The sequence below is a fragment of the Eleutherodactylus coqui genome, chromosome 7, assembly GCF_035609145.1.
Source record: "Eleutherodactylus coqui strain aEleCoq1 chromosome 7, aEleCoq1.hap1, whole genome shotgun sequence".
In the NCBI taxonomy this organism is placed as follows: domain Eukaryota; kingdom Metazoa; phylum Chordata; class Amphibia; order Anura; family Eleutherodactylidae; genus Eleutherodactylus; species Eleutherodactylus coqui.
The window spans coordinates 85854099-85995827 of record NC_089843.1 but is presented as its reverse complement, the minus strand read 5'-3'; the positions used below and the strand labels follow the sequence as shown (position 1 = coordinate 85995827).

At 44.7% G+C, this 141729-nt stretch overlaps 3 protein-coding genes across 6 annotated transcripts; 1 reads left to right on the top strand and 2 right to left on the bottom strand.

The window, feature by feature from the left end:
- Nucleotides 1-2760: 2760 nt before the first annotated feature.
- On the bottom strand, nucleotides 2761-18332 carry TADA2B (transcriptional adaptor 2B). The gene is made up of 2 exons (XM_066573322.1): nucleotides 18010-18332; nucleotides 2761-6493 (listed from the first exon to the last, which is right to left on the bottom strand). Exons 1-2 carry the CDS (start codon nucleotides 18277-18279, stop codon nucleotides 5501-5503), a joined length of 1263 nt encoding a protein of 420 aa, XP_066429419.1. The 5' UTR covers nucleotides 18280-18332; the 3' UTR covers nucleotides 2761-5500.
- Nucleotides 18333-18522: 190 nt separating this feature from the next.
- On the top strand, nucleotides 18523-22397 carry CFAP184 (cilia and flagella associated protein 184). The gene has a single exon (XM_066573321.1). The coding sequence runs from the start codon at nucleotides 18707-18709 to the stop codon at nucleotides 20510-20512; it is 1806 nt and encodes a 601-aa protein (XP_066429418.1). The 5' UTR covers nucleotides 18523-18706; the 3' UTR covers nucleotides 20513-22397.
- Nucleotides 22398-35474: 13077 nt separating this feature from the next.
- On the bottom strand, nucleotides 35475-129079 carry TBC1D14 (TBC1 domain family member 14). 4 transcript variants are annotated; one of them, XM_066573317.1, is made up of 15 exons: nucleotides 128992-129079; nucleotides 125439-125582; nucleotides 117563-118271; nucleotides 90139-90259; nucleotides 73695-73813; nucleotides 66997-67079; nucleotides 61882-61999; nucleotides 60946-61052; nucleotides 57841-57921; nucleotides 54916-55010; nucleotides 47005-47076; nucleotides 46719-46847; nucleotides 44828-44937; nucleotides 43599-43857; nucleotides 35475-41599 (listed from the first exon to the last, which is right to left on the bottom strand). In XM_066573317.1, exons 2-15 carry the CDS (start codon nucleotides 125482-125484, stop codon nucleotides 41534-41536), a joined length of 2115 nt encoding a protein of 704 aa, XP_066429414.1. In that variant the 5' UTR covers nucleotides 125485-125582; nucleotides 128992-129079; the 3' UTR covers nucleotides 35475-41533. The 4 variants fall into 4 exon arrangements, with proteins under 4 accessions (XP_066429414.1, XP_066429415.1, XP_066429416.1 ...); XM_066573318.1 differs by lacking the exons at nucleotides 117563-118271; nucleotides 125439-125582; nucleotides 128992-129079 and adding an exon at nucleotides 103743-103959; XM_066573319.1 differs by lacking the exons at nucleotides 90139-90259; nucleotides 117563-118271; nucleotides 125439-125582; nucleotides 128992-129079 and adding an exon at nucleotides 76372-76521.
- Between the last annotated feature and the right edge of the window lie 12650 nt (nucleotides 129080-141729).

The window sequence follows — 141729 nt, the reverse complement described above, 5'->3', positions numbered from 1 at the left end:
TTAGAAGTCATTCTGAGGATTTATGGCAAGTGAGGGATTTCCGGGCTGCAGCGTATTTTCTCACTAGTACGTCGCACCCAAACGTGTGAATGGGCAAGATACCGCTAATTAACCTTTGGGAGTCGTGTCGTTTTTTTCATTCACGAGATTTAACAGTGTATGCGAGCGACTGCAAAAATGCATACGCTTGTCTGAAGGAGCCCTGATAGTAATAACAGTGCAATTACCTCCAATGAGCAGAGGTAATGTCTTTAATTGGTGACAGATTTTTTGTTTTGCTTCTCTCTGGGCCCAGACTGCCACAACCATCTCTAACTCATCCCTGCACACTCTTCCTAAGCTGCTGCTACACACACAATGCCCCTCTCAGCGACACCCCCAAAACTAAATAGTGGCCCCGCTTTAGTTATACAGCCCATTTCTATTATAATGCATGCCCCCTTCCAGTCCCATTATAGACTAGTCGCCCCCCCCTAGACCTTTAAACACCTAAACGTAGCCCTCTAACAAACCATTCTATGTAGCAAATCTCACACTCCTTTCAGATCAAATATATAAAGTCCTGCGTAGAACATCTTATCTTCTCTTCTGCACCATCCACAATACATTCCTAAGTAAAATCCTCCCATCCCTCCTTTCACCAGTATACATGTAGAGAAGTTCTGTTCTGGCTATGAGCCACAGGAGCTTCACTCCTCATTTTCTCAATTACCGAGAGTCAAGAGCCGAGGGAGGAGCAAAGCTACGTCGTGACGTCAGTTCCTGACTGTGTGATCACACTGATAGAAGTTAGTGGAGAAGGGGCGAGGTGGTGACTGGCACTGGCTCCTTCTCCAAGTCTGGACAATTGGTGACAGCAGTCCACTTTCGGACCCCAATCCGCCTGTTGAGTACCTCTGATGCAGATTGTATTGAAATATATTAAATACTTGAGGAGCTGCAAGTCTAAAGAGGGGTCCATATTCTTATATATTAGATGAGAACAAAAATGCAATGACCAGAAGAATTCAGTTTCACAGAAACATTTAATACAACATACAAAATGGAAATAATGAACTGTGTATAGATACTCCATTCTTGACAGCTGCAAAATAAATAAGAACCATGTGTCCAAGACGAGGACACTTTATTGAACTTCACTAGACCTCTGCTCCAACCAATACACGAGGCCCAGCACATAGAAAGGTTTCACCACCCGCTCTGTGAAACATGTCAATATAAAAAACAGCGTAAAAATGACTGTGCAAACACTAGAATGTACAAAGTGGTACAAAAACAGCACGATAATGACAAGTGTGCCACCCAAGCTATGGCCAGCAAGACCTGCCGCAGAAGATCTGATCTTCAGGAGGGTTTGACTTTATAGCAATATTGTACTCCTAGAAACCCCCCTTTAAAATGTATATGATCCCAACAGGTTCTGACTGGAGGCACAAGAACATCAAACCCAAATGGCTTACATTCCAATGTACACAAATTGTAGAAAATTTCGACATGCTACAATGAGAGAAACTCATCCGTAACCTCAGCCACATTTAATGCAATGTCCCCAAAGAACATAGACCGATGGAAAACGAGAATATCTACCCAGCTAATATGGGAGGCTTCCACGAGAAAGATTTGTGGAGAGTCAGTGGAAGCAAAGGCTGGTGGTGTATAACCATTTGGACACGGATAACTATGGAAGAGGATGGACAAAACCCAATGCTAGATCTGGTCTAGTTTTCCTAGTGTTATGGTTATGGAGGGAGCCTATAATGGGCTAACTGGTTCCTAAAACTTACCGTCGACCCTTATATTAAAATAAAAATCTTCCATTCTTCTAGAAAAACCACATTGGACAAGATCCAACATTCATTTAAGGAGAGAGACAGGAACGCGCCCCAACATCTTTTTCATGGCAAAATAAGGTAATATACAAAAGGAATAGTAAAATGACAACATTATGTAGCATCTTGTATTGGCGGTTATCTCCAGCTGCTCTGAATTCTGGTATAAAAATATTGAAACACAGCCCTTATCTTACAATAAGTTATTTACATAGTAGAGTAAACCATACTAGCACATCAGGAGAAGACCTGGACCATGTAAGAGAAACCAGAAATACCCCACACAAGGCCACTGAATCCAATGCTAAACTGGCAGAAATATAGAATATTTCAGTATTGCAAATTAGCTCCTCAAGCAAATGCTCTGCCGATAAGACACTGCAGTGCAAAGATCCTTCATTACCTTCCCACCAGTGGGAACGTATAAAAATGCCTAGTAGTACACTATGGCCAACATTAATTGTTCTATGTAGATACTAGGTCAACTTAAGGTCCCACGTAAGACACAGCCGACGACACAATGTTCTAGCTAGATCAGATACAATTGGACGTTTAGGGCACTCAACCCTTAGAAAAAAAGTTGGAAGATAAAAGGCAAGTTTGAATCATTATTGATCTCTTCTTATCTAAAGCATGGACATAATAAAGACTAGAGATGAGCGAGTATACTCACTCAAGGCAATTGCTAGAGCGAGCATTGCCTTTAGCGAGTACCTGCCCGCTCGAGACTGAAGGTTCGGGTGCCGGCGCGGGGGAGCGGTGAGTAGCGGCTGTCAGCAGGAGGGAGCGGGGGGGAAAGAGAGGGAGAGAGAGATCTCCCCTCCGTTCCTCCCCGCTCTCCCCCGCAGCTCCCTGCCCGCCGCCGGCACCCGAACCTTCAGTCTTGAGCAGGAAGGTACTCGCTAAAGGCAATGCTCGCTCGTGCGATTGCCTTTAGCGAGTATACTCGCTCATCTCTAATAAAGACCCTTCTACATGGGACGATTGTCGGACACTAAATCACCCAACAGTCGTCCCAGCACAGGAGTGATTATCAATGAATGAAGGTGGAGGGGTGTGGGGATGGCTTCCGCCCTCCTCTATTCACAGTAAACAGGCAGTCGTTCATAGATGAAAGGCTGCCTGTTTACATGGACCAATCGCCATTCAGTTTAGGCAGGAATAAAAAAAACTGAACAAACAAACACATCATCATTAGTCGTTCAGTCACTGGCAGCATGTAGACTGAACGATTAACATTCAGATTCCCATAGTCCCGCAAGAATCTGAATGATAATCAGTCCATGTAAAAGGGGCCTCAGGCATAGCTGCTGGAATTGAGGTACAGTATAACATGTAAAATTCCACCAAAAACTGGTTCTAGTTTTTGGTGAATTCATACATAAAAAGTCCTTCACCCTAGAAATTGGCAATCATGATTTGATTTGTTGGAGCAATAGAGTTTGAGTCAGCGAGCGTTTTACAGAAATGTTTGGAAGGAGTCATCGCCCAAGCTCAACTCAGGATCATTCTGTTGACCTCATCAGTAGCAAGAGATCTACAACCATCGATACCCTGTTGGAATAAATGGGCTCCCAGGCCCATTGTGATTACAAGCAAGGCTCCCACTCCATAAAGATTAATGGAATTTTCAGAAACCTTAGGAGCATTTCAGTGGTTCTTGTAACTTTTCTTTCCATGAGATGCGACTTCCCAATGAATAAAATCAGCTTTACAACTTTTAGGATAGAAAGCCTTCTACACACACCATATTTTTTCTTGCCGCATGCAGATTCGGAAACGGGTCCTTCAGCAATCAAGGCACAAAGCCAGACAGGACATTGGTGGGGTAAACCTTACCAGATCACTACAGTACTCCGTGACAAATGGCACACATCCAACCATCCTAGTCATCCCTAGTAATCTACCCATTAAATCCATCATCCGCACACTGCAATAGCCTCCAGATTATAAGAATGGCTGAAAAACATGCTACAATTGCTTTTCCAACAATATAAATAATCATTTTGTATATGATCAATGCACACAGATCATCTATTGTGGGCAGTGGACATCCAAAAAGATTCCATCTAACATTGCATAGTATAGGACCATAATATTTCCCTCGGAAGCTTTTTTTCCAAACAGTTTGCCGACACATTTGACAATGGCATATTCCACATACTAGAATAAAAAATAAAATAAAAACCTGTACATAATTACAAATTGACCAAATAAATATGATATGCACACTGTATACACATAGCTTTACTAATTCTGCACCCTTCTCTTAGTATTTCATAAGTGAGGGGAGGGCAAGGTCACGATGACCATTGAGAACACTTTCCCATCTGAAACATATCTAATCAATCATTATCTCTCCAGTAAGGCATGAACGGGTTTCTTGAGAAATGGTAGCTGATGCCTTGAATATGCCAATGGTTTATTAAAAAGGACCAATGGCATGGTTGTCCCAACGTTTCTCATATAGTCATGATCAATAAGGAAACTACGTGAGACTTCCTCCACATAGAGGTTACTGACCCTCTCAACAAAAAAGTTCTTCGGTCTAATGGTTTCTGTCCTACCCATTTTAGGGGAAATGGCTACCCTTTACCATTATGGCACATTGAACTCCATTTATGCCACAACTTTCTAGCATACATTCCCCTTCATGATGTCCAAGCTAGAAGCTCCCAGCCATAAAACGTGGCTCTATGTGAGGTGTAGCCATCAATTCTTCCAATCTACAGGAATACAGATTAAAATTTGGTGCCAAGATCAGTACCAAGCAGGAGTGTTTAAGGACTGAGCTGTAAAATGTCATCAACCATATATGTGGCAAGAAGTATATCCTCCTGCTAAAATACTTGTGTTGGCCAACATACTAACAGAACGTCTATCGGAGACTACATTCAACCTGATGAGCATCTTATTCAGAACTCCTTATATAAAAAAATTTATTTACATATAGAGTTTAGTTGGTATTTAACAGTCACAGTGTATTGTAGGAGGTGGAATTCGTTCCATATATTAAAAGTAGAGCTATACACAAGAAATTACCTCCGAGCATTACCCAACTATGAAGACTAAATTTCACTTTTTAGAAACAGCCATAAACTTGGTCCAGGCGACTTGTCGCTAACAGCGTGTCGCAATCTGGATGTGATGCAGCATTCAATGGCAATATTACAATGAGGACAACCCGAAGGCAATGAGAGTTGTTCTACTGTGGCATACTTGAGCAACAATACTGCAGTGAATGGAAGTCTGCCTCTAGAATAGAATATCTACGTAGAATGAGCCTTACAAGGCTCATCACCCCAATCCTTCACAATGAAGGTCGCCCTAAAAAGGAAGAGGGTGCAATAAATAAAACCAAACCCTACTAGAACTAGTTTTTCGCATGCGGATCATAAGATTCATATTCCTTAAATGCCCCATTTAGGTTGATTTTGCCGTTTCAGACATTAGGTAGCACCTCTTTAGTAATGTCAAGAGTGGGGAACGGTGGCTTTCCTTCTAATGCCTTATGTGAAAAATAGATCACCATACAAATAAAACAAATGTGTATTTTAAAAATATATACAGTATAGTAAAGCTTCGGTCTCCGTTCTGTACAAGTCCTCTTATATATTATAGATTTTTTTTATTAAAGAAAAAATAATAAAAATAAACACCCATCAACCCCATTATGAGGCATCCCGGGATATCCAGCCACTCTCGGTCAAAAAGTTTAAAATCCTTTTCTTTAGGACTTTATCTAAGTAACTGGGAAGACGGCTCTTTGATGGGATTCCCTGTCTTTTTTGAATGTGGTCCTTAATGATAATGGTTTTCACAGTCAAGTAACGAGTGGGGCTTAAGTTCAGGGAACTGCACAAAACTTTTTCCCTGTCCGACAACATTTCGAAACCTTGTAGGTTTTCGATGGCAGCAAATTCTCCCTCTTTACCGTCTTCTCTTCCTCTTTTGGAGCCGGCAGTGTTTTTATTCTCTTTCCGCTTTTCCCGCTTGTGACGGGCAGCTTCGTACTCTGCCGACTCGTCCATCTTGGTGATGCCATTTCGCCGATACCTCTGTAATTCTCGAAGTTTCGCCCTCAACATTCGTTCCTTGTGCATATTCTCAAAAAAGTCTTCAATCTCCTTACTGGACATAAACTGATAGAGCGGCCTCAGTTTTAACCGCTGTTCCTTCTCCTCTTTTGAGATTTTCCTTTTGGCAGGCTTCTCTTTATCCTTTTTATCTTTTCCCAAAAACGCAGGTACCAAGTTATAGTCTCGCGCTATGTTTTTCCTCCTTTGTCGCTCCTTTAGTTTGCGGACGTACATATCCACACAAGATTCCTTAAGTTCTACTTCAACGTCATCATCGTCGTAATTTACAGACAGGCCGCTGATTAGAGTTTCGGCATCCTGATCATACTCGATCTCATAGTCGTCGCGAAGAGGCATGTACCCCAACTGCTGCTGCTCCTGCACAGTGATGTCTAAGGGGGGTAATGGAGTGGTTAGGCTGGGAGACAGGGGACCACCTGTAGGACACGTGTGGTCCGTTACTCTGTTGGGGATATTGTCCGGTATGCATGCCTTGCCAAGGTTTCCATGAATGTACATGCTGACATAGTGTTCCATCACTTCTTGGGGAGTCCGAGATGCGCCCACATGGGCGGCCATATCCTCCTAAGCAAAAAAACAAAATAAAAAGGTACATTAGCCAAATCACATAACATCATACATAACCGATAACAAGCCCAATGCTCACAGCAGATCAAGTTTGTCATTATGCTGAATCAAGCCAGGAGCTACTAAAAGAAGTGTCAAATGCCAAGATCTCCATGTCCAAAGATTAAGTTTCATCTTTGGAGTCTGCTGGAACTAGTAGCTAACTTTGTAAGCCTTCTAGACCAAGGCTTTCTGGCATTACATACACCATAAAAATAGGACACTTTACCGTTTCCATATCTCCTCAAGGCAACATTAGCCACATTCGTTTTTGATAAAAATGAACACGAGTCGCAATAAGTTGCAGACAAAAATACATATTTGGTGGAGTCATTTGTTCCCTCCAATGATGCACATTCTCCTCCCTGATTGGAAGGTTTCTACGACTGTTCCAGGAATGTATAAGAGGCATTTCTATATCTTACACATAAATATAAAGGAATGCATCTGTAGGCAAACGGTCCTTCTCGTTTCTCTACGGTCAGCTTACAGTAGATCCTAGTGAAGTGGAGGAGGCGGCACAAGGTATAAAGTCAATATTTTTTTAGTGATTAAATACAAAATGATATACTTCATAAAAAGTCAAAAAGAGGAGGAATCCCTGCCCCGGGTTCATGTCAGCAGCCCTCAATCTAATCTCCTAATGACCTCCTCCTAGACGATGGACAAGCCACTTATCTGTGTCTAGCCCAGTGGTGGCTAACCTATGGCACGTGTGCAAGAGGAGACACGCATAACCCTCCCTGCTGGCACGCGCCGCCATCAGCCACTCACCACAATAGTGAATACCAGCCATGTCACCATTACCTCTGGGTATGTTTACACTTGGCGGAAATGGTGCAGAATGTCCTGAGCGGAAATTTCCGTGGCAAATTCTACAGCATTTCCACATCCAAAAAAGCAGTCAAAATCTGCACGCTGTCTATTTTGAAACAGCCCTGTCCTTTTTATAACAACGGAGGTAAAAATCTTATGTCGTGATAAGCCCCGCCCCCTGACGTGTTGGCACTTTGCGATAAATAAGTGGCTTTGGGGTTGCAGCTTGGGCACTCGGTCTCTAAAACGTTTGCCATCACTGGTCTAGCCTTTGCCTTCTGAAGTAGAGATCTTCCGAATGGAAAAGTCTATTCAAGATGACAAGTTACAAACTTTATAAGTGACAGCGATTTACTTCAGTGCAAATGGCTGTATGCAAAAAGCAAAAATTAAAACAAGAGCCTTTGTGCCATAACGGACTTGCTGCATGGTCACCAATGTGAGGTCGCCTCACGGTCTGCTGTGCCTAAATGATCTTTAAAATTAAAGGGGTTTTCCAGGACAAAACTTTGGATGATCTATCCTTGGAAGTTGATCTGCTAATTGGGGTCCCAATTGATTTGCTGATTAAAGAGGTGGCAATGCTCATGCGAGTGCTACAGCCTCTTCTTAGACGTGATGTCATAGCAGCTCAGTCCCATTCCAGTGAATGAGACTGAGCGGTTGTACCAGGCACAGCTGCTAAATGTGCAATTTATAGAGCTGTGCCCAGTATGGTCTGAAACGGGCCACAGGGCTCACCCAAATGCGGTCGTCACTTCAACCAGCTGATCGGCAGGGATCCTGAGCAGAAGAACCTCGCCGATCAACTATTGATGACCTATAAAATAATTTTTTTTTACTGCAATGGCGAATCCACCTCAGAAATCAAACGTAGGATCGCATTGGACCGCTCTGCAATGGTTGGCATGAATAATATCTGGAAGAGCAAAGATCACTCTAACTAGAACAATATGGGAAGGGAAGTGAAAGGCCAGGTAAAAATATACAGCGAATTAATACATTTGAGAACCTTGCTATTAGAAGTGGAAAGAAAGAACAAAGGCAAAAAATTGAGAAGGAAAGTAGAGGAGCAAGAGACACCGATCACAAACTAAAATGCTTCTACACAAATGCACAGAGCATGGGAACCAAACAGGGAGAATTGGAGCTTCTAACACAGGAAGAGAAATATGATGTCATAGGCATCATGGAAACTTGGTGGAATGATACAAATGATTGGAATACAAGGCTTGAAGGATACAACTTATTTATAAGAAATAGACCTAAAAAAGGGGAGGCGGTATTGTGTTGTATGTTAGGAAAAGCTTCAGAGCATGGGAGTTCTGCAGAAACTGTTTAGGTAAGAATACAAGGAGAGAACAACACAAAGGACACCATTGTAGGCATTTACTATAGGCCGCCTGGACAAGCAGAAGATATTGATGAACTCTTTCTACATCAGATGGCCAAGCTCTCAAAAAAGCATGACATAGTGATCATGGGAAATTTTACCTATCCAGACATTTGTTGGGAATCTCTCATGTAAAAGTAATGGATCCAACAAATTCTTATCTGCTCTTGATGACAACTTTATCTTCCAAAAGCTAGAAGAGAAAACAAGGACCTAATTCTTACCAACAGGGAGGGAATGGTTGAGTAAGTAAGCATGGCTGGGACCTTAGGAGGCAGTGATCATGCTATCCTTGAATTTTGGATAAAAAGGAGAGAAAAACTTGAGAAAACTCAGACCACAAGGTTGGACTTCAGAAAGGCAGATTTTAATGGACTCAGAAAAAGGGTAGGAAGAATCCAAAGACTGGATGCTCTTAAGGACAGAAATGTCCAAAAAGGTTGGGAAATATTGTGAAAGCACAATCGTTAACAATACCTAAAAAAAAAAAAAAAGGAATAATGGGAGGCATTTAAAGAGACCAGGATGGATGAACGCAGAACTTGCACACATTAAAAACAAAGAAAAATATGTTTATCAAATGAAAAGAGGGGGGAATATTTAAGGAAGAATATAAAGCAGTCTGCAAAAATATGACCAAATATGGAAATGACAAGGCAACTGTTCACAACTGGCTGAGGGATCATACTCAAAGAATGGTCATAAATGGCTGCACATCCAAGTGGAAGAAAGTATCAAGTCGGGTACCAGAAGGCTCTGTCCTAGGCCCAGTTTTGTTCAACATTTATAGAAATGATCTGGAGGAGGGAATTGATGGGAAACTGATCAAATTAGACGGCAACACAAAGTTAGGAGGGACCGCTAACACTAGAGAAGAGAGAAAGGATTTTCAAAAAGATCTAGAAAAGTTAGCACAGTAGGCAGCGACTAACAGAAGTGTATTTAACATGGAGAAATGCAAAGTCCTACATCTGGGCAAGAAAAATTAAAAAAGCACATACAGAATGTGAGGAATTGGGCTAAGCAGCAGCACATGTGGAAAGGACTTGGGTATACTAATAGATCATAGACTGAACATGAGTCAACAATGTGATGCAGCAGCCAAAAAGGCAAACACAATTCTGGGATGTACTAAGAGAAGCATAGAGTCGAGACCACGTGAGGTCATTATCCCCCTCTACTCTTCCTTGGTGAGACCTCATCTGGAATACGGTGTCCAAACTGGAGCAAGTTCAAAGAAGAGTTACCAAGATGGGGTGAGCGGTCTGCAAATCATGTCCTATGAGGAACGATTCAAGGAACTGGGAATGTTTAGCTTGTAAAAAAGAAGGCTGAGAGGAGACTTAATAGCTGTCTACAAATATCTGAAGGGCTGTCACAGTGCAGAGGGATCAGCCCTATTCTCATTTGTACAAGGAAAGACTAGAAGCAATGGGATGAAACTGAAAGGGAAGCGACACAAATGAGATATTAGGAAAAATTTAAAAAACTTTCTGACAGTGAGGGTGATCAATGAGTGGAACAGGTTACCACGGGAGGTGGTGAGTTCTCTTTCAATGAAAGTGTTCAAACAGAGGCTGGACAAATATCTGTCAGGGATGATTTAGTAAATCCTGCACTGAGCAGGGGGTTGTACCAGATGACCCTGGAGGTCCCTTCCAACTCTACCATTCTAGGATTCTATAACTACCAAAAGTAGACTAGTTGGAGCAATCATCTTTCCTATGATGATGCATGGGTGCGAGAGTTGGACACTAAGGCTCAATGTCCATGAGCGGAGTTTAATTGCGGAACCCGCGCGGGCCACTTGCGCTGAAAATTCGTAATTAAAGCTGCCCATAGGTAAGCATAGGCTTCTGCACTGAAATTAAAGCATGTGGATTTGTTTTGTGGACCTGCTCTATTTCAATGTGGTTCCCACACAGACAGCTTCCACTGAAGTCAATGGAATTCGTCCGTTCTGTGGCCCATGCACAAATGAATTGCGGACAACCGCGGATCCTGCAAGAACGCAAGTGTTTTAAAAAAAACAAACTGAACTGCGCATGTGCGTCAGCCGGTACTTCCGCACACATCCACAGTGCAGGAAAAGGAAGACCCGTACAGGTAACGCAGTGTCCTCGGCTGTGGGCAGGGACGGATTCCGCTGCAGACTCCCGGAATCCGATCTGCCTGTGGACATTAGGCCTAAGGCCGACAGAAGGAGAGTCGATTTGAAATGTGGTGCTGGCGGAAATTCTGAAAAATGTCTTGGCCAGCTACGGTAACAAACAGAAGTGTTGGATCGCAAAAAAACCATGGACATTGCTAGAAGCTAAAGTCACTAGACTGCGACTGACTTTGGCCACGCCACGCGTGCCATCTCACTAGAGAAGTCAATGTTGGGAATGACCAGCAGAAGAAAAGGCCGACAAAGAACACGTTGGCTCAACACCATCAAACTGGATAATATGTGCATCAAGCAGTTAAAAGCCGCCGTGCCCGACAGGGAAGCATGGCGAATGTTTGCCTATATGGTCACCGAGAGTCGGACACTACTAAATGGATAGATAGGGATTTGGATACAGAGGTGATGCAACCCGGTGGAGACGGCTGGTACTCCCATACAGCATTTTCCAACGTCGTGTCACACAGCTACTCGATCGCACTTTCCAGCGCCACGATTTTCTAGTGGTGTCTGTTCTATTTTTGAGCGTTAGCGCTCCTCATCAACGGTAAGAGGTGCTGAACACTGACGTGGGACAAAAAACAAAAGTAAAGCGCAGCAAAGTGCTGAGAGTTATATTGCATCGCTGTGTGGCGTTCATGTGTGAGGGAGGCCTAAATGGTATTTTTTAGCCTTTATTAACTTACATATATTTGCCAGGAGAAGGGGGTGGGCTCTCGCATGCGGATTCCAACCTGTTCGTGTGCAGGCGACCTAAGGCTAATGACCGCGATTTGGACAGCATACGGACAACATATACCCAGACATGTCCTATTTGACCTCTGTGAAGTCAGCACCCCATCTTTCAAAAAAGTAAATTTTTTTATAAGTTCTGGATGCACCCCAAAGAGTTCTAGAGTTCCCAATTAATTTATAAATAGTTCTAGCGAATTAGGCAAAAAAAAAAATCAACAAATGTATCTCTGCGGTGCTAACTTCCAAAAATGATATTACTAAATCAGCGAGAACTTTGTAAATATGGGTTCTAGAGCTTCGAGCATTAAGAGTTTTCTTCAGAACTCTTGAGGTGCTGCCCAGAACTCTAATAAAATCGCGGGATTTGAACAACAAACAATATCGACTTTATATCAGATGTTGGTTGAGGCGGACACGCGCAATTGTGGGAAAGACATAGAAAGGATTTGGGAGCGAGAACTAGGCGGCGCCCCCAGAGGAGTCTTGGAAAAAAAATTATACATCCTGTCACATAAAATGTCGGTTTCTAGCAAGATGCAGGAGTTAAACTACAAAATACTAACAAGATGGTACCAGACCCCAGTGAAACTAGCCAGGATATTCCACCAGTATCCGGATACATATTGGAGATGCCAATCGGAAAGAGGGTCATTTGTTCACCTCTGGTGGTCATGTCCTCTGATGCGCCCCCTCTGGCAGGAGATCAACACTCATATGCAGAACTCAGATCCAGTTTACGCCAGAAATAGTATTACTGTCTATGTTCCCAGGATCAGTGGCACATTTCAAAAGCTCCCAACTCAGATTTTTTATACTGGCCATGCGACAGATAATCCCCAGAATGTGGACGAGATTTCTCAGAAATCTCGTCCACACGGGACGGCAAATCCGCTGCGTCTAAGCCGGCAGAAGCCGCCGCTGCGGCACGGATTTGCCGTCCCGTGTGGACGAGATTTCTGAGAAATCTCGTCCACAAGGCTGGCTAATCCCGGGATTAGCGGCCGCATGCGGAGTTGTGTAAATAATTTTTTTTTAAATCCCGCGATTTTATAAGAGTTCTGGGTAGCACCTCAAGAGTTCTGAAGAAAAAACTCTTAATGCTCGAAGCTGTAGAACCAATATTTACAAAGTTCTCGCTGATTTTCAAATGCCGGATCCAAAAATTTCAGTTATGTGTAAAAAAATTTTTGGGAAATCCCGCAATTTTATAAGAGTTCTGGGTAGTACCTCAAGAGTTCTGAAGAAAACTCTTAATGCTCGAAGCTCTAGAACCAATATTTACAAAGTTCTCGCTGATTTTTAGATGCCGGATCAAAAAAATTTCAGTTATTATATGTAAATAATTTTTGGGGAAATCCCGCGATTTTATAAGAGTTCTGGGTAGCACCTCAAGAGTTCTGAAAAAAAACTCTCATTGCTCAAAGCTCTAATACCCATATTTACAAAGTTCTCGCTGATTTAGTAATATCATTTTTGGAAGTTAGCACCGCAGAGATACATTTGTTGATTTTTTTGCTTATTCGCTAGAACTATTTTTAAAATTAATTGGGAACTCTAGAACTCTTTGGGGTGCATCCAGAACTTATAAAAAAAATTAACTTTTTTGAAAGATGGGGTGCTGACTTCACAGAGGTTCCTATTTGTCATCAGTGAGGCAGGCAGGAGTACAGGCTATGACAGAGCCGTGTGCCGCCCATGAATTATGCAGACCACACACGGCCACAAAACACGTTAGTGTGCGGTCGTCACAGCAAATTGACACGGCAAAATCTGCAGAGAAAAAAAAATTAAAAAAAAAAAAAAAAAATCAGACACGGATTGGAATGAAAATCCTCGTCAGAGATCCGTGTAATTCCGCCATACATATCCACACATGGATTAGTGCCATTCAACCAGGCTGATCTGTGTGCGGATTCGGTGCACAATCTCCGTGTCGCCCTTTTTTTTGTGATGCTTTAATAAAAACCATGCCGTGGAAATAATGGCGCAGATTCCCATTCATATAGATTGGATGCTTATGTCACTTGGATTTGCCACGTGAAGAGCGCAGTGTGCGTACAGAGTGAATGTAGAGTGACACCACTGGGCGGAGCGCTGACTTCCCAGGAGGTAGCATGGGACCAGGGAGTCTGGGAAGTATAAAAGTTACCCCCGGACTCCACAAGACCTGTTCCATAAGCACCGTAACTTAGTTTATGGTGCTTACAGGAGGTTCCCTTAAAAGGGGTATTCTGGAGGCCTGTCAAATTATTTAAAATGCCCCCTAATGCCCCCTCTTATTGACATTACTCCAAGCATCCAAATCATCAAACAACTATTCTGCTAACCTGCGCTGCCGCTGCTTTCCAGACAGCTTCACATTTCCGCATTATTTAAAATGGCCGCTGTGGAGTGCAAAAACTATATCTCCCACAATGCCCCACTGCCAGTTACTGACGAGTGCCCATCACTGCAGGATCTAAAGACACTGAGCATGCCTGACCAGTAAAACAGCGAAGCTTACAGGACGTAACCATTGGATACCAATGAAGAACTAAGAGGGAGAGGGGGACCCAGGTAAAGCCATCTCTCTGCAGCTTCGCACAACAAGAAACGTTACATGTTGTTATCGTCTTATAAAACATACAGCTTTCAATTTGAATGAATGGAATATCCCTTTAAGGAGGACCCATCACTGGATCAAGTCAGTGGCTCCTTTTAGGTCCAGCTCTCAGGGCTGTCAATCTGTCAAGAGGGTTTCCCAACTCCTGTCAGCGGGCGACGTTGAATGTGACTGGCAGTCCAATATCATCCATTGACATCAGGCAGTGTGGACCGCCCACCTGACAGCGATGGGAGACAAACCTAAGAGTCCATCCGGACGAAGTGAGAAGAGTATGAAAAAACAAGATGGGGTCCGAGTCAGCTGGGCCGCGGCTGTGCTGACTGTATCCAGCGACAGGTGCTTTTTAACATTTCAAAGAACAAGGGCGGTAAATTTACAGTTCTTGGTCCCGAGCTTTAAATCCCAGCCAATAGCAGACCTACGGCATGAGATTAAAGCCTTTGTTCCTGCAATCAAGCAGGTCGGGTTCTCAGCTTTCAGACGCAGCAGAAGACCCGGAGGAGAAGGGAGAAGTGGATTTTGTAATGCTTAATGAGTGTTATGTGCTAAAGAGAGAAAGTAGAAGTGTCATTTCTGCTATTCGACCCACCAATTATATGTGACCACTGGGTGCCCCCTGCCAGGGCAGAGCTGCAGGGTCTTAGCAGACACAGACCAGCTCTGCCAGTGACTAATGTCACTACAGGGGGATGCCTTCCCCCGTAACTGGGGCACCTATGGATGCCCTTGCTACAGTAGGAAAATGTGTGAGATTAAAAGGCATGAGATTAAAGCCTTTATTCCTGCAATCAAGCAGGTCGGGTCCTCAGCTTTCAGACGCAGCAGAGGACCCGGAGGAGAAGGGAGAAGTGGATTTTGTAATGCTTAATGAGTGTTATGTGCTAAAGAGAGAAAGTAGAAGTGTCATTTCTGCTATTCGACCCACCAATTATATGTGACTGCCGGGTGCCCCCTGCCAGGGCAGAGCTGCAGGGTCTTAGCAGACACAGACCAGCTCTGCCAGCGACTAATGTCACTACAGGGGGATGCCTTCCCCCGTAACTGGGGCACCTACGGATGCCCTTGCTACAGTAGGAAAATGTGTGTGTGGGGAACAACGTGAGTGACCCCCCAAGAGGCCTTATATGATGTCATGAGGGGCATTGAAATGATATATCAAATTGTCTGAAAGAAAATGAGGAACCCCTCCCCATAGTATAGCTACACTACAATAAGTGGTAAAAATTACCAGCACTCCGGTGTATGTTTAGAGGTAAAGGGAGTACAGACAAGACTTACTTCACAGGGGCGCCCTGTCCACAGCACCCCTGAATGCCAGACAGCAGCTAATATCGCTTCAGGAAGGCTCATCTTAAAGCCGAAACGCGTCGCATATGGATCAATAAATCGTTGCATTTACCCCTTTTGCCACCTGTGTGATATTACCTGCTGTCCGGCATTCAGGGGTGGAAGTTTTGGAAAAAATATAAATCTATCCCCTACAATCATATTGAGGTTCATCCCTTGCTTCATTTGATTATAACATTTTTTTAAATAAACTCATAGATACAGATGATATAATAAAGGATCCGCGGCCACATATCACTATATGTTATGTGTTTATATACAGTGGGATTTATTATAAATGGGAGGATTGATTTTTATAAATAATGAATTTCTATTACTAATAATGATTTTTTTAATACCGTATATACTCGAATATAAGCCTAGTTTTTCAGCACATTTTTTTTGTGCTGAAAAAGCCCCCCCCTCGGCTTATACTCCAGCGAGGTAAAACACAAAAAAAACGCAATACTCACCTCCCAGCCATCGTCTGTGTCCCCGGCGTGATGCCCTCCCCGCGGTGCGGCAAGCTGCTTCAGACTTCTCCCCGGCTCAGTTTTGAATTTCCCCGCCGTCAGCGCTGTGTAACTCGAGCGCCAATCAATCACAGTCGGCGCTCGATAAACCAATCACAGCCAGTGATGTCATTCACTGAATGGCTGTGAATGATTGACCGCCAGCTGCGATTGGCTGGCGCTTGATCCAATCACAGCGCTGACGGTAGGGGAAATTCAAAACTGAGCAGGGGAGATGACAGCGGGGAGAAGTCTGAATCAGCTTGCCGCACCACTTATGAGACCATCGCATCGGGGACACAGACGCCGGCTGGGAGGCGAGTAATGCGGGGTTTTTTTTTTTTTGGGGGGGGGGGTTACCTGGTACATACTCTAGTCAATATGTTTTACCAGTTTTTTATGCTCGGGTCGGCTTATACTCGAGTATATACGGTATATTAGATCTTTTATAGATCTCAATAATGAGAATCATTTTATTAATGGTCACCGTATTCGTTATCTAGTTATATATATTTTAAACATTGATTGGTTAATTAAGCGCACATGTATATATATTTATTACGCGCTCCCTAGACAATATTACGGTTAGTTATTGTCAACTGTGTGAATAGCTTGTATATTTAGAATAATGGACCGATTTTGGCTGCGGTGGAGATAATGGTTAATGACTAGAGATGAGCGAGCGTACTCGGATAAGCACTACTCGCTCGAGTAATGTGCTTTATCCGAGTATCGCTGTGCTCGTCCCTGAAGATTCGGGTGCTGCTGTGGCTGACAGGTGAGTCGCAGCAGGGAGCAGGGGAGAGCGGGCGGGAGAGAGGGAGAGAAAGATCTCCCCTCTGTTCCTCCCCGCTCTCCCCTGCAGCTCCCCGCTCCGTGCCGGCACCCGAATCTTCAGGGACGAGCACAGCGATACTCGGATAAAGCAAATTACTCGAGCGAGTAGTGCTTTTCCGAGTACGCTCACTCATCTCTATTAATGACGCTTCCCTAGAGTGATGAGGGCTAATAAAGCTTGTTTTAATGATGGAACGCAGGTTGCGTACCACACCACCGGTTATGTGGCTCATTGACGTAGGAGAGGGGTGCTCCCTCCCTGAGTGGTATGAGAGACGATCACCTTATCTGCAAGTGATCTACGAATTGTATAGAAGTCCGTACACGTGTGTTTTATGTATCGCTTGAGAGAGGCATGCTTGTGCCGAAACGCGTCGCAAAAAAAAAAATCCAAAAAAACTTTAAAGCATATCAGACGTAGGCCACGCTGAGCGCAGGGAGCGCTTTTTCAATTTTACTGGATACTCTGCTGGAGATGGTGGAGAACAAGCGCTCGGCGAATCCCATCAGCCCCACTGAAAGGAAGCCAGACAGCGCTCTACTGCTGGTGGGGAGAAGAGGGGGACGCAGCCCCTCAGGATCAGGACCACCAATCCTCCTAACGTCATCAGATGGTGGGATAACCCCTATAGAGCCCATTAGAGGGGAAGACGAGCCTCGGGATGGTCTGATGCCCGGCAGGTCTGCCGCCGCTCCCCTGACTGCTATTCTTTATAGGTTTAGGGGGCGTCACCGGGTCTTCTCACCTGTCAGATGCCGGGGGGCGTCAGAGAGCTGCAATGGTGGTCCGGCCCCATGGCAGGATATTCATTTTATACAGTTTTGGGCATAGGGGACCCAAAACTATATATAAAAAAACAACCCAGAAAATACCTTGAAACGTAAAAATATTTTTTTAAAAAAAAGGATTACAAAAAAAAAAAAAAATTATATATAGAAAAAAGTTTCTTCCAAGTAATGAATATAAGGAGTTTTGTAGGTAAACGCCAGATATCCACTGGCATCTCCAGCTGTTCCTGCAGGGAATGCTGGGACTTGTAGTCGGCCTCCCCCTACAGGCTGGAATCCGCACACACAACTTACCCAATTGCCAAAGCCGAACTGTTCGATAGCATCCAGCAGCAGCTGCTCTTCCCTGCTCGTCCAGCCTCCCTCCGCCTCCGGCCCCCATAGAGTAAAGCGCCCGCCGTCCACCAGCTGGTAGCCATGCCACCGACGGTGATTACCAATCTCTGCCCCCGCCGAGAAACACTCGGTGCACAGCTCGATGTCCTGACACTCGGTGCAGCGCATACGCAGGCTTGTCACGTCGGCCAGGCAGTAGACGCAGTACTTCTTGCCCAGGTCCGCCATCTTGGCCGCCGAGCTGTTGTTGGGCTCAACCGCTAAGGTCCTGCCCACCGCTGCTCTCATCACGCTGCGCATGCGCCATGAAACTTCCTCTCTCTAATAGGCCGAAGCCTCGCAGCGCTCCGATGATTGGACGCTGCGTTACGATTTCGTGACGTCACTGACCTTCAGCCTATGAACGTTTAGTAATACGGAGAGCGCAAGGCCCGTGGCTCCGCCTTCCAGAAGCGTCTCCATAGAAACCAGCAGACAGGTAAATACACAAGTGGGTTTGTAGAGCCGTCGCTATTCGGTCAACCAGCATGGCAGACGTGAGAGAGAGCGGGGAGTTAGCGGCAGAGGGAGGTGAAAACCCCACCGGTGCCGCTCAGGAAGCGAAGATGTGAGAGAGCCTGGAAGTAGTCAAGTGGGTGCCAGAGGACAATATGCCATGCAAGAGGGTGCCGGTGAGCGAGGTACCAGCCAAGAGGGTACCGGGGAGTCAAATGCCGGTGAGCGAGGTACCAGTCAGGAGGGTACCAGGAAGCCAGGTGCCAGTGAGCTAGGTGCCAGCCAGGAGGGTACCAGAGAGTCAAATGCCGAGGAGCGAGGTACCAGCCAGGAGAGTACCGGAGAGCCACGTGCTAGTGAGCAAGGTGCCAGCCAGGAGGGTACTGGGGAGCCACAAGCTGGAGAGCGAGGTACTAGCCAGGAGGGTACCAGAGAGTCACGTGCCAGCGAGCAAGTTGCCAGCCAGGAGGGTACCGGAGAGCGAGGTACCAGCCAGGAGGGTATCAAAGAGCCACGTGCTGATGAGCAAGGTACCAGCCAGGAGGGTACTGTGGAGTCAAGTGCCAGTGAGCAAGGTACCAGCCAGGAGGGTGTCAGAGATCTGAATACCAGCCAGAATGGAAGCACCAGAGAGCGAGGTACCAGCCAGGAGGGCACCAGAGATCCTAGTGCTGTGCAGATAGGGGACATTGAGCCAAGCAGCACATTGGAAGAAGATGGCAAGACTGGTATATTGGAGAACAGCTCATTACTACAGCAAGGGGAAAAACTAGGGGGCTCAAGTGAAGAACCATCAGAACCCCATCATGAAACTGAAGAATATGCCACAATCCCAAAAGAAGATGAGCAGGAGACAGATCAGGAACCCTTACCGGAACCCAAAGGACATACTCAGCCTCTTCTAGAAGAATGGGAAGAAGGTGAAGTGGAGCAGAGCCAAGACTCCGAGCCGTGGGAGATGGTTGATGATGAGCGACTTAGAGAAGAACTTACCCAAGAGTATCATGCTCTGGTCCAGGACCGTGATAAAATCCTGCAGCAAAACGGCCAGCTCCAGCACAAGCTCTATGAGTATTTCCGTAAGAAGAAAGGAGAGGAGACCCGTCCTGAGACCTCGAAGAGCGCCGCCGATCAGGAGCAACGCTACCTCAAGTACTTGACCACCCTGGAGGAGATGAGAAAGAAGTACCAAGAAGAAGCTGCTTTGCACCAGCAGCAGATAGAGGATCTGAGTGCCTTGTGTCAGGAGGTTGTAGGTAAAGTCAACAAGGAATGGACGGCTTTCCAAGAACAAAAGAAGAAAGTTGCCTTATATAGCCTCAGTAAACGAGGAGCTGGGAAGCACGCTGCCTCCTCCCTCATCCAAGAGATAGAGTTATTACAATCCAGGGAAGACCGCAAGGAGAAGGACGTCATCCAAGTTCGCCTGGAGAACATCAAGCTCAAAAATCAGATAAGGCGTTATGAATGCACCCTGCGTTCCAAGGAGGAGTTGGCCGAAGGTTTGCACCTCATCGACTTTGAGCAACTGAAAATTGAAAACCAGACCTACAACGAGAAGATCGAAGAAAGAAATGAGGAGCTGCTGAAGCTCAGGAAGAAGATCACCAACACGGTGCAAGTGCTCACCCACGTGAAGGAGAAGCTCCAGTTTGTCCAGGCTGAAAACCAACAGCAGGAAGAGAAGCTCATGGGGCTCGAGGGCATAATGGGCAAGAAAAGGGACATTTTGACTAAGACCAAACAGGCCAGAGATAGTCTGAGGATGGATAACCTAAAACTCAAGCAAAAGTGTGGTCTGCTCGGTAACAAGGTTCTTCTCAGAGACTTTGAAGACAAGGTGGACACCACTGAAGAACTTAGGCAGACCTTGGAGAATCTGAAGCGTCATCATGCGGAGCTAACTCTATCCAGTAAAGGGTTAATGAAGAAAATCCATGAGGCGAAGCTGGTGATGGAGGATTAAAGGCTCCGAACAACCAACCATGACTTATGTGCTGAAGTGACCTCTACTTAATGGAAAAGTAATAACTATATAAGAGGGTCTGGGTTGTTGGAGATGGATCAGTTATCCACGGCTTTGTTCTGATTTAGATTTGACAGATTTTTTCAGTCTTTGTCGTGTGCAGTCCTTGGCAAGCATTAAGGTCCTTTTACACGAGCTCAGTTTTTGACCTGATGTACAGGGGATGGACAAAAATATGGAAACACCATATGCAATGCGTGGAATTTTAATCATTAACCCTGAGCTGCCCTTTAGACGCCTGCTTGGCTGAGAGCTTTCCTGCCAAATTTGTGTTTACTTCACCTCTTCCCCTGCTCTGGGTGGTTTTGGGAGCCAGCTGGTAACCGCAGCTGAGTGGCTCAAACCCCTGACCAATGGAACCTTGTTGCTCAGCAGCATCTGTGTGGAATCACCTCCACTTAAAAATCGATCTCTACATGTGTTATTGAAACATGATTTGTAATCCCATGTAACTTAAAGTATGCATTTTGTACGGTGTTTCCATATTTTTGTCCACCCCCTGTAATTAGTGCTGAGCCACACGCGTGTCGATCGGCACTCATGTAATTTTCTTTTATATAGGATGACGATTGGGGCTTATGAGGACGAACGGTTACTACTACAATCATTTGTCCCCATGTTCACGCAGGTAGATGTATCGCTGATCAGATAGCATCTTTATGTGTCAGCTGATTGCTGGTCCCTTTATATGGCCTGATTGCAGGCTGAATGAATGTTTGGAGGCCTGATAAGCATTAAAGAGTACCCGCAGTTTCAATCTGCAGCGCTTGTACCCCATCGTCTTTTTTGACTCCTTCTGGCAACTGAAGACGGCCCCATACAGATTTAAAAGGGGCCATCTTCAGCTGCAGGTACTCTTTAAAGGGGTTATCCAAGAAGCAGCTGCCAGGATACATCAGGGTTGAAGTTGGAAGCATGCTCCGACCCCTGTGTAGCGAGTGGCAGTCGTAATTGCAAGCGCAGCTCTCATTGAAATCAATGGGAGCTGCACTAGTAATTGCAGGCGCAGTTCCTACTGATTTCAATAAGAGCTGCACTTGCACTAATGAGCGCCGGCCATTGCACAAGGGTCGGAGCAGTGCTTCCGCTCCGACCCCGATGTATCCTGGCAGCCGCTGCCTGGATAACCCTTTAACGGAGGAATGTTCACACCTGATAATTAGTTCGTGAAAAACAGTGTTCCCAACTCCAGTCCTCGGGGACCGCCAACAGGTCATGTTTTCAGGATTTCCTCAGTGTTGCACAGGTGATGTAATTATTGTCAGTGCCTCAGACATTGCCACAGGTGCTCTTACTATAGGATATTCTGAAAACATGACCTGTTGGGGGTCCCTGAGGAGTTGGGAAACGCTGGTGTAAAAGGCCCTTTACTCACTACTATCCCGGGCCTGTATTAATGAGATCATTTTATAGGGTTAAAAAAAAAATTGATCAGATATTTTTTTAAATGTTAATTTGTATAATTCTACAAATTCCCGGTGTGCTTTCTGCATCAGATCTTGCTTGCTGTCATTCGATGGAAACCATCCTCTTCAGTGGAATCCGCTCTGGTCATGTGATGCACACGGGCCCACGGCTCTTACAGGACAGCTGAGCACCCGTGGAACAGTCACGTGACTAGGACAGATTGGAACTGAAGGTGCCTTACTGAATGACAGCAAGCAGAGATCTTGAAAGCCACAAGAAATTGATACAGAAAATAAATTGGAAAATTGTATAATTTATAGGAAACGTATAACAGTGATTTTTTTTTGGTATTCCTCTGTTTATTCTTCCTGGAATATATACGTATAAATTGAAAATTAGGTGTGGCTATTTGCTTGTCGACAGGGGTGTGTCCATACAAATTCTGGCACCATTCAATCACTGCTGACAGTGTAACAGCCCCCATACACATTAGAGTTTGGTTGTCCGATCCGACCAATAACGTCGAAGCCGGACGACTTTAATATGTTTGGGGTGGCTTAACTTTCTGCCGACAGCTGATGTTGGGGGAAAGAAGGATTGGGTATATCGAATTTCAGCGCCCAATTCTTTTGTTCCGAGAGAGATAAGCCGCCGCCAGAGGTATCTGGCTGCGGCTTAAAGGGGTATTTAAAACTCTGCTTTTCACCTCTGAGATGGAAAAACCCAGCCGCTCTGTTCTGACCACCTGTCGGAAAGAGCCGAGCGCTTAGAGCAGCGCTGTTTCTTTAGCTCTCATTTACTTCAACAAAACCTACGGAAACGGCATTGCGCTAAGCGCTTGACTTATTCTGTAAGCTTCAGCTGGGTGGCCGAACGCCAAGATGGGAACACCCCTTTAACTCCTTAACCCTTTCCAATCTAATTTCTATCCTGGTTTTCCTAGGGGGCTTACTCTTTTTCTGCCGTTAGACAGCAGCGCTATCTGCTGGCTAAAGCCAGTATTGCATGAGGTAACATGTTGGATAGGCTCCGACAGCAGAGAGGCTGGCAATATACAGTAAGGGAAGACATCCGTCAGGGTTCTAACATCGGAGCTGTACACCTTTAAATCATAATGTCTTAAGACGTCAGACAGTGGATTGGAAAGGGTTAAACACAGGAATGTTAAGCCGTGCCAAACGTTCATATGTGTGGGGGATCTGGGGAAAATAGCGGGCAGACGAACAGTCGTTTGTCCAACATTTGTTGAAACTGTATGGCTGCCTCTGACACACTTGCATACTTTGGGCCGTGTGCTGTCAGTGGTAAACCATCGACAGCACGTGGCTCCGTTATAACATATGATGCTGCGTAGATGGCTGATTCTTCACGTGAACCAATGATCCATGTGAAAAACCCATGTCATATCCCCGTTCTTTTCACGGTCATGAATTAAGACATGCCAATGTACAGAGCCCATGTATGCGCAACTCACATTACTGCGACTGTGTAGAAACAAATTCGTAAGTTTATTCATTAGACGAAAGTTGATAAAATTGGACAATATCAACCAAAACCGTCATTTGTCAGATATAATGTAACAAAGAACGATTGTTTAAGCCAACCAATGACAGACTGTCATTGCCTCGAAAGAAGTCTTTTGTCAATGATCATGTAGGGACAAATTGGAATGACTGCAAAGGCGAGCGTGGACAAAATGTGTATGCTGCATCTGCTCAGACCACTGTTCCTTCAATGGTTGTTCAACCGTCTTCTTCCTAAGGCCATACATGTTAGATAGAAGAACAGAGCCACTGCACAGTGACTTATACTGTGATCAGCAGGTTTCCATTTGGGGTGGAGGGTTGAACGTACAGCAGACTGTTCAGCTCTTCGCCTATTTTCCTATAGGGGGTGCTGTGGAAACCTGACGGCCAGCAGTGGCCATTTACGTATGTATGTCACTGTACAAAACAATAGTGGCCGTACATTTTTGACCAATGTATCTTTTACAGACTGCTGCATAAGTGCCTATCAGGATGGTTTCTAGGAACTAGGCCAATTTATGCTATAAGTAGTAGTAGTGAACCCTCATCACCCCCACAAAACAGCCCCCTTACCTGCCAACTCCTGGGCCTTCATAGGCATGCATGGTAAAGCTCTCGGTCCCACCTACAGTTATCAAACAGGTGGGTATCAAAATGAGGGGGCTGTTTTGTTAAATGGAAGCACATTAAAAGGTGGAGGCCATATTTATACAGCTCACACAACTACAGGGAGACTTTTTAGGATTCTTCATAATTTATAGTTGCAGATATATTAATCCATATCAGCTGTTTTATTGAAAAACTCTGAATATTTGAACGCTTTTGTAAGAAGTTGCCCCAGAAGGGTTAAGCGATTACCATGGTAACAGACTGTAAGATGTGACACTACAAAAAAAAACAAAAAACCCAACATCGTGCACCCTTGCACACCTAAGGCACCGATCCCCGCTAAATTTCACACTCACAGAAGGAGAACCCTAAAATGTAACTTTTATTGTACTTAAAGGGGTTGTCCCGCGGCAGCAAGTGGGTCTATACACTTCTGTATGGCCATATTAATGCACTTTGTAATATACATCGTGCATTAAATATGAGCCATACAGAAGTTATTCACTTACCTCCTCCGGTGCTGGTGTCCCCGTCTCCATGGCGCCGACTAAAGCTGCCTTCTCCTTCCATTAGATGCGCTTGCGCTGTCCAGTCTTCTGCTCTGTTGAATGGGACCGCTCCGGCGTGCTCGCTCCGGAGAGCTGGTCTGCGCATGCGCAGAAGACATGTGCGGCGCGAGCACGCCGGAGCGGCCCCATTCAACAGAGCAGAAGACCGGACAGCGCAAGCGCGTCTAATGGAAGGAGAAGGCAGCGTTAGTCGGTGCCATGGAGACGGGGACGCCAGCACCAGAGGAGGTAAGTGTATAACTTCTGTATGGCTCATATTTAATGCACGATGTACATTACAAAGTGCATTAATATGGCCATACAGAAGTGTATAACCCCACTTGCTGCCGCGGGACAACCCCTTTAATTAAAAGATTGGACTTAAAGACAAAACAGACAGAAAACATCAAAAAACACCCTCCACGAATAAGGAATGGGTATATAGCAATTTAAGAAATCGATAACCAGTAGAGCCCAGATGTATAAACAGCCCTGGTATGACCTAGGGGGTCATTCACTGGCCAAGAAGGCAAGTATAACGCTAATCCTCCAGTCAATTACAAACCACTGCTCCTCCTACTCAAGTTGGAGGTAACCATGTGGAAAATAAAGGTACCCCTGGATAGAAAAATAGCAACTAGCATAGACGTGCATAAGTGAGCAGGTGACAGTGGGGATCACTCTGTTGTCACCCCTCCTTAAGGTCCATTTAGACAGGACGAATGTCGGACAAATGATGCCCAACAATCATCCTTGTGTGTCCTCGCTCCCATCCTGCTGCACAGGAGCTAGTGGCACAGAGCGGCGAGTAGGGGGGCGGGAAGGCTGCAGGAGTTCTCTCCTCGCTCCCCTGCCCCTTTCCATTTACATAACACCGCTGTCATTCAGTACTGAACGATCAGCTCATCGTCTATCGTTTATGTATAAGTGGTGGACGATAAGCTGATCGCTCAGTGTAAATAGCAGCCGTTCAGTACTGAACAGCCACTATGTTATGTCAATGGAGAGGGGCAGGGGAGCGAGAGGAGAGAAATCTCCTGCAGCCTCCCTGCTGTGAGCCAGCGATACTAGCTGCCATGCAGCAGCACAAGAGCGGGTATGTGTGGGGACGAGAGTCGGGCATCACTTGCCCGACATTCGTCCCGTCTAAATGGGCCTTTATCCAGGTGTACTATTAGACTATATGCGCGTCTCTAGATGATAGGTTTCTGTCTGATAAGTGCCCTACTCTCAAGGGCTCGCAATCTCAGAGGAGATCTTCTTAATTATGCATTCAAGGATAAAATTCTAGCAAAGGTTCGTTATAAATAAAAAGGTTCAACGCATTTCTATTGGATTTCGCAATTCTTCAGGAACCCAATAAGTTATGGATGCTCAAAATAGTTAAACTACCCTTATTTTGGGTCGAGAAACACGAATAGGACATTAGATTTTATTAACTCTGGTTTATAAAATATACTAATCTCAAAGCAAAAGAATAAAAATACGCTTTGAAGTTCTTTCTTTTCTCAAAATAACTAAACTTCCCTAATTTGGGATCGGGAAAGCTGAATGTGACATTATATTTTCTCTGGTAGGCCTAACTCCAAAACGGGGTTTTTTTTTTTTTTTCAATAGCCCCCCCGTTCGACGCGAGACAAACCCGATGCAGGGGTTAAAAAAAAAACCGGATAGTGCTTACCTGAATCCCCGCGCTCCGGTGACTTCTTACTTACCTTGCGAAGATGGCCGCCGGGATCTTCACCCTCGGTGGACCGCAGGTCTTCTGTGCGGTCTATTGCCGATTCCAGCCTCCTGATTGGCTGGAATCGGCACGTGACGGGGCGGAGCTACGAGGAGCCGCTCTCCGGCACGAGCGGTCCCATTCAGAAAAGAAGAAGACCGGACTGCGTAAGCGCGTCTAATCGGGCGATTAGACGCTGAAAATTAGACGGCACCATGGAGACGAGGACGCTAGCAACGGAGCAGGTAAGTGAATAACTTCTGTATGGCTCATAATTAATGCACAATGTACATTACAAAGTGCATTAATATGGCCATACAGAAGTGTATACCCCCACTTTGTTTCGCGGGACAACCCCTTTAAACATGTGAATGGATTCTCTTTGCTAGGTGCTTGCACTCCTTTTCTGGGGCGTCTCTTGTCACTGTCCAACAGAAGTCCGCAAGCAGAGAAGCTTCCATTTTCGATCTATATCCTGATGGAATCGCTCTCCATGTTCGTCACTCACGGCCCCGCGGTCGTCAGGGCTACATCTCCGAGCCAAGAGCTAACTCATAGTTTTCAATGTCATTTTGGTTTCTTCCATCATGAAATGAATAAGAAATACCTAATTTCAATTTGGAAAGATTTTCACGGTTGACCAGTGTTATTGGGTTTGCTGCCCACCTACTCACTGTAGTCTCCATGGGAAGCTCTAGTAGGCAGACTTTTGGGACATCTTATTGCTTACTGAAACAAACTTTTTTAATGGAGTGCAAAAGCACTATAAACAAGACAGGCCCGATTGGGCTGTACATTATATGAAGTCCCATATATAGGGCAGATAAAGTTCAACTTTGTCAAAGTACCAGATGTTACATCCAACAGAACAATAGTTCACAGTTTAGTAAATGCTGGACTGAACACATTTCAGTCGTGTCAGGTTTAAACTAAATGTTGAGGCCTACCGGTTTTCACATACCTGAGGAAGGATGGTCCGGGATCTTAGCAGGCTCAGTCCTTGCAGTAAAATGACAGGTAACGACCATGCCCATAGGACTTACAAGGTCAGTCCAATGCACAGTCTGCCTGTAGGGCTGTAAGTCTGACTCTGTATCTTCATATTACCAGGAGCATCTTCATAGCTTACTGCCCAGCTTGCCACCAGAGCCTCACTGAAAAAGGGTTAAGATCCTTCTCTACCACTGATTGATATGGAACACCTCATCCTTTCCAGACCAAAGCAACTGCAGTGTATTATGATGTTCTGTAGCAGCTGGGGTATATACTGCATATTGCAGTTGCTGAAGAGCAGGGAAGGACCACACTGGCATGGGAGCAGCTTTCTTCTAAACACAGCACCACCCTTGTTCATGGGTTGTGTCTGGTATTGCAGCTTCGCTCTCATTTACTTAAATGGAGTTAAGCTGCAATACCACACACAACCCTATAGACAAGGGTGGTGGTATGTTTGGTAGAAAGGATCCATTTTATTCTAAACCCACACAACCCCTTTAAAGCGATCCTCCAGGTCTGGACAAACAAAGATGGCCACACAGCATCTCTGATTAACTGGTAGACTAATGATGCATATTATGTGAAGTGTGCAAGACATAGTACTGGTGCATTATGTCTCCACTGGAAGAATGGGTGGAGACATGGGTTGGGAAGCCACACTGACAGGGAATGCCCACGTAGCACCTCAGTAGTGATCAGCACGTCTTTCAGCGCTATGCTGGCCAAACCTTCTGAGGATTGTCAGCCTGTCTCCTGAGCTAGGAACTGGCTTCCTCTGTCGGCGGATTGCTGTAGCAGAGGTATGCTGGCCGAACCTCCCGAGGACTGTCAGCCCATTTCCCGGCTCCTCAGCTGGGATCTAGGTTCCTCTGTCGGTGGATTGTTGTGGTGGAGGTTGCACAAGGTCGTCCTCTGGGGCTGTGCACGTTTATTTTTCACCTCTGGCCGAGGAGACTATAGCCGCCGATTCAGCCGGAGGGCAGCTCCCTGCTGTGGCCAATTCACCCTCACTGATTTGCGCTGGCCGCCAATTTACCCCCACAGGAGCTGAATGGCAAAGCAGCATGCCTGTAGCTGGCATCCTGTTGCCATGACAACCTGCCGAGTAAACAGCTCCCTAACTGTTAAGGCGTTAAACGTTTCCAGCTCAGCTTGGTTAAGGTCTGTATCCGCCAGCCAATCACAAGCTGTGGGCGTTCCCTCTACCTCTGGTCGGAAAACCCATGTCTCCACCCACATTTCTGGTGGAGACATAATGCACCAGTACTGCAAGACACTACATGCTTCTCTGACTGGCCAGTGCCAATCAAGTTAGCAGCACTAGTTAATTAAGGCAGGTGTAGTGTGTTAGACTTATGATGCATACTAATACATTGCATACCAGGTAGCCAGAGACGCTGGTCTGGCCATCTTTGCTTGTCCAGAACCAGAAAGTTGCTTTAACAAAACCAGCTCCCCAGAATCCAGTGCTTTGTTTTGTTCTTGTTTTTGGCTACTTCAGGAAAAATCATTTATTACAAAGTGTAGCAGTTTCATAAATCTCATCCATGGTCTCCCAGATCTGCAAGAAAACTTACCTACGAGCGCCATAAACTAAGTTATACAACAGAAAGTAGCTATTAGCAAGGAACAAAACTTTTCTGCGCTCAGTGAATGGTTCGTTTTCACAAATGGTGGTTGTCAAGAACGTATAGGAGTTACTTACTGGGGAGGAGGGGGGTATGATGACCATGAGCCCCCTCCTTGAAGTGATGTCTCCTTTTTTCTCCAGAAAGACGTTTCCAAGCGTTAAAGATGAAGTAACAACACTTTTTATTTCCGATGTTCGCTAAAAAAAACGGGCAACGCGTTTCTGTGCTCACAGGCACCTTTCTCAAGCCATGGTTAAGTCATACAATCATTACATATATATAGTATAAGATCACTTACATTGTAAGTTGCCGGTGTCTCCCGGTGGTGGCGGCCATATTGGGGGCGTGTTTGAATTTGCCAACGTCATCACGCTGGTCACGTGATCGGCGTTTGACGTTCCACCATAGAAAGGCATACAAGGTATCACTAGAGGCGTGTCTGACGTCTACAACGTCCTCACGGCCATCATGTGGTCGGCATATGACATTCCCACTATCAAGTACATAGGACATGTTGTTGGCGGCGTGTCGGGTGCTCCCGCCGTCATCACTGTAGTCATGTGACTGACATGTGATGTGCCCTTACTGTGTGACGGGTAACGCCATATCTATTGGCACAGCGTCATTCCATCTGTCATGTGATCGATGTGCGATGTACTTGTATCTATAGTGTTAAGAACGGCATTCTAGATGTAATTTCACTCTCCCTATATATCGCACATATACTGCATATTGTAAATATTTATATATAGGTCTATACATACTAAAATTTATAAGATACATAAATCATGCAACCGCTAGATTAGAGTAATAACTCCACTTCATATTATCATGTTATTTGATTATACAAACAAATAGGAGAATGGTAGAAAAACAAGCAATACTCCACTGATATATATATATATAAACATTATGCGGTATATGTGCGATATATAGGGAGAGTGAAATTACATCTAGAATGCCGTTCTTAACACTATAGATACAAGTACATCGCACATCGATCACATGACAGATGGAATGACGCTGTGCCCATAGATATGGCGTTACCCGTCACATACAGAGTAAGGGCACATCACGTGTCAGTCACATGACTACAGTGATGACGGCGGGAGCACCCGACACGCCCCCAACAACATGTCCTATGTACTTGATAGTGGGAATGTCATATGCCGACCACATGATGGCCGTGATGACGTAGACGTCAGACACGCCTCTAGCGATACCTTGTATGCCTTTCTATGGTGGAACGTCAAACGCCGATCACGTGACCAGCGTGATGACGTTGGCAAATTCAAACACGCCCCCAATATGGCCGCCACCACCGGGAGACACCGGCAACTTACAATGTAAGTGATCTTATACTATATATATGTAACGATTGTATGACTTAACCATGGCTTGAGAAAGGTGCCTGTGAGCACAGAAACGCGTTGCCCGTTTTTTTAGCGAACATTGGAAATAAAAATACGTTCTTGACAACCACCATTTGTGAAAACGAACCATTCACTGAGCGCAGAAAAGTTTTGTTCCTTGCTAATAGCTACTTTCTGTTGTATTTCTTTGGGATCACTCTCTTATGAGAGACCCCAACTATTTCCGCAGCTCTCCCCCCTTTGATTAGAATTGTGTCGTTTTTCACTGAATGACGATCCTGAGGCGCTATCTGGTTACATTCTCTTGTGATAAACTAAGTTATGGTGTTCATAAGACAGGTGCCAAGGAGTCTGCACGATCACCTGAGGAAGTCGAGACACAGAGCAGTGGACACCTCTCTGCAAGCTGTGCGTGCGCATATTCTCTATGGCAGTGCAGAGCAGAGCCCGCTGCATTGTCTATGCACAGACTTGCATGGATGACAGCGTGGGAAAGGGGAGCCAGCAGAGTATAAAAAGTACATCCCTGGACTCCTCTAGACCCATCGTATGAGCACCTTAAAAGGAGTCTGTCAGTTACTTCGAGCCCTATAAGCTAAGCTTATGGGCTCAAAGTAACTGACCCCGCTGAGTCCGGGGATGTATGTTTTATACTCGCTGTTCCCCTAGAGTCAGTGCTGAAAGCCGCCACTGCAGAGCATTGAGTGGTGAGCCACGTAGTTCTCCCATTCTAAGTTTGGAATGGGAGGACTACTTAGCTTGCCACTTCGTGCTGAGAGCTGCCACTGCAGTGCATTGACACTGAAGGAATGGAAGGGATGGTAAGTATAAAACTTACATCGCGGGACTCAGCGGATCAGCTAGTTGGAGTCCATAAGCTTCAGTTATAGGGCTCAAAGCACCTAACCAAGTCTTTTGCTTCATTTATAGTGCTTATAGGTGAGGACAGGTTAGCTTTAATTTTCTAAAGGGCATCTTAAAAATGATACACTTAATCTAATTGGCTGCTGTGAACAACTGCATCAGTGTCTGTAACCTCTGAAATACCAGACTCCGCTCATGCATGCTCGAGCAGCCCTTATATGGCCCAAATATCCCATACAACTACAGTTCTGCTATTACATAACCAGACGATCCACACATAAGGCCTTTCATTGGACTATCCCACATTTCTGTACGGATACAGGACTTTTCATTTCAGTGCTGCCCCCAGAGGCCCCATCCTAGAACTGCAGTGTTAGTTTGGCCTATTCCTCTAAACTTACTCAAGTTGAAATAAGTTAACAGAATGCCAGGTTCATTTTACATAAATTTATTTACTAAAACCATATTTACACTTCAAAAAGTACAGATTATTACACCAGTGTCCCCCAAATTAAGTATTTCTACACAGCGATCTGTACATTATACACACAGGATTAGTGGATCACTTTCATACAACTACATAGGAAAGGGCGACCTTTTAATTTTTTTTTTGCTTTGTGTACGATTGACCATGGTATCTGTATAACAGTTCATGTAGGTTACATATCTCATGTCTCCTTAGAGCAAGTAGGATAAAACATTAAGAACATTATATAAATATTTCAAAGAGAGAATTCCAGAACTTCAGTAATGATCCGATGAAAGAATAAACCAGCTGATGCCTACGGGTGCCTTCACACAATTCTGTAGGAAAAGTTTGATGCAGATGTCAACTTTAGACCATGGCAGAAATCCATGCGTTTAAGCGTAGATTTCTCCATGGATTTGCATTACTGCGGATTAGCCTCATTCTAAGAAGCTAATCTGCGTGCGTAGAACCCGATGAGAAATCTGCGTGAAGTACTGACGGGTCACTTTTTTTGTACACGGATTTCAAATACATGTTGCAAAGACTACAACACAAATTTCCATTAGAATGAATTGGGAACTTTCTTGCTGCAGATTCCATGCAGAATCTGCTGTGTGAGCAGGGCCAAATACTTTTGATATTGAATATTTCAAGAACCATGAGAAGCTGCATACTATGCCAGCATCCAACTGGAAAGGACATGTGGGAGGAGTATTGTCAAGTAATCCTATCAGCCTGCTCTTCTGAATGAACACTCCCACAGCAGTGCTAATTGGCTGACAGCAGCTGATTGACAGGACAGTCCTCATACTGATCCTTCATGTCCTTTTCAGGGTGATGCAGTGACACTATACAAACTTATTACATTAGTTCTTTAAGAAATCGCTTCCCTGTGCAACCCCAAATTAAACTTACAAATACAAGTATTCTGTTCAGCAATTGGAAAATCCAGCATTTGAGACCAAGAAAACATGTAAAGGCTTCACTCACTTATCATAATGGTTGTCACTTCTGTGTTTACAGTGTGGCATTTCATTGGGGCTTGTGAAAAAGTCCATGACAACGCCTACAAAACACTGTAAAGTTGCCATTACAAGTTGTAATCTTCAAAGATTAACCTCTAAAACCAAGGCAATACAGAAAGGGATGAGTATTACAGGGTTACTTCAAAAGAAAGACACTTTAATGGTTTTGGTTCTATATAATCTTTAGACACACGATATACGTAGTAGCATAGAGTTAGTTGGGATGAAGGTTCTTCTATAGACTTTTTTTTATGGTAACCCTGTATATTATAGAACTGTCCTGACACGCCTGTTGCAATAAACAATTGTATTCTCCATGATAAAACAAATTCTGGAGTATCATGCACTTCCTCTGTTATTACTCCTGGAAGTCTATTAATAAATTGTGTATTATGGGGGAGGGGGGGGGGTACCTCTACACGCTGATATTGTCCAATCAGTGCTGTCAGTCAGGTGGTATGGGGCACTCCTCCATGACAAGATAACTTGTAACAACTAGTTGTCCATTTATTCACAAATTTCAAGAAGGAACAGAGGAACGGCACAAAAAAAGAGTTATGAGAAAAGTTCTAAAATTGTTTTATTATGGGGAATCTCTCATTGTCACAAAAACAGACGGGTCCTTTATAGGAAAAAAAAAAAAAAGCATCCAAAGAGGACAATAATTCAGGGACTGAGCAGTACAGGTTGATTAAAAAGAATGGGGCAAAAGTCAAGCAGATTTCTTCATATACAAATTGACAGAACAGCCAGAACAACATTAGAAGCTAGAACTCTTCCAGTTTTTATTGCACCTTACAGCTGTTCGATGTGGATGCCTTTGCTAACACTATAGAACCTAGAATACCACATCTCCGCTGCAATGGAATGGATAACAGAGGATATGCTGCCACACATCTGGTAAGAACTGGCCTACCGACTTCACATCTGCTGTGTCACCAGCGGCATCCACATCGGATATTTGTAAGGTGCATTAAAAAGCTGGCATCGCTATCGATATTCTGCCGCGGGGGAGGAGTGGGGAGAGCTGACAGGTCTCAGCGGTGAGCCTATCTAGTAGACAGGCTCACCCCGGAGAATCGCAGCATGCAGGAATTTAAATCCCGCGAACGGAGAATCGCTATGATTCTCTGCTCATGGACGCCAGCGCTGCGCTTTCCATAGTGATCCCATGGAGAGCTTTACAGAGCGTAATCCGCAGGCGATCATCGGCCGTGGACAGGCAGCCTAATGAAGAAGTCAGCTTTACTTTTGCACCATTCTTTTTGAGTCACCCTGTATTTCTATCATTCTTGAGTTCTTTGGATTTAGCATACCACAAGCAGCATTGACGTGCATGTGCTGTACATTAGAGTGGTTGTCCTGTTTTCATATACCATACCTTGATGTTAAAGGGATATTCTCAACCAATAGGATTATGGCATAAAATGATCAGTAAGGATCTAAGCTTTGGGACTCCCACCAATCTGAAAAACCTTTCTTCTGCACCATTGTGCAGGAAAACATGAGTAGGTGGTGATCCCAGCATTCTGATCCCTACAGACAGTAAGTAATTGCATACCCTAGCAATATGCCATCATTTACAATGATGGGAAAACGCTTTTAATGAAAAGGTGGTCCCCTGTCCATGTAATTTCCCCAGCAGCAAGGTCAGACACCCAGTGGCTTCCCAAACAGCAGTCAGCCCTACAATGACCAAGTTGCAAGGGGATTGCTTAAGGGGGTTTTCCCACAACCGCTCTGGCCTTCTTGGTTGCTGCTGACCAACACACGTGACTGCTGCAACCAATCACTGGCTATAGAGGATTACCGCCGTGACCAGTGATTGGCTGCAGCAGTCACATGTCCCGGTCAGCAGCAACGAGGAAGAACAGAGTGGATATGAAGCAATTTTAAAGTTGTGGGAAAACCTTTTTAATTTAAAAAAGGTGTTTCCAAAGTGAATTAACCCTTTAAGAGGTTTAAAGTAGGAAAAAAAAGCCAAAAAACTAATATGTACAAATCTACAATCTTGCCACTAACATTCACTAAAGCCATGAATGTTGTAGTTACTGGATACATCCATTCCTTCCCATAGGACTGACATTGTAGCAATCATCACCAGTCTTACCGTTTATATACAAATGGTGTGTTCATGATCCCTGAATTGGTGAGGACACCCAGGTTCCTTATCTTATGGATTTGGTATAATACTAACCAGAGAAGCTGTGCACACTGGGCAATGTAGTGCGTCTTGTGAACCTCTAAGATAAAGAGGCTTTGTTGCCTACAGCATTCAGTCAGGTTGCAGATTTCATTTTCTCTGAAGTGCACTGAAAGGTGGACACTGACCTGTTGCTATGAGCAAAGACACAAGACCTTCTAAACACCCCCCCCCCCCCAAAAAAAAAAGTATTGTGCAAAATGGAATATTGCATTACTAATATTTATCATACACAAAGAAAAACCTATATATACACAAAATATATTTCTAGGAACCATTCTTAAGAATGCACAACTGAAAAGAGCAAAAAGTGAAGACAGACCGCCCTGGAGGAAGGGTAAATCAGGTAAAAAGTATGATCCTGGGACTTTCCATGATCTACAGTAAATCATTCACAGACAAACAAGTGTAATCACATTTTATATACACCATGTGAACAATATATCATGTGACAGCAGCTTCAAGAATAGGGATCAATGATCCTCATTGATGACCATGCTAATATGAAAGGAGGAGGGGGAAGGGCGACACAAGTTGGGCCTCATGTATGCTGTAAAATTAGTGTCGACAAGAAGCGGGGATAATCAATCATTTACAAAAGATAATTTTTTATAGGAGTTCCACTGTGTGGGTTATAGCACTCTGCTGTAATGTTTAAAGGGAAGCTGTCACCAAACCCCAGGCAGCATGAACCTGGGACAGGTATGTACATTGCTGTATGTAAGGCTTCTTTTACATGGGATGATTGTAGGGTGCGTCAGTGCCCGATAGACATCCCAACGATATAATGGTTCAGTGAATGGAGGATCTGGCCACTCATCTCCATTTACAGTAAACAGGCAGTTGTTCATATATGGACTGCCTGTTTACAAAGACGGATCGTAGTTTGATTTTTATGCCTGCAGAAATTGAACGATGAATGAATTCTCGTTTGTTGTTCAGTCACTGCTGGCAGTTACTATGACCGATTATCGTTCACATCCCTGTGATCCAGCAAGAATCTGAACGATATAATTCCGTGTGAAAGGGCCTTAAGTCTTATAAGGAAATGCTTCTGCATTTCCGGATATACTTTAAAGACTTACTTTAAAGAGCTCTTTTGAGTCATGGGGGGGGTAGTACTGTACCATCCTCTCCCCACCCAGACTGCCTAGAGCAGGGGTCCCCAACAGGTCATGTTTTCAGGATATCCTATGGTAAGAACACCTGTGGCAATGTCTGAGGCACCGACAATAATTACATCACCTGTGAATGAGGAAATCCTGAAAACATGACCCGTTGGTGGTCCCCGAGGACTGGAGTTGGGGGAACACTGATCTAGAGTGATCATGTTCCCCCTGTTTGCATCGTGTAGATTATAAAATAGACTGTGGACTTTGGCGATATGCGGATTTTGATGCACAAACACACGTTACATATAAAGTGCCTTTATCACATGCATTTAACCTCTTCTTGTTCACATGAGCCAGCTGTGTCAACCATAAAGAGAAAAAAAAATACTATTGTAGAAAGGCATCAAACTGTCTTAAAGGGACTTTAAAAGAAGGGGATAATGAAGACGATCCAGGGCCCTAGTTTTGAATGGAGGCCTTGCTCCACGATACCCAGAACCAGGATCTGTTCACTCTAGTCATTCTGATTGACATCTCATAAAAATCTATTGGAAAATCCCTTTAAGATGCTGCTTTGGTTTGACAAGAACTTGGAAGCTCCTCAACTGAAGCTCTTCACCAGCTTCCAATATAATTTCTCCAGTGTATTTCAGTAAAGTGCTGAGCATCAATGAGATGTACAGAATGAAAAGTGGCCGATTTCTTCCAGAAACACTGCCACACATGTCCGTGGGTTGTATATGGTATGGCAGCTTGGCTTAATTGAAGTGGATGGGACTGAGCTGCAATACCACACACAACCTGTGGAAAGATGCAGAGCTGTTTTTCTTTTTGTTTGGACGAACACAGACATGTTTTTCCGATTCTGTACAACCCCTTTAAAGCATAGATCAAATATTTCTACATTCATGCCAACAAAACAAGTCCTGCCTAAGCCACTTGTAGAGCAAGCCAAAATTTGTGACCGAGAGGACAGACCATTTGCTTGGATCTAAGTAATATCACTGTCATATGAGGCACTTAAAGAGGATCAGTCACAGTAGGAGAACTTCATTTATTACAGGTTAGTTATACTCTGATATGGGGCCAGTGTATGTTTTTAGTCAACCTGTGCCCTCTGAAACATTGAGGGCTCACATGTTTGTAGCCTCTGGCTGCACGGGCTCAGTCACCACCAATTACAAGGTGCCGACACGAGACCTGATCCAACAGACTGGACAAAAGGGCTCAGTGGGTTTATTCAGCAAGGTCTGTTGATTAAATGGTCAGTCTAGTAGGAAATACCCTGTAATGTAATACTGCCTGTTCTGGCTCTAGAGCTTCCCCAGCAGTCATCTCTGAGCAGCAGGCCTGTATACGAATCACGGATACTATGTACTGAGCCGATGTCGAGTGACTCTAGTAAAGATGGGGGACTACAAGACTTATAAACACACAGGTAATGGATTCAGTAGGTAACATGGCTCTGCAAAGAAAAAAAAAAAAATCAGCAAGGACCTGGATGCGATGTATATCACTTATACCATTTCTTCCATTTTAAAACAAGCATAAATACAATATGATCTGAGGCTTTACATGTGGGATTCAAATAATGCCCTATTCTTCACATTACCACTATATCCAGTTTACAAACCCAGTGTTAAGACTGAAGCAATGATGGTGGACTGACTGAAGGAACCAAATTTACCTGTATAAGAGTCATCTCCAAAAGACTTCAGTCTCGCGGTACCAATATAACCTCACCATGCCCAACAGTGACAGTTTTCTCCTATCAAACTGGTGCTTTAAATAAAGTGACCCTCCGGGCTTGGACTAACAAAGATGGCCGCACCACCTCTGACTACCGGGTATGCACTGTGCATTAGCACACATCATTAGTCTGAGACACTAATGGATTCAATCAGTGCTGCCCACATGAACAGCGCTGGCCGGTCAGAACGGCATATAGTGTCTTAAGCTGCGTTCAGACTGAAAGATTATCATTCAGAAACTCATTCAACACAAGTGAAATTGAACAATAATCGTTCTGTCTAAACGTAGCCAGCAACTTAACGATGAAAGAAAATCACACACTTATCATGCACTTTAAACACAGTTCTTCAGGGTTTCACGAAGGAATGTGGGTCAAGAGGGGTATGGTCTCTCCTTAAGGAGAGTACCCAAAAAGTGTGTGGAGACACCTAGGGGGTGAGTGGGTTGGAGAATGGTATTGTTCCTCACCAAGGGGCACCCAGAAGGGGTGTGATAAGACACCTAAGAGGTGAGTGAGGAGACTTATACGGCCATGCATGCTCTTCTGGGTAATTTATGCAAATAGGAAAGATGGAGCAATACCTCTGCAGCTCCACCTATTGAATAGCAGCATTCCTTCAAATCAATGCCACACCCTTTATACAGGTCAATTAAGCAATGATTGGGAATAGTAAACCAAGCCAGAATACCATACACAGACAGCTGTTTCAGGGTGTTTGCCCCTCATCAGTGTGCAGTAGGTTTCTGGCTTGGCTGGGGAGAGGCCTTAAAAAGTGTGTGGAGACCCTTATTTGACCCACATTAAAGTGCTCTCCTTAAGGAGAGTCGACACCTCTCCTGACCGAAAAAGCTGTCTGTGTATGGTCTTTTGGCTTGGTTTCCTATTCCAAATCTATTTTTTTTACAGACTTGTTAAAGTCGTACATTGATTTGAAGGAATGCTGCCATCCAATAGGTGGCGCTGTAGATGTATTGTTCCATCTTTCTTATTTGCATAGGAATGTGAAACACTGAAGATCAGTGAAGGAGAATTGTGCAGTCCAAGCACTCCGCCCAAGCGCGAACAGCCTGGTGTTGACTAACGAGAATCGTGAGATTCTCTTCCCGCGTAAAAAAAAGCAATAGATTAATGATGTATACTACAGCACAGTGTGCATCAGGTAATCAGAGAAGCAATTTGGCCAGCTTTGTTTCTCCAGGCCCGGAGGGTCACTTTAAGAATGCACAATGAAGCCAATGACTCTCAGCAAAACTTGTATTCTAGTTGGAAAACATCATCACTTCATACAGAACAAAAACACATATTAAACCATAACATAAAAAACGGTTTGGTGTCTCAAAGGCTTGAAAAAGCTAAGTGATTTTTAGCTCTGCAGTAGTGCCATCCAAACCAGTGCCAGTGCCATTTACACAATGTGTACATCTTTGGTAAGTGCCCGTGGATGTCAATAAAAAGTACTATTATAAATAAAGTTCAGGTTTTATACAGTATGATCAGCAGATTTATAAGAATTTGTACAAATGATCAAAACAAGCATCACACTTTTTGCCATTCGTACGCAACGTCTCCATTATTTGGACAGGTTCTTATATAGGGTCAAATACAACCAAATGCAGATAATTCATACCTACAGAGACAAGTGATGCAAGAAGGAACTATGGGAAGTCACCTACAATATTCCAACAAGGCAGAGAAGATTCATGGACTGTGATCCCCATCATTTTTAAAATTTAAAGGGATTTTCTAGGAAAATACTACTGATAAACTTTCTCCAGGATAGGTCAGCAATAGTGGATTGGCTGGGGGTCTGCCGCTCAGGACACTGGCCGCTCAGCTGATTGGGCTCTTGCCATCAGTGCAGCTCTGACCCTTGTGTAGTGGCCGGCGTTTGTAGCTGCAGGGTGGAGCCTCATTAAAACTAACAGGAGCTGCTCCTGCAGTTACAAGTGCCGACCACTACACAGGGATCAAAGCAGCTGCTTCCGTTCTGACCCCCTGTGTATTGTGGAGGCAAACATCTAAGAGCAATAGGCCCTAGCCAATCAACTATTGATGGCCTATTCTGAGCTTACGTCATCAATACGATTTTCCTGGAAAACCCGCTTAAAAACGCCCTCTGCATGCCCAACCTCCCTCCCCCCCATTTGCTGCTTCTTGGGTTCAGGTCATTAGGAACATCCAACAATCACAATATCTTGAATGGTCTGTTGGAGATTCCTAGTGATGGACATCTTTGCGTTGTCGGAACCGTATCTCAGGTGGCTCTCATCTTAAAATTTCTGAGCTGTAAACATCTGGTATTTTCCATTCTTATTCATGACATACTCAAAGATCTCCACCCACAAAAATCTGATTATTATAGCTGTAATGCCACTTCACATGGGCGAGCGTGATATTGCGCTAAGAAACCCGGCCCGATATCACGCTGTCAATGTGAGTTTTACCAGCGGACGAGAGGCATTTTTCATGCAAAAACATCTCGCATCGCTTCTTTGAAATTCCGATCCACCAGAGCTGGTTTTACGCAGGTCGGAGGATCAGCAAGTATTTCCCATTGCTTTCAATGAGAAACATCACATTGCATGGCATGCGAGGGGTTTGGCTGTCCCATTTAAAACAATGGGTGATGCGTTCCAAGGGATACAACAAAATAGCACGTGCAGCGATTGGACTGCACTCAAAATAATAAAATTCATATTCTTGCGAGTTTTGTGCGTTCTGCAACACACAACTCGCAAGAGATTCGCGCTTGTGTGAATGTAGCCCAAGTAGTAACAAATCGCTGAGCAGTGTCAAAGGGGTTTGATTTCTCTTTATAGTCCCTTCAGTCTGGAAACCAGAAGTAATAGCAGTCTAGAAGCCATCCCGCCATCATCTCTGCTTTATTAATCAGATTTTTCTAAAGGCAAATGAAGGAGGAGTTCCAGATTAAAGGACCATTTCAGAATGTTCACACCTCTCAAAAGGAGACATAACCTCAAGTATTCCAGGGTTGGCCAAGTTTTAGCCAACTTTTCACAACCGGACTGTAATCACATGAGTATCACACAAGTATCTGATGTCTGGACATTACTGTCAGTTTGGGGTATTATTTTGATTGTTTTTTATCCTTGTAGGTAACCAAATTTTTTTGCAATGAACACTACCGGTTTGCTGTGGTCGGATTCATCAGCTGCCAGTTTGACCACTAAAAACCACAGGCCTCATGAAAAATGCTTAAACGGAATGTTCACACCATTTGTAACCTGAATGGGTCCCATTTCTCTTTTTAATATTATATCTTTTTAATGATAGAACTCCATTTTTTTCCCAGATACAGAGTACCATATTCCCTGCATATAGAGTTAATAAAATACTGGCTGTCTGCAGTCACCAGTAGGGGGAGCTCAGGACAAACTGCTTTGTTAGTGAGCTCAATGTTTGAATAGTATGCCCTCTAGTGGTAGCTGCAGAACAAACAGAATGTTATTCAACTTGGACGTTCGCATATTGTTTGCAATGGAAAAAGGAAAGGTATAAAAATACTATTACACTACTGTAGAGGCTGAGGCCTGGCCTCACAGATTCAAGACAATATTTGCCAAGCCTGGTCCCGCTGATCAGCAAGTACTGGCTTAAAGGTCTTAAGGCCAATTCCAGTGTTACACAGAGTCCTGAAGTAGAATTATGTTCTCTCTCTTGGTTGAAAACAAAATCCTTAATGTTCCATCCTGAGTTAATATTCAGCGTTTCAGAGCGGGGCTCCTGTTCTCCGTGTCACGAGTATCTTTCTGCAAAGCTGTGAGGATCTGGAATATTACACACAAAAACAACAACTGGTGATAATCACTTTAGCAGGTACAAAAGTTAATTACACTTCAGGGATTAGGTTCCCTGAGAAAACTAGGCGGCCATATGCACAAAGATAGAAATAGGAGCTTATTATAGCACCATTTTTTTTCTACATGCTGAATATTTCCAGCTCAAACCGTATCAATTGTGAGAAAAATTAGGAATTCTGCAAGATTATGTAGTGTTGGGGACCCCGTTATCACAGAGATGCAGGCAGCTTTCTAAACCCAAGGCCATATATCCTATTAGGGCATATGGACATAATTAGAGGGGGTTCTTGAGGTTGAGATCCAATATCTATTAACATCTCACTTTGGTGGATTCAGCAACAGTTAAGTATTACATGATCCCCTTATAATATGCATATGTAGGAGCTTATACTACATTGACTTTTTACCACTGGTGGAGCAGCCACAGGAAAATATGTTGTGTTGATTGAACAACCTGCTTAAGGCCGCCTGCACACGGGCGGAAATCCTGCCGCGGGATTTCCGCCACTGAAAGTTTGCATAGGAGTGCATTACAATACGCACTCCTATGCAGACGGCCGCGGTTTGGCCACGCGAAATCTCGCGCGGCAAACAAACCGCGGCATGTCCTATTTTTGTGCGGGGCACGCACTCACCCGGCCGCCGGCTCCGGTCTGCGCATGCGCCGGCTGCGCGGCAGCCGGCACATAAAAGAGCCGGGGCCGCCAGGCGCAGGTGAGTACGCGCTCGTCCCTGCAGGCTCTCGGGTCGGGTCCCACGGCGAGAATTCTCGCTGCCGGATCCGACCCGCTCGTGTGCAGGCGGCCTAAAACACATGAGAAATTTCAACCTGGTAATAACTTTAGTTTTTAATATTTAATACATTAAAAAGGGACTTTTACTATTGATGCCCTGTCCCAGGACAGGTCATCAGTAGCTGACTGGCAAGACTCCACCGCTTAGGATTGCCGGGACCGCCGTCAGTGCTGGAAGCAAATGGTGCTGTGAATATGGCAGAGGCCCAGTTTGATATTACAGTCATTGAATTCAATAGGAGCTGTGCCTGCAATACCAAACTAGGCCACTGAAATACAGACAGCGCTATCTGCTTCCAGCTCTGTCCATACTGACAGCAGGACTGGCAATCAGCTGATCAATGGAGATGCTAAGCGGCAGACCACAAATCACCCCCAATCAACTATCATCGATGGCCTATCCTGAGAACAGATCAATAGTAAAGGGATAAGGTCCTGGACAACCCCTTTAAGCGGTGTCAATTCTACAAGTTTAGTAGTCATCAATAGAAAAAGGCACTTATGGTGATAAGTATTTTCTAAAACTGCCTAGCACTTTTTGCCTAAAGCCAGACACCGGGAGAGTAATCCTGGTACCACTTATCTAGGTTGACAGTTAAAAGGCTTTAGAGCGGATACAACTTTTTCCATAAACATTCAAGGCAACTGGCTACTCCGTTTGGAGTTTGGAAGACTTCAATGGGATGTTCCATCAAGACAACCCCTTGTAAGGATGAAACTGCCCAGCAATCAACAGCCTGGCTTCTCTAACCCCGGTAATCAAGTGTTAATGCCAGAGGAAGCTGCTTAACGCCCATGCAGAAATACATGGAACCAGAGGTGTAGCAGATGAATCATTAGCAAATGTACTTTGGTCCTGGATCCTTGAGGTGGCTCAATGGCCCCTCTATCACATAAGGTGACAAAGTTATAAGTAATATATGGTAAATGGGGTCTCGTTACAGATTCTGCATTAATGCTTACAAACTACAAGACATCTCTCTGTATATGGTACCCATCTGTATCCAGAGCCATATCCTATGCCTTATATAGAACGAAAGGGGATTGTTCAGATGGGACAACCTCTTTAAGAACCAGCTTTGACTTTAGAATCAAAATTGCCAGTAAATCCAAAAATTTTGTGTTATTCAGCAGTACAAAACAGGCCTTTCCAGGAGCAGTTCCTGCCATACCTGAGCCCACTTTTTATTCCGGCTCTGCATCTGAATTGCAGCGATAGAGATAAATAAGTCGTCAGCAATCAAATCCTCTGGGAGCTTTGTCAGAAACTGGGCAATGTGAATAAAGTCCATCCTAGTTAGAATGTCTTCAAAAAGTCTAAGTATTCCCAAGGCAGTTCTGAACAGAAACTCCTCGCCGTCACGGCAGAACACGTCCCACACCCGGCACGCCAAATCCAGTGGTAAAGACTTGCTGTACAAGGTGAAAATCCTGTGAAGAACAAACAAATACAGCTTACATGACATAATACTGCCTCATGTGCATCATCCTTACTGCTGAATGATGTCAAATCTTATGAAAAGCAATGCTCTCTTTATACTGATTGCCATATTGGCCTATGGAGATTGAAGAATCATGCCTAATCTAACCGCATAACAAAAAAATTGTGCAGTACCATTTCTAACCAACAGATGGCAGAAGGGTATATGTGACATAAAAACAGTGCAGAGTTAATGTTGCAAGCAAAGATTACAAATTAAAACAAAGCAGTTACCAATAAAAGAGACAAACCCTTTCTTATAGCTGCCAGCAGAGTGCTCAGCCTACCGCTGTGGGTCTGGCCCTTAATACCTCCATTAAAAAGCAAATTCTGTTGGGGAAAGTTTTGTCTAGTGGTCCATTTAGTATATAGACCGCTTGTGCCCAACAGAATGGCTCTTTCTCACTCATACAAGAGGATCCCAAGTGGTGACTGCTCCCCGATATTTCCATGATGTCCATATGTCCCAATGGACAATGGAACAATAAGAAGGTAGCACAAATTAGCATGTGCACACCGACATAATGAAACAAACATTTATCAGACAGCTAATGTAATAAGAGGCAAATAAATCCACTGCACAATAATTCATAAAGGTCAGTTAATACTAATATCAACATTATCTAAAATTATCCCCTCAGTATAGTGAAAACGTGTACTTTTGTATATTTTGCATTGTGACTATTTCTACAAAGAATCAATGCATTCAGAGCAGTAACATCGGATATAAGTAAATGAATATATCTAAATAATACCCAATAAGAAAATACAGATCGTGATATCAGGGAACAAATGACTAGCGAGGAGACAGGACTGTGGAAATGGACGCAGCATATGAGCATTGCCTTCACAGGATAATCCTGTACCTCCTCTTTATAGGGAATCCACAAGTGGTGATGGACAGTCGTCTATCGCTCTTACCAATCTATTAGGTAGATATCTGGAGTCAGATTATATTTCTTGAAATGGGCAAATAATCGTGGCAAATTTTCTTCAAAAAATACCTCAAATGCTGCAAAATAAGTTAACATCTGCAAAAGAAAGGGAACGTGGGGAAAGAAACAATGAAAACAGGCAACAATTGAATATTGAGCAAATAGACCAAATCTTACTGACTCCCATGCAAGGAATGTAGGAGGAGGACTAGAATACAGAAATGGCTTTATGTTGGTGAATCTTGCTAATATGGAAACACATTTCTATGAGCGCCTGCTTTCATCTACATGGTATTAACCCTTTCCAATCTAGTGTCGGACCTCGTTCAACATTGAGATTACCCTGCATAATTCCCATGTTGGGCGAGGTCTGACACTATGCGGAAGACAGTTCTGTCATTGGAGTGCTCTTCTGCATATGTATGTTTACAGTGTGTAGGAAAGCGATCCGACATCTACATGTATGAAATGAAGTACATTTGCTTCCTAAGCATACATGGAATGCTTTATGAGCCAGAAGGGACCTACTACTGTGTTTCCCCAAAAATAAGACCCTGTCATATTAATATTTGCTCCAAAAGAGGCACAGGGTCTTATTATACTTACCTAGCAGGCTTGGTCCACCCCCTGCTGCTCTCTCTCTCGAGCCCCTGCAGTCCTTGGCCGCCTACAAAAGATCGCTTCCTGGTTACAGAATTCATAAATACCGCCTCCAAGAACTGATGGCTCTGATTGGTTCATCAAGCACTGCATTGATTGGATGAGCAGCGCCTGAGAACTAATGCAATGGCTGTGATTGGTTCTTGAGCGCCGCTCAGCCAATCAGCTATTGCGTTGTGGAGGCAGGATTTATGAATTAGCCAAGCCGCAGCATTTATTGGCCAATTCATAAATCCCGCCTCCACAACGTGATGGCCGCAATTGGTTCTCGAGCGCTGCTCAGCAAATCAATGCAGCGCTGGATATACAAATCACAGCCATCGCATTGGTTCATTGAGCACTGCATTAATTCGCTGAGCAGCGCTCGAGAACTAAATCAGAGCTATCGCTTACTGGAGGCAAGATTTATGAATTCTGTAACCAGGAAGCGATCTTCTGTGGGTGGCCGTGGACTGCAGGAAGCATGCAGAGTCTCCTGAAAGCAGCGGGAGGGATGTAGAACGAGCATGCTTGGTAATGTAATGCAGCTAGGGCTTATTTTCAGGGGAAGGGCTTATATTTCAAGCCTCCCTATAAAGCATGAAAAATAATTTTGGGGTAGGTCTTATTTTCAGGGAAACAGGGTAACAAATCGCATCTCTAGCAGATTCTGCCCGTCCATTACATGGCATGTCATTTATCTGAATGGCTGACCTCTAATACTACACATATGGCCAGTTACAGATACCAATTGGCGCTGGAGAGAACAGCTAAATGACTGAGTTGTGAAACTGGACCTATTGGATTCATAAGCCATTTGCCGCCTGGTTTTCATTGGAAGTGCTAACTAATGTTATACTCTGAAATTCAGTACAAACTTGCAAGGTTTTGAGTTGTATAATATGTGTTCGCAGGGTGTTTAAGCTTTCATCGCAGTGTGTGTTGACCAGGTAAAAGGCATCAGTTTCAGTGATCACAGAGAAAAGGGAGCAAAAAACAGTCCCATTCTGTTCACACCTGCATGTAGATTCCTGGTACTGCTGATAACAGGAATAGTATAGTAGGCAGAACAAACCTTGCCGCCAAAAATACGTGAAACGCAATAGACCCCATCAAAAATCAATGAGGGCTATTACATTGACAACTAGACCAAATCACAGCATCAAGTTTCCGTTATATTCAGAAACAGTGTGAACAGAGCCTTAGCAGAACCCTTGACAGGGATTTCCAGTACTTACAAGGCCATGATCTACTCTGAAGAATGCCATCTGACAAGGTTTATTTAAGAGGTTTGAGAAAGCAATGAAGGCATCAGCAGTATCCAAGTTCAGGATCAGCACAGCAGCGATAAACGACATGCCCTGTACCTGAGAAGAGGAGGGGTAACAAGATTTCTCATTAGAACACAGCAAGGGAACAGCCATTACCACAAGCACAGATCACACAGAACTAGAACATATACATGGCAGGTAATGCTCGGCTATTACATAGTGAGAGAATATATGTGTAGCAAGTGATACTTACATAGCCAACGTCAGGTCTGTAGCAAGCGTAGGCCCCTAGAATACTATGTAGCATATCGTGATAGGGGCCACCCTGAAAAAGAACCAACACAATCAATATCCATGCTGGCATACAGTAATAACATACAAGATCTAGAAAGGAACAATACTACAGCAAACGCCCAGGTCATGGGGAGCGCATTTATATTCCTGCAGTTAAACCATACTGCGGGGGGTTAAAGGATATGGACAGAGCACACTGCCGACATCGCCACATTGTGGCGTAGTAAGTAGCATTAAAAACGCTGTAATACACTGTACGCAGTGTTAACGCACCCCATTAAATTCAATGGGCGTCAAAAACGCACTGCAACGCCTGAAAATAGAACACAGCGTTTGTTTTAGCTCGTGTTATAAACGCTCTGCTAAAATACGCATCTGAGAAGCCCCATTGAAATGAATGGAGGTTTAGCGCAGTTTTTTTTTAGTGGGCATTGAAAATGCCCCCTAAACGCTGTAAATAAAAGCCTGTGTGAGACGTCCTTGCAGTACTTTTACATGAAGCAAGAAATCTTTGAACAACTGATCAAACGTATGAGGAGTTGTTTGCTTTAAAATGCAGTTTGCACACGCAGATAATCGTTTCCGTTTTTTGTCATTCGCTCGTTCACTAGATAATTGGTCGTGCAGGGGACCGTACCAGTGAATGGGAACGACTAAACAATAGCTTGAAACACGCAACTACTTGTGAACGGAACAATGATTATGTGTGTGAAAAATAAAACTACACACGATAAATACATGAATTAGTCGCTCAATCATTGGCCATGTTAGCATTAAAGGATTATCGCTCAAATTCGCACCATCCAACTATTTCTTTGAATAATAATTGTTCTGTGTAAAAGGGTGCTTAGTCCAGCACACTGATGGATTTCCTATTGAGACTTAAGACCCTTTAACATGCAACCAGGAGTACAATGGAATGTGCTGGCAGCTGTTTACACAGCTGGGCGTTTGGCATCTTCATTTTCATGTAAAAGGACCTCCATGAGTTGTTTGCAGAGCCCATCATGTGTTTAAACAAAGTGTTAAGGCCATTAACACTTGATACAAATACATTGCTAAATCTTTCAATCGTTCAGTCCTTTGAAAGATTCTTTGCGTGTAAATGGGCCTTTATATTGCAGTTACTGTATACAATTCTATGTAGAAGCCAAAGAAAACAAAACAGTGTGAAAATGTTAAATTAAACCAGATTGCAAAAATACATGCATTTAGGAGAAAATATTGCCACTCAAAAGGTTTCCATAACCTTTAATGTAGTAATTGGACAGGTCACTCCCATCCAAATTCATTAGCTCTGACTGCACATTGAAGAATCTAAACGCCCATTTACACGGAGCAATGATCATTAAAAAAAAAAAAAAAGCTTATTGGTGATCAGTCCTTTTATCAATAGTTCTCCACAAGGAGTGCTGATAGCATTGTTTGCCTGTGGAGAACAAAGGATCTGAGCGCAGATAGCAGCCTAGGGCTATTAACTGCATTCAGGGAAGGCTTCATTTGCACACCTCATTGGTATTTAAGTAGCTGAGTAGCTACTTAAATACCAATTAATACTTTGAGCGATCATTTTGCATAAACTGTCGATTTGAGTGATTTTTGAGCGATCATCTGCTGGTGTAAATGGGCCTTCACAAAAGTAAAGACCACCAGAACTGAACGGTGATTTACAAAAAGTCCTTCATACAGGATTAAAAAAAAACAACTATCTGTTCTGGAAGTTTGGAGCAGATTTGCAATGCCACGTGTAAAAGGGCATGGGGCAAACCCACATATGGTTTCTAGAGATAAGCAAGTGTGATTACATAGACTTATTTATACAGCGGTAAACAATGGACTCTACAAAACGAAGAATGGCAAGGATATTAAACAACTGCTGTTTTTAGTATTAACTAGAGATGAGCGAGTATACTTGCTAAGGCTAACTACTCGAGCTAGTAGTGCCTTAGCCAAGTATCCTCCGGCTTGTCTCTAAAGATTCGGGGGCCGGCGGGGGGCAGGGAGGAACGGAGGGGAGATCTCTCTCTCCCTCTCCCCCCCGTCACCGCCGCAACTCACCTGTCACCCGCGCTGGCAGTCGAATCATTACAGACGAGCGGGAGGATACTCGCTAAGGCTAACTACTCGAGCGAGTGGTGCCTTAGCCGAGTATACTCGCTCATCTCTAGTATTAACCCTTTCCAATCCAATGTTGGGCCTGCCCCGACATCATCATTTCCCTCCACAGCTTTGATGTCGGGGCAGGCCCGACACTGCAGTGCAGGAGTGCATCTGCACCCGATCAGACACATCAGGTGCAGATGCACTCCTGCACTGGTCCACATCGAGGACCCCCGAGGAGAAGGCAGAAAGGGTTTTTAACCCTTTCTGCCTTCTCCTTTACACATTACATAACACTCAATTAGCGCTATGTAATGCAGAGAGATTCTGGTCGGCGATCATGTGACCGCCGGTGTTACCTGACCCCCCAGCGGTCACATGGACGCCGAGATGGGAGCCTGCACCGTGGGGGGACCTGCTTACCTGTCCGGTGTCTTCCGCATTCTCCCTTCTGCCTCCCGGCCCGGCGATCATGTGACCGCTGGATGCCGCCTGACCCCAGCGGTCACATGATCACCGAGCCGGGAGGCAGAAGGGAGAATGCGGAAGACGCCGGACAGATAAGCAGGTCCCTCCACGGTGCAGTGAGCACCTGCACCCTCCTGAACTCTGTCCGTTCAGGAGGGTGCAGGAAAAAATGGATTATACCTACCTGATAATCAGGTTTCCAGTAGTCTCCACGACAGCACCAATTGAGATTGCCTCCTCCTGATAGGACAGGAACAAACTGAGAGGTTAAAAGCTCCCCCCCTTCCCCACTTTCCTCAGTGGATTCTAACGAATTGCCGGGGTAGGAGCTCAACTTAAATTATTATTTTTTATTTTTTATTTATTTATTTATTTGTTAATAAAATTATATATATATATATATATGTTTCTTTATATTATATAGTTTCTTTTCTATCAATTTAGGGAGGGAAGGTACGGGTGCTGTCGTGGAGACTACTGGAAACCTGATTATCAGGTAGGTATAATCCATTTTTTCCCCCAGTCGTCTCCACGACAGCACCAATTGAGACGTACCAACTAAAGTTTCCCTAGGGTGGGATTGCTGCCGAGAGGACTTTGCGGCCGAAGGCCATGTCCTCGTCCTGCTGCACTTTTACCCTATAGTGTTTAACAAACATGTGGGGTTTCTTCCAGGCTGCGGCTTTGCATATCTGCTCGACCGAAGCTGAGCTATGTTCGGCCCATGAGGATGCTACTGCCCTTGTAGAATGGGCTTTAAGAGCTAAGGGGATTTCCTTCCCGAGGGCCTTATAGGACTCTGATGGCCAGGTGGATCCACCTGGCTATGGAGCTTTTTGCTGTTTTGCTCCCTTTATTTGGGCCACTGAACTGGATGAACAGGTTGTCGTCCCGCTTCCAGTGGCTTGTCGCCTCTATGTAGCCTAGGACTGCTCTCCTAACGTCCAGGCAGTTGAGGGTTTTTTCTTCCTCGTTTTTAGGTTTACTAAAATTTGAGGGGATTATTATGTCCTGGGACCTATGAAAATGTGATCCTACTTTTGGCATAAACGCCGGGTCCGTTTTAAGTACTAATTCGGTGGCCGAGATTTTCAGGAACGGGTGGCGAATGGACAAGGCCTACAGCTCGCTAGCCCGTCTTGCGGAGGTGATGGCTACTAAGAAAATGGTCTTAATAGTAAGCATTTTTATGGGTAGTGCTTCGATCGGCTCGAATGGTACCGTTGTCATGGCCCCTAGGGCCCAGTTAAGGTTCCAGTCTGGAAAAAGATTTATGGGCCCAGGCCGTAATCTAGTTGCTGCTGCTAGGAACCTGTTGACCCATCTGTTGTCTGAGAACTTTGTGTCACATCTGGCGCTAAGGGCTGTGACCTGGAACTTCAGGGTGCTTGGAGAGAGGCCCGTCTCTAGGCCCCTCTGCAAGAACTCCAAGATTAGAGGGATGTCCGGGATAGAATCCCCGCGATCCCTTCCCTGTCTCCATGAGGAGACCCTTCTCCAACTTTCTGGTAGATAAGGTGGGTAGTCTTTTTTCTGCTGGACATTAATGTTTCTACTCCTCTCTCTGAGAATCCCTTCTCTTTTGGTGAGGATTCCTCAAGAGCCATGCTGTTAAGTGGAGCCTGTCTAGGCTCAGATGGCTCAGTGGGCCCTGCGATAGAAGACCTGTCCAGGTAGGGAAGATGACTGGGTCCTGGACGCTCAGTTGCTACAAGACCGAACCAGCTTCTTTTGGCCCAGAAGGGGGTCACCAGGATTAGTGTGCATACCTGGGTTCTGAAATATTGTAAGACTCTGGGGATTAACGGTATAGGGGGGGAAGGCGTACACCAGCCCTTCTCCCCAGTCTTGGCCTAGGGCGTCTACTGCTGTCGGACGATCTCCTGGCCGGAGGGAGAAGAAATTGCTTACTTTGGCATTTTTCCCTGGTTGCGAACAGGTCCAATTGTGGGGTCCCCCACTGATTGATCAGGATTCTGAATGCTTTCAGGGAGAGAGACCATTCTCCTGGGTCTATTTGCCTCCTGCTGAGAAAGGCCGCTTTTGGTTTAGCGTCCCCTTCAAGTGGGTTGCCGTGATCGCCCTGTGATTTGAGGACTGTTCTTTTGTTCTTTGAGGTCATGGGCCCTGAAAGAACTGGTTCCCCACGTGCGCTCCCCATCCCCAGGCGCTTGCATCCGTTGTGATGCGAGTGACTGGGTTTTGTAGCCAATGAACCCCTCTCCGCGGGTTCTCTGGGGATGCCCACCAACGCAGGCATGTTTTCGCCGCGCTTGGAATGTACATTCTTGTCCCTAGAGAGGACCGCTTTTTGTCCCACGTGGATAGGACTGAGGCTTGCAGGGCTCTGGTGTGAGCCTGGGCCCATGCCACTCCTGGAATGCCTGGAATCAAGCTTCCCAGGAGAGACCTGGCTTCCCGAATTGTGCATAATGGTCTCCGTAAAAAGGTTTTGACTAGCAGTCGGATTTTTTTGTATTCTCTCCTCGGTTAGGCAGGAGCATTGCGATTCTGAGTCGAGCGTTATACCCAGAAACGTTTTCTGTTTGTCGGGATCTAGGCTGGGTTTTTCCCAGTTTATGATCCGTCCCAAGGATTGGGGAAGTTCTAGCACTATCCTCAGGTGTTTTCGTTAGGAGTTCTCTGGACTCTGCTATTATTTGGACCGACTTCTTCCTCAGGTAGGCGGCTACCTCCGCCATAATTTTGGTGAAGATTCTGGGTGCTGAGGAGATCCCGAAGGGCAGGCGTCTGCATTGATGGTGCTCTATTCCTTTGCCCATATCCACTGCGAGCCTTAGGTATTTCCGGGACCCCTCGTGGATCGGTACGTGGAAATAAGCATCCTTTAAATCGATGGATGCCCTGTAGGCTCCTTTGGGAATCAACCTTATCGTTGAGGAGATGGACTCCATCTTGAATTTTCTGTATCTGATGCAGGTGTTCAGAGGTTTCAGGTTCACTATCATCCGCTGTTTCCCACAGGGTTTCCCTGCTAGGAAGAGCCTGGAATAATGGCCCTGGGTCTCCTCGTTTTGGGGTACGGGGGATATTGCATTTAGTTGTTGCAGGTCCCCAACGGTTTGCCTTAGTAGGTGTAACTGTTTGGAGCCTCCCGTGATAATGAATTTTCTTCTGGGGAGGGACACCAGTTCTATCCGGTATTCCTGCTGTAAGATCTTTGGGATCCATGGGCCTTTGGAAATCGTGGCCCCTTGATCCACAAAGCCCTCCAGCCTTGCCCCTACGGGGATGGCGTCAGGGTCTCTGATTTGGCTCCCCCTGGTGGGGGTAAAAGAGGATATTCCTTCCTCTGCCCCCCTTGGGGTAACTCCAGCGGCCTGTCTTGCCCCTGCCTCGGTAGGTCTCTGGCTGTTGTCTTGGGGCCCGGAAGAAGGTCTTCCCTCTCTGTGGCTTTTCTTCCGGGGTTTTTGGGGCGCATAGCTTATTTTTGACCACGATTTCAGCCATAACACTCTTCTGGCTGAGTTAGACCGGCTGTAGCTGTCGCCGAGAGTTTGACAGTTTCGGCCGCGGCGTCCGCTAGGAAATTTGTTGCCATACGCAGGATCGGAAGGGAATTTAGGATCTGTTCCCTCGGCGTCTTATTGGTTAGGTGTAGCTGTTCTAGCCGTACCCCCAGAGTTCGCGCCACACAAGTGGCTGCGATCCCTGGCCTAAGTCTGTTTGCCGCTGCCTCCCATGATTTCTTTAGGAGGCCCTCAGCTTTGCGATCCATGGGATCTTTTAACTGTGCGGCGTCCTCCACTCTTTTTGGATTATTTTGGCGATATTCTTGTGGACAGGGAAGGTATGCTTGCGCCTCTCCCCTAGTCCCCCAAATATCTCATCTTGTAGGGTACGTGGTTCTCTGGGCTCTTCCATTTTTAGTGTAGCCCTGACTGACTTAATCAATTCCATTAAGTCGTCCTGATGGAATAAGTATTTTTGTAGTCCTCCTAATCTGAGGACTCCTCGGCCGCCTGTTCCTCTTGCTCCGACCGATGGAACTCTCTGAGTCGGAAGGCTCGTCAGGAACATACGCCCTTTTCTGGCGTTTCGCTGGCGGCGCCAGCTGTGACGTTAGGGCTGATCTACCTCTTCTTTCACCAGCTTCCTAACGTCCTCCTGATTCCTCTTTAACTAGCCTAGCTACGCATGCCTTGCATAGAGGCCTCTGGTACGTAGCTGGCAGTTTTATCCCGCAATCCGCGCATTTTCTAAGTTTTGTTCTGGGGGTGATGTCTTTTTATATCCCCCTGACAAATAAAGCATTTTTTTGTGGGTAAATATGCAATTTTCCATACACAATACACTGGATATTTGCATTGTATTTTTGCGGGTACATATGCAATTTTCCATACACAATACACTGGATATTGCATTGTATTTTTGCGGGTACATATGCAATTTTCCATACACAATACACTGGATATTTGCATTGTATTTTTTGCGGGTAAATATGCAATTTTCCATACACCATACACTGGATAATTGCATTGTATTTTTTGCCGCACTGGCTACTTACGGCCGCTGAGGCTGAGGTTTCAGCTGTCTCTGGGGCTGGAGCACTCATTACTATACCAGTGCTGCAGACACCCTGCGACCTGTAGTGCTGGTTTGTTCTGGCTTCTCTCAGGTTCCTATTTTTTTTTTTTTTTTTTAATTTTTGCGCTCCTGCGCTAAGCCCCGCCCCCTCTGCTCCTGATGCAGATGCGATGACGTCATCGCGCTAGACACGTGACGCGGCGCCCCGCCCCCCACCGTCGGAGGGCTTCCTGGAGCGCCGCGCTGTAACTTCTGCAGGGAGGACGAGGGGGACTGAGGCTCCCGCTTTATACCCCCCATGGGCCGCCGCGGGAGGAACCTGGCCCGGGGGTTACCACCCCATGTGGCGTCCCGGGAGTCGTCTGGCTGGGAAGGGAGGACAGGGTGAGCCACTGCCTTCCGATCCGCCTGTAAGTAATCCTGGCTGGCTTCTCCACCAGCTCCTCTCAGAGATCCTGCCTCCTGGCAGGACAGGAAGACACTGAGGAAAGTGGGGAAGGGGGGGAGCTTTTAACCTCTCAGTTTGTTCCTGTCCTATCAGGAGGAGGCAATCTCAATTGGTGCTGTCGTGGAGACGACTGGGGGAAAATGTATTTTTTCTCATCCAGTCTCCCCAGCTCCAATTAAATTAGAGCTGGGGAGAAGGCATGAGAAAAAAATAAATGGATTGGAAAGGGTTAAAGTGTTGGTTCATCAAACTCTACAATTTCTTTTTTGGCAGTTTACAAAATAATATCAGAAACAGTATTTGTACCTTCTGGAATATACACAGACTTGGAAATGTCCGGGAGATATCCAGTTTTATTAGCTCCAGGCTGGCTTCCCTGTCTGATGCCGACAAACCTGAGTCTAGAGGAATGAATGTAAAAGTCAATACAATTCCGACAGTCAGCACTGCTACGCTACAACTTACCAGGTCACACATTTTAGCCATTTATTGGTCACAAGTCACATTTGGGGGATATGATCTTTTAGGACTATGTCGTTGTTGAGTGTTCTGCACGGTACGTCTTTCAACTCCTCAAATGAAGCAAAACCCTGGGCCTCTACAGAACACATCCAGATGCTCATACTGGCATGGGCGTATTCAATGAAAAGCCATTAGAGACAAACAGATTGGTGAAAACTCCTGATAGGTCATTGAAATACCTCGAGCGTCGTCACAGAGGGCGATACATGTTCTGGTGCTGTGATAGATTGCTAAAGTAAAAGGAGCTCTTGTGCATTGCCGAGAAACCCAACCTCTAGGCTGTTAGGTCAGGCATATTGGTCTACGCATATTTGTCTCTTAGCCCTACTAGAAGGTGGCCAAAGATCCTTGAACTAAAAGACTCAATGGACATGGCACTTGGAAAAGTGCCGTAGGCCCTTCCAATCTAGCAAACTGTAGTGGTCCCGACTCACAGACCCTGACTGATCACTTGGATAAAAGCTCCACAAGTTTGTAATATAATGTGTGTTTCTACTCCAGAATAGATTTGTTGGCAGTGAATAAAAACACTCTTGTTTATATTTAGGGGCTGCAAACAGTATACACCCACATGTTGCATCAGCTGAGAAGTGGCTGCAAATGTATGCAATTTTTTAGGGAGGGGGTATCTCACACAAATGGATTTTAATTGAGGAATTCTCGATCACCGTCTGTGCTGACTTTCCGTGACAAAACACAAGCATCGACAGGCCTATAGTTTAGATTTTTTTTCATTTAGATTTGCGGAGACGGGTTGTGTATTGCCTGAGCAGAGGAAAATTTGCAGCATGCTCTATTTTACCATGGCATCCCAACCTGCAGCCCATATGCAATTAACATTGTGTATGGGCTGAAGGTACAAGAGTCATCACTAAAAAAAAACAAAAAAAAAAAAAACAGTTGGACTCAAGGACAGAAAACTGCTGCGGGCCTCCCGATCTGCATATTCAGATTTGGTTATGTGAGAGCTTAGGCAATGCTCTGAACTAAACATCTAGGACTCCAGACTGATGCATTGTAGTAAACACTCAAAGATTTGTGCTGCCACTGTAGAACATTGTCTAGACTGGATACAACTGTATCGACTTCTCAGCGGAGAGCAGGACAATGGGGTAGATTTACTAATCCTGTCTTTTAGACCGTTAAATGGTCCCTATACAAGGACAGATGTACCCGTGGTAACGAGCACTGACTGATATCAGCATATTGGTCAGCACTTGTTAATATTTGTACAGGGAGATGACCTGCAGTATTGTCCCATTTAGATGGGACGACAGTCATCTAAATGACTGCATGAGCGCCGATGTCACCACTGTGTTATTAGCGATCGGGCAGAGCGTTTAGGCGGCTCACACAGCCTGTTCTATACAGCGTTTAGTGCGGCGTTTGGAATACGGAGCTAAACCGCCTCCATTGATTGTAGTACAGCTTCTCAGACCAGCATTTCTAATGCCATGTTTTTGTGGTGTTTAAGAGTTTATAAATGCGATGCGTTGGCCATTGAAATAAATTTGGAGCGTTCCCAACCCTGTCAAACAGGCAGTAGAACTCTGTGTACAGCGTTTTACCGTGTTCCAGGTCACCAGGAGGGACAAAGGAAAGTGGTGGCGCCATCGGCTTGCGTTGCTTGCATTGTTACTGCTCTGAAAGCACAATAACGCAGGCGAACACTCGCGACGATTATTGTGCAAGTTCATTCTTTTAAACAAATTTGGCGTGATGTGATTTACATGGGCAGATTTACAGCTGACCAGCCGGCATTTTATATACTCGCATAAGAAAGACTGACGAATGAGCATTTGCTTTGTCGGCGATTTTAAACAGCGCGATTATGACAGATAATTCGGGCATTAAAAGGCACTTAAAAGTGTGCCATATTTATAATAATGGTTCATGCTGGATGATAAATCTGGCACATCTTTGGATATTTTTATCTAACCTTTCAGAATGATCCCTGACATTCGTCCCTGTGTGTCCTCGCTCAAGTGCTGTTGCACAGGAGCGATCATTGGCTCTCTGACAGAGCGGCCAGAAGAGATTTCTCTCCTCGCTTTCCACCGCCCCTCTCCATTCACTTAACACAGCGGCCGTTCAATACTGAACGGCTGCTGTTAAAGTGAATGGAGAGGGGTGGGAGAGAGCGAGGAAAGAAATCTCCAGCCGCCCTGCGGTGAGCTAACGATACTCGCTCCTGCGCAACAGCACTTGAGCGAGGACACACAGGGACGAATGTCAGGCATGGTTTACCCAACAGTCATCCTGTGTAAATGGGGCTTAAGACACATTAAATCTTGCACAAGTTTTTTGCTGCAGACAGAATTGTGGCACATTTAGCTTAGCAGGTCTCCCCCAGTGTTCACATTCACAAACAGCAAAGTAATATCTTGCAATTGTTGAGGAAGTGACACTAAATATATTAAAGTTGTACAGCTTTGCTCTTTATACAGCGATTACGTTTTATTTACATACAATCCATATAAAAAGACTATTGTAATACATCTAAGTAGTATCCTGGTACGATCCCATAAAAGGTTTATAATTGATGCAATTACATAGGACTTTCTTTTGCCCTTTCAATGGGAATGGGAAGGCATATCCACACAGCCCACAGTAACCTACTGTGGTTCACAGGGGCAGTATTGTGTTATACTAAACATGCCATCTAATCCCCTATACGTTCACAAACCAGGCGAATGTACAAGTTCCTACCTTCGTTTTCAACATCTGACCCTCCCATGCTCATCGACTTCCATCGGTCTTTGGCCCGAGATAAACAGATATCGTACAGCTCTAGAAAATAAGACAATGAATCACTTTCCCAAGATGCTTTGTAAGCTCCATTTTACACAATACGATTATTGTGCGAATTGTTGGATCGAGTGCCTTGCATGACAATAGCTAGGTGTAAATGCATACAGCGCTTGAACGATCAGCGATACATTATTAGATTATGGCTGGCTGCACACGACCGGATAGGAATTGCGAATTGGATTACAGAATTCCATTTACATTAGCTGGGTAGAGTTGCTGCAATGTATTTTCAGGTCGATTACGCATGTTCTATTTTACGTGCGGAATCTGTGACATAGGGCACATTGTTCTCTATCGTCGCGGATATATCTGCAGCTCATACGCAGTTACATTGCGTATGGGTTATGGGTACCCGCGTCACCGCTAAGCAATGGCGTGGGAAATATAAACAAAGAAAGAAAAAAAAGTGTACTGCACATGTCCGCCTGCAGGAGTACGTGATCATATGTATGCAGCACATTACACAGCTGTACGCAGGGTCACGGCCGGGCTCACAGCTGGAATCCGCTGCAGGCCTCCGCAAGCGGATTTCACATAAGGTTGTGTGAGCCCGGTCAACCACTGATTGGATCGTTCATGCAGACCTAGAAATCACCATTCGTCTACATGGGAGGATTTACAGCAGACAGGTGTCATAACGATTTGCTGAATAGAAAGCAGCGGTAGAAGGGTTAACTAAAGGTGCGGTTATATTCCAATTAACAACTGAAACTACCCAATTATTCAGTATAAATGCATGCCAAGCGAACAATATAAAATATACATTGGTTGCATGCTCCTTCCAATTTATCTTGCCATTTGAAAGGAAGCTTATGTATGATCAAAGATGTACACCGCAGGGGACACGGGCTCAGATTTAGTGTCACCCTGCTGCATAATCAGGGTATTTTTACCTGGTTACAGTCCATCATTTTATCTTCTTCTAATTGTCTGATGTTACAATAAATGAGAAATCCACTAATAACGAGTAGGGCCCCTCACACCGAACTGATGTGCTCAGCATTCAATCTAAAGGATACCTCTGCTGAATCATCACCTGGGAGATACTCCGTTACATATTGATTGCTTTATTCTTGCTTTACCTGTCTAATCGTTATCAAGGCCCACAGGGCTGTCTAGTAAGGCCTCCCTCACACAGGAGTTGCTGAAAGCGATGCGATTTCAATTACAGTGCTTTACCGCATTTTACTTTCGTTTTCGGCCGTAGCGATGCTGCGGACGGCGCTGGCATTTAGCACTCCTCATAACGGATTAGGTGCGCTAAACGCCCTATTTGCCTGAAAATGATTTGCAACTCGTCCCGCAAAATCCAAGGCCTTAAATTTGTACAAAGAAAAAAAATATATGTTATGGCTGACAGAATTTAAAGAAGCAAAAATTGGTAAAATATTCTCTGTCTTCAACAGCAAAAATGGCTCTGCTGTTAAGGGATTAAAACGGACTTGATAAGGAAAGGCCGTGTAAACCTCCTTCCCCATTTCTAGCATCTTTCAATAGTATATTCTCTGTTTGAGGTAACAATGATTCCTTTGTCATAGATGTACAGTTAAACCAACGAGAACAGAGCTGGGGTTCAGAAGTGACTTATGCCTGTCAGTGAATGGGTATTGACATCAGGGCTCAAAGGATCTTACTACATATGTACCAAGAAAAACCATCAAGGCTCTTTTACATGGAAATTATCATTCAAAAAAAGCAAAAATAAAACCATTTGTTCAGTGTAAACGCAGCGCACGATCGAATAATAAATTGTTCACTTTTCGTTCATTTTATGCAGGCACAAAAGTCACCATTGGCTCATTCACTAATCATTTGGTTTACATACTGATTAGAGATGAGAGAGCATACTCTCTAAGGGTGCCTGCACACGAACGGAATTTCCAGCGCGTTATTTTAGGCACATTATCTGCCCCAGACCGCAGCCAATATACTCCTATGAGGATCCGCAGTTGTCCCCAGACGGACGGATTTGTATCGCGTTTTTTCACGCGAGTGAAAAAAATCTGCGACCTGTTCTAATTTTGGTCGGATCATGCGCGTGAAGCCTCCAATACAAGTGAATGGGTGCGTTTTTTCACGCAGTACATCCGCAGTGCAGCTGCAGATGGAGTCACTGGTTGCTATGACTACAGGAAGTAGGCATGGTAGGAGGCGTCCCAACACACAGCACAGAGCTTCACAGGCACATTTGTAGAGGGAGATAGGTAGTATTTCTTGCCAATGCAGAAAGTAAGAATGCAAAATCTGTAGTAATGAATTCCTCTTGTGAATTTTTTTGCAGTGACTGAAATAAAGTCACGCTGGAGAAGCGCCTGAAAAAAGTTACATGGATCAACCATGCCCACAAAGACATCAATAATTTAACGGTGCTCGCACAAGCAAGAGGGACAAAACGGAGTCTAGGTGTTGGTTTTTAAGCTGTTTTCCAAGGAATGGGCAGTTCTCTAGGGGTTGGGTTTACAATAAGGGGCGTCTGCTGATTTTTCTGCGCGTTTTTTTCCGCAACACATCCGAGTATATCCGCGCGTGATTTTTCACGCATCCGCACCTATCCGCAAGCACATTTAGGTACCATACGCGCGTGAAAATCCGCTAGCGGAATCCGGAACGCTCGTGTGCAGGCGGCCTTAGGGCAATTGTTCGAGCGAGCATTGTCCTTGGGGAGCATCGGGGGAGAGTGGGGGGAACGGAGGAGAGATCTCTCTCCCCCTGCTCACTCCCGCAACTCCCTACTCACCCGCGCCGGCACCTGAATCTTTTCTTCCGAGCGGTCAGGTACTCGCTAAGGACAATACTTGCTCGATTAATTGTCCTTAGCGAGTATGCTCGCTCATCTCTAATACTGATCCTTCAGTCGTTCTCAGTCACTGATAGAGCGAATGTGAACGACTGAACGATTTCTGGTTTGAACGAGCCAACAACGTATCTGCCCTATAAACAGGCTGCCTGTTCAAATGATAAATCATTTGGTGTAACCGCACCCATAGTAACATGCAGGCTTACCATGAGTGATATTTAACTCGTTGCCAATTGCCAAACTCCAGACTTTTCCTCTCACACTGGGTGGGATTCCCTGCCACCACATCTCCCGAACTTTTCGCGAACAGCACCTAATCGAAAATAGGTTGAAAAACACCTATTAATATCAGGCTATACAAAACCATAACCACCATATTTATAAAAAAATGATTATGCAGTGTGTAGTTTACACACAGGCCACTAGATGTCACACTTACAACACATTCTCCAATCTGAACATCTCCCTTTCCAGCAGTGTTGTGCAGGCAGGACCAACCAACACACACCAGGGTTGTAATGACTGAGTTATAGGACTATTGTACAGCTAGTTTTACAGGCAAGATTTATCACTGAAAATAGCAGAGGGTGTACACAGCAACCCGTCATTTTCTGGTCTGCCAATGGGGGGGGCAGTTCTATTCTGTGAGCTTATGAGGCTTATTCACTAATGCTACCATAATAACAAAACACAACCTCCTGTACCACCTCCACCAATGATGGACCTCCATCAAAGGGCCATATATTGCATTCAGCCAGGTTATAAAAACCTAGATATATGATAGCATGGGAAAGACTCCTCTCAGTACCTCCATAACAGAGTAGGTCTTTTATGCTTTATTGTTGGAGAGTACTCAATGTACAGCAGTGTCCCCCTGCCTGATCATTATCTTGGAAAAAGCAACAGCACCATCTAGATTTGCTTTCACCCGAGGGCCACGCATAAGGCACACGAGGTTGGCATCTACCCATGGGCTGTTAGCTGGACAACATTGGTCTATAGAAGATTAATAAAAGTTAACCGATTACCATTGGCAATCTCACTGCAACATTTCTTTAACATGCATTTTTCTCTCCTCTCTCACATTCTGCATAAACACTAGAGAAGACCTACAGTCATTCCAATAATCTGCCTCCACTTACATGGATTCCCAGTTGGGCAGAATCTCATTGTTCCATATTAGAGCGGCATTTCCAATACTTTCCTCCAATTTACATCTCTCCGCGAGTTGTTTTTTCTTTCTTTGGGCCTCTTTAAATTCTGAAAATACACAGAGATAATAAAAATGTAGAATTTAGATATTGACATAATGAGGGAACTTCTAAGGAAAGCTAGAAAGCAGAAGATATTAAACAGCATACATGAAAGGATGCTTGCTGCGTACTATGAGGACGGCACAATTCCTCAGTGAACTGTTCGTATGAGATGAGGAATCTGGCAGTCAGCAAATACAAATTGGCACGGATACAAAGCTCATAGTGATACTCTATTAAGTACCTTGTCTAATGACTCAGAATGGTTGGCTTTCTAGCAATAAGGTGTTTGAGGTATAACACAGCTGGGACGCTGTTCAAGGCTACACTACCCACACTCGGATTTGACCTTTTGCATGATTTCAGATGCCCAGCAAATCCAAGTGTATTCCAAGGACAGAACTCCAAATCCAAGTAAACAACTGAGGTATTTGTAGTTAATTATACATTTTTTTTATACTCAGGATCACTAGGGGTTACAGTGGTCAGACCCTCACCAATCAAACTTTTAGTCAATATGCTATGGTGGAAAAGGGATTCCTCCATACAGCTCCCTTAACCACAATTATGGGGAGAAGGATTAAATACTGCAACTGGCATCCAGCTGGAGAAGACATTTGGGGAGGAGAAAAAAAAAAAAGAAAAAAAGAGAAATTTACTGATTAGAGATGAGCGAGCACGCTCGTTTAAGGCAGTCTTATCAAGTAACTCTGTACTCGCCCGAGCAGCATGATTTCTCTCAATCTCCCCCCGCTCCCCCACATGCTGCTCGGGCGAGTACACAGTTACTCGATAAGACTGCTACTCGATCGAGTAGCAGCCTTAAACGAGCGTGCTCGCTCATCTTTATTACTGATCATTTCTTCACCAATTCTTATTGGCTAAACACAACTTATTGGCAGGCTATACCTGGCATCCATGTAAAACCGCCTCCTCTATAAGATATGTAGAGGATTAACCACCACATATGCATCCTGTTTAAGGTGCCTACACTAGTGGAGGTAATCTATAGGATAGGTCATCAGTAATTGCGCGGCTGGGGTCAGCTACCTGGGATCTCTGTTTCCAATGGCCAGTTGTTTGAAGGGCCAATGCTTGGGTTTACGGAGCTGCTGTGCTGCTGGAAGCATACAGCTCTGTACACATTGCAGTGCCCCAAGGTTGGTATTGTGGGAACAGTGCCTTCAATACTAACCTGGGGCGATGCAACACACGAGCACCATAAACAGCTGATCGTGAGGGTCTTGGGTGGCAGACCCCTAACTGTTAATTACCTATCCAGAGGAGTAGTCATCAAGAGTTCAAAAGTAGCCAAACACAATTATAGAAGTATTCCAGACCATAAGACTAAAAAGTCCCCCACCAGTTTACAGTGTGCATTGCTATACTATGATGTCCATTCAGATGAGATTTAGTATCAGTGCTTTCTCACATAATAGACTAGATTTAGCTCTCGCTTCTGGGTGCCATAGTTTAAAAAGAGCAAACATAGCCAAAACGTATGCACAGTAAAATGCAAGGCTCAGGGGCGCTGTACATGATACAGGGATTCAACGACTATGATCACCTTTGGAGGTTGGTTTTACACTTAAATGCATGGTTTTGGGGCTGAAAATCATTTTGGCAACAAAGTTTAAATAAACACTGTGCACCACTTGACTTCTGCAGTGTCTATATCTCGCTGTATACAGTAACTGCAGACTGACTTTCACTTCAGATTTGTCAGTGAAGCGGAACTGCAAGATTAGCTCCTCTCCTGAACTTTCCTGACCATTCTTATCAGGTAAGTACCTTTATGATCATAATTTAGGACCTTAACAAAAGTTAAACATGGAGATGCATAAATGTTTACACAGACTATTTCCACCCTGTGTGAAAGCACCTTTATATTTAACTAATTTATGACCACAAAGTTAACCCTATGGGGCTTGAATTCCACATCCGTTAAGCTACTGTCCCTCCTCCTCTCTCCAGATGCCTATTGATCGGTCCTTCTGTGTTAAGCCCTATTTACACGCAAAGATGATTGCTCAAAATGATTACCAGCTTATGCAAAATGATTGCTAAAAAACTGTCAATGGGCAATAATGCCCATTAGCAGCTTATTACCTTCAATTGTATGTAATTGAGGCTTCCTTGCTGTGTGCAGATAACAGCAGGTGGTCTGTTATCTGCATACAGCCCCTTTGTTCTGCCAGGACAGCAGCTGAATACAGTGTTATCAGTGCTCCTGTGGAGAATCACAGTGTGAGGTCCCTGCTATCAGCTCCCCAGCTGAAGGATGGATTTTAAACAACTACAAATCATTGATCGGACAAAAAGCAAGCGATGGTAGCATTTACATGCAACGATTATCGCTCAAAAAGACATTGAGCGAAATTTGAGCGATAATAGTTACGCGTAAATGGGGAAGGAAAGGAAAGATCAAGTGGAATAACATGAATCTAAATGAGGTTCATTGGACTCCTCGCCAGTACAGCCCTGCAAAGTTTTAAAAGTCAGATTTACGAAACCACTAAACCGATCGGTATAAGCTACGGACCCCTGAAATCAGCATATCTATCACTATACTGTTCTGCCTGCACCCCAGGCAGCTTAGTGGAAAGGGACCTGACAGGTTCCCTTTAAGCTTTGCCCCTGGCCAATGCAGACTGGCATCCTATTCCGTGTGTGCATCAATGACCCATCTTTATGCAAAGATAATGTAAATGCCAGTAAGAATTCATGTCTGCACTGGATTTCAGGGCAGGGTACTATGTGTGTAGTTGCTGACAAGCAAAACTAATAAACAGAGTAAAGTACAGCGATATCACTGTCATAGCCACACACAAAGCAATGAATTACGGGCTGCACGGTTCTGTAACATAGCTTAGCATGCAGGGGGAGTACGTGGTTAACCTACTTTTTCGTGGCCATGAATAAAACATGCGCATTTGCACAAGTGTCTACAGAGCCCGGTATTGATTAGAGGCTTGGATGAGTCAGTAGATGTTGGAATGTGATCTTCATTTATTGTCTGTTCTGTGTTATCAGACAGGAAGTTAATCAAAGACCCTGGTGACTATTAATTAACTCAATATTGTCCACAGCCCTACGCAGTCTTCTAACCTTATTTCTACAGTAGCAACTTACGTGTCGTTCCAAAAGTAAAAAAAATAATAATATTTAGCTGGACCAATAAGGATACATTGCAAGTCAAATATATAAAAATCTCACCAAAACAAAAAATATATGAAATGCAAAATATATATCTTAATATGCAGAATACAAATCCCCCCTAACCACAGCATATTAACTATATAACACTAACTAGATCCATTTTGTTTGTTCAGATACATTTGGCACTTGCACGTTATTAACTTAATGTGGCATGCTGATTGCATGCACATGGGTGGATATTTTAAATTTTTTTTTAAACTCCTGCTTTTCCTGGAGTCCTTGCCTAGCAATGATGCGGAATCTGCGACCTTTCCGCAATGTCAATTGTGTAAAGGCTGTGGATTGGACGGCTTCCACTGACTTCAACGGAAGCCATACGTGCAAAAATGGGGCAAGCTGCTATTTTTTTTTTTTTTTATTCGCGAGCGGGAACTGCAATTGGTTTCTGCTCGTGTGCATGAAGAATCTCTTTTCCGTAGCATGCTATGGGCGCTATTTGCTGTGGAATCTGGAAGCGGACACCAGCTCTGGATTCCGCAATGTAAATTCGCCCGTGTGCCTTCACCCTACGGTGACATATCTGATGCCCCTTTTGCACAGGAATGAGAATCTCACGATTCTCGTTTGCCGGAGTGAACAGGCTGGTGATGCCATCACCAGCTCATTAGTGCTTAGGCAGGCTAGACTACACGATTCTCATTCTAACATAGCTATAGCCTGTCCTGTTATCATGGGTGTTCTTTAGTTTGTATACCAATAAGAGATTATATATATATATATATAAATAAATTTGTTGTTTTTTTTTCAAGTTGTCCCAAAATTGCCTCAGCAAAACAGACCACAGCAAGAGATGTAACAAATCAAATAACCTGGCAATGTAGACATCACAAAATCTGAAATTGTCGGACTATTAGAACTGAAAATGTAGAAAATGCAATTCATCTAACGCAAGAGCCCGTAGGAAGCTGTCCTTGGCAAATCTGTAACTGGCTTTCCTCAGAGGTCCAAACACTTGGTAGCTAGAAAGTCACTGTAAACAAGTAGTTAACCTGATAAGTCTTGCAGGCTACCTAGCTCTCAATGAGCACTATGTAGCAAGTAGAGAAAGCGGAAATGCCTCTTCCACTATTCCATCCGACGATCACGTGATCGCCGGATGCCGACTGGTACTGTAGAGCTGCAGGGTTTTAGACCAGCTCTGACAGTGACTACTGTCACTACAGGGGGATGTTTGCCCTTAAAAAAGCAAAACCACCAACATCTTTTTAGAGAAGTCTACCTAAGGGTGGTTTCACATCTGAGTCAGAACCTCCGTCACAGATGCAGCTGGAAATACCACTTTTTCTTCTTTCCAGAAGCCAACCAGCTAGGGAAAAAGCGGGCAGACCCCATTGTGGTCAATAAGGTCTGTCTGGCACTGTTCAGTTCCAGCCAGTGACTGAATCGTTCGGCCATGAGGATACCCCAAAAGGAGCAGGATGTGAGAGTCTGCAGCACAGATGTGAACCCCCCACCCCAATACTTCCCTAGCTATCCAGTTTCTACACTTTTCCTCAGATTCGGATCACTGTATCCCCACACCACATACACCCTAAATGTACCACATATCTGTATATAGAAGTACCAGCCAGTGATCGGTATCTTATTTATATAAAGGATATACGCAACTACCAGAGCAGACATGAGTAACCTTCAGCCTACGGGCCACGTGGGCTCCACAACCCCCTTCTATATGGTCCGTGGCAGGAGACACGGCCAGAATGAGGGGCAGGGATATGGTCCTGATAGCACTAGTTCACAATTTAGCTAGCATACTGCTAGTCCGGCACACAATAGGATACTTACCTCTCCTTTTAGCTTGGGCCACCATTTCTTCATATTCCTGTCGGTGTTTCTGGGCTTCCTCCGCTGGTTTGGCTGGGAGGTTTCTGTGGATATTACAAATATTGCTCTGTCAGTACGAGTCTATAAGTACAGCATACAAGACTTAATAGACTATTAGAAAAGTAGTTCTGTAGGTTAAAGTTATAGGAACAGATGGGCATAAACATGATCGGTAAGACCTCTGTCACACCGTGTGTGTATTTGCGTGCACATAGGCGTAGTTTACTGCACCCGCAAGGCATGTTTATTTACGCGTGGAAAACAAAAAGTACAGATTTGAATGGCTAAAATAGTCTAATGAGTTCCAGATGTGCTTTTCCAGCAGAATTGCGAAGTGTATCATGCATCTCCTGGTGTATTGCATGTGCGTCTGCGCATCCTCCATTGACTTCTATGGGGACCTTTGGTGCGCAAATTGGCAGGAAAATACAGTATGGTTTGGAGTTTTTTTGCGCGACCGAAACGCGCATGAAAATACACCACATTAACGAACCCATCGAAATCAATGGGTTCTTTTATCTGCATATTGAGCGCGTGAATTTTGCGTACGCAAATACGCCATTGTGACTGACAGGCCTGTTTAGGAGCCATGGAAATGTTGCAGGCACAGTTTTTGCTACTAATCACATCCTATTGGGGCATACAAGACGTTCAATGAGCATATCTGAAAAGTGCAACTATGTCCAAACCCATATAGCCACTCATTTGGCAAATATCTGGCAGAAGTCCAGGGGGCATGTTAGTTGTATTTACCAGTCATATACGTGTTAACAGTTTAAAAAGGAATCTGCCAGCTCAAAAGTGTTATCCAAACTGCAGGCAGCATGTTATAGAGCAGGAGGAGCAGGTAGATCTATAGTTTTATGGAGAAAGATTCAGTATAACTTGTGTTAATATTCATTTACACCTTTGCTTATTCTGAGCTGAACAGTCCAATGGGCGGAGCCATCAGTGATTGACAGCTACCCCCTATATGTAGAGTCATACACTGCTGTCAATCACTGATAAGGTATAGTGAAGCTTTCCCCATAAAACCATATATCAGTCTGCTCAGCTCCTCCTGCTCCATAACATCATGGCTGCAGTTTGGACATTAGGTTTCATCTGATAGATTCCCTTTAAAGGGGTATTCCATGCATTTACTATTGATGACCTATATTCCGGATAGGTTATCAATAGTTGAAATGCTTGTTGATCAGCTGATTCTACCGCCCACTGTTGGTGCAGTGGAGCTGGACAGCCACATTGGTGGTCAGAGCCGGAAGTGTAATAGAAGGCATTTCTCCTATTGATTTCAATGGGAGCAAAGCATTTAACAATTCGGATCAATGGGAATTCTGAGCTGCAGATTCCTGTCAACTACTGATGACCGATCCTGAGGATAGGTCATCAATAGTAAATGCCCTGAATACAGCTTTAAGTGATTCTGGTCGATCGGCACACTGTCACTACTGTAGGCCAGACATGCATCATTAGAGATAGGAGAGGAAATGGCCCAATTGGTGCCACTCCCACTAAAAGCAGCCATTACACATCGGGGACTTGCGCCTATGACATTGGGGTCAGATGCAGAGGTTTAATAGCTGCTTCAGCTCCCATTGATTTCAATGGTAGTGAAGCCAGATAGACTACTGGCCCGCTGCAGCGACAGCGGGCTGAGCGATCAGGTAACTGCAAGGGATCCTGTGCGGTAGGTCCCTGGCGATTAACTATTGATGACCTATCCCGAGGAGAGATCATCAATTGCTTTTCCCCAAAAAAAAACCTTTAATGGGAACCCGTCAGCAGTTTAAGACCTACTAAACTAACTACAGGAGCAGCGTAGTTAGAGAAGTTTCCACAAGTAACTGTTTTCTTTTCTTTTTGAAGGCATACCTGCATAAAATTACATAAAATCTCCCACACCGCATGCAAGTGTCCACGGTCCGGTTCAGTGGGTGGGGCCAGACCTCTCTTCTGGCCAGAGTCATTAGCCTTTAACCCCACCCACCTCGGCTGCAGGGTTCACGTGATCTACTGGGTGTGCTTTGATCTCTCACGCATGCGCTGAAAGCTTGTGGACTGGCGCATTCGCCGATCAATGTTCCCTTTATGGGCAGATTCACAGTTCTCTGCAAATGCGCCAATCTGCGAACATGAGAGACCAAAGCACTTCAGTGGATAAACTGAACCCTTCAACCGATGTGGGAGGGGGTTTATGCTAAGAAAAGCCAGAAGAGAGGTTTCAAGCCCGCCCGCTGGACCGTAGATATTTGCATGCAGCATGGAAGATTTTAAGTCACCTTATTCAGAAATGCTTTCAAAAGTTAGGATAAAGTTAGTTCTAGAAATTGCTCTTATTCAGTGCTCTGCCCATGCGGTTAGTTCAGTAGGGTTTATACTGCCGTACAGAGGGAACCTGTCAGCAATCTCAGAATGCCCTTAAAGTGCAAATAAAAAGATCATTTCAACCACATTATTAAGTAGTGGCCCACTTTTTACAATATTTTTGCCAACAGAGTCCCCTGAAAACCGACTGATCACAGATCGCCCTACTGCATGGACCCCCACTGATCAGCTGTAATCTGCCTGCAAGTATTCAATTTCACTACAGCGCCTCCACAGGAGAAATGAATCATCATATGATGGCCACAGAAATCAATAGACTAATGTATGTAGTCACACCGGCTAAGTGATAAAGGTCTCAATAGAATATACATATAGTTATATACCGTAGTAACAGGTTAATATTTATTAGACAGCTACAGTGCAAGGAGATGTTTTATTCATAGCAGTCCTACTGCAATGTGACACCTGTCCAAAGGCTGAACACCGTATACAGCTTGGGAAAATTACAGCACCGCTTGAAACAGGAAAAACAAATGTAATCTGTTCTGGCAGCCACATTTCTCCTCATCCCATAAGCCAGTCACATCCACAGTAATATATATCACAGAGCCAATCTATGCTCAGTCTATAAATCAATCAGATTTACAAGACCGTATCCAGAGCCATTAATGTAACTTGCTGTCTGCAGACACAGTAACACGGGGCCCGCTGCAGGAAATTGCCCTTCTTGAAAACCAATTACAAACCAAGAACATCTCTCTGCCAATTGCACAAAAGTCAAAAAGGGTTTAGGTCACCTGGCAGAAAAGTTAAAGGCAGTGCATACCTTCGCAAATTGTTTTGGTTTTTGCTTTTTGTCTTTTTTTATTGTCCCAAAGCATAAAAATGCAGCAACTTTGCGATTAGTTTCAATTTAAAAAATTGCTTCTATTTTCTGTACATGGCTCCTATAAAGGGCCATCCATCTCCATGATAACAGACTACAAACAAAACCCTGTGTAGTCTGAGCATACAAGTCTTAAAATAGACATGTCAAGAGTAGACAGGTCCTCTACTGTGTAAATGGAACAGGAAATATGTCCATGACGAAAGTTGATGGCATCCAATCTCTAATCCTAGGCTGCTGATCAGTGTCTGAGCAACTACAAGATAACTAAGTATTACTTGCGCAAAAAACGCAACTTCTTACGCCAGAATTCTAGAGCAAACATGTTTATGAATTCCCTGCTTTAAGTCTGAAAAACTTTTCCGAGAGAGATAAGCAGTATCATACAGTACTGTGCAAAAGTTTTGAGCAGGTATGGAAAAAAAATTGCTGCATAGTAAGAAAGCTTTACAAAAAGAGGTGTTCGTTTATTTTTGTCAATTAACAAAATTGCAAAAATGAGTGAACAAGAAGAGAAATTTAAAATCAAAACCAATATTTGGTGTGACCACCCTTTGTCTTCTATGTACACTTGCTCAAAGTCAAGGATTTTTGTAGGATCATAGTCAGGTGTATGATTAACCAAATATACCCAGCAGGTGATAATTATTATCAGTTTCATATGTAGGGTGAAACACAGTCATTAACTAAAACAAAAAAATAGATGTGTAAGAGGCTTAAAGCTGTGCGAGGAACAGTCAAACTGCTACAAAAAGGTGAGGTTGTGGAAGACAGTTTCCTGGTCACATGGCATACACGACGGCAAGAAGGAGCACTGCCAAAGACACAAGGTAGTTATTATCCTGCATCAGCAAGGTCTCTCCCAGGCATAGATTTCAAAGCAGATTGCAGTTTCAAGATGTGCTGTTCATGCTCTTTTGAAGAAGCACAAAGAAACAGGCAACATTGAGGACTGTAGATGTAGTGGTCTGCCAAGGAAACTTTGTGAAACACATGAAAGACACATCATACCTACTCTCCCTTCAAAATCAGAGGATGTCCAGCAGTGCCATCAGTTCAGAACTGGCAGAGACCAGGTACATCCATCTATTGTTTGGAGAAATCTGGGCAGAAGTGGCCTTCATAGAATTGCAGCCAGAAGCCACACCTTCATGTAGAAACCAGGGCAAACAACTCAACTATGCCTGAAAACAGGAACTGGGGTGTAGAAAAATGGCAGCAGGTGCTCTGGACTGAGGAGTCAAAAAGTGAAATATTTGGCTGTAACAGAGGGTAGTTTGTTTGCTGACGAGTTAGTCAATAATGAGTGTGTGCAGGCAACAGTGAGTCAGGAGGGGTACCATCTCTCCTTAGGGAAAGAACCTAGAATGTAAGTGAGGAGACTTATTAGACCATCCATGCTCCTCTGGGAAATATATGCAAATAAGGAGGATGGAACAATACCTCTGCAGTGCCACCTATTGGATGGCAGCATTCCTGTAAATCAATGTCTGACCCTTTATACAGGTCTTTAGAACAATGATTGGGAATTGAAAACCAAGCCAGAATCCATACACAGCTGTTTTGGGGTGTTTACCCCTCACAGGGTGCAGTAGTAGGATCCTGGCTTGGCTAGTGAGAGGCCTATGATGCGAGTCAGGAGGGGTGTCATCTCTCCCTAAGGAGAGCACCTAGAAGGTGGGGATTTAGGGTTTTACTGCCCTATTTTCTTCAGCTACCAAAATTATTTTTGCTCAGTTTCGTTTCAGACCTTTTGTTACATACTTTGTATAGTCTTGGATTACAGTGCACACAGTAAATACTATTTTCTTTATGTATATATTTTTATTTTGCTGCATAATTTTTTTTTAAATCTTTTTGTACAGATTTTTTTTTTTTTAACATCTGTCCCCCATGATGTTATATAAGAGCTATGGGGGGTCATTGACATTATCATTTTTTTTTTTAATTTCACACTCTTCCACTGTAGCATCCATAGAAGCACCAGTTACAGAGAATAACATCTCCCTGTAGTGACAGTCACTGTCAGAGCTGATCTGGGTCTGCTAAATTGCTGAATTCCACCCGATGAACAATCGTTTTAGTTGAAATTGGTCGGCTAAAACAATTGTTTACTGTTGAAAATGGACAGTGACATTGCCATCACCTATAAAGAAGTCAGTCATGTTAAAAAGGTTTGCCCGATAGTCAGTAGAAAGAACTTTCGTCAGAGCCTCTTATAATGGGCCGATGACCGAGCAAAATGTTCACATTTTGCAACTGCTTGTGTTACGAAGCAACTCAAGATAACTGCAGCTTGAAGAGTAAAACACATCTCCTATCAGCACCTGTGGTGGGCGACAGCCCACCTGTGTAAGAATACCCTTAGGCCTTATGCCCACTTGCACACACGGACAACACTGGTGAATCCTGCAGTGCTATCAGTGTGTGCCCGCAGCCATAGAGAGGAAAAGAATGTTTCTTTCCTCTCCGGGTCTAGCGCGGATCTCCTCAGAGCCGGCCAGATCTTCTTTCTTCAGCACGGCAGATGCATCTGGGAGCGTCAGTGCTCACTTTGTTTTTGAATCCCCTGCTTTCCCACAGATCCGCGGCACCTCCACAGTGACTGCTGCGGGTGTGCCGCAGCGGGGACGGCTTCCATTGACTCCAATGGAAGCAGTCGCTGGGGACCCGCAGGAAAATGGAGCATGCTGCGATTTCTTCCCGTGTGCGACCGCACACCAGGAAAAGAAAAAATAAATAAATTAAACAAATAAATTAAAATCACATCTGCATGCTTTTACTTGCTGTGCGGTTGCTAACGCATCCCTATGGGCAGCAAAAGGGGGCCACGCGGATTTTATAATTAAAATTCCGCACGTGGACATTGGGCCTTAGACTTTATAGACATTGGTATGAGAGCTCCCCTCCAAAAGAGAAAACCAATTTGCATACAGACAAACCAGACTCCTTCAAAAGGAAAGGGGACTTCTCTGCAGATAGCAGTTTCGGGTTTCTTCATCAATACAACTAACAGTACCGATTGGCTGAATGAAGCACTGCTTGAAACTAAGTTGCTATACACCAGCTGCATCGCTTCAGTGCAAAACTGCAATACCCCAGAGCTGTGTCTAAGGCACCTCACCTTGTACTGACCAGGAGCAAGAACCCCAGTAGAGCCGTCTGCAAATTGGTCTAGCTTCCTTTCGGAGGAGTCTGATTTGGCTGGTAGGCTACAGTTTCCTTCTTTTGGAGAAGAGCGAATTTACATACTTTTCACCCCATGGAGCTTTGCCTGAAAATAAACTTCCTACACACCAACTGCATCTCTTCAGTCAGAAACCAGATTTCCCACAAGCTGTAGAACGATATGCAGTAGAAATGGCAGTAATTTTCATATTGCTCTATGGGGAAATAAAAGCAGCATTTCTTGCAGCACAATACATAATAAAGCTGGTAGACTCACGCTGGCCGGTCTTCCAATATAAGGGCTGTAGTGGATAGAGGTTCAAACACAAGGCTCTTCCTCACATTCTGCTTCGGGGATGGAGACTTTGAAGATTGACCAATTCTGTCTTCATATTCCTTAGAACAGAAAAGCAAAAAAAAAAAAAAAAATGAAATTAATCACCCAACACATGTATATAGTGACTTACCCATGTTCTGAAGCAGAGAAGAAAACACTAAACCCCAAGTCAAGGTATCATCTCTAAGAACCCGGTTAGGTTTCCACCCAATTTCAACCATTTTTATCTAAAATGTGATTTATAGGGAAGAAAAAAGGAAACTGGTGTGCACTGCTCATTCTGCAGATGTAGCAGAGCTAAAGACATGTTATTTCACCACCAGACAGATGACCATAAACCACTTGCGGTCCATATTATGCTGACACTTAAGATTCAGGTTCCACTTACAACAGTACAATACATTTATGCTTGAGATGCTTCGTTTAAAGCTAAAGAGAGGCGCAGGACAGGGATAAAGGTCACTCGGTTTGTATTTAATAGGTTTACCAGCGGTGGCTCAAAGAGAATCAATATATTACAGCAGGAAAAAGCCAACCAAGGCAGACGATAAATTGCTGATGTCAGTAAGTAATGAATAAGCCAATATTAAAAAGGACAAATTCAATTGGCGGAAATTCTGAAAACGTTTTCTTTCCTTTGAACTTGTAGAGGAGAGAACCAAATCTGGGATGGGCACATTACCAGAAGGCCGGATGGACCTGCAGGCAAGTAGCCAGCTAGGTACCCCCTCCATCATACACCATGGTACCAAAGATCCACCAATGACTGCAGTCTCCCCACATTAGGGGCTAAATACAGTTGCCCGAGTAATATTGGCTTGATATCAGAAGATGCATCATCATGGCGACATTTTTTTATGCAATTTCCATTTCCTCTCAAAAAAAAAACAAAAAACACAATAAATGTAGCCCAAACAAGAGGCAAGGTCTAGAAATTCGAACACAAGGAACTTCTCCTGCACTACGTAGAGGACCACACAAATAGGTGAATGAGCACATAAGGTGGACAATACAGATTGGTCCCATTGGGCGCCAGATAACTAAAATGGTCACCCCTGCGACCATAAACTTGGATTCCACATCTAAATTTTTAGACTTGGGAGCTAATAAGGCACCCAAGAGATTTTTTTCTGCTTCTTTCTAAAAAGGTTAGAACTCTACATATGCCGGGAAAAAGGTCTAGTGGTCCAAATCAGAATAAAATCTACTAGACGTAAGCCACCAAATTGACTTGCAAACTCAGGTACGCTTCATAGATATCTCTGAATGGCAACAAGTTTTCTAAAATATAACAGGTTCTCTGCTGCTGTTTTCACAGTTTCATGTTAAGTTCTAATGATCTCCCCCATTTTTCCGCTGCACTGTTTGCAATCTACTTTCAGGCAACGGGCATGTCACAAGCCTAGCATTCTGCCAGTAGTTCACTGTCCTGTACTTACTTCCCATGCTGCAATGCATGGTCTCTGGTCCAATTAGCAGGAAGGCAGTATCTGAATGCCCACACCTCTGCTGCTCCCGGACGATAGTAGGAGTTGTGCATTCTTGCCAAATGGTTAGTAAAACCAAAAGTAATGTGCACAGAACTTCACTAACAGGAGAGGCAGAGAACGTGGAGATCTGCATGCAGATCTGTGAGGGAGCAGTCTGTGAAGATGGCTGTGGGCTAAAAAAACATCCCATCATCCCTGTTACTACAGGCGCTCAATACCTAGCAGGCAGAGGATTGCAGAGGAGCTGGAAGGGAGACCCCTAGTGGCAGCCACTTCAGCTTTAGTTACAGTGTTAAAACAAAAAAATAAATTAAAATAAATGAAAAGTATATATTACAAGATTGATGAGACACAGGCAGGCTAGGCTATTAGACTAGCATTAAAGTTAATGCCCTTTTACCATGTAGTCCATATCCAGTTAGAGCCCACAAACATCAGGGATATAGTGTTACCCTGCTGCACGCCATGAATAACTTATTGTCATCAATAACCCCCTAGACATTGGATCTACTTTTGATTTACCACAAGACATCAGTAGTTGCCGGTACATGATAGAGTGCATAGGGAAATCACAAATTGGCATTAGTGGGAGAAAGCAAAAAATTAATTCTGTATCACTCTTTTCACTGAACTGTTACATTACAAGTCTCAAATGTATCCCAGCACCACACAGGTTGGACAGCACAGGGAGGAACAAAACACCGTCAACCTCTATCCACTTTCATGGCTGCATTAATTATACAAGAGGTACACCATATGTAATGCATGTTACAGGAGGAAACAACTGAACCCTGTAATAGATCCTAAAGAAAGTAAAAAAAACAACAAACCACCTTAGCAGAATGGCAGTTAATGCATTAAATATAATCCAATAAAGGCCAAAATATTTCAAGATCGTACTAAATATATTGCAGTAGAAGTATATATAATATGTAGATTATAGAACAGATTTAAACATCCTTCCACTAGAAGCAGGAAGGTAACAAAGACCCTGCAGGATATGGTGCATGGCTACCCTACAAGGTCACCTGGCAGCAGCTGGTGCTCCGCTGACAGGGCAGTATCCATAGTGTCCCACTGGAAACGCTGCACCTCGGAAGACATAGTGATGCTGCACACTGACTCACCATGAAAGCTGCAGTCCCTCAGAGACCCAGAACCTGCTGCCCCATCCCGACTGGCATCACAATAAGCCCCCAGCATGTAAGAGAGCGGCTGCAGCTGAACCATCCCAGTAGCCCCATAACAGCGAGCACAGCATGCCAGACTGCCCTCAGAGGCCCATCACGTGCATCCCTGCTGTCAGCTGCTTTCTTCAAAGGAGATGGGCGAGCAGCCTGCAAAAGCCATTTTAATCAACTGCAGATGCAATACATCCAATCAACTCGCTCCAGCCTCTCCTCATATGCCTGGCTACAGAATACCGTACACAAGAATGGCTCACGTCTCTAGAGACCTCCTGTTACTTGACGGGTGGGAATCTCCTCCCCAGCTGTGAATATGAAGAAGCGCAAGGCAAAGCCTGATTGTGCGCTTTACAAAACACTTATTTTACATTCAGCTACAGCTTTTTCTCTAATGGAACTGCAAGTAGCAGCATGCCCAATTCTGCTACAAAAAAAAAAAAAAGCGCTTATCTGGACTGTGAAATGTAGCTGTAAAAGTCAATAGAAACATTAGACTGGATGGAATGAATGAAGAAAATGTACATATATACACTAGAAGTGTTCCAATTACAAACTTGGGAAAACAGATGTGTGTATGCAAAATCAATGTATCAGGGGTGAGAGCCGAAAGATGTGATAAAATAGATTTACAAGCAAGGCTGGGGAAAAAAAATAATCGAACAAAAATAATCAGGAGGCGAGACTGTTCATCTAAATCACCCCACAACTCACATCTGAGGCGGATATGGAAGGATCCAACTGCATGCAAAGTTTTGCAGCAAAGCGACAACTCCTAGGGAATTCCTTTTTATTTCTTGACAAAGTGTGTTTTTCTATCTTTCCTCTAAGACTCCTTCAGTCCTTTTCTGTTGATGCTTTTGCTGACTCAAATGCTGCCTGTGCATTAAATTATTAAACACCCCAGAGGTAATGTCATACAACGGACTTGCAACATTGTAGCAATGATAAAAAGGCCAAACAAAAGATTTAAAAAGGGGTAAAGGATTAGAAAAATAGCTGCTTTCTTCCAAAAACAGCATTACACCCGTCTGCAGGTTGTGTGTGGTAATGCAGCTCAGTCTCATTCCAAGGGAGCTGTGGGCAGTTCGTTGATCATTCACTTAAGGGCCTCCTGCACACTGGCGAGGGCGATACCATGCCGCGATTCACGGCGCAATATCGCCCTCGCAATTCTTCTGAAAACCCCTGGATGCGAGGCGTTTATCTGAAATCAGCCCCGCATCCCTGCAGGGGTTCCCTTTATCCCCCCTGTGGTTGTGACAGCTGCAGCAGGGGATCGTGAGGTTCTCCCAACGTTTTTCAATAGGGCCAGCGTTGCTGCCGCCGGCCCCATTGAAATTGATGGGCGATAACGGCAAAAAAAGAACATGCTATTTTTTTTTTTTTTGTTAAACGCAGCATCGCAGGAGTGAAAACATCGCAAATGAGAATAAAAAAACCCATTAAAAATCATTGGTTTCATAATAATGCGTTTCCACTCACTCTTGCATCGCGAGAAAAAAAAAAAAACCTGCACAATTTTCTCGCCAGTGTTATGAGCCCTAAGAAAGTCTAATAGTACATATATTCAACATTAACGTATATACATTAGGGGGGGGGGGGGGGGTGTATGGTACAACGACTGTATACAAGGTTACAGAAGACCCTCAGGTTATAATGTATGTAAATGCTGTAAAGAATGTGAGAACCTGGAATACCTTCACACAGACAAGTAGTGGGCTCTATGTATACACTGCAAGGCACTGACCGCATCAGTATAATGGCTGGTGCGGTAGAGGGCGTCTCAAGAGTGTGGGAACACCCATATAGAAAGAAAGCTTTTTCCTAGCAGCTAGTATGCAAAATTGTATTACCATTTGTCAAAGGGGTAAACCGGTTAGACCATGTGACCAATATGACAGCCATTTTGAATGCCATTATTTTGGATTCAACTAATTTTTCCATTGGGAAGGTAGATGTGCGATATAGCAAACTATCAGCGATTTTCACTACAAAAAAAAAAAAAAAAATGATGTGCTTCATTCTAAACATATGAGAACAAATCAAGTTAAAGGGGTTGTCCCGCGCCGAAACGGGTTTTTTTTTTTTTTCAATAGGCCCCCCGTTCGGAACAAACACAAGGGATGGGTTAAAAAAAAACCAAAAAAAAACCACCTGTTTAGTACTTACCCGAATCCCCGCTCTGCGGCGACTTCTTTCTTACCTTAGCAAGATGGCCGCCAGGATCTTCACCCACGATGCACCGCGGGTCTTCTCCCATGGTGCACCGTGGGCTCTGTGCGGTCCATTGCCGATTCCAGCCTCCTGATTGGCTGGAATCGGTACACGTGACGGGGCGGAGCTACGAAGACCAGCTCTCCGGCACGAGCGGCCCCATTCAGAAGGGAGAAGACCGGACTGCGCAAGCACGTCTAATCGGGAGATTAGACGCTGAAATTAGACGGCACCATGGAGACGAGGACGCCAGCAACGGAGCAGGTAAGTGAATAACTTCTGTATGGCTCATAATTAATGCACGATGTACATTACAAAGTGCATTAATATGGCCATACAGAAGTGCTGAACCCCACTTGCTTTCGCAGGACAACCCCTTTAACACACTCTTTCATTACAGGCAATATGAATGATGGTGTTCTCTCAAGCCAAACATGTTGAGATCGTCCTTCTGTCAGGTGAACGAAGCCCATGTGTCATCACAGATTTTAAACATCCCCCATCCAGACCTCCCATTACCCGCAGTGCGGTTGCCAAACTTATTTTCAAATTCCAAGAAACAGATTCTGTCGCTGAGAAGCCAAAATCTGCTGAATGAGGCCAGAACAGCAGTCTGATGCTTCATCACTATTTTTTGTTGACCATATTGATCGTTCCTGCAGTATGATGTAATACTAGAATATTACATTATACTGCGATCTGACAGCAGTCTATCAAGCCACAGGCATGGCTGGATAGGCAGTGTGCAGCAGCATTGAGGGGCTTTCAGAAGGCCCCCGGGTGCCATGGCCACCAAATGGAACAATCTAATTGTGGAGACAGTTGAGGACCCCTGAACTCTGATCAGCGCATTTAAAGGCTTAAAGGCTTAAGGCTTAATTCCACGCCGCATGTCAGTTTCAGCATGGCTTGGCCACAGCGTGTGGACGAGGTTTTTGCAAATCTCATTCACTTTGCTGCTTAAGGCCTCATGTCCACGGGCAAAATTGAATTGTGGAATCCGCACGGGTCACCTGCAGTTCAATGTGCCCATAGACATGCATTGGGCATCCACATGTAATTAAATACCTTCAGATGTCATTTCATCCGGGCATACGTACTGCGCGCGCGGGATAAAAAAAAACAAAAAAAAACGCAGCATGCTCTATTTTCTGCGGTTTTCCTGCGGCGGACGAGTAGGACATTTAGAATATATTTTAAAAAAATTTTAAAAAAGTGTATACGCATGACACGTCGCCAGTGTCCCGACTGCATCCGCCCTGCAGAAGAAAGAAGATCCGGCCGCAATGGAGGAGACTGGTGCCACGTCCAGACAGGTGAGGAAGCCAAAAAAAAACATTTGTCTGTGGGCACGGCTGGAATCCACTACGGGATTCTGCACTGGGAAACCGTGCGTGCTCGTGGACATGAGGCGTAATCCTGGGATTAAGATTGCAGGCGGAACTTCCGTGCAGAAAGTCTGCACGGAAATTCTGTGACAATTCCGCCCCACGTGAACCGAGCCTAACAGCTGCGATCAGAAGGAATGCAAATTGTAGCTGTGGCAGACGGGTGTCAGCTGTAAGAAACAGCCAGCATCCACATTGTATGAAGCAGGCTCGGCTCCTGGATCGTTAAGTTGTTATGCCTTATGCACACGGGCAGATTGCATGGCGGAATCTGGAGCGGGTGTGTCTGCCTCCATATTCCGCAGCAAATATCAGCCATAGCAGGTTATGGAGAAGTGATTCTTCATGCACACGAGCGGAAACCAATTGCGGTTCCAGCTCGCGGATGGAATTAAAAAAATAAATAAATAAAAATTTGCAACATGCTTCATTTTTGCGCTGACGGCTTCCATTGAAGTCAATGGAAGCAATCTGATCTGCGGCACCTGCACAATTGACATTGCAGAAAGGTTGCAGATTCCGCATGATCACTAGGTGATGATGCGGAAAAAGCATGAGCTTTATAAAAATAAATAAATAAATAAAAAATCTCTCTAATGTACGTGTCCAATGGCGATTACATGTCTGCAGTACAGATTGAAGAAAAGAAAAAGCAGGTACGCATGGAATCAGACCTAAAATCATCCCAGACAGATATTTGTCCAGCCTTTCTTTGAACATTTCCATGGAGGGAAAACTAACCCTCTCCCGTGGTAACCTGCACCACTCGTTCATCACCCTCACACTGTGAGAAAGTGTTTTTCTAATATCTAATTTGTGTCTCCTCCCTTTTAGTTTCATCCCATTGTTTCTAGTCTTTCCTTGTACAGATGAGAATAGGGCTGATCCCTCTGCACTGTGACAGCCCTTCAGATATTTGTAGACAGCTATTAGGTCTCCTCTCAGCCTTCTTTGCAAGCTAAACATTCCCAGATTCTTTAATAGTTCCTCATAGGACGCAATTTGCAGACCGCTCACCATCTTGGTAACTTCTCTGAACTTGCTCCTGTTTGTCTTTGTCTTTTTTTAAAGTGGGGTGCCCAGAACTGGACACAGTATTCCAGATGAGGTCTGTCTAAGGGAGAGTAGAGGGAGATAATTACCTCACGTGATCTAGACGCTATGCTTCTCTTAATACATCCCAGAATTGTGTTTGCCTTCTTGGCTGCTGCATCACACTATGGACTCATGTTCAGTCTGTGATCTATTAGTATGCCCAAGTCTTTTTCACATGTGCCGCTGCTTAGCCCAATTCCTCCCATTCTGTACGTGCTTTTTGTTTTTATTTTTCTTGCCCAGATGTAGGACTTTGCATTTCTCCTTGTAAAATACCATTCTGTTAGTTGCCGCACACTGTTCAAGCTTGTCCAAATCTTTTTGAATACTCTCTTCCCTAGTGTTAGCTATCCCTCCTAGCTTTGTGTCATTTGGCAAATTTGATCAGTACATTAAGTAAGGTGAAATGAAAAGAAAAACAAAATGTTGTCATTTTTTGGGGTTGAAGCCGTTTTTATGGTGTTTAGGGTGTGCTAAAAATGACATGTTCTCTATATTTTGCCATATCTCCAAGAAAAAAAAAAACAGAAGTACAGTTAAGGCATTGCATATTTTCTGACAGCACTTACCATGTAGTCTAAACATGGTATTTTAATGAACTGGACTTTTATTAGGAACATCACAATACCAAGTCTTCTTTAAAACAATCTTATTTTTACTTTCCTCGTCCTCCCCCTCCTGAAGTTTTACAGTATATTGTACCTTAAAGGTTTCCAGACTGTCTTGTGTACTGACAGTGCATCTAAAAAAAAAAAAGGGCAAAACAGCCAGAGTCCTTTCCAATTCCGGACAGATGCCAAATACAGCCGACACCCGGTGTACCCAACACAGCTGATATTTGGAAGGAAATAATGCTACTTTATTACTAGTAATCACCATAAAAGGGCTTACAATATCTTAAAAGGGGTTATAGATTAGGTCTGGTTTTTCTCCCCAAAACAGCACACCTGTCCATTGATTGTGTCCTGTTTTGCAGCTCCGTCCAATCCACTTCAATGGGCCTAAACTGTAACCCCAGACAACATGATCGTGTTGCAGGCGTCTTGCCATTTCTGGAAGAAAGCAGCCATGTTTTACTAATCCTGTACAACCCCTGCAATAGTCTGGAGTATTTTCTTATTTACACAGGATAGTTATTAGGAATCCTCATCTTCATTGAGATCTCCATAAGTATGGGTGTAAGGGCCATTTACATGAAGAGATTATCTCCGAGATCATCAGACACAAATACATGAAGCGATTATCATTCCAAACCTTGTATGTAGACCGATGTCATGATATAGTTACCAGAGTAGCACAAAAGAGGTCAACCATGAGTTCCACAGCACAAGGAAGGAGAGGTGATTGCTGCCTGAGAAATGCGTAATCTTCTTACTAAGACATTTTACTTTCACAGGAAGATTCATTACATTCCTAATTAGTTTAATCATCCCAGCTGTTCCAATAAGGACAAGCATTGGGCAGTTCTCATCTGTATCTGTTTAGTATAGGCCAATTGTAACAGCACTGCTAACTAAGACGGCAATGTGTTGTATGAGAGTTCTTCCTCAGATAGAGGTTTTTGTTAAAAAGACCCAGCATTAAAGTGCTTAAAAGGGGCCATAGCGGGATCACAAGTGATCCCCTATCCAAGGAAAATGGGGGGGGGGGGGGGGGGGCTCAGCGATTCCGAGAATAGGGGTCCAATGTCCTCCTTCGCCTATCACTGCAGGGTCATTTTACCCTTCCAGTCTAATTTTACACGGGCAAGTGAGATATCGGTCTGTGAAACTCAGCCCAATAATGCGCTCGCCAACGTGCAATTTCCCTGTGGGTGCGAGGCGTTGTCGTGTTAAAAATTTCAGGGAAGTAGTGATCAGCCGTGCCAGAGGATCAGCAAGTATTTCCTATTGTTTTCAATGAAAAACCTTGCATTGCACGCCATGCGATGTTTTAGCCGGCCCCATTGAAAACAATGGATGAGGTGTTCTGAGGGAACGCCCAAAAGATAGAACATGCTGCGATTATTTTCCTCGCATTGCATCGCCATGTGGGAAGAAAAAAAAAAAAAAAATGTTCAACAAGTATTGCGCAGTCTAAACAGGCTGCCCGAGTGGGTGCAAGCTGGTACGGATGTCACCAGCTCGCTTCTTCGGGTTAAATGAGAATCGCTAGATTCGTGTCCCATGTAAAAAGGGGCATTAGACCCCACCTATACCCTTATATCCTTGTGCAGCCAATCACTTGCCTCAGCATTCTATGGCACGAGACCTCTGAGACCAGCTGTTCATAAATGTCATTGCAGCCATATAAACAAAGACCAGAGGAATGTATCACAACGGTGAGGGCGTAAAGTGACAAGTATTGTTTATCATTTCATCACAGTCTCCACCTGACAGCTTTTGTTTTACATATCTGGGAAGGTAGGGATTGCACATCTCGGAGGGCAGCATACACATGGAGGTTGCCCCCTTGATCTCTGCAGGGACAAGGAGGAAAGTATAAAGGCACCTCCCCTCCGCCGGATCACCAGTGTGTACCAAATGACTACAGTGACTCAGCTTTTTTTCAACTAACCTAGTTTTATTATGAATCATCGTCAGATAACACCAAATTAAAGGATCTTACAACACATTTCCTTCACGTGTCAGTACTTTAGAACAACATAAATATGGAGGGTAAGCCCGTATGCTGTCAGGATGACTCTAGAATGGGTATTATTGGCAAGAATAATCCCTGCCTTCCCCTTCATCGTCATCACAGCTTACACATGGAGAAGTACCATATTAAATTGGCTTAGGGTGGGACTACGGCTTGTAGAACCTTTCTACCGAAGACCAAGTCACCACTTGGCCTCTAAATCTAAGCGATAATGCTTAACAAATGTACGTACGTTGGACCATGTAGCGGCCCTACAGATTTGGTCTGAGGAGGCCTGCGCCCTTTCAGCCCAAGAACAAGATTTGGCTCTTGCAGAATGGGCTTTGAGTCCTTCAGGGGGAGGAAGGTCTTGGGCTTTGTAGGCCTCTATCGCCCCTTTGACCCACCAGGTGATCGAATCCTTAGACACGACCTTTCCCTTGGCCGGTGCCTGGAATTGAACAGACTATCAGTCTTTCTGAATTTTTTAGTTGCTTCTAAGTACATTAGAACAGCTCTTCTAACATCTAAGTGATGAAACTTTTGCACTTTGTTTCAAGGTCTCTGACAAAAAGGAGGGGAGGGTTATCACCTGTTCCCTATGAAAACTAGTTAATACTTTGGGTTGAAAGAATGAGTCAAGTTTAAAGACTATTTTATCATTGTGTATCATGTAGGGCGCTTTGCAGGAAAAGGGCCTGAAATTTCACCTATTCTTCTGGCTGACGTCACTGCTACCAGAAATGCTACCTTGAAGGTCTGCATATTTAGTGGCAGACCGAGTAGGGTTTCAAATAGAAGTTCACAAAGACTGTAGAACCAGATTTTGATCCCATGGGGGAACTGTTTTGTAAATGAATGGAAGGAGCCTAACTGTGCCCTTTAGAAATCTCCTAACCCATCTATGTTCAGCTAGTGGGTAGTCGTAGAAGGTCCTCAGACCTGCCACCTGAACTAGTCCCGCTTGTAAGAAGTCCAGAATTTCAGGAATTTTTGGTTGGAGAGAATCCGGGATGTCACAACTTTTCCATTCTGAAAACTTTTCCCAGACTTTCGAATAAACCGCTTTGAGGGTTTATGGGTCTTACATAAGGTAGATATCACTCTGTTGGGTAGGCCCTGCCTCTGGAGCTTCGCCCACTAAATATCCAGGCTGTCAGCTTTAGCTCGTGAACCTCGGGGTATTGTAATGGTACCTGGAGCAGAAGGTCCGACCTAGTCAGCAGGTGGAAAGGCTACTTAATAGACAGGGACTTGAGTAAGGGGAACCAGAGTCTTTAGGCTCAATAAGGGGCAATCAGTATCACTGCCGCCTTTGATCTCTGAACTATGACGACGTGAGGCATCAATGGGAAGGTAGGAAAGGCAAAAACGAGATCCCAGTCCCATTTGTGGGAAAGTTTGTCTATGCCCAGCGCCCCGTTTGTGTTTCGGGGGGAAAAAAAAACAAACAAAAAACTGTTGGCATAGGGTATTTTTCTTTGTGGTGAAGAGGTCCACTTGGGTAAGAACCCACTGTTCCGTGAAAAGTTGGCAAAACCTGAGGGTGAAGGGACCATTCTCCTGGGTCTATCCTCTTCCTGCTCAGGTAATCTGCCACGGGGTTCCTTGCTCCTTTTATGTGGAAGACATGTTTGAGACAGGGTGAGACATTCTGCCCAGAACAGGATTTTGGCTAGCAGACGTTTTAGTCATGGATTCCTGGTGCCCGCCCCCCCCTGATGACGAGTAAGGGATACAGTAGTTATCTTGTCAGAAAAGACCTTAACATGTTTCCCTTTAACGTGTGACTCCATACTACGCAGGGCCTCCCACACTGCTCATAGTTCTCTAAAGTTGGAAGACTGGGCTCTCGCGTGGAAGTCCCATGACCCCTGGGTATTTTTTCCCTGTATACGGGCTCCCCAACTGGTTTTACTTGCGCCAGTTGTAAGTAGCAAGTGTTGGTCTTGTACCCATGTGGTTCAAGCGAGGTTATTAGGGGACATCCACCATTTTGGCGATTTCTTAACCTGGGGTGGTATCACAATTTTCTCGTCTAAAGAGGGCTGGTGTTTATCCCACTTTTTCGAAATAAGGCACTGTAAGCATCAGCTACGCAGTTGAGCCCAGGGTATAATAATTTATATATTACGTCACTAACCCCAAAATTTTCATGGCCTCTCTAATCAAGACCTGAGTATTTTTATAAAAGGAATTCACAGATTTCAAAATTTGTTGTTTTCTGTCTGATGGGAGAGATGAGCACTGGGAGTGAGAGTCAAGGATCACTCCCAAGAATGCCAGCCATTTCAGCCTGGGGAGAGCCATCAGCCTTGAGTCATGGTAAACCATGATGCTCTGATATCCCTTAGGTTCAGTGCTATTCAGTCAGTCAAATCTGCCAACAGGGAACCTGAACGGAGGCTCAGATGGCAGCTTTCAGCACGAGCTTCGCGATGCGCCAGGACGGAAATTTGGAATTGGTGGGGATGCTAGCAGTCAGATCCCCATCAATCATTAAGTTATCAACTTGCTGTGATTCAAATATCCCTTTAGATAGGTTTAAAAATCCATTCTGAGAAGTTTCTAAATATTTCTTTCTAGGAGTCTGAGCTTTATTTTTCTGATCCTGAGTAAGAAAAGCCCACCATATACTAATCTGCCATAAATGGCCCATATGGAGTAGTTTTGTCCAGAGCAACTCAGCCACAGAAAGCTGCTGCCATAGTGAAGAGAACGCTTCTAACTGTGCAAATCGCTTACAATATGTTACATTTTAGTTAAAGATAAAAAAAATATAACATTACTTATGGCAAGTGGGACATCTGAAGGGTGCAAATACTAGCATAGCACTGTGACCATTGGCTACTCCTACTGGATTTTGCACTTTTATCATCTGCAAAGTTTAAATGGGCCAGCTAGACTTTAAAAATTAATGGCCTACCCTCTGGATAGGCCATCAATATCCAATTGGTGGGTTTCCATCACCTGGGACCCCACGATTAGCAGATAAAGGGGGCCGTAGTGCAAGAGCTGAAGTTTAACCAAAGTTATCAGTACAATCCTGTGGGTACTCCGAAAGCCGTAGTTTTTCTTTACAGCGCCCATTCTGTGTCCTCACTTGATCATACTCTGATGTAAACATTGAAGAGGCTACAGCACTAGTATAAGAGCTGCGGCCCCTTCATTCAGCCAAATTGTGGGGTACAGGGCAGCGGATCCCACCAATTAAGAATAGATGGCCTATCCTGAAAATAAGCCATTACTGAACACTGGATAAGCCCCTTTACATGATACCGGGGTGGTAGTCAACAAATTTTAGAGTGCATTTATACAGATAGACAGATGATACAATGGTACAATGCTTTAGATGCATGTGGAGCATAAGCTACAGCTCCTGTCCCCACGTCTTTAGCACAGGCATGTAGAAACAGATCTCAGCGCTGCAGCGTACGAGAGGCTGGGTATACTGGGAATAGGGGCATTAATAATTGAGACCGTACAGGCGACGTACAGTTTGTTATGGTTTATTCATGAACCATCATTAGGTGTTATTTACATTTTATCCCAGGTTGCAGGAAGAATCCCAAGAAAATCATAAAATACAGTGTTTTCTAACAGTCATACAGAATTCAAGATCACTGTCTGCTTAAAGAATTATCTGAGAATTGAGACAACTGATCAAAGCCTTAAAGGGGTTGTCTCGCGAAAGCAAGTGGGGTTCAGCACTTCTGTATGGCCATATTAATGCACTTTGTAATATACATCGTGCACACGTGACGGGGCGGAGCTACGTGATGACGCGTAGAAGGGGGCGGAGCCAGAACGCCGCTGCTGCCGAACCGAGCCGAAGGCAGAAGACCCTTTTGCGCAAGCGCGTCTAAATCGGGCGATTAGACACTGAAGTTAGACGGAGCCATGAAGACGGGGACGCCAGCGCAGGGAAGGTAAGTGAATAACTTCTGTATGGCTCATATTTAATGCACGATGTATATTACAAAGTGCATTAATATGGCCATACAGAAGTGTATAACCCCACTTGCTGCCGCGAGACAACCCCTTTAAGATGCCTCCTATACCACCAAGGCTATTAGGGTTAGGGAACTCCGTTCTGAGGTTCCCTTGCAGATCCGGCACAAAATGCAGGAAGAAAGTCCTACATGTAGGACTTTTTCGTCCAGTAAAATGCTAGGCAGCCGAATGGAGACCAAATGGACACTATTAGAGTCAACTGGGTCCGTCTAATGCTGGACCGCTGTGTTCTTCATACCCCGCCTGTCTTCAGGGAGCGAGATACAGCAGAAACAATAGTATCAGCTATATCCTGCTGTCAATTCCTGAGACAGCATGCTGAAAGATCAGCGACGGCTTAACGAAAACTGCACAATGTCAGTGCAGTTAGACAAAACGATCATCGCTGTGTCTAAATCAGCCTTAAACGTCTGATACACTTCAGCTGTTTTTTTTCCTCCATCCATCCTGAGAATGTCTGGCGATTTCTCTGAAGAAAGATGCATCGGCTTATCTGCAACGGACAGTTGGGCAGTGGAAGAATGTTCTATGGAGTGACAAATCACGCTACTCCATCTTCAAACCAGATGGACTACTGCTCCTTCCACATGAGCAGATTAGGGTTTGATTGAGTGCATTAGAGTCCCCGCTCATGTGTTTGCAGTTGCTCGTGCAGAATGTTTAGACAAGCAGATAGTCGCTAAGAATTGTTCACTGCTCGTTCAGCAGGTCACATAATATATGAAACACTAAACATAACGAGAAGCGAGCGAGCCGCCAATGATTCTTATGCTGGCTGATCGTGAGCAAGAAACAAAGCAAATAAAAAATTTAATTAGTTTGAGCGACAATCGTTACTTGTAAGTGGGCCCTTACCTGGGTGTGGAGGAGCCTGGGGAAACACCTTTTACCCGACTGTGTTGTGCCAACAGTTAAGAATGGCGCAGGTGGTTATGTTCTGGGGATGTTTTACGTGGCATGGTCTCTGTTTGTTGCTTGTAAAGGCAAGACCCATGAACACAGATGTACCCTGACATTCTAGACAATACTCTGGGAGCGGTCAGCAACACTTCCAACAAGACAACGCTCTTTGTCACAAATCACGTTGTGACATGTAATATATGTAAATACCACTTTTCACTTTTGCTCAGTTGTCCAGTTACTTTTGGTAGGATAGTGTCCTTACTCCTCTTTAGGGTCTTCTTAAATTTAGCTTCCGATGCTATGAATGTGTCAAGTGGGTGATCTCCACCACTCACTCTGAAGAGAGGACATCAAACTTGATTGATGGAGAGGTGGGAACTGTCCACTTGACACACGGGACCAAATCTAGGAAGAATTTATAAGAAAGACACTATTGGGAGTCATTTGTGCGACTACTACTGTGTTTCCCCGATAATAGGACCTACCTTGATTTTTGGGGTGAGGGAGCTTGAAATAAGCCCACACCCCAAAATCAGCCCTAGCTATTCTTCATGTAAATAAAATAAATAAATAAATAATTAAATTTAAAAAAACGACAACAATACTCCCCTTGCAGCGGTCATTCGGGTCCCTTTCACTGGGCTGCAGCGCTGCTGCGTCCCCCTGCACACCGACAGAGCAGTTCTTCCTGGTAGCGGGGCTTGAATACCCCACCTCTGGCAAGCTAATACTCCGATTGGTTAATCGAGCGCCGGCTTTCATTGGCTGACACGGCACTCAATTAACCAATCACAGCCATTCATTGGTTAATCGAGCGCCAGCTTTCATTGGCTGACACGGCACTCAATTAACCAGAGTATTAGCTTACCGGAGGCAGGGTATTCAAGCCCCACTACCAGGAAGAACTGCTCTGTCGATGTGCTGGAGGACATGGAAGCCTGAAGCGATGGAGACTAGCGCGAGGGACCCTAGTGCTGGCTGCAAGGGGAGTATTCTAAAACCACCTGAAAATAAGTCACTGTGCCTCTTTTGGGGCAAAAATTAATATAAGACAGGGTCATGCTCTTTCAACAGTCCGACTTCTTGCTAATGTAACAAATGTATGTGAGCAAGAAGGAGAAGCACAGAAGGAAGCATGGACACAATCAGATTGTATAGGGGATGTCTGCAGTCTAGCTGTACCGACACATAGATCTGCATCCACTAAATAGTAGCGAGGGGTTTAAATCAAGATTACTTGCAAAGATGCGTTATCATTTTATTTTAGATGCTCTGGATTAATATATTTACAATGGTGAACATACCCTTGAAGGACATGTGAGCTCTGATTGTAATACGCATTGGTCACAAGCGAACATGTCCTGTGCTTGAAGGCATAGCCGCCAGGTTCAGGTTTTGCTGGCTTCCTTGTATTGCACGAGACCTGAGGTCACAGGGAGCAGGAAATACGAGAACGAATCATATAGACAAATACCTTTTGTGTTTTCTGGGGATGGCTCTGCTGAGTTTCACGAGGAGGAATTTTTCCAAATAGTTTCCATCCGATCTCATTCTGTTTTTCCAGTTGTACACTCTTCTTCCGTGCAAAAATGTTCCTACAAGACAGGATAAAGTATTAGTAATGCTACGGACCAATTTCTGTTTCAAAAAGCTGAGGAAACCCCCTCCCCCGACAAATGTCATAGCATTACATATTAGAAGATGTAGGTTTTATGCAACTATAAAAAGTAGACTATACCTAAAGAGAACTGATAATGGGGTCAAATTCACCTTTAAAGCGACCTCTGGTTTTGGGACAAAATGCTGTTTTAGGACCAGAGGGGGTATATTACCTGCAGTTCTTCTCTACTGCCCCTCCTGATCCCACCAGTTCCAGTTTCAGGCAGCCAAGGGCAGGATCAGTTGGCTGATTCAATCTTCAGACTACCTAATCTCCACAGTGCATGGTTAGTGATTGGCCATTCGGAGAGCAGAGGTATAGTGCATTGGAAGCCGGAGCTGCTCATGCGAACAGCACTGGCCAATCAGAGCAGTGCAAAGCATGCATTAGGTAGTTAGAACATTGCTACAGCCATCTTGGATGGGTGAACATAAACTGGGCAATTGGTGGATTGGAGAAAAAAAAAAAATGCATATAATACACCCCCTGCCGCTCCTGTCCGGGGACAGCATTTTGTCCCAAAACCAGACATATAATCAGAAAGTGAAAAAAAAAGAAGTAGGGTGCTTTACAGGGGATGTTTAATAAGGCCGCCTGTCCACGGGCGTAGCGATATCCCACCGCGTTTCTTTACACGGCGGGAGCTGCTGCTGGGGAGCACTTTGGCACCGCGATTTTCCACAATGAACCTATCTATAATGATAGGTTAATTGCAGATAATTGCGTCAAATTGCAGCATGCCGTGATCTTTTCAACGCTTGTGGACATTTGCGCTGCACTTTCCATAGTCATCCTATGGAAAGCGTTCCCTGCGTGCAGATTATTGCCGTGGGAAACACAAACAAACAAACATTCCTTGTTTTAGGAATGCAGGTTACCGAACTCACACTTCAACCAATGTCCTTTTCTTACATCTTTACATGACCAGATACAATTTAGTTCCAGTTCCCTCTTTGAGGATTTCATTGCCATTCGCTATACACATCACGCTTTTATGTTCAAGGCCGGCTATACTGAACAAAGCCATGTGGAGATCAGTAAGCAATGCAGATCGGCACATAATAATGAACTAGTTTTACATCTATGTGGCTGGAATCTTGCTTTGTGCTTTGACAGGATCTGGCTAGTTCAAGAACTGCTGAGGGACAGAACTGCAGCAGCTACCATGTCATAGCTAGGAAACTGAAAACTACTAAAGGCCTCTGGCTCGTCGTTCATACGGTGCATACATTCTATGCTGAACGATTATCATTCAGATACTCGTTGGATCGCAGCAATCGGAATGATAATAGGTTGTGTACAAGCAGCCTAAACTTATAGGCTGATAGTAGGGGACCCATGGAATCTGGGGATGTAAGTTTTTAGACTTCCGTCGTTCCCCTGGTGTCAACGCTGGAAGTTGGCGCTCAATGCATTGAGCGGTGCTACTAAGTAGTCCACCCATTCTAAAAATAAGGTTAAAAGTAGGTAACAGACTCCCTTTAAAGGGATCCTATCACCAGGCTAATGCTGTCCGACCAGAGTCAGGTATGTACATCGCATCCATGTTTTGCTCTGAAACATTGTGGCGTTTCAGGACAGACATACTCTAAAAGCAATGACTCCGAAAGGAGCTGGAACAAAGGTTTGAGCTTACTGGCCTGATCTCCCCGCTCACATCCCTTCCCAGTAATACTTCAAAAGTAGGTTTATTCTGTGACGCTGGAGGGTTTCAAAGTATAACATGCGTGACGTGCAGACATGCCCTGGGGCTATTCTACCCATGGTTTGGGCAGCATGAACCGGGTGATAAGTTCCCATTAAAAAGAGGGATATTCCACCTTTCCAACTGCAAGTACGTTGTTAGCGAATAGCGTCCACCACTTGTATTCGCTCCCTACTATTCAGAGTGGAAAGACACAGCAGAGACAGGATCTGAACCCGGGAAGAGCGAGCCGCTTTGGAGAGGGCAGTAGTGTAATAAAGTGCTGCTTGAAGTGAAGGTCATTTAAATGCTTGCCATGTATTATCACTTGAATACATTTTCGGATGTCACCATCAGATCCACAGTGATCAGCTGTTCACCAGCAAGTTAGAAGATGGGATGACACAATGGGATGGGCCCTATTGCTAGAGGCCCCAGTGTCGGCCATAATCCCCCCCTAAAGTTATCAGCTAAATCGTCCCATTACCACCAATTACAATACCCTCCCCTAAGCACAAGTCAGGGTGTCTTCATACAACGTTTTCTTGTGAGGGAATCATCGCTCATGTATATGACACCATTCAACAGAACAGTTTTATATTTGCACGAATTTTGTGCCTCTCGTAACGCATCAAACTCATGCAAGATTCTTGTGAAGCCTGCTAAAAATGATGGAAAATAAGAGAAATCATTATCATAAAAAAAAAAAAAAAAAAAAAAAAAAACCCACCACACTTTAAAAATAAAGACAATGCAAGTTTCTACATTAAATCTAACTGGTTACCGCTTCTATACAAGACCTCGACAGACAAGTTCAGGGAGTTACAAGAGGTTTTAGGATGCTTCCCCAGCCAAGGAAAGCAGCTACAACCTAGGCTGCAGTCTACAGAATCTCGCCTAATGCTTGTTCAAGACCTGCCCATAAAAAGGGCTTCTGAAGCCCAGACTAAGTACATATCATCACTGTGCCATAGACCGCACACGGATCCAACCTATAAAATGGTGGCCTCCACAGTGGGTCATTTTATGTCACTTCAGTACACTTTTAGCTGGGATCCCATGGACTGTCTAGTATTGTATAACATCCCCTTACTGTGGTCAGAGCTCCACTCCAATACAGAGAATCCCCTGTATGGACATTAAAAAATACGAACTATCACTTTTAGCTACAATTAGAATCTCCCCTTGAGAGTGCGATGGCTTCCACAAATGGCACCGGATGGACTAATCATGGATATATAAGAATGGCAAAGTTTAAGTAACAATTTAATAAATGACTGCATTAAATCGGTAAGATAAGTGGGTCTTCCCATGACACCTGCTGCGGTGGAACCATTATGGTGGGAGCTCCGAACAGCCAATAGAATCGCAGGAGTCATTTTTAAACCTGGAAGGAACACACCAGTTAGTGCCAGTCAGCGACCGCTATTTCTAGAGTTAAAACAGACTCCCCTATTGTGCCCACAGCGATTTTAAAGCCTTCTATGGAGACACGGATCGACTTTAGCAGTAGGAGGATTAAAAGAGGCCAAAATGATGAATTTATATCTGTCATCCCAATAGGGCTGGGCAATTAAATTAATTTGATTAATTGTCATTTTGCCGAGGAACAAGACTAATTTTCATCAGAATCGTGAAATTGCGATTAGCACTGCCCCCTGTAGGAGGTGCGAGACTGCGGCGTGCAGGATGCTGGGGAGCGGAGCAGTGATGACTGGAGGAAAGGCAGTATATATAGGCTGTGATGGGGCCTGTGCATTGTACATAGCATCATGTCCTATCTCACGTCGCCCATTGTTGACATTATAAGCCCCCATGGGGGATGAATTATAAGAGTGACCTTCTGTCTTTATTCATGTAATTACTATACATAAATGTGTGGGGATTCTATAAAGGAATTGTCACTTTACATTACTGATGACCCATCCCTGAGGTCCCTGCCAATCAGCTGATCATCCAGCCCACTGTCAGTGCTGAGGGCCCAGGGAGCCACATCAATTGTTAGGTCCGGAAGTATAATAAATGACTTCACTGCAATTTAGGTCTGGGAGCGAAGCTGTCCTTTACCCTTCCAGCCCCGACCAGCAGCACCAGATGTCCAGATCAGTGGTCAGGGCTGGAGATGTAATAGACAGCTTAACTACCACTGATTTCAATGGGAGGGAAGAAACCTAACACCCGTCCCTGACCACCAACGTGGTCATCCAGCGCCAATGCACCGACAGCGGGCCAGACGATCAGCAGGGATCTCGAGCGGCATATCCCCGCTGCTGATCACCTTTCCTGGGAATAGGTTATCAATAGCATAAAGTGACAGAACGTTAAGGCTCTCTCTACTTTATGGTATTTTGTTCATCGGTTAATCTATCTAAGTTGCGCACACCTTTATATGCGATAATCTTTCTTTGATTGGTTCATGCGATTTAAAATAGTTCAGTGTGAATGATATTTTAGTGGTGGGCCCTCAGCACCCCAGTCCAACACTGTGGGAAATCCTGTTAAAAATGGAAGACCAAAACAATAACATTCTGCTTAGCCCCGATGTTCTGTAACCCCAATGCCATTTATCTGAGAAAAGCCATAAGAGTAAATGGGAAGTTCATTGTGAACAGATAGACAAAGGGAGCAGAATGTAAGCTTTTTGGTAAACCAGTCAATACGATTTCCTGACCGAGGAATTATCATCATGGTCATAAATACTAAAGTACAAATATCGTAAAAAGGTGATTGTAACCCAATTTAATTTTTCTCTCTTTTTTTTTTTTTTTTAACTCCTAACATTTTCTAACAGAAAGTTGGACAATTGTAACAAGTTGTTAGAGAGGCAAATCACAGTAAATGCTGTTAAAGTTACTTCACAAGAACGGAAAGTCCACTTAAAGCTTCAATATTGACATTTCTAAACTAAACACAAATCAATATCAGAACAGCTGGACATTTGTCAGCCCAGACCGGGAAAATGACACTGCAACTGCATCAGCGTCTCCACCAGTATTAAACATACTGGACCACCCAGAACCACAGGGGGGGGGGGCACATTTCCCAATTCCGATGAAACGCTCATCACAATCAGCTAGTGGCAGCTTGGGGGCTCCAGCAAAATGTAAGGCTACCTACACACGGCCAAATGCAATATTGGGCCAAGAAACCCAGCCCGATATCACGCTCGCCAACACGCAATTTACCCGCAGATGTGAGGCATTTTTCTTTAAAAAACAAATGCCTCTCATCACTTCAGTAGAGCTGCGATGCTCCAACACGGCAGGAACGGCAAGTGTTCCGCATTGCTTTCAATGGGAAACTTTGCATCACACTTGCGTGCACATTGTACGCCATATGCTGAGTTTTCTTGTCCCATCGAAAACAATGGGCGATGCATTCAAAAGGAAAGTGAAAATATAGGACAGGCCCCAATTTTTTACCCCGCATTGCGATGCGGGTGAAAGAGAAAAAAAACCCAAGACACACATGTATAGGACTCTATTCAAAAGAGTGCGGTTTAAATTTGCGCGACGCACAAGTCTCACAATTTTTTCGGCCATGTGAAGTTAGCCCGAGAGCGCATTTTACACATACATATTTTCCCTAACATGAGGAAAATTAACTTCTACCTCATTGGGGTTTTTTGCCTTCATCTGGATCAACATTGCAGGATAATAGGCTGAACTGGATGGACGGGTGTCTCTTTTCGGCCCTATATACTACATTACCATCTTTGTCAATACATAACATTGTTACCATAGTTAGGAGTATGTAACTTGGGCTAGCACTGCGAGAACCATAAAAGGATAGTGGTTTTGAAAAAACTAGCCTGAAGGGGGAAAAAAAAAAACAAAACACAAACACAAATGCTAAAATCTTCCCATAGTATCAATTGGACCATTAAAGTAAGAAAGGGACCATTTTGGTGGTAGTGCACAACGAGAAGGGTGTAACCTCTGCCACATTGTAAAGTGCACCCATAACCTATCACGGCTGTACATCTGGGTTGCTGCTGGTTGAAGCCATCTTTGTTCTGTTTTTTTGGGGCCTGTTCACATACAAGAACAGGATCAAAGCTCAACCACTGAAATAAAAAAACCACTCCTAGCAGACAGTTGGTGTCTGTCGGCTCAAGTAACGTGGAGCACAAGTCCGGAAATGGAGAACACCCCTAAGAATTATAGAAGGTACAGATCCCTTCATAAGTCATCTGCAGGAGGGCCTCTATTACTGCGGACACACCGCTCATCACAGACCGCAGCTAGTTATTAGAGAAGCGTGACAAACCCGCATTTACTTATTAATAGTTTAACTCACATTAACATACCTACACGGAGCCAACAATCCGAGCAGGCCCGATCTGGGGTAATTATATCATATGGATACAATCAGCTCTACTAGATGGGAGGTTAATAGGCCTATACGTCATTCAGTGGATCTCTGGACTGAAGTTGTTCAAAGGGAACTCCTCACCAGGTTTATACTGCCTGATCCACAGGGGTATGAACCCGGGACAGGAGCGCCCATTACCGCTGTGGAGGTTTTATACTAAAACAGTTCAAATTTTGGTTTTAGATTTTATTTTTTTTTTAATTTTTCTTCTTTTTCTTTAATGTTGAAGAGGTTTTCCAGGCAAAAACTACTGCTGACCTTTCCTAAAGATAGTTTATCAATAGTTAATTGCCAGGGACCCCACCGCTCAGGATCCCCAGTGATGCGCCGATCACCTGCCCCGCTGTCAGTGCAGCGGCCTCAGAGACAGAGGTGGTCGGACGCAGAAAGGTCAATGGGAGTGAAGGCAGCTATAGCACTTCCAGTGCTGCCCCCTGTGATGCCCTGATCGGCACATCGCTGGGGATTCAGAGAGATTACCTATCCTGAGGAGAGTTCATTAATAGGTTTTGCCCAGAAAACGGATTTATTTTGTGCTGCTTTTTCATTTATGAGGGTTTTAGTTCAGCATCAACAAATCGCTCAAAATCAGTACAAGATAAGTATTTACACAAAACTTTGTGTCTTTGTAAATGTAACTTTTAAATGTTCTTGAAAAGTGGGCTTTACTTTGAAAAATAACTAAAAATTTCTACCCATCCATTTCTTGGTCATCTTTTTAGTGAAAGTTGAGCACAAAAGCTGATGAAAACCCATCAGCAGCTGTAGTCGCGATCAGTTTATTCTTTCCAAGACTCCTAATATAAGCAGATAGGACATTCTTGAGGCAGCTTGAAAGAAGGGGGGGGGGGGGGGGGGGGGGGGGAAAAATCACACTAGGTTTGCGAGTTGCAAGACGCACGAATATGAACCCCATTCTTTTGAATAGAGTCATATACAAGAGGTTTTACAGGAAAATAAAAATTACGGCATGTCATTCTCACGGTCCTCGGAATGCAACACCCATTATTTTCAATGGGGCTGGACGTCAGAGTCTGAGCATGCATTCATAGCAGTCATGAGTAGTCATGAGTAAGGGCAAGTTGAGAAGTAGAAATATGGCAGATTTACGGGCACAGAAATCCAGGGTATATCTGGTATTACGGAATGATACTGGCAATGGGTGGCGAGATCGGCATACAGCATATTTTGCACAAAGTTGTTGTGTCAGGACTAGAGATGAGCGAGCGTACTCGGAAAAGCACTACTCGCTCGAGTAATTTGCTTTATCCGAGTATCGCTGTGCTCGTCCCTGAAGATTCGGGTGCCGGCACGGAGCGGGGAGCTGCAGGGGAGAGCGGGGAGGAACGGAGGTAAGATCTTTCTCTCCCTCTCTCCCGCCCGCTCTCCCCTGCTCCCCGCTGCGACTCACCTGTCAGCCGCAGCGGCACCCGAATCTTCAGGGACGAGCACAGCGATACTCGGATAAAGCAAATTACTCGAGCGAGTAGTGCTTTTCCGAGTACGCTCGCTCATCTCTAGTCAGGACCCGACCCTAGCTAGAGCTAGTTCGGATGTAATAGGAGGGGCAAGAGAGGGGAGGGGGGGAAAGGAGTGTATGCTAAAACTTTGCAGGAGGGCTGCCATGGATTTCACAATTTGTGTTGCACAATGAAAACTTGCTGCAAACTTTTGCAATGCATGAGGCAGAATTGAAAATCCACAGAATGTCCTCAAAATACTAAAAACCGCATTCGCTATGCAGAATCTACACTAAAAAGCACATCACATCCTGCGCCTATGTAGGAGACCAGTTTTAGATATGGGCTCTCATGGACTGTTATTTAAGCCTAATTAGGCTGGGTTCACACGGGACTGAAATCCCACGGGATTTCCGCAGGAGAAATGCATGCCGCGGGTTTTGAAGCGGCTTCGCTGCCTGCATTTCGCTGCGGCCATGTCTCCGCATAGAGGCTGCCATGGAAACGGAATGAAGTGACATACCACGTCTTTGAATTCCACATGGCATGTCAATTTCAGCATGGCTTGGCCGCAGCTTCCGGATGAGATTTTTGCAAATATTGTCTACTTTGCTGGATTATCCCGGAATAAAAAGTCGCAGGCGGAATTTTCTGGTAGAAAGTCTGCACAGAAATTCCGTGGCAATGACGCCCCGTGTGAATCCAGCCTGAGGGTAAGCTGTGCATTTTAGCACATAAGTATTTCCTGAGTCACCAAACGAGCAGAAAAGCAAACACCATGTTTAATTACCAATGAAGGTCACTTATCCAACTTCAGCTTGGGAGATTACCAAGTCTTTGCTAAGAGCTCAAACAAGCGGTGTTTATGGAAACAGTAGGCGTCCCTCTATTATACCGCCACACGTGGTCAGCTGCAACCACAATGCGCCAAACAGAGTACGACATAGTAGATCCCCATGTACACACGAGTTACCATTTAATAATGGTTGCTTGGTGAGAAAACAAACAACTTTCAATTCATCAATGAAAATATATTAAATAAAAAAACTAAAAGTTTATAGTTAATAGACCGTTTGTGGGAGAGGCTTCCGAGTTGGAGATCAGCTCTGCTAGCGGCAACTTTAAAAGAAGACCGTAAAATTGTAGCATTGGTTTTGTGGTGGAGTCACCTTACATACGGTACTTTTTGGTAGTTCTCCTTGGGTGTACATAACATAGAAGGCAAGCCACAGGGCTGCTGTGGGGCCCGTAGAGAAAAGGAGAGCAACGCTACTTAGCCACTTTGGTTTTATGGTAGCAGAAACCTGTGCAGGACTCCCCGCTGGAAATGGAGGGCTAGCCTAAGAAGGGTGTGGAGGGGATACAGAACTCTAGGGTCAGTTTAGCTATGATGCCCCTTATCCATTTTAATTTGCATCTCTGTGCATGTACTGTATCAAATTAAATCTGTACCTGGGTCCATCTACAATCAAACTGCTAACAACCACTTGTACGTGGGTGCTGTGCGAGTAACATGAAGAGCCTGACAGCACCTGTGATGAGGTCACCATCATGTAATCTGTTGCCGTCTCTTAGCTCCACCCCCAGATCAAATGATGGCGACATCACAGGTCCTTTATCCTCTGTGTTCTACATCTGCTCCAAACCCCCATGGCTTCAGTTGCTATGGAAACAGCAGTACTCAGTCTGGCACTTTGTAGCTGGTTGTGAGACAGCTGCACACCTGTGTGGAGACCCCAATAAATGACACCTCACAAAATGTCCACATACACAGCTGGCGGTACATATTGACCAACAACATTGAAGCATAGTCCTTCACCGCTATCTTCACATCTCGTGAACGTGATATCATGTCATCTCAAGTGCTAATGCTGACAACCCCAGTTCAGTCTTCATCTAATCGTCAACCGTTGTCCAGTGTTGAAACAAACAGTCGCTGTTGTGCAGACATGTCACCACAGAGGGTTAAACACCGCCGTGAGGTTAATGTAGCTTACATGACAGCGACAAGCCGCGATGTCATCTCAGCCACCAGCTGAAGTCCGTAAATCTCGTGCAGCAGATATGCTAAAGCTATGAGAGAACATGCCCGCTCAGCGCGCTGATGAAGTTCTTAAATCACTTGCAGCCCATATGCGAAAGCAGCGTAGCAGAGCTGTGTGTGTGTGTGTCTGACATGCATGTAGCAGAGCAGGTCTGTGATGTGCAGCGTGGCAGAGCTGTGTGCAGCATTGCGCTACCAGAAATACTAATAATTACAAGTATATGGGGTAAAAGTCTCACTTGTACAACAAATGAGCCATGTCATCCCTCCAGTGTAGGCAAGAAGTTTGCCCCTTTGAGAGCCGTGAAGTGCTTCCTTAAGCAAACTGACTAATGATTTATCACTGGATGATTAGCAAGTAGAACAAAAAAAAAAAAAACCAAAAACAAAAAGGAGGAGGACGTGCCCATAGCAATGTATCCCATTTCATTTTTTTTAATAGTTCAGGCTAGTAAAATAAAGTAAGGGATCTGATTGGTAATGTTGCAAATACTAACCAATCAGGTCTTGTTAGGCCAACTCTGTAATTGGTGGAAAACCTACAAGCATGGGCAAAGGTTAAAAGACAAAACCTGCATATACACAAGGGTCTCATGCAAAGCACCCTGTGGGTACACAGCATCGTCTTACCAACCATTCTCGACTAGAAGCAATATTACTAGAGAAGAATGCCTCCATAATATGGCATCTGAATTTGACCACTATTCGTGATGAGCGAGCATACTCGCTAAGGGTAATGCTCGAGTAAGCAATTGCCCTTAGCGAGTATGCTCGCTCATCTTTAAGTCCACATTCTCTCACCACCACTACCCCCCGTTGAATGTAATCAGAAATTATAGTCTATGGGATCCTACCATATGCCTCCGAGTGCCATAATGTAGCACTGTACATCTCAGACTTACAGATCTGTAATACGGCCATATGCATGAGAAATTGCAATAGTCAACAAACGCCTCCAAGCAGCACGGATCTCTAACCACAGTTTTTCTTTAAAAAAATAAATAAATTATAATATATATATAATTTTGCAGAGTTATCACCTGATATCTCTATCCTTCTCATGCAAGCCCTTTAAATTCAGTACAAATCCAAACTAATGTATTAATGCTCCCTTTACCTGCATGGTCCCCTAGATAATTCCGCTAACACACTAAAATCTACCAAGTCCTATAAATTGAGGGCAAACTATATAAAGCAATGCCCTTTATAACCGCACCGTGGACTTGTATAAAACCTTCTGCTAGTCAGCCCCCCAGTCATCAGTAAGGCCTCTCACTGCTCTGACCGGGAGTAAACCTCGTCAGTGATTACTGCTGACAGCTCTAAACTTCCGTCATAGAAGTGAACTTCCCCACAAAGCATTGTGCAATATCTAGCAAATTATTATGTCCAGGTTTCAGATGAGACTGATAAAAAAAAGAAAGAAAGGCAAAGCATACAGAAATCAGTTAAAGACATAGTACAAAATTATACAAAAAAAAAAGTGTAAAAAACAAAAACTGCATATCAAGATATTGTTGTCCTAAGAAAATAGTATATTCATATCTGACTTTATGAATGTGAACATGACCAATCTATAGGATCAACTGTACAGACAAGTGTGTGTATATATATATATATTATATATAATATATGAAGAGCAACACATAACATGAGACAGGCTGGATGCCCATGGATGCGTAATCGCTGCACGATTCGCAGTCAGACACCTCCCGCGAATCCCATGGCAATAGACAACTACAAACATACCGATTGTCACATTCTCCACTGCCCATGAGAAGAAAATCAACCGCAATGTTACGCTCGCGGGAGAGAATTGCAGAATGTCCTATTCATTGCGGAAAATCACGCGGATTCCTTCCATTGCAGTCAATGGGAGCAGTCCGTCCCGCGACACTCCGTTCTGTGAGCTTTGCGGAAGTATCGATTCGCCCTCCACCACGGAGGGGAGAGTATGGGGTCTCTGGAGGGCACCGGGTCTGATTCCGCTGCCATATTTTGCCGTGCGCAGGAGGCCTAAAACATAGATTTCATATACAAGTATAAATGTATCTGCCTAAACCAGTAACACAATCCAAGACCTAATGGATATCTGTGCAAACCACCGCAACAGCACATATTGCACCCATAAATAAAGCTGCCTGCACACAGCCGGATTTGCATTGCGGAATCCAGAGCGGGCGCCCACCTCCGGATTCAGCAGCAAATACTGCCTCTAGTATGCTATGGAAAAGCAATTCTTCCTACACCCCAGGGAAATCAATTGCAATATTCCACTCACAAAAGAAAAATCACAGCATGCCCTATTTTTAGGCGTAGTCCGTGCGGATGGCTTCCATTGATGTCAATGAACGCCATCCGACTTGTGGCCCTTCCGCAATCATTGCGGAAAGCTCCTGGGATCCGTGTCATCGCCTAGTGATGGTGTGGCAAAATCTGTACTTGTGCGCCAGCCAGACCATCCGCTGTACAGATTAGGAAGATTCTTGACAGGTACGCGGGATCACAGGCCGGGCACAGGGCCGGATTCTGCTGCGGGATCACCTTTAAAAAGGTTACGTTTTAAGTCTACAATGTATATACTGTAATCCCTTGCTATGGCGGAGTGCAGCATAGAAACCATACTTGCCTCATTAGGCTCACACGACTGGATGGTAAAACCTTGTGCAAGAAGTGTGTTTTACCAGCGTATGGAGCTGCACATCACCGGGGTTTGTGATTGTGTGTGCCTGGGCATAACAGGGCATCTCTCACATGTCGACACACACAGGCATCCTGGTGTCTTAAAGGGGTTGTCCCGCGAAACCAAGTGGGGTTCTACACTTCTGTATGGCCATATTAATGCACTTTGTAATGTACATCGTGCATTAATTATGAGCCATACAGAAGTTATTCACTTACCTGCTCCGTTGCTAGCGTCCTCGTCACCATGGTGCAGTCTAATTTCAGAGTCTAATCGCCCGATTAGACGCGCTTGCGCAGTCCGGTCTTCTCCCTGGTGAATGGAGCCGCTCGTGCCGGAGAGCTGGTCCTCGTAGCTCCGCCCCGTCACGTGTGCCGATTCCAGCCAATCAGGAGGCTGGAATCGGCAATGGACCGCACAGAGCCCACGGTGCACCATGGGAGAAGACCCGCGGTGCATCGTGGGTGAAGATCCCGGCGGCCATCTTGGTAAGGTAAGGAAGAAGTCGCCGCAGCGCGGGGATTCGGGTAAGTACTAAACGGTTTGGTTTTTTTAACACATACATTGGGTTTGTCTCGCGCCAAACGGGGGGCCTACTGAAAAAAAAAAAAAAAAAACCCCGTTTCGGCGCGGGACAACCCCTTTAAGTAAAAAAAACAGAACAAAAAAAAAAAACCACAAAAAACACTACTTTCCTTCTACTTTCTCTTAGCAACGTTGCGTAAAACCGCCGCATGTACGCAATGTAATTGGATACATACGGTGTTTTTGTACATGCACCAATAGAAACAATAGGGCTCAATAGTGGTGATATAGAACATACAGCTTTCTTCTTTATGCAATGAACATACACAAGTGACCCAATGACAACGTACTTCCATCGCCTCCACTCGCCACGTCTTGTGCGCACGTACGCTGCAGCCATAATACACAATTATGCTCAACTTTATTTCTCGTTCCCTTCTTATAAGGAAGCAAAAAGACAACTCAACAAACAAAAAGCACAACCTGAAGTCGTGTGACTTTGAAGTTACGCTTTATAGTAAAGCTGAAGATCAGTAGGCGTCCTAATAGGAAGTTTTTATAACTTGTTGTCTGCAAGTTTAAAAAAAGAAGTAAAATCCTAGTTAATGCAATATATCTACTTTTTTACTTCCTTTTTTTTTTACTCACCTGTCAACCAGGAGAAGTAAAGGAGGTGCAGCCATGGTGGAACAAACTCCAAGGGTCATCGAGTTCCTGAGTGAATTAAGTGACTATTTATGGGTCAACATGTCCAAGTTTTAGCAAAATACTAATCCATTTAGCAGTAAGTTGTCCCGTCTAGTGAGCGGCTGCCAGGAGGCTCCGGCGGGGAGAGAGAGCAGAGAGCTGTGCTGCAGTCCCAGCTGCTGTGTCAACAGGGAAGGGCACATAGCTGACAATAGTCATCAGAGGACGGCGGGCACCTACACACCCACTCCGCGGCCACCTACACACCCACAGCACCTCGCGCTACAGCTGCTGCACTTACATTCTCAGCACATCATTAGTGTATTTATAGACGATGCAAGTCAAAAAAAGACATTGGGCGATTAGAGAGCGCAGACTATACCCCCTACTTCTGTTACACTACTCCAGTCTATGGGATGGAGCAATCTAGAACTTGTATATTAACCCCTTGTGATGGTATGCCAGTGGCTAGCAGGTACTTAATACCGCTCAGTGATGAATATATCTATCACAGGGATCTTGTAAGTAAACCTGCAGGTGAGCGACTAACAAACGTCTTGTGAGGACACGTTCACACAAACTTATTAGCGCAGCGATTTCAAAACTGGTTCGTTCACAAGTGAAGTTTTTCATGCAATGTGCCATCATGAGCGCAAAAAAAAACAAAAAACATACGCCGAAAACCTGCATATTTGCTGCACATGCAGCAAATTTCAGACACAAAGACGCACCAGAAGAATGTGTTTGGATTACTGAAATGCACCTACGCCCGTGTGACCGAGAGCTCAGGGATGGGAATGGGCACCACTATACCAACCCGCAAAGTATAGAATACCCTATCTCATTGACATCACAGGCAGGATTACACTGAGAGGTAACACCTACATGTAGAGAATACAGGACCCACCATTCACAAGAGGTATAGGCTGCTGCCATATACCCCTCTGTAACAGTCCCAGAGCATGCAGAGAACAGTCTCTCATACAAGTCACTGGGTCCCCTGCTGTCCATTGAGTGGATGGCCCATGAGGCTGCTGTAAAGCATTTCTCCAAATTCTCCTAATTCGGTTATAATTATAAAGTTATTATTGGAATCAAGCCGTGAAAAAGAAATATGGACGAGAACAGATCTGTTTTGCAGAAATTGGTCATGTCAGGTTTGCAAGTTTTTGGCGCACCAAAAAGTGTGATAATCCAGTTAGTAAATGTGAGCAACTAATACAGATTGCAAAAAAAAAAAGAGAGCGGTCTCAAGATCTACATTGAAGCAGTTTCTCAGAGCTCTGTGCAGAAAAGGTGCACAGAAATTCACTCCTTGATCTGTTACACGGTACCTCAAGGTGGATTATATTATAGAATTATTCCCAGTTTATGGACGGATGGGCTATTACAAGGATGTACCATGACTTTATGAGTGGAGGAGGTCAGACACCTGGGACCCCCACCCATCCGGAGAATGAAGGGGGTCAGAGAGCTGATTTAGTGATGCCTCCCCTTCTATGGTTTCCAGGCACAGTGGTGTCCTGGCTATTCAGCTGTGCAGTAACAGGAAGGTAACCCTATTCACTTCACTGGGATTGCGCAGCGCGGCAGGTGGACGCCGCTATGAGGGAGGGCAGCACTGGAACCTCAATGACTAAAACAACCTCTACAGGACGGTTCATGTGCCGATATATCAGGCTAATGGGTTTTGTATTGGGGTACGGTCCCATATAGTAATTAACAGTACATTAGCCAGCCGTGCTTCACAGCTGGGCTCTTTGCCTCACCGCTGCTACAACCAAGCTGCATGGCCAGCACCACGAGGGACTGGACCCTTAGAGCCGGACCAGACCTTGATGACCGTGGTTTAATCACCCATCTTTGCACTCTGCAATTAGATTATGAAATTAATCAGCATCAAATACTGGACTGTATTGTGGCCCCATTGGGCATAAGGACGTGCACGGGCCCCATTGGGCATAAGGACGTGCACGGGCTCCAAAAGACACAAAACTGATAGGAAGTCGATTGCAGCAATAAAAGGAAAATAAAATAGTAAGTCGGCGATGTTAGCAGAGGAACATTCACAGCAATCTGCTCCATTACCTGTCGGGGCAGCTATAAAGCGCAGCAGCGCAGTCATTCACAGCTTCCTTATGGATTTAGGCAAAAAGTGCTGTAAAATGAAATGGTCAATAAGCTCACACTTTAAGGATATAATAAAATGTGGGTAATTAAGAGAAGACGAGTTTCTCACAGAATTTATATTAGTAGGGCAAGGGAGTGGGGTTTTGGGCATCAAGGGGAGCACAAAAAAAAAACAAACAGCAACAACTCTGCCCATATGGCTATGTCAGTACATACAGACTGCTGTATGTAAGCAAACCCCAAATCTTTGCCCCAGGTTCAGGAAAGCCTAGTACTAAAGCAGGTGGGGACAAGGGATACCAATGCAGGGTCACACATGAACGTACGCCAGCTTCTCCCCCACCGGAAGAGCTTCTTCCAGAATACACACCCGGGAGGCGGCTGCATCACCACTTTCTGGCAGGTCCCCATTTTATCCTCCCCACGGTTGTATGCAAGTAATGTTTGCCAAGCTACTAGGAATCAAAGAAATGCAATATGTTTGTTTGCAGACACCGCGGTCTATAATTACACTTCCGTTCAGGGAATAGCATTAACGGTTTGCTTGAATGTTAGTTTCCCCAACCTGCTTGTGTGACTATACACCCCATTTGTTAGCCGAGCATTGGCCTCATGTCTACTTGAAAAATACAATCCGCACAGAATCTGCCGCGGATTTCCGCTGCGGATTGCGCACAGATTTGCTTTAAATTATATTTTTTTGCATGCAGATATCCGCACACATTACTATCAATGTGATAGCAATATTGACGATCCGCACGGAATCCGCGGCAGAATGGAGCATGCCGCGTTTTTTCTCCCACGCATGAAAAACGCAATTCTTTTAAAATGTCATCTGCGGGTGCAAAAAAATCAATTTAATAGACCGTGGATGGCAATGATTCCCTATGGGCAAAATCCACTGCGGAATCCGCAATTCCATTTAGTTAGTGGACATGAGGCCAAGGTGCTCCCTCGCCAGCAGCATATCCTCCGGTGTGAGCAAGGCCAAGTATTACCAAAGAATGTACAGCAACCAACCATCGTAGTAACAACTGTGCATCGCATACTGGCCATAATCTGCCCTGATTAATAACTGGCCTCAGACATCCTCCTAGTCGGTCAGTGCTCGCTGTGACTGGCAGGTCATCTAACGTCACCTGAAGCCATATGACACACCGATAGAATGCCTACTCTTTACTTTTGAACACTTTATACTGCTTTCACTTACAATTTAATATGGAGTAAGTTTACAAATTCTTTGACTTTGTCAAACTCTTGATTTTCATCTTATAGAGTATACTCTATTTCCAGAGAGGTAGGTAGGGGTGTGTGTGTGTGTATACACACACACACACACACACACACACACACACACACTACTAGGTTTTATTAAAATGGATCTTTGAGAATATACGTATACTATGCACTTCCCAACAGACATTACATTAAACCCAACAGAGCTTGCCCTCTACTGTACCGGCAATTAACGGCTGAGGCTGCAGAAAAGAACAAATCTGCTGCTGACAGCAGCATACTGCAGTCCGAGAACGTGTGATGGGATGTTACATAGACTTGTCACGTCCACTGACCCATTATGGACTTGATGTGACTGCACCCATCTGCCACGTTCTAAAAAACAGCCCACGTTTCATAAAAACAGGCCTCCACGGCGCCATACACCAACATAGAACAAATATTTCCCATTCTAGGGGAGAATCTTAGTAATAGGACATCTAACAGAGCCCCCCATTCAAATGAACTTCCATATGTGGCATAAGGCGGTACAGTATGGAATACCATGTGTGGCCATACTGTAACTACTCAAGCCAGAACACTCCGTATCAATGAGCACTAAAGCCGAATATATAGACAGTGACACTTATTAGCATTTCCAATCTGACGAGTAACCACAAAGTCAGAAGTGCTATAATTCGTACATCTCAATATATAAACTCCAGGATAAAAGTTAAGACTAAGTAATGAAATACAGGGCCACATAACTAGACAAGACTGCGCCGAAATAGGCTTTTAATGAATGTGTATTTGTGAGAAATCTCAGCTTCTCACACTGCTGGTTATGAAGAAATCAGCTGCACTAGCGCACTCTTGTGGCCAAGGAAGGGTATGACTTTTCTAAATCAGATCACAGCCCAGAAAAACTAAACCACCCAGAATTAAATCCACTTTTTTTCCCCCAAGGTAGAACCTTTAGTACTAATGTAGTTCTACTACTGCAAAATTACTGATTACACTACTAGACGTAAGGGCTCATTCACCATAACAAAGACCAACATGGGTCTTTTAAAGTGCTAGATTTTTGGCATCCAGTACAGAAGGATCTGGTGTTTGTGTTCTACTACAACCCCTTTAAGGTTCATGGAAGGGGGAAAAAAAAACAAACAAAAAAAACCACCACTTATCCATCCATAGGACAGGGGATAAAAGTCTGATCAGCAGGGGGTCTCACCGAGCCTGAGAATGGAGGGCCTGCGTCCCTTCTCCTTGATGCAAGCAAACTGCACCCCCCAGTTAGGAGGAGACTGAATTGGACAGCAGTTTCACATGTGTGGTGCCACACCATTTATTTTCAATGGAAGTGCAGAGTTAGCCAAGGCCTTGTACTCTGCCATTTCCGTCAGCCCCACTGAGATAAAGGTGGCAGCAGCAATGGGCATGCTCAGCCACTGCTGTATTCAATCTTCTCATTGCAAGGCTGCAGTAAGCCCACAGTCAGGAGGGATACGGGACCCGAGTGAGTCGCAGCGGTGAAGCCCCTACTAATCAAGCTCATCACTTATCCCATGGACAAGTGACAAGTATATTCTGTTACATCCCTTTAAAGACAATTCCCAAAAATTGTTGGGCCTCCTTTTTCCACTGGCCCCATAACAGTTGCATTGTCTGGAAGCCAATGGATGTGTGTGTCTAAAGACATTAAAAAGCAGTTTTCCAGCTTTAAACGCCTGATCACCTATTCTCAGGACGGGTCGTTACCAGCAGATCAGTGGGGTCCACCACCCGAAATCTATGCCAATCATCCGATTGCCAGAGAGGCTTTGCGTAGGAAACACAAAGTGTACACTGCAGCGGCCTGGAATGGCATCACATGTAAAATGTCCTCATTCCCTGAGAATAAGGGTCCTTCTATGTGGAATGAATTTCATTCAAATAATTTTTAAAAATTGTTCAAAAATAAGAGATCATTCAGTGCAAACATGGTCTGCAGTTTACACTGACACCAGCGGTCACATGGCTCATTTACCCCTACATGACCACTGCAGCCTACAGGAGGCTAGATAGGGACATCAGTGATAGAGAAGTGACCCGGGGAGGAAGCCATGCAGTAAAAAGAGGCAACATACAATGCTCAGTGAAGTATGAGCCATCACTGGCATAGACCTAGCAGGTCCTCCAAGGGCCACTACGAAGAGTGTATGAAGCCCTAGAGTTGCAAAGCGGGACCTTCAAATGAGCAAACACTGTATATGGAGAGCAGGGCCTCTAACATGTTTATTCCAGAGATGTGCCAACTGTGTACATCCATACTAAGATGGGTATGTAGCATAGTGCCCATCTCAGCCACAATGCCCTCAGTACCAGTCATTGTGGCACCTACCTCTTCGGCTGATGGCAGGAATTTTCCTCTGCCAATTGGCATGGGAGAAGGTCTCTGTGGATCAGGCGATCAGCTGGGACATAAACGTCATAACCAAGGGAATTTCTCCTGGTTGACTCCGGCTCTTTGGGGAAGCACGGTGCCACCTCACCACTGAAAGCCCCCATTTGAAAGCCGCATGTGGTTTTTGCAATGAAGTTGCGGGTCGTACAGCGTTTCACCTGTAAAAACTAAGCAGCCAATATCCGCAGCAAAGTGGGTGGCATTCAAATGTGAATGTGAAGACATTTAGAGGAAAGGGTGCGGATTTTGAAGCAGTTTTGAAATTGATTTTTTTCTGCTTCAGAACAGCCGCACCATTCCACTAAATGTGAACGCACCCCTGGTTTAGAGAGCATGTAGCTGCGCCATTTAGGCCAACTTCACACGGCGAGAAAATCGTGCGAGATGCACGAATATGAACCCCATTTTTTTGAATGGGGTCATACATATGAGTGATGTTTCCCGCATCGTGGTGCCATGTGAAAAACATACCACAGCATGTTTTAACTTGCTGTGTGCTCTTGCATTTGAGCAATGGGGCCGGCGGCAGCATCGCACCATGTGCACACGATGTGATGCGAGATCTCCCATTGAAAAATAATGGGAGCAACGCCGCAATCCTTCGCTGCATGTTCTATTTCAACGTGGAATCCACGCGGACAACTTCCATTGAAGTCAAAGGAAGCCGTCCGATCCCCGGCACCATCTGTACTGCGCATGTGCGCTGGCCAGCACATCCGCATTACAGATAAAGAACACTGTGGACAGGTACGCAGGGGGCACCGGCCGGGCACTAGGTTGGATTCAGGCTCAGCAGTGTGCATTTGACCTTAGGCAGATGGATTAGGAGATAAAGCCACCTATGTAGCCTAGAAGATGCTCCACACCACAAAGCACAGAAGCCTTTCTATCAGGCGGCTTACGACAGGTTGATCTGAAGTTGTCCTCCTGAAGGGCTGACACAGTCTATGATGCCATTACATAAGAGTGGCTGGCGGCGCAGGTAGAAGGGCGTTCCTGCCCGCACGTTACACAATACAATGCTTTGTCAGAGGAACAGAATGGCCAAACATAAATTAGGGAAATGTGGAGGAGCTGATGTAATCTAGATACAGATGGAAGCGAGATCAAACGGAACAGAGTAGTAATTATTCGTGGAACACATTGTACATGGGATAAGCAGTCCCTTATCGAGCACAGAGGGAACACATGTTGTACCGCAGGGTTGTCATTTGGAGCTAATTAAAATGGGGGGAAAAAAGTGTAATCAGCATGTAAATGAGAAGTTCTACCACTTTGGGGCAGATTTACTATTCCAGATAGGCCAGTTTTCTCGCACAAATTCAACCATGCTTTAGCCACATTGAGAATGGAGTTTTGACCAGATTATTAATAAACCTTAGGCTGGTTTCACAAGGGGCGGATTTGCCGCGGAAATTCCGTGCGGAATTTTGCTGCGGCAAATCCACCAGTGGCAGCTAATCCCGGAATTAGCCAGGCATGTGGACGAGATTTCTCAGAAATCTGGGACAGCAAATCCGCTGCGGCTAAGCCGGCAGAAGACGCCGCTGCGGCACGGACTTGCCAACCGCAGCATGTCAATTTTTTTTTCTCTATGGGAGCGCCGGCCACAGTGGAAGAGTGAGCGGCCGGGCCGCTTCAAAGCCGCTGCGGGTTTTCGCTGCGGCCAAACCGGGAGATTTCCGCAGAGAATCCACCCTGTGTGAACCCAGCCTTAGAGGTAATGTAAGCTTAGACTAGATGGTCTTAAAATGTGACAGATTTACCCACCAGCAAGAGTCGCTGTTATGAACTGGTGCATTTTAAGAGCATGACTTTGTTTGCAGAGTCTAACTTTTAGGGCATGTTACACAGAGCAGAAATGCTGCGGAAGGTCCACAGCGGAAAATTCTGCAGCATTTCTGCATCAAAAACAGAGTAAAATCCACAGCATTGGCACGAATTTTGAATTAAAGATCAGCTGTGTACCCGCAGTCAATTTTAGAAGGTAACATCACTCCCCTCCTAAGTCTTTGGCTGTGGGCGCTTCCTTCACCCGTTACCCGGCAGGGGGTACTCAGTGCAGCGCTGCTGGTTAGGCGATGGCACTTCTGCATCACCTGACCAGTAGCACTGTGCTCTGTAACAGATGGAGTGCGGCGACAGCCAAAAAGACTTGGGGTACGCAGCTGCTTCAGAGTCAAAATTCACACCATATGTGTTTGTCCGGTACCAGAGAGGCGATTTAAACTTTTTTTATTCACACACAAGACCGAAAAGCTATTTAAGTAAAATGAGGGAAAATTCCAGTAATGAGATAGCAGCCCTTCTAATGAATAGTTTATGGTCTTCACCAGCGGACTACAATGCCTGCCACCGAGAACCAAGATTAATGTAACAGATCAGGGTTAAAGTCATTTATAATTTATAGGTCTGCTCAGAGCAAGAATTAACCAGGTGCGAGACGGCAGTAGGAGGGCTATGTGGGAACTGAACGGGAAGGTCTTAAGGGGTCTCCAATGACAAACATCTGTCTATAGCACAGCCAAGTCAGAGCAGTCGGGACTGTTAGAGACTGTAATCAGTTAGGTGGTCTGACATTACAGTCTCTACAATACTACTAATAATCTAGACCTACCATACAGTATCTGCGGGTGATTCTGCAGATACTAGTATTAATCCAGACCACCATCATGCCATCTTTCTGGAGCAGCTTCAGGAGTGGCGACGAAAATATTCTTTGGCATTTACCTATTGGCTCAGTGGTTAGCACTGTCTCCTTGCAGCGTTGGGATCAAATCCCACCAAGAACTTAGACCGTGAGCCCCAATGGCGGCATCAAGTGATGTACAGCACTGCTGAACAAGTATGCACTATACTAAAGTGTGTAAAATACACAAGCAGGTGCAAAGTGCTGTACATTTACAACACTGAGACGCTTTTAACATCAAGAGCCAGAGAGGTTCCCGAGGCCTCCGCCACAGTGCACAAGAGCCAGAGAGGTTCCCGAGGCCTCCGCCACAGTGCACAAGAGCCAGAGAGGTTCCCGAGGCCTCCGCCACAGTGCACAAGAGCCAGAGAGGTTCCCGAGGCCTCCCCCCACAGTGCACAAGAGCCAGAGAGGTTCCCGAGGCCTCCCCCCACAGTGCACAAGAGCCAGAGAGGTTCCCGAGGCCTCCCCCCACAGTGCACAAGAGCCAGAGAGGTTCCCGAGGCCTCCCCCCACAGTGCACAAGAGCCAGAGAGGTTCCCGAGGCCTCCCCCCACAGTGCACAAGAGCCAGAGAGGTTCCCGAGGCCTCCCCCCACAGTGCACAAGAGCCAGAGAGGTTCCCGAGGCCTCCCCCCACAGTGCACAAGAGCCAGAGAGGTTCCCGAGGCCTCCCCCCACAGTGCACAAGAGCCAGAGAGGTTCCCGAGGCCTCCCCCCACAGTGCACAAGAGCCAGAGAGGTTCCCGAGGCCTCCCCCCACAGTGCACAAGAGCCAGAGAGGTTCCCGAGGCCTCCCCCCACAGTGCACAAGAGCCAGAGAGGTTCCCGAGGCCTCCCCCCACAGTGCACAAGAGCCAGAGAGGTTCCCGAGGCCTCCCCCCACAGTGCACAAGAGCCAGAGAGGTTCCCGAGGCCTCCCCCCACAGTGCACAAGAGCCAGAGAGGTTCCCGAGGCCTCCCCCCACAGTGCACAAGAGCCAGAGAGGTTCCCGAGGCCTCCCCCCACAGTGCACAAGAGCCAGAGAGGTTCCCGAGGCCTCCCCCCACAGTGCACAAGAGCCAGAGAGGTTCCCGAGGCCTCCCCCCACAGTGCACAAGAGCCAGAGAGGTTCCCGAGGCCTCCCCCACAGTGCACAAGAGCCAGAGAGGTTCCCGAGGCCTCCCCCACGCTGTACAAGAGCCAGAGAGGTTCCCGAGGCCTCCCCCACGCTGTACAAGAGCCAGAGAGGTTCCCGAGGCCTCCCCCACAGTGCACAAGAGCCAGAGAGGTTCCCGAGGCCTCCCCCGCTGTACAAGAGCCAGAGAGGTTCCCGAGGCCTCCCCCCGCTGTACAAGAGCCAGAGAGGTTCCCGAGGCCTCCCCCCGCTGTACAAGAGCCAGAGAGGTTCCCGAGGCCTCCCCCCGCTGTACAAGAGCCAGAGAGGTTCCCGAGGCCTCCCCCCCCCCGCTGTACAAGAGCCAGAGAGGTTCCCGAGGCCTCCCCCCCGCTGTACAAGAGCCAGAGAGGTTCCCGAGGCCTCCCCCCCGCTGTACAAGAGCCAGAGAGGTTCCCGAGGCCTCCCCCACGCTGTACAAGAGCCAGAGAGGTTCCCGAGGCCTCCCCCACAGTGCACAAGAGCCAGAGAGGTTCCCGAGGCCTCCCCCACAGTGCACAAGAGCCAGAGAGGTTCCCGAGGCCTCCCCCACAGTGCACAAGAGCCAGAGAGGTTCCCGAGGCCTCCCCCACAGTGCACAAGAGCCAGAGAGGTTCCCGAGGCCTCCCCCACAGTGCACAAGAGCCAGAGAGGTTCCCGAGGCCTCCCCCACAGTGCACAAGAGCCAGAGAGGTTCCCGAGGCCTCCCCCACAGTGCACAAGAGCCAGAGAGGTTCCCGAGGCCTCCCCCACAGTGCACAAGAGCCAGAGAGGTTCCCGAGGCCTCCCCCACAGTGCACAAGAGCCAGAGAGGTTCCCGAGGCGTAGCGCTTAAACTGGCGTGTATGAGCGCAGCAGTCATTAAAAACGAATGGGAAGGTGGTGTCTATGAACATCCTCCGCTTTCTCCATGTAGAGACCGTCAAGACCCCAAATAAATCGGGAATGGTGTGGGTTCCAGCAGTCAGACTCCCAACCAAAAGTTATTCTCCATCTTGGGTATAGGACATAGCTTTAGGCTTTGGTACAACGCCTTTAAAAAGCCCCAAACCAGCTGCACTCTTGAAGGGACGTCTCCAGGACTACATACCCTGTTTCCAGAAACACCATCGCGTCTGTCCATGGGCTCCATCTGATATTGCAGTTTGGGCCCAGCTGCTCCTTTCACTTGAGCTGAATACAAGATACAGCCCATGGAACGCCACAGTTTGAGAGAACAGACCCTTTTTTCCCCTGGACAGACCCCCTTATAACATTAATGGAAAGGTCCATGTACATCCAAAGGTACTATACAACCCACCATTCTCTGCTGCATACATGTGCGTGGTACGCAGCTATCTGCATTCTAAGAGTTTTCACAGATACACATAGAAAATTACGTGGTTGCTGCACTTTTTCTAGTTACCACATCGGCTAGCATATTAACAAACGTGGTCTCAGAGTACAAGTCACTAGCTAAAATGATATTTTTTGTACTAAAAAAAAATAATTATATAATATTTCTATTTCTATCTTTCTGAAGTGCTGTCCACCAGAGGTCCTATTCCTATTAAAAGAGTTGTCCAACAATTTTTTTTTATATAGTTTTTGGCCCCATGAGCTCAAGAATATATAAAATCAAATATACGTACCATGGTCTTCTGGCCTAGTGATTTCTCGTAAACCTGTCAAGTGGCTTTTAGCGTAGAAACCTTAAGGCAGGTTTATGGGACGTTACTGATGATATCCCTGCCAGCCTTGTATTGGCCGTAGCAGTCACGTGGGTAAGCAACCATGTGACCACTGCAGTCCAAAGTAAACAAAAGACCAGAGCTGCAGAGAGCAGCATTGGGGGAGCAACACAGCAGCTCTGCTGAAACAACAACATCTACACTGCTCAGGCAGCACTCCCCCCCCCCCCCCCCCCCTTGTTACTGCTTTCCGATCTAGATCATAAATTGCCTCTTCCCAACGACACTATAGTCAGTTATCCATCTCTCGTTATATCCCTAATCGTCCACCTAACTAACCATCTGAAAAATGTAAGGTAGTTTAGCAATCACTGCCCTAATGTAACTATTCATTGGAAGACTCAGCATCATCCACGTTGACCAGATATGCTGGCAATGTGCACCAAGCCTCCGATATTTCCAGCCTCAGTGGCCATGAAGAAAAAGTTGGTTGCTAGGATCAGGATGTGTTTTAGGGCAGTTTATTTAACCATTGCTTTTGTGGTGGGATGGGATGGTGTGTATTTCCACTGTGTTTACAGTACAAGCCAAGAGAGGCAATTTCAGAAGTCTCCTTCCACGGCGCAAAACCTTTCTGCAATGAATTTGCAGAGTTTTTGAAAAGCACTATGGATGCTAAGTGCAGTGTGTATTGCTACTGCGGATTTCTGCTGTGGAATCCAACAAGGGTTAAATTCTGCAGCAGATCGGCAAGAACTGCAGCCAAATTTGCACCATTTTAAGTGCAGATACAGCCACTGCAGAACGCCTGCAACGATTATCCCACACGTGAAAGTGCCCTTTAAGGACTTAGCAGTCATCACACGGCTTCGTTTCCTGCCAAGATAAGAGTAGGAAAATGATGTGCAGGAAGCACATGGCTCGATCCCAGTGTTGACTGTGTTCCAGTTATTTCGGTAATGGTAAGTAAATATACACAAGGACAGTAACATTATTTTGGTTTCCAAATCCAACAGAGGATGTATTGACTAAAACAAACAGTCTAAAATCCAGGACTCCTCAGTATGAGACAGCTGCCACGATTACAGACCTGGAATATCACCCCTCGGTCTAGTCTGGTTACTAGAGCGCTAGAAGGCTGCCGTCACACCTCCGGTCGGGCTCAGTACAGGGTTTCCGTCTCTCTGCTACATTATTGAAGAGAGAAAGACGGGGATTGAAATATAATCCATACCCCGAAAATAAATCCTAGCTGCATAATAAAAGAGAACAAAAAAAGACACACAAACTACTAACAACCACTTGTCTTTGAGTATATGAATGTGTATGATGTCACACAACTCAGCAGTCCTAACAGTACACACTGACCTACCTCCACCACAGAGATCCAGTGGGCTGAAGGACCTGTGGTGATGTCACTGCTGTGGGAGGAGCCAATCTGTTTGTCTTGTGTGGTAAGCAAGCTACTGTGTGTGTGATGTGCCACCAGAAACACTGGGACTATAATGTCCTAATAATTACTAGTACTTCACCTAACAGGCACTGTCCACTCCGCCACACTGGTCTGCATTCAGCGCTTCCTGGTCAGGAGGTTCAAAAATCCTGCCTCTAAGAGGCCCTGGCACTGACTGGCTGAGCTCCGGCACTCGAGAACCAATCACTACAGTGCTCAATGAACCAATCACAGCCATTTAATGCGATGGCTGCGATTGGTTCTCAAGCGCCGCGGCTCAGCCAATCAGAGCCAGTGCTCCCTGGAGACGGGATTTCTGAACCACCTGAACAGAAAGAGCTGGCTGAAGACTGAATACAATGCAGTTTTCGTGCGATACAACACAAAGGAAGGCTTCACAGGGAAACATGGGCAACAAAACATAGCAAATCGTGGCAATATTCAGGATGCCGCGATTTTTTTTTCCTTTGCAATGTAGCAGCCTACAAAACATCGCTAATGTGAAGGAACACATTACAAAGCATGAGCTTCACAAACATGCGATTCATAGCGCTGTCGCATTGCAAGAAAATTGCACAATTTTGTCGCCTGTGTAAAAGTGGCCCAACGCTTGCTATCGTTATCCGCTCAAGAGAACGGATGTGGCATTAGTGTAAAATAAAAATAAAAAAGTTGAATACGCCAGTGCTGCAAAGTAAGTATTGTGGGTACGTTATGCACATTGCATTTCATGACACACAAAGGGGTTCAGACTTGGGTACTGTGCCAGCCAAATCAAACAGATGTGTCCCAAGGACATTCCTGGCTCATAAAAGCAATCGTCATGCTTGGGCAGAGTAAGCTAAAACTTCTCGTAGACCACCATTACCTCCCATAGTGTTGGGCAACGGGCAAAATATGTTCTTAGGCCGATCAGGTGAATATAAGGTTGTAAAACACAGGTAAAGTCAGACAGATACAAACTATTTCAGTGGATCATGTTCAACTTTCACTGCCGAGAAATGAGAATTGACAGACTTAAGGATAATTCTATAAAACTTTACCTGTTCAAGAAGTTACTGATTGGTCCCAATATCCTTACTTTACTCTCGGCATCCTGCATAGAGCCCTTAAGAATTGCATCAGAACTGTCCTTTGTAGAGTTCAAAGTGACATCTGAAAAATGCGTGTCATCATTTTCCAAGTTGACAATTGCACTTGAGTTGCTGGTCACCAAGACGTCCACAATGTCCTCATTGCTCACCGATAGAGTGGTGGAAAAGTCCGTGCTGAGGCTGGAAACGCTGCAGTCAGAGATATCATCACTTCTGTTCAGAGACGTTGGGCTGTAGAGCTTGGCCGTGTCATAGCCAGATCTGGGAAATGTGGAGGACTTCCAGATGATGTGATCACTGTCGGAGTTCCTCTGAGATGGAGTACCGCTACTAGGTATACTTTTGGAGCTCTGAAAGACCCTTTCATCTGCAGAAGCTCCATTCAAACAGTTTGACTTGTTATTGCAGTGGACGGGTTCTGGATTGGCGATCTCAAGGGTCGGGATGCCAGAGTCCACTGAAGTGACGCTGTTACTTTCACCGATTGTAACAAAATGGCCATGGTTGAAGTCTGGAAGAGTATGAGATTGAGAACCCTTTCGACTCCATCTGCCAAGATTGTGAATATCACTGTCAACAGTAATGTCATGGACCTCAATAAATCCAAGGTTCTTGATGTTAGATGGTAAGTCTTTATTCATATTCGACCAAGAGGAAACTATATAAAAAAAATACGTGTAAATAGGATTGCACAGATGACTTTTTTGCTTCAAGGTTTGTAACTTAGTAAAAAGTAAGCAAACTTTTTTTTTTTTTTTAAATAAAAAACATAGCATCAATCAGTACACAGTCAACAGAAGCATGTTCGGGTTGCTGGTCGTGTGAATCTTAAAAATAATTGTTCAGTGTACAGGCAGTCAGTGACCAAATAACATAATTAGCTCATTATTCAGTTTACGGAATCATTGAATAAAAGGAATACATTACCTAGCAGCCTTGGTCCAGGTCCCTCCCGCTGCTCTCCGCAGCTCTGCACGCTTCTTGCAGTCCTCCTCCGCCCACAGAAGATCACTTCCTGGTTAAGGGATTCATAAATCCCACCTCCAGAAAGCGATGGGTCTGATTGACTGAGCAGCGCTCAATGAACCAATGCAATGGCTGATTGGCTGAGCAGCGCTCACGAACCAATCCTTGCAGCGTTCAATGAACCAATCAGAGCCATCGCACTGGTTCATCGAATGCTGCTCAGTCAATCAATGCAGCACTCAAAACCAATCAGACCCATCGCTCCCTGGAGGTGGGATTTATGAATCCCATAAGCAGGAAGTGATCTTCTGTGGGCAGACGAGGACTGCAAGAAGCTCGTCAGAGCTCTGGAAAGCAGCAGGAGGGATCTGGACTGAGCCTGCTAGGTAATGTTTAATAAGACATCCCCCCCCCCAAAAAATAATACCTAGTGCCTCTTTTGGCGCAAAAATTATTAGACAAAGTCTTATTTTCGGTGAAACACGGTAAATCCATGTAGCATAGCATACAAACAGAAGTGTAAAAATGATGGGAAATGGGCCCCTATTCTGTATTTTGCTCCAGATTACCACTTTCTTTATAAATTGTCCTGCTGCACCTGAGTTATACAAGACAAGAGTGGGAGGTATATCTCTTGGAAGAATAAACTGTATATAGCTAAATATAGCTCTTAACACTCTAAAAATAGAGGAACGCCACTTTACAGCCTGCGATTGCTCTTAGAGATTAAGTACCCTCGAAGACTATTACACAGAATGCCATTATATAGTGAATACATCACTGCAAAACATAAGCACACTATAATACATAAAAGGGTATATAAAATGAGCTCACAACATATGAATAATTAGATTTCATACACGAGAGCATTTCAAAATATCATATTAAATAATGGAAGGCGTGCAAGTTCATTCTCTGCAAACTAATAGTAGAGAAAAACTGCCAACGGCAATGAAACTCTGCAGGTAAATGCTTCACCATATAAAACACATAAATTGGAAAAAAGTAGGATTTACTGAGTCCCATATGCATGCTCTCCCATAGACTTGTACAGGAGAGCGTGTGCACAGAGTCGGATTTTCATGCCGCACGCTGACGTCAGGCGGGGACATTGCTGCATTGTGGGAGCAGTGGCGTATTAAAAAATAAATAAAAGATACCTCACCTGGCTCCCTGTGACATCCCCACAACGTAGTTTATGGTGCTGTGGGGATGCGACAGGTTCCCTTCAAGGCCACAGTCATATCTACGCTGGAGGATCCGATGCATATTTGGCACTAAATTACAGGTCAATTAGTGCAGCATTCTGCGTTATTGTGAAAGAGAAAATTTTGGGTAGTATGCCAGAAGCCAGGCTGACCCCATTATGGTCAATGAGATCTGTCTTGCTGGCAGCAAGCACATAGATTTTTGCAAGACCCACTTAGGTAAATGGTGCAGTTTCAGAGAGGTCTGCACGACAGAACAGATGCTGAGAGAGGACCACCATGTGTTATTTACTTGGTGGAAGCAATCCATTCCTCTTTGGGTGCATTCACATGTAGCCGATTTGCTACGGATCCTTAGCATATTTCAGCCTTTCAATTTTAATTGAAATGAAACGGGTGAAATCTGCTGCAAAATCCGCACCAAATCAGCTTTGTGTGAATGTGCCCTTAGGGTGCGTTCACATGGAACAGATATGCTGCAGAGTGTCTGCGGCGCAAAATCTGCATTAAATTAAAAAAAATAAATAACACACTATTTGGTGCAGATTTTTGTGCAGAATTTACCCCTTCATTTTAAGTGGTGGATTCCACACCATCGACATGCTGTGGATTTAAGTTTGGCATCTCCATTTCTCAAGCACTAAAATGCGACTTTTAAAAGACTCATTCATTTTGCTGTAAATTTTCCACAAGGAGGGTTTCTTTAGGTGGATTTGTTACCTATACTTTAAATTTAGGAAGAAAACACTAAACCAATAACGAGGTGTTTTAGGGTTTTGTAGAGAAAAAAAGAAAAGGTCAACGAATATTATAAAAGACGTCCAACCCTGGGATTTTATGGCCCAGTTTTACGAGATGGCCAGTCTATAAAGGCTTTCTTTATAGACAATTTAGGCCTTATTTACCAAAACTAGCAGTAAGACGGTCCTTGTTGAACATATCCAATCACATCACAGCTTTCATTTTTTAAACTCCACTGGAAAAATGAAAGTTCGAGTTCTGATTGGTTGCTATGGGCAACAAGGACAGTCCAAGGCCACTTTCACCCCCCCCCCCCCCCAAAAAAAATGAATGTGTAAGATTTGTGCATTTTGAAGCAGACAAATCTCACGTGAATATGAACCCCATTCGTGGCATGCCCCGTCTTTGGGAATTCATCTGGAATGCCTTGCCCATGGTTTTCAACAGGGCCAGCAAAGCATCGCCCGGCGTGCAATGTGCAAGCGAGTGTGATGTGATGCTCCACATTGAAGACAAGGGAAAACACTTGCCGCTTCTCCGGAAGATGGCTACTTTCCTGAAGTGATGCGAGGCGTTTTTAAACACAAAGGCCATCCCCTACCTTTCACCCTCGTAAACACAAACCGATTGCCCCTTTTGCTCGATACAGCAAAAGCCCTGATCCCTCCGATGTGGAAGCAGCAAGATGCTCCTACTCTGACTCTCTGGAGGGACAGAGCGGATCTTTTGGCGAACTTGGAAGAGCTCTCCAGTTGGTCTAGGGGAACCCATGATAATTTTCTAAAAATTTGGAGCCCATGGCGGGCTATTAGGAGCGACGTGGTCGGAGGGTCTCCTAGTGCCGGCGACATGCAGCAGTCGGTTCTACCTTAGCCCTACTGGCTCCAGAGGGTCCTTCCGCTTAACCCTTCCTCTCGCGCCTCCTCCATTACTGGCTTAGAACGAAGCTGACATCGGGAACGTCATTGGGGGTGCAGATGGTGAGAGCCCCAACGTTGGAAATAACCTTCCCTCCTCTCGGGAGCTCACTCTCCCCTCACCCATCCTCTCTTAACCCTTCCCATTCCCCCCTTTTGTCTTCCACAATATGTTCTGTTTGAACAGGTCCTTGCAATAATTACTCACAATACTGGCCATGGTCGAGACCTGATGATCCCCTCTTTCTCTTTCTTAACCCAAAGATACTGTACATGCCCCGCAGTAATGTCTAGATATAGCAGATTGTTAATGCATATGTTTATCCTTGTCTGCAGTTCTACATATGTACGGTACGCTGTAAAATTCTCTTTTATTGTGAAAATTTCAATAAAAATTGATTTAAAAGAAAAAAAGAAAAAAAATTTAAAAACACACAAAAGCATCTTGCATCCGTGGTGAAATCACGCGTTCCCGAGTGCGATATCAGCCTTACTGTTACACCGTTTTGATAAATGAGGCATTTGCAGCACTACTTCATGAATGGGAACATGCAAATTCACATTCTTCAATGGAAACTTTCCAGGAAGTCATTTCAAACTAAGAACTTCCACAGTGGATCAAGGTTAGGAGGACAAATAAAGGTGGCCACACACACAGCTGAACTCACAGAATTTGGTGGCCTCGAGCAACAAGCTGAAGGCTATGGGGCTTTACAGACTCTGTGCCATTTAAAGTAGTTTGACAAAGAGTGAAGCAACAAATCCAGGAGAGCCGATCTTTTACTATGATAGCCAGGGCCTAACAAACCCTCAAGTCTGCCATAAGCATCTGCGATCAAGCTTTGAAATGCTACATATGTACTTAGGAAGCTTGAAGCAACATTACTGATGCAGCTTCACGTACCCTGAGGGACAGTGGAAAAAAGAAAAAAGGGAGAACACAATATATTTGGTTCCCTCACAAATGTAACAACCTATAAATAAATGTTAACTTGTTATTCTTGACTTACAAAAAGGTAAAAAACAACTCAGAAAACCCCTTATAGAATTAGCATATCAGGGGTTTCCAGCATTACAGAAGTTATTTTAGGGTATATGCAGATGTGCAAGTTTTGTTTAGGTTTTTTTTTTATGTGGGTTTTCAAACCAAAACTAGACGAAGATCATAAAAAGGAGAGAAAGAATACAACTTCTCTTCTATTTGTGATCCTCTCCTGGTTTTGGCTTCAAAAACCTTTAGTGGCCTGTGGCTCATACTGCAAATATAACATCACTAGAAAGAAGCCACAAAGCACGCAGGAACCCAAAATAAACGCCTGGAAGGGACTGGAGTCTCCAATGTCAAAGCCAGAAGCAAACATTAAGATCTCTCCAGCAATGGAGCGCCAACATAGTCACATGTGTAAATCACTGCAGGGGTTATCCTCTGCGGATGCATGAGCCAAGTGCTGGAAAGAAGAAGGCAATAATATTCTCAAGGTCCATGCATCCCTAAGGCTAGGAGTTTCTGAACACAGATTCTGATTTCCCCATTTAATTGCCTTGGACGAGGTCAGCAAAATATCTGCATCATAAATTTGTGGGGAAGAATACCACCATACATATGGAGACCAATGGAGCATGCCACCATATAAAGGGTACGGTAGAGGGCTCCAACATGTCTATGGAGACAATATTATGGCTTTGTACAAAGTGGAGCTGTAATACGGTTGTGTGCATGAGGTTCTCACAATCAGTTTATAACACAAAGAACTGCAAAGAATATTCCAGCCTTTGATCAATTTTTAATGTTGATGAGTCACTTTAATCCTCCCAGATCACACCTATACTGTAATGAATTCACTCATGACAAGAACCTGTATGTTAAGAATGGCACTAGACAGTTGGGGTGCCTCAAGAATCTCTTTCTCCATATGCCCCATTAGGGCATAGAAGGGGGGGGGGGGACTCTGCTCATGAGCTTCTATTATGAGCTGAACGGAGAACGGCTAACAAGCAGCATCTCTGGCAGATAACTTGCTATTTGGTGGGAGTTTCATTGAGAGACCCCACACCAAGGAGACCGACTAGCACTCTGTTCACTTTCAATGGGACTGTGGAGATAGACGAGCAGTGGCTGGCCAGCCTCTCTGCCTGGATCATCTGGTGGCAGCACTCTCCCAGATTCTGCATAGGGTGAGAGCAATCACTCTAGCCCAGTGCTCCCCAACTCCAGTCCTCGGGGACCGCCAACAGGTCATGTTTTCAGGATTTCCTCAGTATTGTACAGGTGATGTAATTATTGTCGGTGCCTCAGACATTATCAAAGGTGTTGTTACCATAGGATATCCTGAAAACATGACCTGTTAGCGGTCCCTGAGGACTGGAGTTGGGGACCCCTGCTCTAGCAGATCTAGGAGGGAGAAGGCCCATGCAGCACCACCCACATGCCCCAAAGCTCAGTTTGTACAGCATCTTCAAAGTATGTTTGATTGTGAAACGCTGTAGCATTTCAGATTAGACGTACAGGGGGTGGACAAAAAATATGGAATGCATGCCTTAAATTACATGGGATTATAAATCATATTTCAATAAGACATGTAGAGACTGATTTTAAGTGGAGTTAACAGGACACAGATGCTGCCGGGCAGAAGTGAACATCAGCCCTAGCAACAAGGTTCCATTGGCCAGGGGTTTGAGTCACTCAGCTACTGTTACCAGCTGGCTCCCAAACCACTCAGAGCAGGGCAAGAGGTGAAGTAAACACAAATTTGTCAGGAAAGCTCTTTGCCAAGCAAGAGTCAAAAGAGCAGCTCAATGCTAATAATTAAAATCCCATGCATTTCCTACAGTGTTTCCATATTTTTTTGTCCACCCCATGTCCATTGGGGCCCTGTACATACCTGTCCCATGTTCATGCTGCCTGTGGTTCAGGAACTGTTCATGCAAAACTGATACACAAATTGAGTCCCCCACTGTATCAGTGTTCCAGAAATGTTTTTTTTAGGCTGCCTGTCCACGGGCGGGTTTAAATTGCTTTCCCCGCGGCGATAATCCGGCCGCGGGGAACGCAGTGAATGCTCTTTATAGCGTTGTTATAGAGAGCGCAGCCCCCCTGTCCATGAGCGGAGAATCATTTCAATTCTCCGTTTGCAGGTGGCAATTCGCAGCATGCTGCGAATTGCCGCGATTCTCCACAGTCAGCCTATCTGTCAGATAGGCTGACAGCGGAGATCCATCTGCCAGCTCCTGCTCCCGGGCAGCGATCCACCGCAGGATACCGCAACGCCCGTGGACAGGCAGCCCAACTCCCATCCACTGGTATAAACCGGTACAGTGCAAGCGTGGTGGCCAGCCTTGATCATATTGAGAATGGTGAAAGTCTTAGTACTTTTACAATAAGTGTCATTGGCAAGTCATCAAGACTAATTTTGGAAACTCCCTTTAGACTTTGATCTAATGCAATATTAGAAACTGCACCAAGGAGAACTTATAGGCAAGCATATTTTTCAAATCACTTCCATTAACCCTTTTTGTTTTATGTGTTATGGATAGGAATTGCAAAGTTAAAGTTTTTGTGAAAAGTTACAGTTCCATTAAGCAAAAATCGAAACACATAGCAAATGTCAAAAACAAAAGAAACCAAAAATAAAGAAGCATGTGACCAGAAACAGACTGGAGAACGCTGGCATGCAACTTGACAGACTAATCTTGGCAGCAGGAATTAGTCTGCAGCGTGATGAAGGTTAAGGATGAAAACAAAGGAGTCTTAAAAAGGGGAAGATATTTGCAAAGAGACCATGACCTTGCAGAAATAAAACAGGATGCAGCTCCAAACGGCTGGAGGAGCAAATAAGCCTGATGTGCGGTCAAGCGTGACAACTAAGACTTTTGCCAGATGCAAAAAACAGGGAGTTTATTTCCACTTGATATATAAAACACATTCTGGAACCTGGCAAGGTTGTTCCTGTTGTGCCCAGCAGGCGATTTGTAAACGGAGTAAGCTGGTATTACCTTGGCAATTGTGACCTCCATTCTTCTGTAACTCAGGCTGTGACATTGCCAGCCAAAGTAACAAAGTTTAAAGAAAGTTTGGCACGTCGGTACCAGGATCCGGGCATGACATTCTAGGGCATTTCTTCACAACTTCATAGGTTACTGCATAAAGAAAGAAACACACATTAGAAATAAAGAACTGTTCGTTAACCCTCTATTACATTAGGCAGCACCAAATGAAGGTTTGTGCTGGCGCCAGATTCCTAGACACTAATAGTTTGAGAGTTGCGAAACAGCTTTCTTTTCAAGGAAATGTATACTCTTGCAAGAACTTTTACAACTTCAATACATGTTAAATAAAGCAACTTTGCAAATTGATTAAAAATTTCCTACCTTTTTGTGTATAAAGCTCCTATACAGAACTAGGTGTTTCCATAGTAACAGACTCCAAACAAATGCTGTGCAGTCTAATCCTGCAGTTGTGTGCTAGGGGCTGTTCACATTAGGGTTTTACCGTTCATCAAGTGCATACGCTTTAAAGATTGGTGAAATGTAGTGTAGAGTAGCATACTTTTGACCTTCTTTATAACTTCAACCCCCATGATCTGACCTGACTGTCACATTAACACCATTAACGTCAATAGTACAAAACTAATGTGGCAAAAAAAAAAAAAAAAAAATCATGACATACACCAAATGACATACTACCATTACATGTACTTAATATCACCTTGTTCAGCATCAGGCTTGAACTTCCCAGTGACACGTGTCGTCTAAGTAGTCACAGGATAACGGTGGCCTAGGTTTCCACATGGAAAAAAGTTGCAATCTACCTTGTGACATTGTAATTAATTGAATATACACCAGCCGATCAACTATTGTGTGGAAAACCCCATAAGGCTATGTGGCACCTAAGTCACACAACAAAAAATTAAATAAATGGGTCCAATTCATCCGCGACCTGGTATTGCGCCAGTATTTTTAGGGTATTTGCTACAGACCTGCAGCAAACCAGCTACATGTGAACACACCCTAAAAGGGGCAAGTTAATAGTTTTTTTGCAAAAAAAAAAAAATTTAAATATCAAACGAGCCGCAGTTTGATATGACGAAGTCTATGCAGATAAGAGTCACGTGCAACTTGTGACTAGAAATCCATCAGGCTTGGAGTGTTTGCAACAGTCACAGTTGTGTTAGATCACGTGTTGCAATGCAACGACACTGGCAATCATCAGATGCGATGTTGCAATGTGAATTACAATCTCCATCTATACATAGACTATGTCCACATCGCACTTCACCCACAGAACTGCGGTAGATTTTGCTTTTTGCAGGAATATTTTCATCTGAAACCTAATAATCACCATAAATGAGCAAGTTAGAAATGTTGGTTATCATGTTTGCTCTACTTCGAGACATTTACTTTTTTTTGTTTGTGTGTGCGCGGTTGGGGGACGTTGCCAATTTTTTTTTTCTTCAAAAAACGACCACAGGAAATGCAGCCACATTGGTTGTCACCTTTTAGTTTCTGAGAAATGTATTCAATGAGCAATGGCCATTCTATTAACTTGTACCATCATTTACAAGGGTCAGTGTTGTCATAGGTTCCTGGAAACTTATTTAAAAAGGGATTCACCGAGATTGGTTAAAAATGGACAATGGGGCAGATCGGCGGAAAAAAAAACAAAAAACAACTCGTCTCTTGAATGTTCTCCCTCTGGTCTAGTTCCAGTAGCTTCTGCTGCACTAACGTGTTCACATAATCGCAACAGAAATTCCTGGCTCCGGTCTGGGAGCACTGGACCAGGGGGGCATCTGAGTTTTTTTGCCCCCTGTTAATTCAACCAAATCTCTATAAGAATGGGACAACCAACCAATAAGGCTGCAATTCCGGTTGTCACTTTTGCAAAAAAAAAGTCATCAGAATAGCAGACTGCGACTTATGCTCTAAAATACGTCCAAGATTAAAACAGAACAAAATAGATAATACAAATAAAAAGAGAAAAAAAATAGAAAAAAAAAAATTGTATAACAAACAGGATGCAAATGTTTGGAATATTAAAGGGGTTGTCCCACGCCGAAACGGGGTTTTTTTTTTTCAACCCCCCCCCCCCGTTCGGCGCGAGACAACCCCGATGCAGGGACCTAAAGAAAAATCCGCACAGCGCTTACCTGAATCCCCGCGCTCCGGTGACTTCTTACTTACCGGCTGAAGATGGCCGCCGGCATCTTCTCCCTCCGTGGACCGCAGGGCTTCTGTGCGGTCTATTGCCGATTCCAGCCTCCTGATTGGCTGGAATCGGCACGTGACGGGGCGGAGCTACACGGAGCCCCATTGAGAACAGAAGAAGACCCGGACTGCGCAAGCGCGGCTAATTTGGCCATTAGACGGCGAAAATTAGTCGGCTCCATGGAGACGAGGACGCTAGCAACGGAACAGGTAAGTGAATAACTTCTGTATGGCTCATAATTAATGCACAATGTACATTACAAAGTGCATTAATATGGCCATACAGAAGTGTATAGACCCACTTGCTGCCGCGGGACAACCCCTGGCTGGGTTCTCATACGGCGGAATCCCGACAGAAATTTTGCAGTTTTGCCGCAGCAAAGAAAAAAAACCCCAGTATTTCCACCAGGAAAGCACAGGTCCAAAACCCGCGGCACCTTAGACAAATCTCGTACACATGGCTGGCCAGTCCCGGGAATTAGCGGACGCAGGTGGATTTGCCACAACAAAATTTTGCATGGAATTTCCGTGTCAAATCCACCCATGTGAAAGTCCCTTTGTGAGGTAGGAGTGTACCACTTAACAGAGCAAACATATACACGGATGTACCATAAACAAACAATACATTTACTCATTGATCAGGGGCACAAAAAAAAAAAAAAAAATTTTAAGAAAATTTTTTTTTTAAATCCCACAACACCTGCGCTTTTTGCTACTGTAAGGACGCAGCACACATTTGCCAGCCTTTTTCTTCCATCCAACACCAGTTACAGTATTTGTGTATATGGTTTATTATATTGGCGTTCTACAATCCATGCAAACTAACATTACCAGCGCCATTCACAGGTAGCGCTTGGATTTCCCAGCTCCTGGCACAACTGCCCACCATACCGCCAACAGCTTTGCATTTCCTCAAATCTACCAATGACACCCTTCATGCAGTCCAGATAATGATAGATGTGGCATATACCCGCACTTCACCAAAATAAATAAATATCTTCCTCCAAACTAATAAGATAAAAATCCTAATATTGTTACAAAATCTCAAATTCTAAAAAAAAAATAATCCAACACAAATCTTATAGGGTGCCCCAAGTGCCACATCTGCACCTGCAGCCCTCCTGCCATGACTGTGCATCACTACAGCACAGGTAAAAAGTTGTCTACAGGCCCCAACTTCTAAACTGAAAGCCCCCGGTGGCACACGGTGCGCTCTCCCCTAGGTGCACCACACATACCGCCCATCTCCCTCATAAATAGCCGGATCTACACCCCCCCAGGTACGGAATGCAGTGGACCCCCTCCCGTGTTAGGGACTCGGAGCAGAACGCACCACACCAACCTGACAGGGGGGTCTGAGCGTAGTGTCCCCCTCCTCAGCCTGTAAGCCCGGCGCTGCAGGTGCTGCTCTGGTTCCTGTTAAGGAGGCGCTTCCTCAGTATATGTCACCTCCTCCTCATCCTCCTCCTCCCTCCTTCCCCGAGCTACCATCTACCTCCTCCTCTGTGTCATGCCTGCCTCATAATAATAAGCAGCACTCACATGGAGGGGGCCTCATCTTCTGGAGGACTGTTATGTAATATTAGATAAGCACAGGCCTGCTCTCTCCAGCTGCCTGCATTGTATACAGGATAGCTTACAGGCAGGCACAGCAGTGGTACATTTATAGAAGGGATATATTAGAGAATTGCATAAGTAGCAGTTCCATAATATATTATTACAGGTGCTGCTGCAGCATGTAAGGGCTCTGGGCCCCTGTGTAGTTAGGGCCCTTTACCTCAGCCACATAAGTACAGGATGGGCTAAAGAAAATTTATCTTTGTTGCCCCTAGCAACCAATCACAGCACAGCTTTTATTTGTTATACTGCTGAGGTAAAATCAAAGCTGCGCTGTGATTGGTTGCTAGGGGCAGCACAGATTTTCTTTTAGATGCTTTCATATGAGTGTGTGCCGGCCTACTTTTCCGTGGCCCACCATGTATTTACCTCATGGGTAAACTAGACAGCTTGTGGGTGTCAAGTGCTGTAAATCTACATGTATAAAATAGGATGTATGTGTGTATGTGCCACCATAACTCATCAACGTCTGGAGCAATTTCAACCAAACTTGGTACAAATATAACTCATCCCATGGGGACAAATTTGCTCCAACTACCACACAGCTTCCCACGAGCACTAAGCCCCTTATGTACCACACAGAAATGAGCCAAGCACCCACTCTTATGAGGGGTGGCCAAAAGGAAATCCGTGTTGCCCATAGCAACCAATCACAGTGCAGCTTTCATTTTGCCTCAGCAGTATAACGAGTGAAAGCTGAGCTGTGATTGGTTGCTATTGGCAACAAAAATTACAGGGGATGTCAGTGAGTTTTTGGAGTTTTAGTTAGGTCAGTATTACACGAACATCCTGCTTCACAGATAATAATATCTTACACAGACAACTTCCTCCCCCCTTAAATACTAATATTACACAGACGAACTCCTCCTCATGCAGTAAAATATTACACAGACGACCTCCTCCTCATATACCAATATATTACACAGACAAACTCCTCCTCGTACAGTAAGATTTTACACAGACGACCTCCTCCTCATATACCAATATATTACACAGACAAACTCCTCCTCATATACCAAAATATTACATAGACGAACTCCTCCTCATGCAGTAAGATATTACACAGACGACCTCCTCCTCATATACCAATATATTACACAGACGACCTCCTCATGCAGTAAGATATTCCACAGACAACCTCCTCCTCATATAGCAATATATTACACAGACAACCTCCTCCTCATGCAGTAAGATATTACACAGATGACCTCCTCCTCATATACCAATATATTACACAGACGACCTCCTCCTCGTGCAGTAAGATATTACACAGACGACCTCCTCCTCATATACCAATATATTACACAGACAAACTCCTCCTCATACAGTAAGATTTTACACAGACGAACTCCTCCTCATATACCAAAATATTACACAGACGAACTCCTCCTCATGCAGTAAGATATTCCACAGACGACCTCCACCTCATATACCAATATATTACACAGACGACCTCCTCCTCATGCAGTAAGATATTCCACAGACAACCTCCTCCTCATATAGCAATATATTACACAGACGACCTCCTCCTCATGCAGTAAGATATTACACAGATGACCTCCTCCTCATATACCAATATATTACACAAACGACCTCCTCCTCATATGTATATTACACAGACGACCATCTGCTCATGCAGTAAGATATTACACAGACGACCTCCTCCTCATATACAAATATATTACACAGACGACCTCCTCCTCATATACCAATATATTATACAGATGACCTCCTCATATACCAATATATTACACAGACGACCTCCTCCTCATATACCAATATATTACACAGACGACCTCTTCCTCATGCAGTAAGATATTACACAGACAACCTCCACATATACCAATATATTACACAGATGACCTCCTCCTCATATACCAATATATTACACAGATGACCTCCTTCTCATATACCAATATATTACACAGACGACCTCCTCCTCATATACCAATATATTACACAGACCACCTCCTCCTCATTTACCAATATATTACACAGACCACCTCCTCCTCATGCAGTAAGATATTACAGAGATGACCTCCTCCTTATATACCAATATATTACACAGACGACCTCCTCCTCGTGCAGTAAGATATTACACAGACGACCTCCTCCTCATGCAATAAGATATTACACAGACGACCTCCTCCTCATATACCAATATATTACACAGACGACCTCCTCCTCATATACCAATATATTACACAGATGACCTCCTCCTCTTGCAGTAAGATATTACACAGACAACCTCCTCATATACCAATATATTACACAGACGACCTCCTCCTCATATACCAATATATTACACAGACGACCTCCTCCTCATGCAGTAAGATATTACACAGACGACCTCTTCCTCATATACCAATATATTACATAGAAGACCTCCTCCTCATGCAGTAAGATATTACACAGACGACCACCTACTCATATACTAATATATTACACAGACAGCCTCCTCCTAATATACCAATATCTTACACAGACGACCTCCTCCTCATGCAGTAAGATATTCCACAGACAACCTCATCCTCATATACCAATATATTACACAGACGACCTCCTCCTCATGCAGTAAGATATTCCACAGACAACCTCATCTTCATATACCAATATATTACACAGACGACCTCCTCCTCATATATTAATATATTACACAGACGACCTCCTCCTCGTGCAGTAAGATATTACACAGACTACCTCCTCCTCATGCATTAAGATATTACGCAGACGACCTCCTCCTCATATACCAATACTTTACAGAGCTGACCTCTTCCTCCTCAAATACTAATGTATTAAATTAGTACACACATATATACACACACACATATATTAAAATTGTTTTGTGTCTAAAAATAAAATACATGGACAACGCCGTGTGATCAGCTAGTTTTATATATCATACACAAAATCTGTTTGTTTGCTTGTGTACAAATCCACATTTCTGGTCTGATTTGAGGGGAAGGTTTGCATGAGCGTTCTTCAGCACCAGGTGACGAATCCTGGCGTAATTAAAAATCGAAAAATCACTGAGTTCCCCTGTAATTTTTGCAGGGTAAAATGACAGCTGTTCTGTGATTGGTTGCTATTTCTTATACTGCTGAGGTAAAATGACAGCTGTTCTGTGATTGGTTGCTATTTCTTACACTGTGGAGGTAAAATAAGAACTACGCTGTGATTGGTTGCTATGGGCACAATGTGGTGCGGGGCTCATTTTTGTGGCCCACTTTGTATGTTCCAGGACTGCTAGTCATAAAATCGCCATGCAACACACAGGTATATTACTTAGTATTACATAAATAGCAATTCCCTAACGTTTTTGTTAGACTGGACTGACAGCTATCAGGGCCCCTGGATTTTGAGAGCGCCATATCTTATTCACAAGACTATTTTTCATAGGAGTAAACGAAACACAGCTTGAAGGGAGTGCTTTAAATGTTGCATAAATAGCAATTCCCTAATACTGCAGGTGCAACACAAGAGAGAAAAAAACGGAGATCTATGGTGCTGCTCGACAGAGAGAACATGATACCTGCAGATGGTTAAAGGGAACCTGTCATGTCCCCGCAGCACCATAGACTAAGTTATCGTACTGTTTGGGACCTTTCACATGGGACGCAATGTTCCGCAACAGCATTACACAATATGCAGTTCCTGAATTCCACACCAAAATTCGTACAGCTAACTGCAGATGTTGAATTGTCGGCAGGATTCTGCTATTTTTCAATTCCACACCAAAATCTACACAGTAGCAGTACAAATTTTGGGTCCCAGGCTGCCATGGCAACCAAATGGCATCCTGCTATCTCATTGCGGGAGTAGGGTATTTTGGGACCCCGTAAAACCAATTGTGGGATTTAAATGCCGCTGTCATAACTGATGGCAGCATTTACAGGGTGAACAGCCCTTATCAGTGTTAGCGCTGATTGTGGCTGCTGGCTGCGGGTGTCAAGTGTGAGAAATAGTCAGCACTAAAGATGAGCGAGCGTACTCGCTAAGGGCAAATACACGAGTGAGTATTGCCTTTTGCGAGTACCTGCCCACTCGTCTCAAAAGATTCGGGTGCCGGTGGGGGTGAGCGGTCAGTTGCGGGAGTGGGGGGGAGTGGGAGGGAGTGGGGGGGGGGAGAGATCTCCCCCCCCCCCCCCGTTCCTCCCCTTTCTCCCACGCCTCTCCCCCCGATTCTTTTGAGACGAGCAGGCAGGTACTCGCAAAAGGCAATGCTCACTCTAGTATTTGCCCTTAGCAAGTACGCTCGCTCATCTCTAGTCATCACCCACATTGTATGGAGCGGGATTGGCTCCCTTTCCCCCTCCATACAAACCCCGAACGCGCACGGCGTAACTGTACATCCAATGTTGTTAAGGTACTTTTACACGAACGACTACTGGCTGAATAATTGCTTGAAAGAGCGAATTCAAACGATAGTTGTCCAGTATGAACATGGCCACTGATAATGTGATGAGAAATAAGTCACCAGTCGCTTTGTATCACCTTACCAAAAATATGGTCTGTGGTTGGTCAAAGATTGTCTGGTGTAAAGTTACAGTCATTCATATTTAAACGACTTGCTAATGAATTTGCATGGAGATCTCCTCTATGATCAATATTGCAGCAAGCTAATGAACAATCATCACTCTGTGTGAGGCCGAATGCCCACAGACGGATGATCACTCTGGGATTTGCTGTCAGACACCTGACGCGAATCCTGCAGCAATAGTTGTCCATAGACATGCTATGTTAACAGATTCTCCCCTGCCCACAAGCGGAAATCAACTGCGATTTTCCGCTCGCTGGGGAGAATCGCAGCATGTCCTATTCATCGCGGAAAATCGCACGGACACTTCAATTGCAGTCAATGGAAGCTGTTCGTCCCGTGATACTTCATGCTGTGAGCACAGCAGAAGTATCACAGGAAATCGCGTCGCCGCACAGTGCCAGTGCAAACTTTTGCCGCGGATCCAGAGAGGTGAGTATGAGGTCTCTGGGTGGCGCCGGGCCTGATTCTGCTGCGAGATTTCGCAGGTGGAATCTGACCCGGTCGTGGGCATGAGGCCTTAGGGTGCCTTCACACTTACGATCACGATATCGCTGCGTTCTTTTAATGCGAATGTCAATAGGACTTTCTAGTGTTAAAAACACATCACATAAAAATCGCAAGTTTGTGCTTTGCGATTTTTGTGCAATGCGTTTTTAATATTAGAAAGTCCTACTGAAGACTCCTGCACACTTGCACTTTTCTTGCGCGTTGTTTTTACGCGATTGTTAATGGGACTGTTTAATGTTAAAGACGCATCGCAAGTTGGTGCTTGGCAATTTTTGTGCGATGCGTTTTTAACATTAGAAAGTCCCACTGACAATCGCGTGAAAAAAACGCAGCGATATCACATGAAAAAACGCGCAAGAAAAACGCAAGTGTGCAGGAGCCCTAAAGGCGAACAAACGACTCACTCTGAATGATGTGTAACATGTTGAGCGTCCACTGAGCCACAAGAGGTCTGACAGTAGCCGAGAGACTATATAACAAGAGTGGCCTGTAACGTAACTAAGTGACTGCACAATCACACAGGTATGGGGTGCGCATTTGTGCACCCACCCATAGAAGCCTATATAGCCTTTGGTGTGCAAATGCGCACTAAAATGGAAAAAAATCAATGGGTTCTATTCTCTGTGTATTGCGCACGTAAATACGTCCGTGGGAAGCCGCCCTTAAAGTGCTTTAAACTGCATTGCAGCATTCTGAAACTGTGTGCCGAGATCAAGTGAATGATCCTCAGATTCAGCCAATTGTTTATTGGGTTCTCTGCTCCGTTTTTTAATCCATCGGCACATGGGGTTCCCCCACAGGGTTGTTGTAAATGTTGCCTGAACAACAATATTTTAACATCTGTCTATTATTTGAATGAAGTGGGAACGACCTAACAATAATATGGGGCAAATTAAATTCCTGCCAATGTTTTGCTTGTCCACTGGCCGAAAAAAAAATACATTTTTGGCAACCTGTATTCTTCCCATCAGAAGTCGCAGTCTGCCTTACAGCAGCCTGTGTGTATAACAAGGGGAGCTGTGTAAAATCTGGATTTCCCACATTGCCATGAATGGACTGTATTATAAGGACATTTCTGCTCACCTAGGCCGCAGTATAAATAATAATACAGATGGGTAGAATGGATATAGGTACATGTGTAATACTCCAGAGCTGCCAGTTGGGAGCTGCTATGCCCCCACCTGGCACAGCATAATTATAGGGGCATATTGACAGATGGCAGATTTATTGCAGATATTTCTGCAGTTGCTCCATATATGTGAGCATGAGTTGTAAAAATCTAAGCACAACTGCAAAGACAACCCCATTTACAGGTAAGAAAGGGATTTTCATTTGCACAAATGTATGATATATTTGTGATAGGTAGTATCTCTAGTGCTTTGGAAGAGTTAATATCCCCTAATGTCCCGTGGATAGCAGTGCTGGAGGGGTGGGCACTCTTCGCCAGGTTTATTGATCATTCCATCATGTTGTCGTGAAGGGAGGTCAGTGCCCACTGCGGGTAAAAAAATATTTCTTTATGTGCTATGCGTGATGGATGGTGGATCATATTGCCTGTATCATATAGGATTACATTAATTAGCTGTTTTCCCTTGTATGCTGTAGTGGGCAGCGTGTAAAATTATTCGTGACAAGTGGGTAGCGAGGATGGAGGGTAACTTTTTGCTAAATGGAGCTTTAGGATATATTCAAATGCAGTCAGGGGTGAAGCCATGAGAGAGCCAGAGGTAGAAGTCACACCTGAGTTCTGGTGCCTGACAAGGACCAAAAGACTATCACTCAACTCATTATTATAGCTCAGGTGAACCTGAGCAGCTCTGTGAAAGCAGAAGTGAGGCTAAGGTGACAACCCATGTGTGAGCCATAATTGTGGCCATACTGGTTGTCACCCAACTTTCCGAGAAAGAAATATAGAACAAAAATGGTTTGGTTAATACTATTTTTAACAACCTGACAGAAGAGGAACACCAATCTATTCACATTTAGCAGACCTCATGCATAATATAAAAGTTTAAGTGTTGTCCGTGTCAACTACTCAGATTTTGGTCTTCACTGGGGCCTATAGTCTCCAGCAGATCTGCTGCATATGTAAAGATCATTTCCTCTGTATTTCCACTTTCCGAGTTTATATACGTTGCCCTTTTTTCAACTGATGATCGATCCTGGATAGGTCATCAGTGGTTGATCGATGGGGATCTGCTGTTTAGGATCCTCATCCATCAGCTGATCGTCTTGCCCACTGTCAGTGCAACAGGGCATTGTCATCAGTGGACAGGGAAGGAAATGGGAGCACTGGCTTCACTCTCATTGAAATCAGTGGGTGCACCGCACTTCTATTATACTCTCTGCTCCTCATTACGCACAGGACCCGAAATCAATGAACATTGCGTATGGGCCGTGGGTACCTGCGTCATCGCTAAGCGACGGCGCAGGAAATACAAACAGTAAAAAAAACCTGTAATGCGCATGACCGACAGTGAGCCGCCTCGGTCATAAGCAATACAGAAAATTCAGGTACGCGGGGTTGCCGGCCAGGCTCACAGCCAGAATCCAGTCCGCCTGCGTGAGCCCAACCTTATTTTTTTTGTGTCGCATATTGTGAGAACCATAAGGCCGCCTGCAGACGAGCGGAAATCCCGCCGCGGGATTTCCCGCGGGATTTCCGCCGCTGAAAGTCTGCATAGGAGTGCATTACAATACGCACTCCTATGCAGACGGCCGCGGTTTGGCCGCGCGAAATCTCGCGCGGCAAACAAACCGCGGCATGTTCTAATTTTGTGCGGAGCACGCACTCACCCGGCCGCCGGCTCCGGTCTGCGCATGCGCCGGCTGCGCGGCAGCCGGCACATCAAAGAGCCGGGGCCGCCAGGCGCGGGTGAGTACGCGCTCGCCCCTGCAGGCTCTGGGGTCGGATCGCGCGGCGAGATTTCTCGCTGCCGGATCCGACCCGCTCGTCTGCAGGCGGCCTAACTTTTTTATTTTTCCGTTGACTGACCTATGCGATGGCTTGCTTTGTGCAGATTCAGCTGCAGTTTTTGTTGATACTATTTTGATGTATGTGCCACTTTTTGATCACTTTTTATTTGTTTGTTTGTTTTTTTAAAGGCAAAATGAACAATAAACAGCAGTTCTTGCATTGTATGCTTATTTAAAATTGTGTTCACTACATGGGTTGAATAACATGATGATTGTAGGCTGGGTTCACATGGGGCGGAATTGCTGCAGAATTTCTATGCGGAAAATCTGCACAGCAATACGGCTCGAGGCTCCTAATCCCAGGATTAGCCAGCAAAGTGAATGAGATTTTGCACAAATCTTGTCTACACGCCGCGGCCAATTCGTTGCAGCCAATCCGCACAAAAACTGACATGCGGTACGGAATTCAATTCTCATTTCCGCAGCGGCCTCTCTCCTCTCTATTGAGAGAGAAAGCCGCAGCAGAATGCTAAAGGTTGTGGGTTTTGAAGCTGTACTTATCCCGTGGAAATCTTGCGGTTTTTCAGTGCAGCCATTCTGCGAAAAATCTGCTGAAATTCCGTCCTGTGTGACCCCAGCCTTATAGTTCAGATAGTTACAGATGCAACAATAACAAATGCATGTATATTTACTTTGGCATAATAAAGCATTTGTAATGGGGACAAGGTGTGTTTTTCCCTTTTTTTTTTCTTTTTAAAACATTTTAACCCTTTGCAATCCAATTTTGGATTCAGGTTTTTCCTAGGGGTTTTTCTCTTTCTGCCATTATACAATGGCGCCACCTGCTGGCTAGAGCCAGTACTGTGGTATTGGATATGCTGGAGAGGCCCCCGACAACAGAGCGGCCAGTAATATACAGTAAGAATACCCAGCTGGACGTCTTACAACATCGGAAGCTGTACAGCCTTCAATCGGAATGTCTTTAGACGTCAGACAGTGGATTGGAAAGGGTTAAACTTTTTTTAAAAAAATTTTACGCCGACTAGGGTAATAATTAACCAATAAAGGACTTGATCACTCATATAAAACAATACAATACTTCTCTACTTTTCGTAGGGAATCCGCTGTGTGTTACATCTGTATCGGATTGCAAGAAATATTTCCGCTGGAAGTTAGGATAGTGTTAATATGAATTTGGCGTATCAATCAGCTGATTTCATGAAAGTCCAGCTTTCTAACCCTGCTGTTATTGTCAGAGAAGCTGCATCCAGACTTACAGGACATTTCTTCTGCAGTAGCCGTCAATGTGATTCATGCATGAGCAGGCTTCACCGGGTCGATTCTTTGTTCTAGAGCAGGATCTTAACAAGGGAGCCCTCCTTTATGCCAACCATCTGCACTATTTGGGTATTTGGCCAGCCAGAGTCATCATGAGATAACCAGTTAGAATGAATAGTAAATGATTTGGCAAGTTTGTGTTTAGAATTATTTCTATGAACATATGAAAATACAGTAGTTGTTGCTGGACACAAAGAAACTCTATTTTGGGATGTCTGTATATAAGCCAGAACAGAGAACAGCTACAAAGAACATCTCCATTTCTCTTATTGGACACCCTTGCATTATATGGACACTCCATTTATTTTCAATGAGCACTGTGTAACACATTTTATCCCTGTGAGGATGCTGCAAGGGAATTTAACTTTTTCTGCAAATTATAACTGATCACTATGGTGGGTCTCTATAGTAGAGCAAGGAATGAATAGCTTATATTCTAGTAAAAAATGGAATGCAAAATCTGTACAACCCTTCTAACCACCATGGGAAAATGACAGAATCTTCTAGACTCGTATTTGTTACTGCTTCTTCTATAAGTACAATTATGTTTCAATTAGACTCTTTGTCAAAAGTCTGAAGCATCTAGAAGAAGTTGTCGTTTTACTGAAAAATTTGGCATGCAGTTACATCTCAGGCAGATATGTAAATGTTTAGGCTGGGTTCACACCGGACAGATTTGCCACGGAAATTCCGTGTAACAAATCTGCTCGCAGCTCCTAATCCCGGGATTAGCCAGCCATGTGGACGAGATTTTTGAAAAATCTCGTCCACACGGGGGGGGCCAATCAGTCGCGGCAAAGCCGGGCGGAACCAGCGATGTGGCGCGGAATTGACAGCTGCAGCATGTCAATTCTTTTTTTTTTCTGTTGTGGCCTCACTCCTCTCTATGGGGAGAGGAAGCCGCAATGGAATGCCGGCGGCCAAACCGCTCCAAAACCCGCGGGGAAATCTTGAGGCTTTTCGGTGCGACCAGCCTTAGAGTTGTGGTGTGATTAGATAAACGGTCTTGTCACCTAAGGGCCCTGAAAGTGGTTCCCTCGTTGGCCTATAAAAGGCTCTCGGAGGCCCCTTGTGTGTAGTGACCTCTTCTTCCACTGGTGTAGAACTTGTTGACCACTAGATACCTCTATGACGCATAGAGATTTCACCCAGTTAACAGAGTTTGAGAGGGGGTTGCAGAATTTGGAGTGGAGGAGTGAGGTAGAATAATTTGGTAATATCTGGAATTGGTCCTTGCAAACAACACAGCAGTATAATTGACTATTGTCATATTAGCTGGCTGCAGGGAGACTGTATATCAAAATGTTTTTCTATTATGATTTTTGTGTTACTTTTTTGACGGTTCAAAGGTTTTTTTTAATCATATGCTAAACATTGATATTCCTCTTCTTATCCAAGTTTGTGATAACTCTTTTCACATCTAATCCGATGTTCATGCAGGCGTTTTTGTTTTTTTCAGCATTGAATTTTAATGAAAATTCCTTTTAGAAACCACATAGTTGACGCAGATTTATAATGCCGAATTTTATGTGTTTGAGCTACCTATATATATGATCCCTGTGGGGTTGACTCTTGCTGTCAGCCTCTGTATTTTCACTCTGTTTCAGTATTTCATGCCTTTTGTGCACTGACTCAGAGCTTGAGAAAAGCTCAGTATGAGCTGAAATGTCACACATTGTGAATAATAAAGGGTCTTAACTTGGACAGTAGCCCATGCTTCTTTCTTTATATGGTTTATAAGGACTGTTGGATCAAGTCCCTTAGGACTTGCACCATCATATGATTCATCCAGTGCTGCTTTTTTCTTTTTGCCCATGTCATAAAGGAGGCGCACCTCACTTGTGGCCACTTTGACGGCAGCGTCACAAATGTGCCATCAACCATTCATGTTCTTCATTGGAAGAGTGAAGAGTTCCCCCACCGCTTTACATACATATATATAGGCATCTATGGGAGGAAGTGCATCTATTCAAACTAGCATTTACATATGAATACATACAAAGTGAACATTCATATGTAAATTAGGTGTAGTAATATGTTAATTAGCCAACTGTAGTGTTGTTTTGGGTATGGCATGTCAAGGAGTTCTCCATCAAGCTAAAAGAGACCTGTTGCCTTTGGCTTGATGCATTTATTTATATAGCACCAATACTGCATGGTTTTGCAACTAAAGGCCCATTTAGACACAACGATTATCACTCAAAATTCGCTCAAAAGCCATCTTTTGAGAGATAATCGTTGCTTGTAAATATGCTCCTCTTTTAGTTTTCTGCTGAACGACGGTTTTCAGTTCAGATTAAAATCCATCGTTCAGCAGAACAGCTAATAAGACGGACCGCACACTGTGCTCTGCCTGCGGACTGCTGAGAACAGCTGATTGCACTGTCTCAGCTGTTCTCAGCTGTCAACTCCACCAGCAGAACAAAAGGAATTTATCCAGAGAACAGTGGGTGGTCCTCTGAATAAATTCAGCTCTCCACAGCTCACATGCTACTAATTGGTACTAATAGGCATTAGTACCAATGAGCAGTTTATGCAAAATGATTGCTCAAAAGCCATCTTTTGAGGGATCATCTTTCTGTCTAAATGTACCTTAAAACCTGCAATACCACATTGCAATTTACAATCAAGGAACTTGTAGCTGTGCTCAATTATTACACTACACCGAATTGCATGTGGTGCGATTTCAGCCCCAACTCTACCGCATGGCGGACGCAGAGTGTAAACCCATCCTAAGGGTGCATTCAGACGACCGTATATCGGCTGGGTTTTCATGCTCAGCCGATATACGGTGTCTCTCTCTGCAGGGGGAGGAGGCTGGAAGAGCTGGGAGCAGTGCTCTGAGCTCCTGCCCCCTCTCTACCTCCTCTCCACCCCCCTGCACTATTTTCAATAAGGAGAGGCAGGATGGGGGCGGAGCTAATTTGCTGAACTTAGCCCCGCCCCATTCTGCCTACTCTCATTGCAAATAGTGCAGAGGGGCGGAGAGGGGGTGGAGAGGAGGCAGAAAGGGGGCGGGAGCTCATAGCACTGCTCCTGGCTCTTCCAGCCTCCTCCCCCTGCAGAGAGAGACACCGTATATCGGCCGGCGTGAATACCCGGCCGATATACGGTCGTCTGAATGCACCCTAAAAGAGCTGCCCAGTTTCAGTAGATAATGCT

Bases quoted from the DNA above. Each gene is read 5' to 3' on its own strand.
- TBC1D14 (XM_066573317.1), bottom strand. From the start codon at position 125,484: ATGTCACAGCCTGAGTTACAGAAGAATGGAGGTCACAATTGCCAAG. The intron at 67,080-73,694 runs GTGAGTCTACCA...TAATATCCACAG, and splicing joins ATATTGGAAGACCGGCCAGC to AAACCTCCCAGCCAAACCAG. The intron at 57,922-60,945 runs GTAAGCCTGCAT...CTTATTTTCTAG, and splicing joins CGAGTTAAATATCACTCATG to AGCTGTACGATATCTGTTTA.
- CFAP184 (XM_066573321.1), top strand. From the start codon at position 18,707: ATGCAAGAGGGTGCCGGTGAGCGAGGTACCAGCCAAGAGGGTACCGGG.
- TADA2B (XM_066573322.1), bottom strand. From the start codon at position 18,279: ATGGCGGACCTGGGCAAGAAGTACTGCGTCTACTGCCTGGCCGACGTG. The intron at 6,494-18,009 runs GTAAGTTGTGTG...TTTTTTGCTTAG, and splicing joins AGTTCGGCTTTGGCAATTGG to GAGGATATGGCCGCCCATGT.